The 144,179-nt window shown below is 41.7% G+C and overlaps 3 protein-coding genes and 1 long non-coding RNA gene across 5 annotated transcripts; all 4 read right to left on the bottom strand.

Moving 5' to 3' along the window:
• Positions 1–817: 817 nt before the first annotated feature.
• On the bottom strand, positions 818–2,735 carry LOC135410601 (uncharacterized). Its single transcript, XR_010428771.1, has 2 exons — positions 2,462–2,735; positions 818–946 (listed from the first exon to the last, which is right to left on the bottom strand). It is a non-coding gene; the product is annotated as an uncharacterized LOC135410601 (long non-coding RNA).
• A 63,275-nt stretch (positions 2,736–66,010) lies between these two features.
• Positions 66,011–94,713, bottom strand: FAXC (failed axon connections homolog, metaxin like GST domain containing). The gene is made up of 6 exons (XM_064649902.1): positions 94,424–94,713; positions 93,847–93,982; positions 88,590–88,786; positions 80,531–80,748; positions 75,149–75,265; positions 66,011–73,564 (listed from the first exon to the last, which is right to left on the bottom strand). Exons 1-6 carry the CDS (start codon positions 94,690–94,692, stop codon positions 73,281–73,283), a joined length of 1,221 nt encoding a protein of 406 aa, XP_064505972.1. The 5' UTR covers positions 94,693–94,713; the 3' UTR covers positions 66,011–73,280.
• A 9,872-nt stretch (positions 94,714–104,585) lies between these two features.
• Positions 104,586–111,668, bottom strand: COQ3 (coenzyme Q3, methyltransferase). Of its 2 annotated transcripts, none has more exons than XM_064649903.1 (7): positions 111,558–111,668; positions 110,515–110,638; positions 109,990–110,142; positions 109,717–109,816; positions 108,127–108,369; positions 106,684–106,843; positions 104,586–105,232 (listed from the first exon to the last, which is right to left on the bottom strand). In XM_064649903.1, exons 1-7 carry the CDS (start codon positions 111,649–111,651, stop codon positions 105,015–105,017), a joined length of 1,092 nt encoding a protein of 363 aa, XP_064505973.1. In that variant the 5' UTR covers positions 111,652–111,668; the 3' UTR covers positions 104,586–105,014. The 2 variants fall into 2 exon arrangements, with proteins under 2 accessions (XP_064505973.1, XP_064505974.1); XM_064649904.1 differs by lacking the exon at positions 111,558–111,668 and adding an exon at positions 111,205–111,329.
• Positions 111,669–113,936: 2,268 nt separating this feature from the next.
• PNISR (PNN interacting serine and arginine rich protein) lies at positions 113,937–141,966 on the bottom strand. Its single transcript, XM_064649896.1, has 12 exons — positions 141,855–141,966; positions 129,363–129,481; positions 127,954–128,139; positions 126,239–126,462; positions 124,383–124,569; positions 123,924–124,114; positions 123,174–123,311; positions 122,060–122,159; positions 121,290–121,343; positions 119,832–120,002; positions 116,161–117,262; positions 113,937–115,922 (listed from the first exon to the last, which is right to left on the bottom strand). Exons 2-12 carry the CDS (start codon positions 129,448–129,450, stop codon positions 115,892–115,894), a joined length of 2,472 nt encoding a protein of 823 aa, XP_064505966.1. The 5' UTR covers positions 129,451–129,481; positions 141,855–141,966; the 3' UTR covers positions 113,937–115,891.
• Positions 141,967–144,179: the final 2,213 nt, after the last annotated feature.

Below are 144,179 nucleotides of genomic sequence, written 5' to 3'. Positions count from 1 at the left end.
GGATAGCTCGCATCGCAAGGGAAATGGCAGACTGCAAGCCAGGCATGGGCAATACAGGTTGTTTCCTTTAACAGTGGCTGCTACATATAAAATAAATAATGCTATAGTGTGATGATTCTGATTTGAATCACTACAGCTCATTCTGGGCACTGCTGTGGGGGAGCAAACACAACAGACCTCACAAAGCAGCATGCTTGCAAAGAGGAGTGGGAGCCAACCAGCAACAGGGAGACGTGTCGGGGGTCCTGAGTCTGTGAGGGAGGCTGCAGGCTGCTGCAGAGAGCAGCAGGAAAGTGCTCACAAGAGGTGGATAGAGGTTCAGGGTGCAACTCATTCTCCAACAGTGATCCCCTTCTTGTCACCCATTCATTTCCTACATCTCATCACCTTAGCATTGGCACAAGACAGTTCATTCTCTTCTCTGACATCTTTTAAAAACAGATTGCAACTCTTCTGCACTAGAAAGATATACAACTGCATCTTTGAGGGATGCAAAGGCTAAGAAAATTGCGAGCTGTGTCTCCAACAGATTATTCTGATCCAGAAGTCACAAATCCCTGGCAAAGAAGAAACCAATCCCTGTAAAGGAATATTGGAGAAAAGCAAACGGTCAGTGCTCAGTTGGCTATCCTGCTTCACCTGCCAACAGATGATACGTAGGCTGTCAGGAGTCAAATAATTTTCCTATTAAATTTAATGATAAAAACTACACAAACTGCAATACATCCACCCTGACCACACAAACCGCCCAGAAGGATCTAAAAATTAGGTTCCCTTACAATTTAGAACCCAGAAGTTAACATTTTACTCCCCAATCTGTGCTCAGATCCCTTAGGTTTATTTTGCCTGTCATCCCCTGCAGCACTGCCTGCTCCTCAGCACATCCTTTTCTCCCTTGGATGCCTTATAGTTCAGGGGGGATCTCAGTGAAACCAGCAACACCAGCCTATAGTAAAACAGTTTAAAAAGAACATTTAAATCACTTGTACAAAAGCAAGTACATAAGATACAGGTAAGATACATGGCTATGGTACCCCAGATATCCGTTTTCCATAACATTGTTTGTTCCTCATTAGTAAACATTTTCTTTAAATTATCTTGGATACTCATTAAATATTATCAGCTACTTAGAACCAAAGGATAATTATGAGTTTAATGAAGCGTGTACCAGCTTGCTGAAGTCTAACGTTTGTTTCTCTGCTGGGACTCCATTTTACTTTGCACTTATCCTTCAGCAAAGCTCCTCTACAAAGTCACTTTGGCAATAAGAAGTATTTAATTAGATTAATGAATTTTTATCACCTCTCCTAGGGATTAGGCTTGTTAAATCCTGGCGACTAAAGAACAACAGATTTTTTATTACTAAATGTTTAGGGATGCATTGGTTGTGTTGCCGTGGCAGTCCTCATAAGTCAGGCTGCTTTGGGCAGTTCTACCTTGTATATCCCTCGGTAGGCGAGGGATATTTGGCAGCAACAACCTGTGCCTTCAGTTAAATCACAGAAATCAAAATGCAAATTAGGGTATGCAGACTCCAGACAGGGTTTCCAGCAGCTGACTTTACTTCAAAGTTTTCTAACTATCTCTGTGGGAGGATTAATGAAACCACTCATCACAGGGTCCTCTCAAAAAAAGAAAAAAAGAAATGGAGGGCTGACAATCTGTGTTTGGCTTTGCTCACTAGTTACAGCTTGAAAAACTGGTATTAGATGCTACACTGAGACACAAAAGGAGCATTGCCCCTCCATCCCAAGGAGTTTTCTGATAAAGAATTCATTGTGTCACATCACACAGGATGACATGAAGCACATTTCTCACATGACATCACTCAGCAATGAGCCAGTGGGCTTCTGAGATGTTGCCCAGAAAAAAAATTTGGGCCTTCCTCACCAGTGCAATGAATGCACTTAATATCCTGATCATATGCACTTTCATTATCCTGATCATTTGCACTTTCAAAGCACGGTTGCACTTTCACAGAGATCAACTGAAGTAACATCACAGCATAAGTAGCCAAGCTCTTAGATCTGGATAGCTGAGTCCTCCTCAAGACTGATCAATGTTTGAAGTTAGTTATGAGACTTCACAAACACAACATGGGGAGAATTTATGAGATTCATGTGACTCTAGCCTTGTACCATCTGAACACAAGTGATGGTTGTCACTATTGCTCAAGTAAGACACCAACCAAGAAGGTCATTTGCAAAATTCCACAAATTTTGAGTGGTGGCAAATGGGCCAAGAGACTTAAACTATACAGCTAATGTAATTTCTGTTCCTAATCTCCACCTTAATCACTTGCCACACTTGAAGGAGAATCTTCATATTAGTGTTGGGAACAGAACGGCAGAAGTCCTGCCTGTCACAGCAGGGATCAGTACATAGCTATCATCATTCTGAATTTCTTCTTAAACATGAAACATTAGTCATGTTTCTTCACTCAGCACAGTCTAAAATCCACCTGCAAAAACTTTGCATCCAGCATCTAGGTTCCCCTCCTAGGCTGGGTTCTACAAACACTGATGGCAACCTTGCTGGCTTCCGTGTTCATGAGCAGGCAATGCCACCTCCCAGACAAGTGGCTTCAGAGAGTTTGCACAGAGGAGAGAAACTAGTGGCAGCAACAGAGCCAGCAATAACAACAATTTTGAAAGGCTATCGCAAAGCTATTAGGGAAGGGAGAACACGATGTTGATGCAAACAAATGACTTTTTTAAAAAGTCGTGTCTACGTGATTGCACCTTTGCACAGGTTTGATGCACATGGCCAAGACTACGGAGCTGTGCAGGACTTCATATGCACACTCATGTGACATCATAGTCCCCCAGCTCAAGGCATCAGAACAACACGGGGTCACCAGTGCTCTGCACTCGTTTGGTAGGCTCAGGCATTTCCCAGGTGTCTGCATACCACCATGCAGCTGTTGGCCCTCCCATCCACAGAATGGCTACATCCAACCTTACCCGCTAATGTATGCACACTTCTGTGCCCATCTGTCTTCAATAATCTGTCCCACAGGGCCAGGAGAAAGAAGGAACAATTAAGCTGTTCCATTAAGGAAAGAGGATGTTTTTGACCAGAGAAAGTAACTTATCTGTTTAGCTCATCTCACAGACCGAGTAAAACATGCACTCGTTGACCACTGATGCTGCAAGTATGTAGTGATTTGAACTTGTTAATGAAGATAACTCTCTGTGCTGGGAGTACTAGAAGAGGACAGAATGTTAGAGGGGAGCGCTGAAGTTTATCTGTATTCCGCAGAGTGTATCTGAATAATAAAAGTTGCCTTCCTCAGAAACCTTTGGCCAAGAGTGAACTCAATTCCTCACAGCATGTTTAAAAGAGTCCTGTAAGACACCTGCATGAATAATACTGAGTAGGGCATGCTCACTGAACTTCCTGGGATGCTGGATTCAAAGGGGAAAGAAAAGATGGAGAGAAGCAGAAAGAATAGGTGGAAGGAGAAAGGGAGGGGGAGAAAAGCAGGATATGAATGAAAAACTGAAGCTGTAAACAAAGCTTACTGATGATTTACCCAGGGGACTATGAAAAAGACAAAACTAGGATACAAGAAATTAATGGCATTATCTCATATACTTGTTATTGAAAATACAATGGGACTCTTTCTCTGAAAAATCTGTCTTGAAATACATTGAGAGAAGCATCTTTCAATTACCAGCACATTAAACTCCAAACTCCATGGTGTTACAGCAGAGACGGGGGAATGACGCTGAGGGGAAATGAGTGATTAGGACTCCATCCACATCCCAGCTGCGACAGGATGTGTTTTCACAACACATCAACTGTTTAAATCATTTGATCTTCTTATTGTCTGACAGAGCAAATTAAATATGCAATCTGCTTTCATGAGGCTTCCTGGTTCAAACCCTGCAACTTTCCTTTTTTTCGTAAATCCGCTTTTTAAGTTAATTAGAGCTCAGCTTACAAATCCCATAGCAGTGATCCATGGGTGATCCTGGGTGAAAACCTACCAACTTGTGGAGTAAAGGGCTTTTCATAGCCATCTCTGCTGAGGAGGCTGAGGGCACAGAGCAGACTATGGCTGCCGGCAGGCTCTGGGGCTTTGCTGTGACCCAGACATTCAGCCGTGCTCGTAGGCAAGGCTTGCTGACTGCAACATGTGCTTGCTGACTGTAGGGCTGCCTTCCCTGCGCTGCCTGTCTCAGGAGGGGCTGAGCTCTGTGGAGGTGGATGAAGTGGGGCAGGGATTTGGGAAGGGGAGTGAAAATCACACAGGGGATTAAGAGTGAAACGGGGAAAAAAAGGGAGTAAAGTCTTTGGCAGGCTGGGATACCGGCCAGCCAACACCGTCAAGGCTCTGGCAGAAACCAAGAAGCATTCGAACACCAAAATCGCCTAGGAGGAGAAAAGGCAGGAGGACTCACAGGTGTGCTAGCACAGACTTTGAACACAAAATGCAGTTCTCAAAATTCAAACCTATCAGAAGTCAGCACGTTTTTCTAGGGAAGTGGCAGCGAGGGACACAACTCTCCTTGAAGGCAATGGACAGAGAGGTGTATGGCATTAAATGCATCCAACAGGCCCGAGCTACCTTTTACAGATGGAGAAGCAATTCTGACCTGGAGGTAGTCTTGATTTCCCAGTGAAACACTGGAGAGCAAAGATTGGCATCTGGAGCCATTGGTTCATGTTGGAAATGAGAGGCCAGGAATTCACACCTAGGGCAAGCAAAAGGCCCAGCGCTGTGTGACCCAACTTCTACTCCAAGGCCTTTTGACTCACCACAGCATGTTTTCTGATGTAGCTACCAGGAGAGGAACAGGACAAAGGCAAAATAATTCAGACACAGCACACTGTGATACTGCATACATATGTTATATATATATATATATTTCATTCATGGCTAGGCTTCGTGAACGAAGGTTTGGGGAGGGCTCTATCCACGTTTGTTACAAGCACGCTGGTGGCTAATAAGGCCAATGCGAGATAGACATATCTGATTGCAAAAGGCACAGCAGAAAGACTCCTTAGGTGGTATATTCTGCATATACATATTTCTGTGTTGCCTTTTCTCCTCGAGAGTGATCCTGTGTGCGTTCTCAAAGGAAACAGCAGCGTTATAGATGGTGTGTCTCCAGACCTCCCGGTTTGAGGCCAGAGTAGACCAGTTATGGTGATCAATATGGCCGAGGCTGCAATGTTGTTTCAGGGAGTCCTTGTATCTTTTCTCGGGGCTCCTCTCTTGCAGCAGCCAGTGGCAAATTCAGCATAAAGCAAGATCTTAGGGAGGCGGTGGTCCTTCATCCTTGAGACGTGCCCTGCCCAGCGCAGCTGTGTTCTCAGCAATGAGAGGAATCATTTGACATATAGGGGAGGAGCATGATTTTATTCAGTGTTTGTAAAGTGATCAGCATAAGAGGATCTGCAGTTTTTGCTGCATCTTAGATATTGCAGTTTAAACAATAATAATTAATGCGCTATAACATAACAGCTCTTTTAGTGAAGGGGCTTCAAATAGGTGACATTTGTTTACATTTAATTCAAGACCAGTTTGGCACAGAGTATTCAAAGTTTGCAGCAATATTTTATGTTCCTATTAGCATAAATGTGGCAATTTTCATGCCAAAGAAGGTGTCCTAGCCAGTGTTACAGAGGACTTAAAAATGGTATGTAACTACGCTGCCATGATTATACAAGGATATTTAGCTCTTCCTAGCAGACTACAGTTTGCAGAATAATTACTTTACAATAATTAAATGGAATTCACTAAGCAATTCTCAAGAATGCTACATGGCAGTACTGCTGAGCCTATATGCTGGCTAAAACTATGTAATTGGAGTGTGAGGCAGCTGAGTAGATCACACAATGATTTTGCTTTGTACCTTAAAGCAGGATCCACTGTGTTATGCTGCGTAACATGTTTCACTCCAGAGCATGGCAGGAGGTACAAGAGACTGCACTGTGCAGACCTTACTGCTTACAAAAAGCTTTTGAAAAATATGGGCAGATTAATTCAATATTGCCAGCCTCTGGTACTGGCAGGAACTGGAATAGTTCCTGCCTTATAAATCTCTCTGTTTATCTGCAAGTGCAGAGATAGAGAGGCATGATGGATACATCTTAATACTATCTTTGTTGTTGCATATAGGTTTTAATTTAATTTTACATTATATGGTATTTACTTTATCTTCTCCGATTAAACTAATTCTTCAAGGAGCACAGGGAAGGTGACTGAAGGTGATACCAGCAGCCTCCTGTGGTCTGGTTCTACATAGGCAGCCACTTCTAGCCAGCCACAACTGGAGCCACCAGAGAATATGATTAGAGGGAGAGCAGCGTCTTTGATGCTGGGTATTGGGAGAGATTTAAAAACTAAGAGAAAGTGAAGGTAAAACTATAATCTAATTTTGAAAAATGAGGATTAAGGGTTCCATTACTCATGCTGTTTCCACTGTACACATGGAGGTAACAATATGTGATTTTGCTGGATAAAAATATTGGCCCCATGCAGCTAGTGTGGTGCAAGTAAATCCCTACTGTGTTTGTAATGAGGGAAGGTTAGGATCATGCAGATGTGTGACTGTAAGCCGGTTTAGTATTTGAGCAGGCATAATAGGAAGAGATTGTTCCTTGACTTACTGGCAAGCCTGGATATTCTCCACCATGTTGTGACAACAACAACAAAACCACCAGGAGACCGGCATGGCTCCGCACCACATCTCCCCGCTTATCACCCTCTAATGCACAAATTGAGTGTCAGCAGGGGAGCTCCCCACCTGGGGTGCTCCAGGCTTTCTTTCCCGTGAGGCTGCTTTAATTTCATATATTTGGTAAGCATCTATTTTTACAGGGCTAGCACAATGTCTAGAAGCTTGGAGCAAAATGCTGTTGCTGATAATTTCTCAGTAGTCACAGAGTTCTGCCGGAGTATCCAGGGACACCCCAGAGGCAAAGCTGCCTGCCAAGGTGGGATTACAGTTTAAACTGAGAATAACACCACCAGGGACACTGGTGTGTGAAGGTGAGGGAAAAGGACTTCCCTGCTGGACAAGGAGATCACTTCACATGTTTATCCAATGTCCATGTAGGTTAGTGCAAAAGGAGTAGATGAAGGTAGCAGGAGTGAGCTATCACAATTAGGGATGCTTTGGAGAAATGGGAGGAAAAGCTGCTTGAGGTTAGCTGATGCACAGGGACATCACTTATTCTGCACCACTGCAGAGGGAAGGCATTTTTGGCTAATGTAAGCGGAGTCATAGAGAGGTGAGAGAGATATTAGGGATGGATCAGCAGCTGCAAGAGGTACAGAAGAGAAGGAAGCTGGTAAGAAAAGAGAGCAGAGTGGGTGGTCATGCAGGGGAAACAGAAAGCAAGAATCATGGATGGAGTGGTGGGGGAAATGAACATCTTTGCTGTGAGGCTCTGTGTACTGAGGAGAGATGGCAGAGCCTGACTGAACTCTGTGGAAGGTGAGGAGCTATGTGCTGATGTGTGGGGCTGGAGGCATTTGCAAAGGCAAAAAAAATTATATATCACTCTAATCTGCAGCATATTCATTGTTTTCTGGGAATATATATGTCAGTTGGGGACATACTTGTGGAGATTACTGAAATTAATTGTATTTTTACAATTCCTTCCCTTTCTCCCTCACTTCCCACAGATGCACACACACACATTTCTATACATATAAATGTAACACTGAAGTTTCATTATGGTTAGCATAATCACTTGTCTGAAGCCATCACATTCCTATATGAACATTTTTCTCTTCCATACCTTCCTTGTTCCTTGGGAAGACAAAGAAGTTGCAATTTCCCAGGGGAAAAAAAAAAAAGATAAAAAAATGTTGGTTTTCCAAGAAGTTTTCTAAAGTCTATATATTGGATCACCAAGACTTTTCTGAGACATTTTATGTGGATCTGGATGACTGAGGTTTAAAATTTAAGTTTCTTCATCATTGCTTTACTGCTGTCAAAATTTTTCTCACCTTTACCTCACAGTAGATTCATCATGCCTGGGAGACAGCGAAGCAGGAACACATTCCTGAGGCTGACCAGATAGACAGAGAAGGGCTGATAGACAAGGACCCAACAAGATAAATCAGAAGATCCAGTGTCCAACACACATGTAAACCACAGATGCTGGAGTCAATTGGGTCCAAAGTAGTATTTTTACTGCTCTATAACAAGCAATTCATTGTGAGGAAAAAAAAAAGTCGTATTGATAATGTAACTCTAACCTGATAAAGTATACACGAAACAAGGAGACATATTCCTGTGAATGGGCCTGTTCTTTACTGAACATATTAGCATATTGAAAGCTGCATTAAAAGACCCAATACTTGTTGCCCAGAGTTTATAATTCAAATTATAAATATATTACAGTATCAGAAGCGGTATTAAAATCAACTCATGCTATGATTAATTGTGTCAGCACACCGAACCACAATGCTGCTGCAATGCTGGCTTTTGCTGCAGGTGAAGGGAAAGCATCAAGGGAGTTCTGGGTCCCAGTGCTCTCACAAGGAGTTTTGCGCTCACTATGACAGACATAGGATTTCATTTGGAAGCTGTTGCAAAGCTCCTACCTCGTTCATTCATATTCTGCACATCTGTTTCATCTTCCACTCTAGGAAGGCATTTTCCTCATTTTCTTATAACAGTAGCCAGCATAGATAAGGTTTTATCCAAAATAAAAATGCTGCTGTGTTGGAATAAATGACTATACAGTAGTGGGCTGAAAAATTATGTCAGTATGACTACATGTCATGGGACAAGGGAATGCTTTGCTTTCCAGGTCTACCAGCTGAGAAGCTGGGATGTGCACTTGTTCTTCATCACCCTCCTCAGCCTCCTGGTCCCTGTGGGCAGGAGCCCGGGTGGGTTGGCTGGCAGGGGGACACACTGCACCCCAAGACACCTGGGTTTGCCACAGGGCAGCCCAGGATCTATATTTAGTTGTGGTGCCGGGGACTTGGATGATAGCACACACTTGTACAGTGCTATCCTTCATATACCAAGGTATTCTGGAGGGTTTCCTCCCTCGAAGTGGAGACATAAATTGTCAATGACTAAAGTTGTGGATGTTAAAGAATGCTGATTTTGCCAACATTATGGATATTGAAATATGCCAACTATGCCAGTATCATGGATATTAAAAAAAAAAAAAGGAATATTTTGTGAACAAGGATTTTTGGCTCCACTTTTTTTAACCTCTCTTGAGGTTAAAATCTTCAAGATTCTTACTTTCTATTTTTCGTGAAAGATATGAGATCTGAAACCCCTTTCTACTGGTCTTTTTTCACTTGTTTGTTTTTTAATTAATAAAAACTGAAACATCTACATTATTACAGCAAAAACATTTGGATCCAAAGAAGAAATCAACATTTTTTAACATCGATGGACAATATTAAATAATTAGCAATTTAAAGTTGTATGTAATAATATATACATAGTTTACATTTCAAGAAATTCGTTGGAGAAGTCCAAACTGAAAACTACCTTCTGTGTACTAATCAGGTAAATGGTGCCTTTAAAGCAGTCATATTATTTCTCAGATCAGTGTAAACTATTTTCAGATAGTTCTTGTAAATTGCTAAGATTGTGTTTTCCCCTGCTTTCCCACTGCCAAATGAACTAGCAGAGAGATTATTTTACACTATTTAAATGGTACTTAGGGCATGCACACAAAGCATGTCACCCGTGTTGCTTTTTCCCAGTGCTGATCACTGTATTTTTCGTTTAGTAAACAGAGATTTCACTCCCATTCCTCCAAGAGAAAAATTGTGGGGACATCTGAAGGCTTATTACTCAATGGAAGTGTCACACAGAGATATTTTTATAAATTACCCTGGCAGAGTTAAATTCAAGAAATCAGTGCTAGAGGGTATGTGGCCATGTGAAATATTTCCATATTTTTTTCCATATTGCAGGATTTGAGTTTTGTCTATTTGACCAATAAGATTATTTTTGTGTGGTCACCTGAAATGATAAGGGACTATTACCTCTGGATGACAGATCCAAAGTTAGCCTAAGTGTCCTTTCAATAATCATTGTAAAATTAGTCAGCAGTTTAGGTACCCTCTTCATTTTCATAAAATATTTAACTTAATGGTTTAAATTCTGGCCAGATAAGAGAGTGATGAAAGAATGAACAAGACTGTCCTGCGCTGTGAGTCCTCTCAACCGGGAGAAGACCAGGCAGGTAGCGACTGACCCCTGTGACAAAGAAAAGCAAGCCACGTGTAGGAGACAGGTGCCACAGCAGCCAGATCCATCCCATTCCTATTGTTCCTCCTGGTTCTGCCACTTTGGGACAGGCTGTGGTCACTGCCAGCCCTCACAGTGTGGCCTTTCATCCTGGTCTGGTTCCACCCTTGTGGAGCAATGTGCAGACTGTATTGGTATGGACAAAATCAAAATTGGTTTAATGGTTTGTGCTTGTTCTGTCAAGATACGAAAGATATCTATCTCCCAGCCTATCAACATGGCAGGCAGCGTAAACAGTAAATTCAGAAAATGTTGCATTTTGAACAACCAGTTTTGGTATTTTCATCCAGTTCCCAAATGAAAAGGTCTAATATTTTCTAAAGACTGATTTTTTTATTAATTAATAATCTAATGTGCCAGGACGATGCAGTCTTAAAGTCATACAAGTTTACTGCATATACTTTGAAACATGTGAAGATTTATTTAGCATCCTGAATCATTCCAGAGGAGATTTGAGGGAACACAAAATGTAAGTAAGAAAGTACAAGTCCTCTAACAAGTAAAAATCCTCAAAGTAGGGGATGATCTCCAATATTCAAAGGCATTTCAAAGAAAAGCTGGAAGTTTTCCATACAAAGACATACTGATGATGCAGGACAAGTCAGAGAAAATGTAGCTGCTGAATAAAACATGTCCCAGCAAACCTCTGCCACATGGGAGGACCCGGATCACAGGAGAGAACCCTTTACCCTCATGCTCCTTCCTACCAGTGCCCGGGCAGCAGGGCCCCGACAAGGACAGAGGAACAATTCTGCCTTCAGTGCTTCTCACATGGGTTTGCCTCCTCCTTCCAACACAACCTCCTCCAAGGTCAGACCTCTTTGAGGATAAGGGGACCAGTGGTAGCTGTGACAGAAGTGCCACTGCATCCAAAGACCCACAGAGGGAGTGTGGTAGGCAGGGACACAAACAAAATGATGACTCTCCACTTTTAAGAGCAGCAGCAGTGCCCTGTGCAGTCCTCAGGATAAGGTTTGAAGGCAGAACCTTAGTTTATCAGAAGCAGAGCAATGTCCTGCTCTGCCCTAGGCCTGCAGGGGCTGAGTTGGGAAGGAGTACACGCACAGCAGATGAACAGACTCATTTATGCCACCTGCTATAAGTGCATTAGCATCAAGGTGCTGCAGCCTTGGTGTTTCAAAGATACCTTTTTCTGGGTAGAATTTAATAATTTGAATATGTTGGCTCCAAAAAGCTGGAGAAGAGTCTAAAAATATTACTTAGTCATGCAGGTTTTCAAGAAGTAAGAGAAGAACTTTCAAGAGTCACCTTCAGGTCAATTGAAGGAAGCAGAAAAAGTTCATTGCAGATAGAACAAGCTACGAGTCCCTGTCCACAACAGGTAGCCTGCAATATCTTCTGTGGGAGCTTGGACCTGTGCATCTTCATTTACCTGTGGGAAACTAGTGAAAAGCATTTCCAAATGGCAGCATGCACACTCCTACCCTCTGCACAGGGCTGAGAATTTGGAGAGACATCTCAGACCTGCCTGACCTGGCAGTTGTGGATAAGCACATCTGCAACAGGAGTCTCAAAGTGGGCATAGTGTCCTTGTATGTATGCCTCATGCAGGCATTGAAAGTATATAACAGGACCTTGGAACAGTTAAGAATCAGACCTTTAAACTCCTATGGATTTTATGCCCTCCAGAATTTGGCCATCTGAAATTATAAGAGTCCCTAAGTCAAGCGCTCAAGAGACAGGAATGTATAATCTACTAAAAATTTGTCTCACAGAATCCTGCAAGGAATCCTGGCTTAAGTAGACCACTCTCCACTTTACCCTGTGCCTTTCTTAGGCAGCAGTTATATCTCCTACCTTTTGTGTACAGTAAATGTAAGCAGTGAATCTAGTTTGTACCAGCTTCCCTGGCCCCAAAAGTTGACCCACTGTCTTTATTTTCAAAGGCAGAATTTATAAAGCCTGTGTTGCAGTTCAGCCTTGAGTTTGGACTGACATTTTTCTCCTTTCCCAAATGAGTTGCCTGGTTACATTTTAAGCAGACTTCAGAAAGTATACAAATGTAGTTCTAAAACTGATAATCATCTTGCGGGGGGAAGGCTTATATCCTGTTTTTGCTGATGAGAAGGGCCCCAGGCACCCTGATTTAAAAAATGATCTGACAAGAAGCAAAGACTCAAATGCTCCTTGACACATATACCTCTGACACCTCAGATAATCAGCATAGTTTCATGGAATTAGCTGAAACTCCATCCTCACCCCCCACCCCCAACCTGTCATCTCATAGCAGAAAACATGCTGAATAACAGTGCATCACACCAGGCCCAGGCTTTTATTATATTTTCAATCCAGGGGGGAAAAAAGATTCTTTTTTTTCTCACTGTTCCTTTTCCATCAGCAGAGCTATTCTCTCCTTGATGTCATATCAAATGTTTAAAAATTTTCCACAGTTCAGTTTTAAAAGCAGTACATGAACCCACGGAAGGAAAAAGGGAAAAAGACAAGACCAAATGGAGCTGTTTGAGCTTGGCTTTCAAACAAAGAAGCCCGACAAGGACCTCCATACTCCAGAACTTGAAAAGTTCCAGCCTATCTTCAGACAAATGCCTTCACTTCTCACTGATTTCAGTGACATCTGCACTGTGTGGTCGTGGGCCCATCTTGCTTCAAAAACTATCTGTCTGTGCAAGATTTTGATCATAAAAGAGAACTTATAGGATGTGTAAGTCATGTGAAAGCACATGGATTTGGAAAAGGACCACTTCACCGTGTAGAGGAGTACAAGAAAGCCTTGCTCCCTGCTTTAACTGAAGTATTTTTGCAACAGATATATTTACAAGATTCCTTCTTTATTCTGATCCTCTTTGATCTATCCAGTTCCTTTGATGCAAGCAAGTGATCAATCCCCATGTCTTTCCTCTCTAGACTTTCAGACAGTCTGTGCCCTACACTCACGACTGTAGTCAGTATCTACTGAGTTTGGTGGCTGCTCTTCCTCCTCCTCCATCCTCCTCTTGCTCCTTCTACTGGCCCAATTTCTCAAAGTTTGTGCCTATAACTATCTCCTTGTTCCTTGGCATCACTATCCTTAATTGTCCTCACAAGTGACATTGATAGACAAATTATCTGTAATCCTCTCTCAATTCTGCCCGGATCTACTTAGTTTCTGAGGATGGTGGTGCAAGAGATAAAAAGGGAGCTCTGTGTGGTTAGGCACTCAGGAATTTGTTTTCATTCTTTCATCTTCACTTCAAATGCAGCATGACAAAACCTTATTTCCTTCACTTTTCCTGGCACTTCTGTTTTTCTTGATGACCAGTATTGCTGGTCCTGCAGTCCTATGTCTATCTGTACCCATGTTTCTCCTGATCCTTTTCCTATATAGTCATACTCCAGAATAGGAGCTCTCTTTTTCTTCACTGCCTCAGTAGTCTCTGGAGCCACAATGTCCCAGTTTGTGTCTGGACCTTCCAGGAACTTGGGTCAGGCCATATTACTGATGCAATAATGTAGATGAAGGGTTTGGATTTCTAAACATATTTTCCTTTCCATATTTGTTTTCAGCAGTAGGCTGTTAGTAAACTTTAAAGAATGAAATCTTTATCCAGGCTCTGATTATCTTGCATCTTACTGGAGGTAGTTTTTCTGCCAGCCTTCCAAGTTCTCACCTAAACTGAATCAACGCAGTTTCCTTCCAGACTTTGCTTTAACTGAGAGAGATTAGAACTGGGGGGAAAAGTTAGCATCCCCATAATAAGAGTAGAAAAATTACAGCCCATGTTATGTTTTGGCTGCTTATCTGAGGTCTCTGAGCTACCGTGGTTTCCACCAGCTTCAAATATGGATACTCAGCAACTTTGGAGAAAAGTAGGTATTAAGTTCAATGCATTTCATTTTAAAAACTGATATAAAACTGTTCTCTTTAGAAATCCACAGCACTTTTAGCTTCTAAAAGGCAAGGTATACTTAAAAGGATGGTCTCTGCCTCCATACTTCAGAGTTGCAGGTGCCAACAAACACCAAAAAATGCAGGTAGCTGGGACAAGGAAGATAGTGAGGGATTGATATTTCTACAAGTTTGTCAAGGAAAGTGAAAAAACCGCCACACCAAAAGGACAGAAAATATATGGTGAGTAGATAAGATAGTTCACCAGCCTTAGAGCATTCATAGATAAAGAGTTTGCAATCTAGCCTTATCGTATCCATGTGGGGAGTATTCTGTAAAAGCACTGACATCCAGCTATACACATTACTGCACAGGTGTTACTATTAACAGGGTAAAGGCTTGCATTTATTGCGCTGGACAAAGATAGCAATTGTGATAATTGAGACTGCAAATACTGCCCACTTTAACCCTTTTTATAATCACTAATTTTTCAGGCATCACTTTCCACTCTATTTCAATACTTGGTTCCATGCCCATAATGGACCATAAAAAAGTATTTTGATCAGCTCATTACAGTAAATATTAAGTGTTAATTTCAATAATCAGAATTAAAATCATGCAATAAATACAAAATCTGCAAATAATGCAGCTGGCTTCATTCCACTATATGCTCAAACACACAATTCTACATGTAATTTTGTGTGTTAGCATGTAATTGTCCCTCTATTTTAAGGACTGTCCTGGGCTCTCTGCTGTTACAAAGTGTCTCTAGTTTGTGACATTTGGAATCACCTGGCATTTTACAGTAAAGAAAAGGCAAGGACATAGATACCTTATATAAATAACAAATCCAGAAAACAATTGCAGCTGTAGCCCCTGCATTAAGGTTCAGTGTGCCCTCTTGCAGGTAAGAGAGACCATCCAGGGACAAAATTTGCTTCTCTGTCCAGGGCAATTCTGTGCCAGTTGGAGGGCATGGCCACAGTCCGAGCAGTGAGTGTTGCACAGGGCAGGAGCATGCTCAGCCTTCTGAGATTTACATGGTAATCAATGGCTTCAGCATTCTGAATTACTCTGGAGATGGTTTGTTAGGAAGGGGCCTTAGGGAGCAAGAAATAAAAGCAGAGAGTAGATTCACAGTTAAAGGAAGAATTGGTGCAAAGCAATTTACATGTGAAAATTCAGATCCCCTTCTGAATTTCCTAAAAGCTTGAGGTGTTTGAGTCAAGGGCTTTGCTCTGGGCCTTCCTCTAGAACTGATGCACAAGTAAATCAGGCTCCTGTATGAAATCTCCCTTAAATGTGTAAGGCACCATCAATCAAAAGGTGTAATCAGCTTTCCTCTGCTCAGTCCCTGCAGAGCTATTCTTGGCATGCTGTTGGAAAAAAGCAAAGGCAGAGAGATGCTCTTTTTTTCCCTCTGAATGTGGTCCCAGTGAGACGGCTGCCCCGCATAATGAATGCAGCTTGTATTCCCCGTCTGTAAGTCGAGTTTCACAGTGTGTCATCGCCTGCTCTGCCAAGGTGATCGATTCCCAATGTCTAGGACTGTCAGGTTGGTGTCTGGTCCACACTTATCCACAGATATTTCTACCTCATTTGACTGCCAAAATTTCCTTCTCATTTCTGGAATGTCTGCGTTACCCAGACATGAAGTAAAATTTCATGAGGAAACTACAGACCAGATCCTGCCTCCCCTTTCATGTACGTTCAGCTCCTCAGTGCCTGCAGAGCAAAAAGCATCACATCCCCTCATATTTATGACTTGGAAGCAGGACTTAAGAACCACTATGCAGGACTTTTGTATGCCCTCACAATTAGCAGCCCTTTGCATGACTTCGTCACAAACCAAAAAAACAACCCAGGAAAACAAAGACTCCTTGCTGCTAGGTTGGGTGCTGAAGGGTGTCCTCACAACTCATGAATCTCCAGCAGTCCAGTTGCTTTTCCTTATTTCTCACTCTGGAATAGGAGTTTTACACTGGGCATCAGGGAGCCTTCCTTATATGTACACACATACACACAGACGTTTCGATTATAGGCCTGGGTTTTGAAATTATTTAAAGGATGTTTGCAGAACCAGGAGGAAATATAAAAGCTGTAGTGCCTCACAGGAAAGACGGGGGGAAGAAGGAGTGCTGGGAATTATCATACCTGGAGCTGTAGCACTAGATCCATCCCTTCAGTCCTCCTCGGCACATTGCAGGATTTTGTGTCAAGGTTTCCCACACTGACATTAACCCTCAATCCACACATCAGTGGCTGTGTTCCTGCTGGGGTGGTTCAGAAGATACGCTGCCAAATGAAGCCTTTCAGCAAAGAGCACAGCAGTGAGATCAAATTGACCTCTGAAATTTTCTTCTTTTTTCTTCTTTTTTTTTTTGTTATACAAAAGTCTTGCATAAGGGTAACCACATACTTTGCAATGCCAAGATGCATATCATTCACATATAGAGGTTATCACTGGGAGAATGTATCCCTTCAAGAATTGTTCTAATTAGTGACTTGAGCTTTCATTTAATTACACTCTTTAATACACATCTTGGAATTACAGAGGTGGGTGTAATTTAATTAGCAAAAAAAAAAAAAAAAGGAAGACACGTTTATATTCCCTTAAAATATAGGGAATACACTTAAGACATGATGAGGATGACACAGATTTTTCCCAGGAACGGAGCCTGTACGCCTTCACCTTGAGGCATGTTCAGATGCAGCCCTGGGCATGGGAGCATGAGCGTGGCTGGAGGCTGACAGTTGCTCATTATGGTCTGCTGGGGGTCTCAGCCTGGCTCCTGGTGGACAGGTGGCCACATGACAAATGAAACCCCTCACAATTAGCACTAATTGACACTCTCGTGGCTGGCCTCCAACAAGAGGTCAGGGAGTGGGTGAGCTTGGAGACTGAGCATCCCATCCTGGCAGTGAGGGTCTGCGGAAGGGCGCCCTGCCACCACCACCGCTGCCACCACCACATTGCTGAGCACAAGCACAAGACTCAGCGCCAATATTTTGACAGCCCTGGTGTTCAACAGGGCCTCCTGTGGCCACTGACTAAAGCTATCCTTGTTTCAGCTCTGCTGTGAATGCCTCATTCTGGCCTCTTACCCACACCGGCTCTGGGAAGTTGCCCCACCCTCCCTGCCCTTCATCCCCTCCCCATGGAGGCACTGGCTTTCTAGAGAGCAGATGCAAGAGTCCGAGTTTGCTACCACCTCCCACATTTCTTTTTTTTTTTCATTTAGAAACATTTCCACATTAAAAATGTGCAGTAAACTGACCAGCTGCCACCCCTTGATGCTTAATCCTTTCTAATCTGGTCTGGGAACACTGAAATGTACAACTTTTGCTTATTATGCAGCTTCCAAAAATAATTGAATGGAGCAAGTAGAGAGGGTAGCAAGTGAGGAGAAAAGGAAACGAACCCCTGAGCTATTTATTTATCATTTTCTAAGGACCTACACGGCACCCTCGCACCGCCGTGAGCAATGCTCACCTCCTTAGAGAGCACATACAAGTACTTAAGCCGTGGACTGAAAAATACCCCTTGTCCAACACAGGCTCTCTTCATCCAGGAAAGAGATAGCCCAAGCCCCATAGACCTTGGAATCTAACAGCAAACAACGTGGTCCTCAGGGATGGAATTAATTGGAGTTTGGCTTTTATACTGGTTGGCTTGATTGACTTCATCTGAGGCCTCACAAAAGCAGTAAGTCTTTCAAAGGGGCTCCCTATAAATTTATGGCTCACAAGGCAGGAAAAAAATCTCATGTAAATTATACCCTTTGAAAATGATCATGAGATATCTAGATGGCCCAGGGGACTGGGGAGGAAGCCTGAATTTTCATCTCTGGCTCATTTAGCATAGGTAAGTAGCAATAATTCATTGTTATTCTCTTGAAGTAATATAAAAGCTTAGGAAAAACAAGGTAGTTTATCAGTTTACTTATACCATGCCCAGTGCCCAAACACACTGCTGTCTACAACCAGATATCTACAAGGTTTTCACCATGAAAACCAGCAGGTCTCAGGACTGACTGGTGAGTAGCCACAGAGACAGACTGGTGCTCTCCTTTCTTTGTGTTTGGCCTTTTCTCCTTTTGTTGAGAAGTCACAGTCATACCCAGATATTTTTGTAAAATGATGATGCCACATGGGGATTGGATGAAAGTGCATCTGACAGAGCCACTGGCATGTTGTCCCACATTGCTCCACACTGATCCTAATTTATCTGGAGCCCCACAGTCTTGTCTTCAACAACTTCCATAGCCTCAGTCATGATTTCCAAACCAAATGTCTATCACAACCCTTTCTTATGGTGGCAACAGCTTTTTCCCCAGCATACAGCTCTTCCTGACAGAAACATGAAGCCTTACCACAGAACCATAGAATATCTTAAGTTGGAAGGGATCCATAAATATCGAGTCCAACTCCCTGCTCCTCACAGGACTACCTAAAACTAAATCATATGACTAGGACTGCCATCCAGATGCTCCTTGAACTCTGAAAGGTTTGATATCACGGCCACTTCCCTGAGGAGCCTGTTCCAGTGATGGATGACCATCTTGATGAACAACCTTATCCTAATATCCAACGTGAACTTCCCCTGACCAATTTAATTTCTTTTTCTCAATTCTTTGGAGAAAGAACTTCTCTGAGTATCTGACTGTCTAACTTCTATAAAAGAATCCATGGCTAAGGCATCTATAGAAAGTGAATTATTCAATAAAATTCAGCTTTAAAAAAATATTTTCCAGTTTAGCTCTATCCCCCTTATCCCAGCTCTGAGAAATATTGAGTCTTTGCTTTTACTGGGAAAAATCTTTAAAAAAGCAATATAGAAAGCTCTGGGGGTCAGGGTCCTTCTCTCAGTCATTTGCAAATCATCTAACAAAGTCATCAGTTCTTCACAAAGTGCAATATTAAGAGCATATTGTTTCACACATGCTGCTTATCATTTTCCACTTTGAAACAAGCAGCTACAAGCTCTTCTAGAGGAGCATTTTATTTCTAGCAAAGACAATCAACTTGGAAAAAGTGACTGATTGCTACAGAGCTAGTTTGCATTTCATGTCACCTTGCTTTCAAGTTCTCATTAATTACATTACATTAATTAATTAATCCTGATAGCACACCTGTTGTTAAGAATTATCCATACTTTATAGTTAGAGACACCAAAAGATAGCTATTAGAAGGCTTGCTTAAGGTCTATATTAAAATTGAAGACTTTAGTCCAGTTTTATACTAGACCCTGGTTATATCTGTGTAAATATATGGTCTCCCTCTATTGTTTCCAATTGTACTCAAGACTTCCTAACTTCTAAAATTAGAGGCAGTGTCAAAGGGGTCATGCTCTCCTTTTCCGGTATGCCAGAGAAAGTTTGGCTTATTTATGTGTGCAAGAAAATTATTGCAAAAAGATGATAATTGCAAAAACTCCTTCGTTTGCAAGCCTTTTTTGGCCCCAGCTGGGGCAGGCTGCTGGAGCTGGCTCTTGTCTTTTATCTGGGGTTAAGGCAGAGACAGTGCAGGTGGTTGAGTGCCCATTTAAGGGTTTAGTGGGTGATGGGTGCAGCTGGACCAGCCCCAGGGACCAGCGGAAAGGGCAACAGGTAGATGCTGCAAGTGGCCAAATCCTTACCTGGCCTTTCCTTTCTGCAATGCCGGGAGGCATGGGGAGTCAGGTTGGGCTTCCCTATCCGTGGCTACCACGCTTGTGGTGGTCAAAGCCACAAAGACCAGCTTCTCCTCCACCCATTCAGCCAGCGCAGCTCAGCCTTGCCTATGCCCTGGGGAGCCCTGCTGCGGGATACAGCACTTTGTGCTGTACAGGAATGCCATTTCCTTCCCAGATAGGGCATGATGGCACAGACAAGTGTCAAGGTGATGGGGACATAGACCACCATATCCCAGTCCCTGCATGATGGGGTGTATTAAAGATTTCCCGGTAATTCCCTCCAGGGAGAAATGGGTTGCCAGCAGTATCCAGATGAGTCTAAAAGCGCTGTGGGCTATGGCCCGCCTCAGTCGCAGGGTCTGTATCCTCAAACAAGGGCTGTGCAGCCCTTTGCATGGCTTCCTCACAAACCAGAAAAACAACCCAGGAAAACAAAGACTCCTTGCTGCCAGGTTGGGTGCTGAAGGGTGTCCTCACAACTCATGAGTCTCCAGCAGCACAGTTGCACCCTTTTCCTTATTTATCATTCCATCTCCTTTTGTCACATATGAGGAGGGACTGGATCACTCCAGGCATTCCTGATGCCCAGGTGTCTCCTCAAAGGCAGAACGGAGGTAAGGAGAGGCTAGTGTCAGCCCTAGCAGTAGCCTGGGCACCCCGTTCCCATATCCTCCTTCCTCTCCAGCATTGCTCTGATCCCAGCAACTGAGTACTTCCTAGAGAGTTAATCTGTGAAAAGAAACGGTATCGATTCAAGGGGTGTGCTGCAGTAATTCTGTCTTTCAGATTCAACTGCACAATTACACTTCATTTTCAGTCTCCAAACAATAAATAAAGATAAAATGAACATTGGCTTAAAAAGCATTTAACAGGCGTGAGTTCCCAAAGAACAGGATAAAAGCAGAATCCGTTGCTGCTTTTCCCTTATGTGAATCAATAGGAAATGCTGAATGAGTTAAGAAAAGCAGAGAAAAAGAAAAATAGAGATTACTGTTAGAACAGGGGGCTTTCTGCATCACTTGTGCTGTATATCCATGATCCTTTTGTGTCCCTCTTTATCCTACCCTGGAATGGAATTAGCTTTCAGTCTTTCCTTTTTTTTTTTTTTTTTTTTTAAATTTGATCTTATTTAAATCAGCCCCTTAGCAGGTTGGCTGAATTCTTGAAAGCCTAACACAGCCTGCAGATGTCTGTCTGTGCAGCCACATGGCAGAACCAGGCTTTGGGGGTCCCCAGAGCATCACGCAGGACCAGGAACTTCTTGGTGCCGGTTCCAAAAATCCATATCCCTTTCCAGTTCATTACAAACACCTATTGTTTGCCATATTTATCTGCCATCACTGCTGTTTGTTAGCAAATGGAAAAAGAAATGCCAGGACTAAATTTCAGCCTGCCCTTAGAATAGTGGAAAGGGGCTACAGGAATTGAATGACAGATGGTCTTTGAATGATATACAGAACCTCTGCCCCTGGGCCTGCTTTGGAGGAGCTGTTTTGGATTGTTGCTCAGAAGAGTGGGAGGTTGTTGTGTGATATGTGATTATTCCATAATAATTTTAATTATTTTGCCTGTTTTCAAACAATAGTCTCAGCCTTTTTTAATTTTTACACTCACTGAGTTGTGACACGAGCATTCTTTCCTCTGTGTTAGCAGGGATTAAAATCAAACCCTGTATCCCTTCCCATTTTTTTTTTTCAAATAATCCATGTTTAAATAAATTACCTCAGCCTGGAAAAGTGAGTTACAGGGCATTCTCCTGACGTGTGTGGCAGAGAGAAAAGCAGAGGGCTTGGGAGTGGGGTTGGGGGGATGGGAAAGGCTTTATTGTGTTTTGCAGGATGAGATTGTCACTGTAACAAGTTTCAAGAAGAGCTGCTCTTTAACTCCTCTTCCTCGGCAGGGAGAGCGCAGCTCTGGGAACCTCATTTACATGCATATGGGTATCTGATTGGATCTGTTCAAAGGTACAGTAGGAGTCAGTCAGATTGCATATGATGTGCATATAAATGAAGTTCCCAAAGTGGGGTGTGATGCTTCAGGAGAGACAGAGAAAATATGCTGTCTCTGCTTCATCCAAAGTCCAATAGAAACTTGGGGATTTTATTTTTTTTAACTGTGAGATAAGCAGGAGTGCAAGCCAAAAAAATACATATATATGTACATATATATATGTATGTATGTATGTATGTATGTATTTCCTCCCTGCCCATTTACTGAATTTCCATTCTAGACCAAACACAGCTCATTGCTTAAACCCCATCAATCGCATTAGCCCTGCTGTTATCAGAGCACATGTTGTTTGGTTTTCAGGACAACTGCACACACATCCCTCTGCACAGGGCAGAGTTGCAGGGTTCACCTCCTTGGCAGCTCACGCACCACACTTGCATCCGTCCCTCCACTGACAAGCAGAGATTGAGGAAAGCTGTTGAGTTTTAGATAGAAGGAAAGGTGGTGAGTTTTGCTAGGTTTTGGTCTTTCTTTCAGTAGATCCTGCTCAGCCAAAGCCACTACTCACAATTTTTGGGGGTAACCAGGGAGCATTAGCAGCATGTGTCTTTGGCTGAGCATTGTGCTTGGACGCAGGCAGCAAGCATGGGGAGTGCAGGGGATAGCTACGAGCATCAGGCAAAAATGTTGCCTGGGAGGAGGTTTGGTCCACCTTCAGGGGCTGGTGTGCTCCAAAAGAGGTAGGAATTCTCAGAAAAATCAAGCAACATAACATGGCAAAGGAAAAAAGGGAACTTTTCTCCCAGCAAAATAGTCATTAACAAAGGCTACATTTCTGGATAAGACTGAATTTAAATAATACTGCAGTGCTAACCTAGGACAGGAAACAACATTGCAACTACAAGCCAGGACCCCTGTAGTTTGTGGGGCCTTCTGACCTTGCCAGTGTGGCAGGAGTTGGGACGGGCCACCATGGCACATGAGTGCACTCTGGTCAGCTGGGAGAGCTGCATAGTATCAAGATGTCCCACTCCTGCCTGCACAGCTGGGACAACAGCAGGCCCTGGCTCCTCCCCTGAGCTGGCTGCCAGGAGGAGGAGCACATGGAGAATGGGAGGTGCCCAGAGGCTATAACAATGGGTCCTTTACCTGTTGCACCCGTGGGTCTGGGGAGGGGGCTGCAAAGACAATGCAAGCTGTAGGCAAGGGGATCCCACATCTCATCCTGGAAATGCTTTATAATATCTGCAGTTTTATTTTCATCAAATCTTTGACTGTCCCGCTGCAGCAGTGTCTCACTCGGACCACAAGTTTCAGTTAGACTCACTTTCAGTCAATGCCCAACTGAAATTCAGATTAGTCCCATCTCGCCAGCAGGGAGAGCCTGGGAAGTGTATCCCACTGGGATACACACTAGTGGGTGAAATCTTGCAGGCCATTCTTGTGCAACAAACACCAAAACCAGCAAACATGTATCTAGCTGTGGAAATTAAAATGCTATGCACTCCTGTCTCCTCGGTGTTACAGGAAGACAAGAAGATATAGCTTAGACACTGATGAGGATGCTCTGGTAATCATCAAGAATACTTTGAAGCTAGATGCTGTGGTTTCAAAACCTTAAAGCCCCAGTGTCCATCTCTAAGAGAAATGTTTCCAAAACAATCTGAGAAACTGAACATGAAAGCTCTGTGTGGTTTTTTTGTTTGGTTGATTTGGATTTTGTTTTTGTTTTTAACCTTCCAAGACTTGTATTCTGGTCTGGGTGTTCCTCATAAAACATTCAAGCCATCATTAAAAGGAATTTACTGTACAGCTTTAGGGATACTACCAGACATAAAAAGACCCAAGCAGAACACTGAGCACAGGTGAATACAACAGAGAGATATTTTCATTCCTGCTGTTTAAAAAATATTTGTTTCTGTAACTTTAGGCTACTTGCTATTCTCCTCAGAATCTAAACAGTTTTGCTTTGCCTTTACTTTAAAGCTGTGCTTTGAACTCCTTTAGAAAGAACCTATGACAAGCAGAGCAGGTATCAGGTCTTAATAACAGAGCTTAAATGCCAATGTTTTTGGGGAAATACAAAGGATAGTCACTGCTACAAGAGAGGGCTCACAGGCAGGAGCCCCTATTTTCATTTTTAACAGCAACCCAGATGATAAGATGAAATCTTGTAAAACTCATCAATGACACGAAGATTGGTAGAGTGGTAAACAAGGAGAGCAGCTTATTGTTATAGGCTGATAGGAATTGCCTGGATGGATGGTTGCAAGTCAGCAACGTTCATTAAGGTAGGTGAATGCTGTGTAATTCAGGTAATATATTGGAGGTCAGAGAGCAGGCTCTGCCTTGGATCACAGGGCCTTGGAAAAGGATTTAAAACCACTGAAGACAAGAACTCCTGCAGAAGCTCTCACAGCAGTGATATTGCAGAAGGGACAGTGTGGTCTTTGGATGTATAAGAGGGAATATCTGGTAAAAATCACAAACTATCTTGCTTCCACAGTCTCTGGAGAAGACCCTGAAGACCCCATAGACATATAAATGAAATAAGAAGAAGGGCTGAGAAAGGCTTTTCAGCTTCTCCAACAGAGAACAAAACAAAACACAGATGCTGAGAAAGAAGACTCCATGTTTGCCTATTAGGTGTCTGGAGCCTTTTCGAAGATAAGGAAGCATAAGTGTGTAATGTGCACAGGGAATTTGTGTGGTTTAAGAGCCTTTTATCATCTGTAAAGTGTACCTCAGCCTGACTTGTGGCACTGGCAATTAAAAAGTTACAGTGGCTACTCAGCACCTGCTTAATATTTGTAATGAGCTTGGAGATCTCAGTGTCAAATCAGCCACTTGCCAAAACCCTGTGTCAGGTTGCTGATAATAATCTGAGGTCATCAGCAATGAAGTATGGGCCAGAGAGCCTCACTGTTGTATTTCCTTGGAGATAGGCTGCTGTCTCATATCTTTCAATGCCTCAATCAGGGGTCTCCTCCAAATGATCTCCTCAGGTCCCTTTCAACCTGAATTATTCCATCATGATACCTTATAGAAAGTGAATATCAAGTCATGGATCTTAGCTACAGACCTTGCAGGGCTTTGCTGTCCATCACCCTTGCAAGTTCCCACCTGGACAACAACTCTTACCAGTGAAACACTGAAATTGTCTCTATGATAAATGGAATAGCGTGTAAAGAAAACGTGATTTTGGCTATGTGGGATTATTTTATAACCCTTTTAGAAGAAAAAAAAAGTACTTCTGCATTATTTTCACCTTCAGAAACAGTTTTGCAAACAGTTATATACAGTGTTTATACAAAAAAATTAAACCATAAGATACATACATGATATGCATAATATCCCTTCCTCGAGTTGGCTCGAATAAGTCAAAATTCATATGAAAATTAGGGATAGTTAATACAGTTCTTGTTCCCAGCATTAGTAATAAGAACAGCAGTGACTAATTGTACTTACAAGATTTTTCCCAGTTCATCATGTCTAAGGCTTAGATTTTAGTGATGTGTAATGCTAATGGACATTGTTTAAATGCCTGTTGCCCTTCAAAGTTTAATCCGCCTGGAACTACGAGAAAAACAAGAATTAGTAACCAGTGTTACTATTAATTATTCTTCATGGATTAAATGCTTCAATTTCACTGAGTTATCACCCTATAACACCCCTGCTCAGTAACTTTGCAGTATCTTTCCTTGCCTAAACAAGCTGAATCACATCCTTTTCTTCATACTGCTGCTAATATAGTTCAGGGCATCAACTTCATAATGTTGTTCCTGGGAGCCAGTGATTGAGAGAGTGTGTCCTGAGGGTTTCCACTGAAGGACTTAAATGGAATAGAAAGTCAGAGGTCCTGAGAGGTCTCCTGGTAGAGATTGTTTGCTGTGCCTTTGAGCACAGTCCCAAACTGCAAGAAAAACAGAATATTGGATTTCTTTTTTTTCTGTTTAAGAAGCCCAATCCTCTCGAACTTATTTAGACAGCTCTGATTTTGAAAAAATTTGTTCTGGGTACCATAAATGCAGATTTAACCTCTTACTTGTAATCCTTTAGTTAAAATTCGTTGACATTTCACTGGGACATCAGAGAAAAAAACAGTGTTACTCAGACCATACCCTGGCCTTGATCCTGCAGATTTAGTCATTAGGGAGGTGGACTGGGTGAGGACTCCTGGAACAGATCCTTAGTGGAATTAATCATTATTACATGTGTTAATACTTCTCGCAAGAAATTGACGTTTCCTTGTGAATCAGTTCAGAAACCAGCTGCAATGAAAGGGTATTCCTTACTTTTTTTAACATTCTCATTCAGGACTGATGATGTGGGAACACACGGATCCTGCTAGCAGAAGAGCAAGGCATTTTCCTAACACTTTCCCAGGCACAGAGGGAGTCCTTCTTCTCTCCCTCTATTAGATCCTATCATCATCTCACCTCTTAATTTCCTTGGCAAACACAAGCAGCAAGAGCTGGCACTGTGAAAAAATATATTCTTGGACTGAATGTTGAACATCTGTATTTTTTTCATGAAGCCCTTTCCACAACAGACAAGGTATGCAGATACTATTCACTGAGTAACCAAGGGTTTAAGCAGGGTTCAGGGTTCATCTTCTGCTCCCTGCAGAACTTTTTTCCTTCAGTTTTTGCTATTTCAGCTAGAACTGCTAAAAAGATCTATCTTTTCCTGAGGATTTGCAAAACCATACACACATATATAAACACAGAGATAGAAAAAAATATGCAGTCTAATTTATTATAACATATGTTTTCTTCCTTTATGAAACTGTGCCCAGTCTGTATTTTAAAAATAAACTTATTAATCAGTATGAACATTAAAATAAAAAAAGGAAAAAAGTCACTATGTAAAAACAGACTCTTCAGCAATTCCAGGAAGCTACAAAATAAATGGAAATAGTCATTGAATGCTTACTAACTACAGTATCTATAGATTCAATCAATGCAAGAATACAAAGGATATTATTAAGATGCAGTATTTGTTATTAAAAGGTACAAAAGGCTAACTGTTGATACATATGACTCACCTCCACTAGAAGCAGAAATGTTCAGAAAATTTATTGCTTAGGAAAAGGTTGTTTTGACTACAAAAAACTGCAGGTGAAATCATAGCCAGTTCAGTGAAATTTCTTTTTTTAAAAAAAAATCATCATTTTGATGTAAGAATGTGATTTGAAATATAAAAATTTTACTTTTGTTTATTTGAATTTCATTTAAATGTAAATATTTACTGTATCGCATATTTGCATGGTCAGAGTACGAATGTGTATTTTCATTTTTATGTTATCTTACTGGCAAATTGACACTTTAAAATGTCACGTAAAAGCACAAATTAAAGAGGCTAGTTTCATACGATAAACATGATGTATGACTGAGAATAGGTACTTTCAATTTTTTTCTGTTAGCCTAGTAATACTTAATTAAGCTATTTGGGGGATTAATAAAACAGTTTAAAAACAGTTTATTAAAATGCACAAAGAGAAGAGAGTTTGATTTAGCAGAAGGAATTTCAATCCCAGCTAAGTAGCAAAAGCTAATAATTTCTATTTAAATTTACAATTTCACTCAATTCATGATTTTGGATTATACTTATTTAAATAAAGGGTATAAAATTTATTTAAATATAAATAAAATTTCAGGAATTTGATTTTCAAAGTAGAAGTGCCCAAAATTTGCAAAAGGCTCTTGAGATAATTCCTATTTCATGGAGAAATTGAAGATGTTTGACGTGATTACAAGAAAGGCAAGGCAGTGATGGTTTATTAGTCTTAATGTATTGTTGTATTATATTATGATGGAATAAAATTGCTTTGAACATCTCAGAGCCCAACACCTGATTCCTCATCATAGACCATGTCCCAGAGCTCAGCAACTTTTGTGGGCGGAAAACTCCTCTTCCCCATATCTAATACACATCTCCCTGACTACTTCTCTGATCTCAAAAGGCCACCCAGGTATCTTGAACACCTTCCATTTATTCTTACTGTGCGTTAAAATTGACCTATGTTCTTACTTTTATTTCTTCTTCAGATGAAAGAAAGATAACCCCAAGATTTTTCCTCCAAAGGTCATGTTTGCTGGGACCTATTCTCGCTGCCCTTCCCTGGCCCATCTTTTCTCCTGAATATACAGTACCTAATATTGGTCTCCAGTGCTGAGCACCATGCTATTTGAATATCTGCATCCTAACATTGAATATGTAGCTTTAATTATTCTTATGTAATGCTCTGGGTGTACATTCATCATTGCAACCTCCAACTCTTCTGTTGTGAAACTGCTCCCTCGACAGTTATTCCCTTTCTTGCATTTCTGCACTCAATCATGCTAGTGAAGTGTAGGAGCATGCATTTATCAAAGTCTATTCCATTTTTGAAGATAAATTCCTAAAATATTCAATATAATTCTGAATTCTATACCTGTTCACCAATACACTTGAAGTGTTCCTCAGTTTGATACTTCTCTAAATCTCTCTGAAAGTGTCTAAACCACAGAGGAGGGGCAATCAGTGCAGAGTCATGGTCTAGCAGTGAAGGGTTGCCTGCTATTCTTTGGCCAGATTTCCAGTTAGCCATTCACCCACCTGTCCACAGGTCATTTTTTTTTCTAAATTTGCTCATGAATCTGTCATGACATCTAGGAATAAAGATCTATCCTGCATATCATTTTTTTCTTCCTCCATGAGGTCTGTTGACCATAAATTTACTACTTTGGCTTGAGGTATTTTATTCTTGATGAGGCAATTACTGCTTGCCGGGCATCTTTTTTTTTTTATCTTGATTGTTGATCCATCGCCATGTATGTAGAATAATTAAGTTAAAATTAGTCCAATTCCTGGAATGCCTCCTCCTCTTTTTAAGAGACATCAGATCCCCAAGCTGCCATCACCCACTCTTCTGAAGCTGCACATCCCCTTCCCAAAGTTCTGCTAATTCTCCAACTCCTTCAGACAGTTCCCAAGCTAACCAAATTCAACCCTGACATGTCTGGGTGTTCTGAAATGTCTTAACTTTCATGTAAATTTCTCTCCGATTTTAGCCAGAGTCCTTAGCCATCAGTTAGTAATATTAGTTGTTTTAGCCATCTCATTTAATCTTTCATGAAATACAAAGAAATACCCTTTGCCCTTCTTGGTTTCCTCCTTGTTAGATTTTCCTCACTGTTGAAGACTGAACTGATGCTTTTTCTGTTCTTCCTCTTACCAGTAGTATATTTTCAGAATCTTGTATCTTTTAAAATGAACTTTACTTGCTGCACTTCCACTTAACTCAGTAAACACCTTGTAAAAATCATTTTTATTTTAAGAGGCACGCAAAAAAGAAAAATGCAATTGCTTTCCATAACATAATCAAATAGAGATTTTTCAAAGTTACCATGTCATTTAAATATCCCGTATCAGTAGTGACATGGTGAATGCCAATGAAATACCGCTTTCATATTATACCAGCATCATTCTGCTGGTAAATTTCCCCATGTAGACAAGTCCTTAGCAGTATTCCCCAGTGTTCTCCCATTGTGAGTGACATTTCATAGAGCTGAGAAGAATAACATTGAAATGACCCCAAACCGTGATGGAGCGTGGCAAAATTGTGAAAACGCTGAGGCTTTGAATACGAATTATTTTAGATTTAAAATACATCTTTCTTTCATTAATCTGGTGGAATTAGGAAGCTATTAAATACAGCAGACCAAACAAAAAGAAGCCAGGAACTGTCACACAAAAGAATTATTCCAGTCAAAGTGAGACCACTAGGCTAACAAATCTCACTGAAAAACACCTACAAGGTTACCACTGTTTGTACACCCAGACCCTCATCTTATTATTCCATGTGGTGATAAATGCTAACTGCATATTTTTTCTGGGAAATGGCCTTTAATAATTATCATAATCATATGTGTCTCTAAATACCACATAGTTTCCTGCTCTGTCACCCTTCTAGATGACTTCTGTGTTTCCCATGACAAGCAGTGGCTTCCCAAACTGGGAAGGGCTCTGAGAACGTGTCCAACTTTTCCTCCTTCTCCAGAAGCAGTTGCAGAAAACCAGTAGACTTGGCTTAGGAGGCAAAAAGTCAAGGTCTGGGTGTCTTTGTGTTGGGTGTCCTGTAGTAATGTTACCTCAGCTGGATTGAGGGAGATTGCATTAGCTCCCTTATGTCAGTCTCAGCAAATATTTAAGATTACAATAAAACATACCTCTTCCTTCCCTTTGTAATTTCCGGTCACAAAATGGCCAAACTGTGATGCTCTATTCAATAAGTTCTCAGCAAATGATGCATATATATAAAGAGAGGAAGATCTCAGTCATAAATTAATCATGTATCAAAGGATGTCACATCTCATATATCTGTGTGCTGGCAAAAGCTTCCAGTGCAAAAGTTTCTCCCCCCAAAACTGTAAACTTATCAGGGTAGGTGGTAAAAAAATAGTAATAAGCAGGACTACATCCAGTTGAGTTTTGAATGCCTGCAAAGATGGAGACTCCACAGGCTCTCTGGGCAACCTGTCCAAGTGCTCTGTCACACTCATAATAAGAAAGCACTTCTTGATGCTCAAGACAGACCCTCCTGTGTTTCAGTTCTGTGCCCATGGTCCTGACACTGAGTACCACTGAAAACAGCCTGGGTTCTTTATACCCTCCCTTCTTTACACCCTGTCTTTTACTCAGGTTGAACAGTCCCAGCTCTAATTCCTTTGTACAAAAAGCTCACCAACATTAAATCACAATCTTAAAAGTAGGCTCAGCTAGATGCTCATTTGGAGTGGGTCCTGTCCAGAATTCCTTTGAGCTACATCAGCTACAGAGAAAACTTGGGTATCATGGTCTCTGCAGTAGCTTTTGGGGGTTTAAATGGGAGGTTTGTAGTTGCAACACCTTCCATCCATCCTGGTTTAGAAGTGGTAATATTCCATTTGTTTAAGAGGTTTGTCTCTGTACTTAATCACATTCCTCTTTGATAATGCTCGTTTTGTTCTCACGTCTTTTTTTTGCGTGATTTTAAAATGGGTAGGTGGAGATATTTCACAGAAATACATATATATATATATATATATTAGCAAAGAGAGTTTCATGCAACTATAATTCCATTTAGATCACTGTCAGTGACAGGCAGAATTTACTTAAAGGTATTTTCTGTGCTTTACGGTTACTCATTCATGCAAATAAAGATAGCCCTTGAAGCCAAGTCACCTTGCCCTCTCAATCATCCACCTTGCCCTCCAGAGCTCTGGGGGGAATGCTAAATTAAAATCTGTCTGCTCTGGCGGTGGTGGTTTTTTTGATATAAAGCCAGAATAATTATTCAGACATATGTTTACAGCTGCAAGGTTATATTTTGCTGAAGATTTTTTAAAGTGAAAATGTAACTTGGTTGCTAAAGGGTTTTCTGTTTAATCACTGCAGAGGTATGGAAGACAGGAAAATTTGTGAATTTACCCTCTTTCATCTCACTCCTTGAAACTCCTGTTTGTTTAGCTCGCTTTTTTTTTTTTAATAACATATAATTTTGGAGGGTTGAAAACATTTCCAATTCATATCATTTAAAGAGTTTCATTATATTTTTGGGCATAGAAACAAAGTTGCAGTTCCCCCCTTTTTTGACCTTCTGTGATGATAACAAACACTGGTCAGACTGAAGTAAAACACTAAAGTAAAACACTACAAGAAGGTTGTGTTAGTCACGTTAAGAAGAGTTCAATGAAGGGCTTCAAAAAATATTTAAATTTGTTTTGCAGCAGTGAAAATTAGCTTGAAGGATGACAAATGCAAATTGATAAATGCCTAGTTGGAATTTACAAACTCTCCTGTAATGAAAAGAGATCCAGACTTTAATTTTTTAACTGTAGCGATCCTTGAAGCAACAAGAACAGAAGAAACAGAAGGGGAAAATTCTCAAAAGGAAGACAACTTTGACTTTGATATTTTAATGGCACTCAAGTTGCACAATCCTTGCAGGAACAGGTAATATAATACAAAATAAATCTTCCTCAAATACTTCAGGTATTAAAATTTGAGTACTGATACATCTAAAGAAACCGTCTGTCATAAGGCTAACTTAATGAGACACATGAAATATCTCTAGATGTTTGTCCTCACTTTTTATTTAGCCTGCTTCTTGTTTAAGCTTGAGCTTTCAAATGATGTCTGTTGCAAACCAGGTCTGGACAGTTTGGCAAACTGTCCATTTCCACCTCAACAGCTGGAACACATGTGGCAATGAGGTACATAGTGCATCCTGATTTTTGTCTCTCTCATTAGTGTGTTGTCTAGCTGCTCTCGAAAGAAAAACAATTATAGTTGGATCAGTGGCTTTCAGACATGCACCTGCCTTGGGCTTTCCAGTGCCCTGGAAGCAATGCCTTGTGAAGCTGCAAAGTTGGGAAGTTGGTGATCAGGAATGCCGAGGCTCTGAGAAGACTGAAACACTAGAAAATTTGTCTCACAGTAAAAGATTCCAGAATCTCAGTTTTTATCTATTTATCTATTATGTAAATTATACAGTTCCTATAATAAATATTATATAAATATATTATATAAATAATGCTACATATTATTTAAACAAAAAATACTTTAAAAATTATCAACTGCTGCAAGCAGGCACCTTCATGAGGAAGAGATCTCTGATGCTGCATGGCTTTTTGATTTAGCAGAAAAAGGCATCCAGGTGTTAGAAGCCAAAGACAGAGAAAAAAATAGAAATGTATTTTTTAAAAGGAGCTTTATTAGCACCCTAGAGAATCATGGGGTAAAGTTTTGTGAATCCCTCAAAGCTTTCCTTTCAGGACTGAGTAAGTTTCTAAAGCTGCCTGTGCCTAAAGACCTCAGAGGATCCTGGCTTGTGTCCTGAGGAAGGTCATGCAATTAGGTCACTGAGGTTCCTCTGCCCCTGCTGTCTCGTGGAAACAGAGACACCATGAAAATAGTTTCAAGTTATGAAGCTTGCAGACTAGGAGAAATTACGTGGAGTCTATGAATCCTTACTTGAAGCCAAGAATCACTTTTGATAAAATCTTTGAAACTAGCCCACACTTTATGGGGTGACAATAGGCAAAAGGAGGAAAAAAAAATTCAGAGAAGGTCTGCTTGTTTATTTTCTTGATCTGCCTGTCTCAGAATACATTATACATTGTGATGTTGAAGTCTTAAGTGTAATCTAATAATCAGGAAAGTTTGAGAAAAAATTTATGTACACAAAGAAACTTTTTCTCAGTTATAATCTCTAAGCCTGGATAATGACATTACGCTTTTTGAGACACCGAGATCAACATTGCTACAGCCCATTCCAAGACCTATCAGCTTTCATTAACACAGCCATTCATCCCTGCTTTAATCTTTCTTCTTAAACTAATCAAACTATGAATTGAAGAAAACATCTGTATCCATATGGCTTGAGTTTTACCAAAGTCTGATATTTAGCTCAGGGTCTGATTCATAAAAACATGTGCCTGCCAGACTAGATTTATACATTAATTTCCAGGTAAGACACCTCTCTATAAAAGACCAAACTTCTTACTGGAATTTAACACTGAGTATAGAAAAAAGCATACCAGCATTCCGTTCAGGGGCTTAGTGAATCAAACCAGAATGATTCAGGCCTTATTAGAGTCCTTATTAGCCCTAGTTATGTGTCATTTCATCTTTTTCCCCACCCATTTAATTTAAGAGTAATCTTTTGTCATGGTTATTTCTTTAACATTGTGGAATCAGGTGGACTGCAATCAAGGCCACTTTCTGATACAATTTTTTTCTTCTTTAATGAATAGCCAAAGTACCTTCTAGACTTTCTAAAAGGAGATCATAAAAGGCTTTTTTTTTTTTTTAAGGAGTATATTTCTGCTCTTTTCAAATCTTGCAGGGGTTTGGCCTCCTGTTTAATTGAATAGAAGCCATATTACACAGAGAAATTCCATCCTCAACCTGGAATTGGGCTAACTATTGATCAGGGAAGTAGCAGTCTCCTCTCTTTGGTTTCCAAACATAGGGTTGGGTTGACCAACATTTGCCAGTATTGTGATTTTTGAGGGTCAGCAAAGGCTCACATGCTCTCTGATGCTTTCAAAGGTGCCTAAAATTCCCAGTGTTCTGTTTCAACTGCAATATATTGTGAACTGGCAAGAAGTTACATTGTCTGTAGCAGCACGGAGAGATAGACACCACAGAACCATCATAGAACCACAGAATGGTTTGGGTTGGAAAGGGCCTTAAAGATTATCTACTTCCAACTCTCTTGTTGTGGGCAGGGACATCTTTCGTTAGACCAAGTTGCTCAGAGCCCCATCCAACCTGGCCCTTAACACTTCCAGGGATGGGGCAACCACAATGTCTCTGGGCTATCCAGTGCTTCACTTCCCTCGCAGTAAAGAATTTCTTCCTAATATGTAACTATCACCAGACCTCCTGGATTTCACGTCAGTGCTGCAATCCTGTAAACAAGCACTACTGTTGTCAAAGAAAAGTCTCTTTTGAGGAAAGATATTTATAGCACATGTAAATTCTCAAAGTTTACTTCAATGGCATTTATGAGTAACACTCATTTACAGAGAGTCCTTTTGAGCATGTGTTCCTGAAAATAAAGGTGAAGACAGAGAAACTGGGAAGTACAGGTACACCAGGTTGTACAGAGAACACCAACTACTTGGCTCCCTTTGTGACCCACTCTGGGAATCAACCTTTGAAGTGGCGTATGCTGTCAACAGGTGTGCCTAAGAGCCAGATCCAATCTCTTCCCTCACTGAGAGTAACTTCTTACTCCTCAAGTAGCCTTGCTGTTGGAGAGGTAAGGAAGTGTGGGAAACCTTTGCCTGCATAGCAACCTGAGGAGTTTGTGAGTCTCCATGGTTCAAATAACTAAGTAAAGTGGCAAGTCCATTGCAGTCATTGTATGCACACATGACCTGATATACCTGCCTATCTACATATAGATACATATATGTGGCACTTACGGTCTTATCAAATCCCAATGAATGTATGGGAAGATAAACATCAAGCAAGAATTTTTGCAAATATCTATCCAAATATCCTGCACCAGCAGTGAGATTAAGAAAAGAAATAAGCAGAAAAAATTATGATCTGCTATGAAATATCTCTCTCAGTCTGCAGTCCTCTTAAAAAACATCTCAACTCTGTGCAGAGCTACAGCTGTTTCTACATCCAGTGAGCCAATGCCACGTCCTCCACAAGTCACTAGCTACAACATGAAACTCTCCACTGGATTCTGACAGCCATCCAGCTCCATCCCAAGGCTGAGTCCCCCTCTTATAATTAGATTTACCTCCTTCTCAAAGGCCCAAGATCTCTGTGCTATCCCTCCAATCCATCACACAGCTTCTTGCCACTGGTGCCCAGAGAAGATGAGAGAAGCTGGAGAGCCAAGTAGTGCCATGTAGGCAGCCTGAGATATGACCATGAGACACAGGCTGGTGCAGGTGAAATCGATTTCCCAGCTGTGCATTGGAGAGGCAGGTTTTGAAGCTGCTTGATGTGTGAGGCCACTTATCTGTCTCCCAGCACACTGCTCTATGTTAGCAGCAGAGTTTTCATAGATATCTGGAGACAAAGACTTGTGACTTTTTACCATCTCCCTTAATACCACTGGAGAACTTTGAGCAGGTAATACCTCCACCTCCCTCCGCTGCAATTGGCACTGCAGTGCTTGATAGACTTGTAAAACCATAGGCAACTCAAGTTAATATCATCCCTAGGGATATATAGGACTTGCTTGTAACAGATGTTATTTAGCTTTTGAAGTTCTTGACATTGTCCAGAAGTTAAGACAGAAGAAATTTGCACAAAATGTGTTAAAATACTCTTGGGGGTGCAGAACTGAAACCAGTGCCTTGCAGACAATGAATGCTAAAGCATTTAAATTCCAACATTTGGAGCTTCAGATTAGCTGGTTATGGTCTTAGAAGCTAAATAATCAGCTCTAATTGTGGACTTAGTGCAATTAACCATTTTACTTGAAAGCCAAAAAAGTATAGCTGTTAAACATCTTTAAACATCTCCTGAAATGAGATGAATGTGTTTGTTGAGTACTTACAGACTCCAGTAAGCTCCTGTAGTTTTAAGAGAGACACAGTATCTCATCCTTAATCATTCATGTCTTAAACCAGTTTGAAAAGACGCCCCAGGTGAACTCTGTGGTCCTCAGAAGAAAATAACCAGGACATAGATCTGCATTTTACAGCTTCATACACAACCTTATCAAACAAAGGCAACAGAAAACAGGTATTAAACACAGAATTCTGTCTTATTAAGAGATACCATGGTGGTTCATCTAAATCAGAGGAAAATATGTTTCCTATAACAGATGGAAGAGAGAATTTATGTTCTGCATTGATGAAGTCTAAGTAAAGAAAACCATAACCAGCAGACCAAAAATTTATGGGTGAATGAGACAAGACCTATTTTGAAGAGGAAATTTTTGTAACTAATTAAGGAGATACATATGACCATTAGAATTGCCTCCAGTAATTGGGAGGAAACAGAAATTGCAAAATTTGTCCCCACTGTTTGATGAAGAGCCTTCTTAACAGAAATCAGATACGTACTCTCCATACCAAGGGATTGCCCAGCCCACATGTTTCCCAAAGCCCATCCATGAGGATGAACCCTCAGTCAGTTGTATTAATCAATGTCCCAGTGTACACCAGGCCCTCAGAATATGCCTTGTCTGTGTGGGACAGAAGTGGCTTTGAAATTGCATGATGGCATTAAACATCTCACCACGTCCCTACGAAACGGAGCAGAATTTTACTGTGATTCCAAGATAACAGTCACCATTTAGACAAGGTACAAAATTCCTCAAAGACAAATTCACACTGGATTCCTGTCCTCCACTTAGACTTGGATAGACCAACCAGCAAAACTTATTAAACTTCTGGGCTCTGTTTATCTGCAGTCAGATAAGAGGATGACAAGAAAAATAAAGGGAGCCTGGGCAAGCAAACCCTGCCACTTAAAACTTTCACTTGAAAATCTACACTAAGCTTCCTGATGACTTTTTCATTTTTCATAATGAAACATCTTATTCTTGTGTTCAGGATTGTGCAGGAACTTCAGTACCTGAGGTGTGCTGGAATACACAGATGCTCTCGTAACTTCTCTCCTCCTCCAGCTCCCTTCCTTAGCAAGTCACAGATAAGAAAAGTTTCTTCAACTTTTTAAGCATTTCTGTTACAGCACCTGGCCAAGCCAGCCTGATCACAGAGAAAGAAAGTGACAGTGTTCACTGCCTCACCTGCTTTCCTCTCTCTGCATGGTATACCCAGCCTGGATAACACTGGAAGCCACCAGCCTGGTGTGCATTGGTCTGATATGAACCTTTACTGATCATGTTTATCCAGCACCTACTCGGTTTGATCTGCATACCGAGCCACATGAAAGCTGTGAGGCAGAAAGTGCATTTCAAAAATGTGATTTTCCTTTCAGATAAACACGTTTTACTCAGAGCAAGCTGAATTCTAACTTCCCTTCCAGATTTTGCATTTAAAAATTGTTCTTGAAAGTTGAGCAGCTAAGCGTCCAAATCTATGGGGAAAGTTCCAGCATCATTCTGTAAAGCAGGAACTTTCCTCTGCTCATGCCCTGTGCTTTCTGCTTCAGCTTTTGGCTTGTCTTGAATTCATTTATTTTTTATTGTTTTAATCATAACAATTTTGGATGCTTTCAAATGCCTAGAGGACTGCTTATCAATTAATATCATTGCAGATATATCCCACACAAATCTATGGGGAGGGATGAGATCCACTCAAGGGTGCTGAGTGAGCTGCTGGAAGTGCTCACCAAGCCACTTTCACTCATCTACCAGCAATCCTGCATTGTCCTGCAGAAAATGGCTGCTCATGGCTTGTATCAAAAATAGTGTGACCAGCAGTGATCGACTCCCTGTAAGTCCCCCTGTACTTGGCACTGATGAGGCCGCATCTTGAATCTTGGGTTCAGTTTTGGGCTCCTCACTGCAAGGTGATGGAGTGTCTCCAAAAAAGGACAACAAAGCTAGTGAAAGGGATGGAGCGCAAGTCCTGTGAGGAGTGGCTGAGGGAGCTGGGGTTGTATCACCTGGAGAAAAGGAGGCTCAGGGAAGACCTCATCGCTCTGTACAACTGCCTGAAAGGAGGTTGTAGCCAGGTGGGGATCGACCTCTTCTCCCAGGTAACAAGTGGCAGGACAAGAGGAAACGGTGTCAAGTTGCACCAGGGGAGGTTTAAATTGGATATCAGGAAAAATTTCTCCATGGAAAGGAGAAATTGGAAGCATTGGAACAGGATGCCCAGGGAAGTAGTGGCATCATCATCCCTGGAGGTATTTAAAAAAAGATGTGGCACCTGGGAACATGGTTTAGTGGTAGACTTGACAGTGCTGGGTTAACTGTTGGACTCAGTGATCTTAAAGGTCCTATCCAACCTCAGAGATTCTATGATTCTAGGATTCTAAAATTATCAGAAATAGGAAAGGCCTTCATTTTCACTGAAGTTACCTGTTGTTAGTCAGATGGACCACTTCACATCACGTTTTTTACATCAAGAGTGAAACTAGTGACTGGGAGGTGCCCACCCAGCTGTCACTGCCCAAGGCAGTGGCTTATTCACCTGAAACAACTACTGCTTTTGGAGGAATTTGGAGGAATTTCCCATATGTAGAACATGATGCTGCATGGGACTACATGGGGGTTTTCTTCAGTGTTGCAACTGGGGTCTATAGCAAGCTCAGACTTATTTTTTCTATGCTGTCTGTGATGTCCTGGTGTAATACCTGAAGGGCAAAGGAAGTATTTGGCAATGTGTACCAAGACAGGAAAACAAGCGGAAACAAAAGCTGGGGTATCAGAAACTAACAAAGCTGTGGGGATAGATTCACAAGAAAAGATGTGTCAAGAGAAACTGTGTTTTATATATATATGCTTAAATATAAGTAGAAACATGTGGGGACAATAAAGTCCAGGTCTCACACATTTCAAACTGGTACCTTAAAAAAGCCTACCTGCAGCCTCTCTTTGCCTCCACTTCTCATCTGTAAGACAAAAATAGCACTGTCATCACCACTACCCTCATTGGAGAGCCACAAAAACAAAACAAGGATTCTGAAGCACCTCAAAACCATGCTGTTGCACAATGCAGCAAAACTTCACAAAACTTAACAACTTCTGCCTGCCAAGATGAATTTGAATAGTAGGCAGAGACCACACACAGAATAATTCAAAAACAAAGTGCTGAATAGTTGTGTCTTAAGTAAGTATTGCCCCTTCCACGTACAGAATAAGGCCACAACTCTGTGGGAAAAATATTGTACAATGTTATGACTAAAGCTTGTTTTGCAGAGGGTAAATTAAAGGCTGCATAGAAAACTTGAATAGTATTGATAAGTCTCTTCTGAGTACTTATGCACATAACAATTTCCTTTGAAAGCATATTTTAGTGTAATAGATACAATTGAGGGAAACCAAATTATTCAGAGCTGTGTGAAGATCCAGAGGGAAAGAAAATACTTGGTTTGTGTTCTTGGGTGGACTCTGAGATCAGTGTCCCTTGCATGGATTTCTCTGATTTCAGACCCTTTCTGTGAACTTTCCTAAAGGAAAAAAAATCCTTAAATTTCTAGAAGCCAAAGCAAATAATTGGTTTGTTCAATTCAAGTTTCTTCCATTTCCTTTTTTTTTTACATCCCCACAACCAATGGCAAGCAAATGTCTTTTTCTGACAATGTATGCACAAAAGGCAAATACAGCTGTTTGAGGACTGTTTTTTTTGATTTGCTGGGATAATTTGTGAAGAGCTTGTCACAGAATTTCTGCTCAAGTTTGGGTTTATAATTATATGTTCTCAGATCCTGAGGCATCCCAGCAAAACCTCCCAGAAGAGAAACCCTAAAATGTTTAGGATCTGTGTCTATATATCCATATATATATATACATATATATATATATGTGTATATAAAAACATGTATGTGTGTGCTATATATACAATTACATCTATATTTCTGTTTAGAGGTAGTCATATAACCAAATATCTGTATACTTATATATGGATATAACAAGTGGTTTGTCAAAGAGCCAGAGAGCCAAATATTGATTCTCCAGTACGACGCAGACCCAGCCTTAGTGTCTGGGGAACACAGCAGGGAAAGCCCCTTATGTGGCTGCAGCCTCACCCTGTACCACAGCCAGCAGAGGCTGCCTTGGCTTCTCCTGGTGCTCCCAAGAGATCCAGCAAGGCTGGCACTGGTGGAAGCAGCAGGACGGGAGAAGGACAGGGACTGGGATGGGGTCAGGGAAGGCAATAATATGTGCCTTGACAGTGAGGTCCCCAGTGATGGCACAGGTATCCCCTGCTGCAACTCAGCCTTCCCAGGGAGAGGAGGAGAGGTTTGGTTCCCCGATTAAATTTTATGCATCCCTCCACTGTTTCTCAGGTTGCTTTCAGAATCAGAAAATCCAAGAAATATATTCACAGATGTTCCCTTGTTTATTTGTTGACTCTGTGTAATTTGTTTGCCCTAATTTGTTTTTGTCTATCATGGGACTTCCCTTTTTAATTTCCCTTTCTCTGTTTACCACTCTTTGTGGAGCAGCGGTCTGTTAAGCTGTGAGAGGCACATGCCAAATTAAAAAAAAAAACGGGGCGGGGGGGGAAGGCACCGCAGATTGTTTTAAGCACTGGCTGCCCCTTTGGGCCTGAAGGCCTTGCTTGCAGCCTGCACCTGCTCCTCCTCTTGAGACACGGGGCTCCTGATCTTTATCCCCTGCCTTTAAGCTGCCTGATTCCTATTATCCAAACTCAAACAGCGTTCTCTACATTCACGCCTCCAGCACTTGGCATGAAATTAATAAGCCTGGCTGATATATTTCCCTGGAAGCCTGCCACTCTTTAACAGTGGTGTTAGATTAAAAATTTTGGCATGGTTAATGAACAGGGAAAAGCTGAAGCCAAAAGTTTCATGCAGCAATGCAAAGATTTGGGGGTTATGAAAAGAATACCAACTTTGTTCGCATTTTCTGAATGCTGTCCTAATTACAGGGTTAGATAACAGACACAACAAAATAGTCATTGCTAGAAGAAAGGATGTGTTCTCATCCTTCCCTCACATTTGATCTTATCTGTAACCTTTTCAATCACATTCCATTCTGATGTATTGTGTAACCTGAAATACAGTGGTGCTCAGTTGGGTTCAAAACTCTGCATTTACACAATTAGCAGTGAAAGTGGGGCATAAACCGAGATACTGCCCTGTCCCCTCCCCAGGGCCTGGGAGCAGTGCAGTCCTCCTTCAGTCTCTTCTGGAGACTGGGAACAACCTCTTCCCGGAAAAGCAGAGTCCAGTGTGGATTGCAGGGGGTGGTCATGTCCCCAAGTCATTCTGGCTTTTGGGCATTTCTGATCTTCATCCATCCCTGGTTTTAACAGATTTCATTTTTAGGATGCTGTCAGCATGTTAGGTTTTTCCACTAGAAAAAATAATCCTAAAAATATGCACACATGCGTGTCATATATATATATATATAAATAATTGGACATGTGTATATGTGCAAAGTAAGAAATGCTATTGAGTCTTTCAGGTGCAAGCCTTTTACCCAAATTTTTGTGACACACAGCATGCATTCAGTGGCTTTCTGTGCTCCCACTTTGGGAAGGAATCATCTGAAAGTTTCCCCATAAGAGCCACTTTCTCCTTCTTGGTTGCTACATCATGACTATGCTTGTTACTACCAAAGCTATAAAAATACTCTGAAACATACAGTCTGCCAAACTGAAAGGGACAGAAAAGAAACAAGAGGTGACATCCTGAGCATGTCACCTATGGGCCTGACTTAGCATTAGGAAGAACACAAGACCTGTCTCTTTTCCTGGCTGCCACAGGTCCCATAGCTACAAAGTCATGGTGTTGTACTAGTGGCAGAAATGCTCCCCCTTCCATTCCCTGTGGGCTCTGGGCTATGCTCTCGAAAATCCTTCCACGTATCTTACGAAGCAGCTGAACCCTATACAAAGGGCCATCCTCTGCTGCAAAGAGGCCCACTCCAGGGAGAGCTCCAGCAGTCATTTTGCACCTCAAAACTGTGCAACAGTGCTACTGACAACAGAAAAGAACAACTTCTCCTGCTCAGTGCTCGGAGGAAACTTGGAGTGAAAGGGCCTTGTGTCGCCTTACTATTGTCCTATCTGCCCTTTTTTACCTCTGTTACAAACACAGATTTGTCACCATGCCTTGACCAAAGCAATTTAACATCTCCTGTCTCTTCTGCAGCTCATCATTTCCCTCTCTCCTTACCTCCTGCATTCTAGAATGCATTTGTTTTCTATTTGTCAAGGTACCCTTTGGAACTGTGTTTGTTTTCCTTGTCTTTCCTTGCAGCTTCCCTCCTTCAAAATTTCCAGCTGAGCGAAAGGAACATCTCTTCCACATTAAAAAGTCTTGGCCATTCTGCAACCATTGAGGCAGCCAAACTCCTTTCCCTTCAGAGAAATGGGCTGCTCTCAGTACTATTTTTCTAAAAGTGAAATGTGTCCCTTCCTGAATTCTGAACATGAGGCACACTGGTTGGGTTGACTATTAGCTCTTCATCCACCACGCTGTCTAGTATTGCTGAGAAGTGCTGGTATCACACAGCAGCTAATGCATTAATGGCTCGCTTACACTACCATGTCAACTGTGGTCTCGGTTGATATTGTAGAAAAGTGTGAAACGATAAGGAAATTGCTAATCTGAGTGATAGGGCATGGCTCTGTGTGCAGCTCCTACCTTTCACAGCTGCTCTTTACACATGCTTGCCCTTGGACAGCTTCCCAGGCTGCCTCACTCCAAGGCTCCTCCTCTCCACCTAGGGTCAAGTCATCTTCTCCTGCACTAGCACCAACAGCTGGAGGCCAATGACATATGAAGTGCATGCTGAACATAATAAGAGTTTACAATGCTAATAACTTAAGCAGGCAGCATTTGACCCAGGCATAAGTGTGACATGGCAAAAAAGTGATACGGAAGCACAACTTGTCAGGCTTTGCGTCTTACATCTAGATGAAAGAGTGCATCTGCAAAACATGACCTTTCCTAAAGTGTCCTGCTTGACCTACTGTGGAGCTATTTCAGGAGTTGGGAGGGACAAGCCCGTGGGGAGCTGATTAGGCAGTGGGAGCTTTTGTTCCAGAATTTTGAAATTTTGCTGAGAATCTACAAACCATATTTTTTCTTCAATTTTCTGCCAAGAGCAGCACTCTATAGTTTTTATTTTTCAAGCAACGGTTTCAAGGAAAATTACTTCCTTTCTATCAAATTACCGATTTCCCATTTGAAGAAAACAGACTGGAAGGAAAGTTTTCAGCCAGTCCCAAATACCAACCACCAGTTTCTTTATTCTGCAACCCTTTATGAGTCTTTTGTGAACCACTGATCTCCACTCTTCCAGCCCACCTCATAGCCCCAGACACAGTGAGTTTCTCTGTACAGCCAGAGCAGGCTATGCAGAAATGTTATGCATTTCCATTAGATCGTAAGGCAAGGTAGCCCAAGCCATATGCTCCAAATATTTGCAAATTTATGACTTTTGGAATATCCAGCACACCTTTCATTTTTATTGTGGTGTTGCACATTATTTTATCATTAGTAAAGCAGAATCAAAATTAATTGATGATGAGCTCACTGTGTATTAATCAGAATTATCTGCTACTACTGGAAATAGAAATTAGCCCATATTATTACTGTATGAAAAGCAGACAACCGGTCTAAACACGTGGTAAGTCATCATCATCATTTAGTATTACGTGGCTCCCACCATTCTGGTCTCTATTCCATGTAAGAATGGCAAAATCCAAAGAGATGTAGAGCACAATGATTTTGCATGAACTACTGCTAGTAGAAACAATAATGCAGAAATTATTTGTTCATGTGACATTTTGAAAAGAATGTGACAAAAATGCTAAATATCTCCCTACATAATCTCACTACATAAACTGTTTCTAGTGTCTGAGTCAGCCATACTACATGATACTACAAACTCTTCAGATTACATGAAGTTTGAGAAGTGCGGATAAACACAAATGTTATAATTGCCAAAATAAAAGAGTGTTAAGACAGAGAATCCAACTTAAAGCCTAGTTTAAGAGACTGGATCCATCCTCTTTCTGAAACAGCTTCAGCTAAACACATTTAGGAATCTCCCTATAAATCTTCATCTGGAGCAATGTTTATTTCCTCTATTCCCGGCAGGCAGCCTGTTGCCTTCATGCCTTGGAACCCCCTCTTTACATTAATTTCCCCTCCCCTTACATTTTAGCTGAAGAGAAAAATTTTTCCCCTCAATTTTATCATTTTTTAATGTTGATATATAGAAAGTAATGAACATGAGGGGAAAAGAAATCTGTATTTAGACCAGCTTGCAGGAATAGGTGGCATAACGAAGAGTGACTGGGACCTGGTTTGCAGTATTTTCCAAGTAGATGCTCTGAAAAGAGCTGCAGATTACCAGTCTGCCAAAACCGACAGTGTTAGTCCCCATTTCAGATCTGTTCTGCCACATTTTTTTATCTGCTCTCACTGTCCACCCTGTCTTCACACCTCTTCCCCAAAGCCTGTGGAAGCAAGTCCCAAGCTAACGCCGACACACGGTGAGGCACCAGCAGAACCACTGGTACATGTCAGCATTTAAGGTTGAATGAGTTGGGTGTGTAAAGTCCAGTATAATATGGGGGCTGTGCTGAGAATTGGGGCTGTGGAGGTTACCTAGTGAACCAGAGAATGGGTGTAGGAGAAATGGATACTATGTGTGAGGTGTGCATGTGTTTTGGAGACCCACGCAAATGCTAAGTCACAGGGACAATATGCCAGAAAAGATACACCAGAATTGAACCTGAAGACAACTGTCTGCTGTCACTCATTGCCCTGGCCTCTCACCTGGTGGTGTCAGATAATCAGAGGTCAGCTGTCAAGCAGCAAAGATCACAAACCTGTGGTGAAATAATTAAGAATCTTGGTAGAATCTTGAGATCATCTGTTCTTCAGATGCCTTACCATCTCTCTATCTTCTGTGTTCACAAGAGGTTGGTTTGACTACTGGTTCTGGCATTTCTCCAGAAGTAACCCAGCTTTTTCTCTAGCCCCCCCCCTTTGTCTTCCAAGATTATATTTTGACTGTACTAATTTCAAGATTTTCTTACATTATTTTTCCTATTGGAGGGGGTGTCAGATGTGTCCCATGAGACCTATTCAGCTGGTGTCCCCTTTTACCACAAGGCAAAGGTATTGGATGACCACCTCTCCCAGTCCCCAATCTATGTGACACCCCTTACAACACAAATGGGTGCTGGGGAGATGTGGCACCAGTGCAGGGCACGAGAAGTGCATCTCTTACAGGGTCCTGCTCCCCTAGTCTGTGATCTGGCATGTTTCAGAACACACCTCTTGCATGATCAGCGCACATGACTGCATCCATCATATGGTTCAGTATGCCAGATTTCCATTCCAACATGTGACATAAGAATTGTCATAGTACATTTCACACTCACCTAATTCCAAGTTGCATCTCAGCAGTTCATATTTCCTCTCTTTATGAGGGTTTCCTTCTCCTCTTTTTCTTTTTTTTTTCTTTTTTTTTTTTTTAAGGCAGTGGATGGTTGTCAAACGTTATCTGGACAGATCAGTCCCAGTCAAAGCTGGAACACATCACTGGAGGTTTTCCCTGGGGTTGTCTGGGAACTGCATGTAGTGCTCTGTGGCAAGCTCTGTGGCAAGCTCTCCCTTGCCCTGCAACCAGCAAAAATATCTTAAACTACCCCAGGTGCCAGCTGCATCCTGCCAGATGGTCAGGGATTTTTCTCTTTTGGTTTCAGACTGACCCAGCAAAAATGGCACGCACCCACCAACTCTACGTGACCCACCACAGAGCTATGTCCTTACGCTCAATCAGCTTCAAATGGCTGTTCTCCCATAAATGTGTTACTGTCACTTTTTTAAAGAGATCTGGGAGGGAAGGATCAATCTTCATTAATTTGTGAAACAGAGACTCTGCCATTACTGAATGATTTGTTCTGTGGTGCCCGGAAGCACACTGCTACCTCCAGCCCTGGAAAAGCCCGGTTCCAGGCACCAGAGGCACCTGGTGCAGAACTCTGTGCCATGGACTCGCATCTTGCCACACATTTGCTGGAATGCCGAAGGCCAGATACACTGAAGATGCCATGCGTTATCCTGGGGGCTCTACTGACACCCTGCCAGAGTCAAGCTGGCAGGAGCTGCTGAGGCAGATGCTTGCCCACGTCTCCCAGCAGAAGCGCAGCCGAGTAGTGACTATCCAGTAGAGGGGAAGAGGTACGAATGAAATCCTCAAAGTAAGAGCATGGTGTGCTCGTGAAATCTAATTCTTTCCTAATTATTTCACTTAGCATTCTTAATGTTGCCAATTATACAAGAGGGTGCAATTATTCATGCTATAGGAATTGCGACATGAGAGCAGGTCAGTGGACTTTTTATTATTAGATAAAGTTCATCTCTCCAGAAATATTCTCATGGGCCAGTCTGTGGCAGCCAAATGAACTCTCGCAGGAGTGGTGAACCATTGCTAATTCTCCCTTGATCCATATGCAGAACACGTTTCACCACCCTTGTCATCTTTAACACTATCAGCAAGGTATCTTTTAAAAAATCTGAAAGACCCTTCAACAAATGCCTCCACAGCTTTCTGCCCTGGGAAGAATACAAAATTTAAAAAGAGAAAAAAATTAAATAGGCATTATTCAGTGTAGGTTAGGAGAAGCTTAGTATAGACATGCTGAAGTCAGTGTTATCGTGATAGAATAGAGAGAATAGGATGGAGCAGAACAGAAGTTATTTCTTTGTCCAGATCAATTAGTCTATATTCTGGCAATTAGAAGTAGTTAAAATTGATGATGCAGTCAGCTATCTCTTTGAATGGTTTTTATTTACAGGTATGTATACAATGTCCTGTTTCCTCTGTCCCAGCTCTACACCTCTTCCAGCCAACACCATGCCCAAAAAAATGAGTTCTCTTCCCTTTTTTTCAGCATCATATCTCTTAGATTTTCTTGGCTATGTAGTTTATCAAACTCTTCCTCTCCCCCCCCAAAATAAGTTAGTTTACCACCTGGTTTACAAGAAAGCTACATTTTCTACAACTGTTGTATCAGTTTTGGTTTTGAATGCTGTACAGTTGCCACATTCACAAGCTTTGATCAGGTTTTCCAAAATCTCCACCATAAAAATGGAATAGTCAAATAACCAAAGGCTGACAGTGTCTGGTGACAGATGGCTTGAAGAAAGATGCAAGAAGTTTCCATACAGATAATTAAGGAGAAACCTACTCTTGGAGTGTGGGACACAGAGGGAGTGTCTGCTTAAACCCTATCTCTTGACTAGTTTCTGTATTCACTGAGGCAGAAAGGTTTATATCCCTTTTGGATTTTTCACTCTACTATAGCTGTAGACTTCCTAGTTATCTGCAAATTACCCTAATAATAAATGTCTAATCTGCTTTTAATCCTGCTAACCACTTGGAACTCTATGATATCTAGCGACCATGAGCTTCACAAGTTTATTTTGTACTACGTTAAAAAAACATTTCTTTGGTTTTTAAGTAGTAGTAGTGCTTTCTAGTTTAGAAATTCGTTTCATCTGGCATTACCAGAAAGAATATGCAACCTGTTTACTTTCTCCATTTTCAGTTTTATATATTCTGCCAATATGTTCCCACTTCCTTATCTTCTTTCCAAGTTAAGCAGTCTTAGTCATTTCAACCATAACTCGGATGGAAGCACCTTCTATTTTAACAACCACCTCTGCTACTGAGATGGCAGCTTCTGCTTCACACTTCTTTTTTGAGACAAAGAAAGCAGAACTTAGACTAGAATTCTGGATGATGTCATATGTTATGATTTGCGTCTTCTCATATTTTATGATTTGCGTTTTCATGACATGTCAGGTATGACTGTAATGTGTTCTGCATTCGGGTTCATTCTTTGCACAGCGAATCTTTCAATCCTTTCACCTATAGCTGCATATTGATCAGCCACTTCCACTGGCTACCCCAATTATTTTCTTAGTTACGCTGAACTGAGATCCCAACAATATTTTATGAGCAGCTTAAATTATTCCTCCCAATGAAATGTATTAGACATAATAGTTTAGGCTACCTTGTATTCACTACAAACAGAAATCAGAGCTTTCTATGTCAGAATCTGCTAGGTAGGTTTTTTTCTTTTATAAATCCTCTTTTCAAAATCCGATCGTCAACACTGTAGTTTTCAGTAAAATCTCTTCTCTTGGGTCACTGAATTTTTTCCTATAGGTCTTAGTTTTCATCAGCACCCCTGTACTTCCTACCTGAGCTCTCCTCTAGGCCTGAGTTGACATGTCCACCCTCTTCTGTTGTTTCTTGGCATAAAATAGAGGAGCTGATTTCTCTCCCGCTGTATCATGAAAATTTACGTCCAAACAAGGAACAGTTTACATCCTGGGCCAGTAACACACGATTATGCTGATATTCCCTGATACTTGGGCCTTGAGCTAGTAGTTTGATATGTCACTTATTTTGCTTTCTGTAAACACAAGGTCCAAAAATACATTTTAATTTTGTTTTCTTTTTCTTTAAGGCTAAAGCAAAGTTATACAGAACAAATTCTAATATTCTCACCAAGGGAGAAAGGGAGAGAGAGAGAGAGAAGAATGGCCTACTGATACAAGCAGGACTTAATACGGCAAATCCTCTGCAGTAGGTGGAAGAATTTTTCTTTTCAGTTTTATAACCGCAGACACCACAGTCAATGTATTAAGCTATTCATAATGACATGTCTTCAGCCTGGGTCTTCCAGAGTCTAAATTGATTACAACTACAGACATACAAGAGATACAGTCATGCTTGGCCCCAAAGATCACACAGAATCCCAGAATATGTTGAGCTGGTAGGGACACACACGGATCATCAAGTCCAACCCTTAGCCCTGCACAGGACCATCCCCAAGAGTCACACCATGTGCTCAAGGGTATTGTCCACACACTTCTTGAACTCTGTCAAGCTTGGTGCGGTGACCACTTCCCTGGGGAGCCTGTTCCAGTGCCCAACTACCCTCTTGGTGAAAAACCTTTTTCTAATATCCAACCTAAAGCCCCCTGACACAACTACAGGCCATACCCTCAGGTCCTGTCACTGGTCACCACAGAGAAGATACCAGTGCCTGCTCCTCTTCTTCCCCTCACCAGGAAGTTATAGACTGCAATGAGGTCTCCCTTCAGTCTCCTCCAGGCTGAACAGACCAAGTGACCTCAGCCACTCCTCATAGGGCTTCCCCTCAAGGCCCTTCACCACCTTCGTTGCCCTCCTTTGGACGCTCTGTAACAGCTTAATATAATTCTTATATTGTGGTGCCCAAAACTGCACACAAAATTCCAGGTGAGGCCACACCAGTGCAGAGTGGGACAATCACCTCCCTCAACCGGCTGGTGGTGCTTTGTCTGATGCCCCCCAGGACACAGTTGGCCCTCCTGGCTGCCAGGGTACTGCTGACTCATCTTCAACTTGACAATGACCAGGACCCCCACGTCCATTTCCGTGGCACTGCTTTCCAGCATCTCATTCCTCAGTCTGTATGAACATCCAGGGTTGTCCCATTCCAGGTGCAAAATCTGGTGCTTCCCCCTGTTGAACTTCATGTGGTTTGTGATTGCCCCATCCTCTAACTTGTTGAGGTCTCTCTGCAGAGCCTCCCTGCCTTCAAGGGAGTCAACAGCTCCTCCCAGTTTTGTCATCATTCTTGCAGTCATAGTCCTCCAGCTCAGGGCACTGAGACCCCCCTGGTCCATCATCCGTGTTGAAGACAGAGGCAAAGAAAGTGTTAAACTGCCTTGTCTCTGTCTCTATTTGTGAGGTGACCATCCTCATCCTGTAATATACTGCTGCTATTTCTATACTTCCTATTGCCACTAATATATTTGAAAAAACCCTTTTTATTGTCCCCCACATTTCTGGCAGCTTCAACTCCAGATGAGCCACGTGAATTTTCTCCCTACAGTGGCAAGCAGCATCTCTGAATTCTTCCTGTGTCACTTGACCATGCTTCTACTGGGCATACACATTCCTTTTTTGCCTTATTTCCAAGAGAAGATTCCTGCTCAGCTAAGCCAGCCTTCCCTTGCCTTCTTGATTTCCAGCGTTTGGGAATTGCCTGCTCCTGTGCCCTTAGGAGGTGATGTTTAAAAAGTGATCAGTACTGATGGATCCCAGCACCTGCAGAAACATATTCCCAGGGGACCTTATTTGCTAATTCCCTGAGCAGCCTGAAGTCTGCTCTCCTCATGTTCAGAGTTGAGGTTTTGCTGGCACTTTTCTTCCTGTCAGTAGAGATTTTAAACTCAATCACTTTGTAGTTGCTGTGGCCACTGGCCCACTTCCATGACACCACAGCCAGGACAGTGTCAGAAGACACGACATAATTATGTAATGAAGAAAAACCAAGATTTTGAAAGAGGGAATGAAACATAGGCACCTATTATATGACAGAAGGAGCCATCTGCCCAAATTTTCAGGGCTGAAAAGATGGCAAAGCCTGGCCTTGTTGATTTATGTTTTTTTTAATTATGAACAGGAAGAAAAAGAAACCTTCAGGGGCAATTCATTGCCATATGTTGTAGGTGTCTCTCTGAGGATGTTACAAAATACTCTCCGGAGATACCCGTTCTGCACATCGGACTCTGAAGGGTGCCTTCATGATTGCGTTCCACTGCAGACATCCAAGAGCAGTAAGGGAACTTGATTTGATTTAGACACTGTGCAATGGACCCAAGGAGACACTGAGCATGGCAGGAGCCTGCAGCAGTTGACATTGCACTGGTTGAAATGGCAGCAGTAGCTTCTCCAGGGATGAGCTTGGCCACATGCCTTTTAAGCTAGGAAGACTCCAGCATATATATAGTTCTGCTTTCTGCTGTAAAGCACAGGAAGACTCAGGATCATATCTCATGTAGCTGCATTCACTGCAAAGAATCAAAGGTGCATGCAGACAGCTGAAGAAAACAAAACACAAGACTGCAAGATTTTCCCCATTACCCCATTAAACCCACAGTGAAGAGAAGAAAGGGAAGCATGAGCAACCATGAGAGGCACACTCACATGACCAGGTGCAGACAGATGTAATATCACTCCACTGTGGAAAACAGAGCTGCATTACTGCAAGGATGTGCTTGAGTTAAAAACTTACCCTCATCTCTCCTCAGGCCTGAGTTTCATTGCAGGAATGCTGGTGGTACTTGTGAACATCTGCTTGACAGAAATGAGTGTGAAATGCAATAATGCTTGTTCAGCTCTCTGGCTATGTTAAGTGCCTCTAAAACACTGCAAGTGCTACATATATTATTCAACTTTTAAAGGTGTAATGGGAACTGGCAATCATTATTGGCCTGGCCAGAGCCCGAGTCACATTTGTTCTTGCTGGAATTAAAAAGCATGGGGATTACAATTTGAGTAGGAAAACTCAATCATTAGCTCATATAATTGCCTCATAATATATAAGGACTAGTTTATATCTCTGTGATCAGACCAGGGAAATAAGCTCATAATTCTCATGGCTCGTGTCACCAGCTTTACTATTGGCCATGCTGAAGAGTTCAGCTCAAATTCTGCTCTGGTGGAAACTCTGTATAGACCAAGCACAGACAAAAGAGTTGGGTGCAATGTGAACTCCAGAGATAATGACAGGAAATGATAAAAAAACCAGAAAACAAGATAAATAAATCCACTTCTACACTAAAGATACAACAATACAACCCCATCGATTTGTTGCCACTGGGCTTCTCTTGTCATCAGACTTCATCAGCCAGACCAAGGCTGTGCTCCAGAAGCTGCCTTCCCCCTGCATAGGACCAGAAGGCCCACCATCACAACTGCCCAGCAGAAGCCTGGAAGGTCATACAGAACATCTGCTCCAGGGTCAACATGCTGCCTACCCAGAAAACACTTTCTAAAATGTTATCCTGACCCTTAGCAAATATCAAAAGCCATTACCTACCTCAGCAGCACAGAAAGAGAGTAGAAGACATCCACCAGCATCTTAGCATCTAAGATCATGCCATTTATACAATTATTATATTAATAAATGAGAAAACAAACAACCTGGTAATTCTGGAAGCATCTGCACGTGCAATGTCATGCCTTCAGTGGATATTGTCTGCTGGAGGAACCTTTCCCTGCTCAGATTGTAGACAAGCAACCTCTCTCCTGATTTAAGCATTAGGAGTTTGCAATTAGGCAAGATGAATAAGCACACATGATGCCTGTTTTGTTGGATAGCTGGCATTTTTTTGGTAGCTACTGTGCTTGAGGTCAAATCTCTGTGTACTCAGTTCACTGCTGTGAGAAATGGAGGTCGAGCAGCTCGGGCTGGATACAGCTGGAAGGAGGGACCACACAGATGTGACTACTTGTTAAAACACTGTTATTAAAATTACTTGTTCAGTATCATCAAAAAACTCTGTCTGGGGTGAAATCCAATTCTCCAGGCTGGTATTAGCCAGCTAAATCATGGTGCTTCTTCTTAATGCAGTTTTCTGTTTCGTTCACTACTCACTTCCCATCTTCTGCAAAAGATACAACATAGGGGCTCTGCAGGAAATAGTGTATTCCACTACCCAGTCCTGCCATGTCTCCTGCACACTCCCCTGGCTCTGCTCTGGGCTCTCAGCAGTTCACTCAGCCCTGATAGTCCCATGGTTTGAGGAACTAATTGAACAAATAAATTCACAGACTTTTTAGAGAATTTAATACCCCTGCACTGGAAAAAGTGAAAAAAAAAATGTTTACTGAATTCCATTAGAGCAAAAATAAAAGCAAACAGGTTCATAAAGATCACTAGGAAAAATTTTAAGTGCCCTTAAACTACATTTGCAGAAGTCTTTGTCACCTTTCCTAGAATTTGCACATATCACATATCCATCTTCCTTGGGAGTGGAGAGCATTGTAGGAAGGGTGTAGTTTGATAAGTGTATTGGGTTTGCCACTTGGGGGTCTTCTGTGAGAACCTGCCAGGAACTTCTCCTGTGTCCAACAGAGCCAATGCCAGCCAGCTCCAATACAGACTCAACACTGGCCACGGCTGAGCTCATCAGCAGTGGTGGTAATGCCTCCAGGATAACAGATCTAAGAAGGAGGGGAAAAAACTGTGCAACAGAAATTGCAGCCAGTGAAGACAGGAATGAGAACACATCAGAAACAGCACTGCAGACACCAAGGTCAGTGAAAAAGGGGAAGAAGGTGCTACAGGAACCAGAGCAGAGATTCCCCTACAGCCCATGGTGTAGCCCATGGAAAGGCAGGCTTTTCCCCTGCAGCCCATAGAGGTCCATGGAGGAGCAGATATTCAGCTGCAGCTTGTGGAGGACGTCACATTAGAGAAAGTGGATGCCCAAAGGAAAGTTAGATCCGGTGGGAAGCCCCCATTGGAGCATGCTCTTGGCAGGACATGTGGCCCTGTGGAGAGAGGAGCCCACACTGGAGCAGGTCTGCTGGCAGGACTCTAGAACTTGTAGGGGACTCACACTGGAGTAGTCTGTTCCTGAAGGACTGCACCCCACAGGAGGGACCCATGCTGGTGAGTTCATGAAGAACTGTAGGTTGTGGGAAGGACTCACCTTGGAGAAGTTCATGGAGGACTGTCTCCCACAGGAGGGATCCTACGCTGAAGCAGGGGAGTGAGGAGTCCTCCTTGTAAGGAGGAAGAACCAGTAGAGACAACCTGTGAGGAACTGACTGCAGCACCCATTGCCCGTCCCCCTGTGCTGCTCAGGTGGAGGAGGTAGAGAACTTGAGAATAAAGTTGAGCCAAGGGGAAAGTGAGGGATGGGGTCTTGTTTCTCATTATCCTACTCTGATTTGACTGGTAATAAATTCAATTAATTTCCCCAAGTCAAGTCTGTTTTGCCCATAATGGTAATTTTTGAGTGATTCTTCCCTGTCCTTTTCTTGCCCCATGAGCCTCTCATTCCATTTTCTCCCCTGTGTCCAGCTTAGGAGAGGAGTTATAGAGTGGCTTTGGTGGGTATCTGGTGTCTAGCCATGGCCAACTCACCACAATAAGCAAAGAAAAAAAAAATATAAAGGCAAGGCAACTTTTTCAGGCTGGGCAATACAAACATGGATCTCACCAAGGTTTGGTTCTTTTGAACCAAAATTAAGGGATGCAGTGAAGAAGACCCAGTACTGACTACATACTAAGTGGTGAATGTGACAGAGCAGGATCAGAAGGTCTAAAAGATGAGGATGTTTTTCCTATCTAAAAGAGGAATGTTCTGAAGGTGAAGAAGATAACAGGTAATGAGGGTAGCTTTAGATATCATATCTGAACAAATAGCCCAGAGGAACCTGAGACTGTCCAAGTACATAAATGAAAGTTTGAGAGTCCCCCAGCACCAGAAATGAAGAACTTTCTCTAGGACTCTGACCTGTCTCCAGCAAACAGCAGTGTTTAAGCACCAGGGAGCACAAACAAAAGTGTTTAACAACAAGAAGGTTAAGTGCAGAATGCACTTGAAATGGGCTTGGTGTTGAATATCAAGTAAAGATAATAGAAAACCTTTTTGCCTCTACTCTTCCTATGCATCTTCCCCCTGTAAACCTTATCATCAGGCTCCTGAGAGGCATCTCTGACTATTCAGGAAGACATACTAGTCAGCAGGGACTATTTCTGCACAAGGATAGTCCTCAGAATGCTCTTCAGATGCAAAGAGACTCAAAAGCATGTCATAGTTTTCGTTGGCCTTATAAATTTGCTCCACTAAAATTGCACTTATGTAGAGCAATTAAATTTGGGAATAACTCAGAGAATCTTTTGAAGACCAACTGGAAACCACAGCAAGCACCACCTTTGTTGGAAATTGAACCAGGACTGATGTAGCAGGTAAAAATACTGAATAAATCTGGTCAAACATATCAGAATTCCACTGGCATGCAACAGGAATGGACTTGATATACTGTTCTGACACTATAATTATCTACTACCTGATTTATCCTCCACCCTTTATAAGATACGACAGTGTTCACTGATCAAATATAGCTTTTTTCAATCAGAAGGGTCAAAACCTTTTATTTTGTGAATCAGTGTCTGGCTAACCAGACCTCTTTGTATTAGTATTCCGATGGTGGCCCAGCAGCAGAGTAGCATGGAGGGTAGCAGTTGTTTTGGTTAGAGCCCACTTTGTGTTTTCAGCCCCAAGCATTGCCTCTAGCCACTAGCACTTCCTTAAGAGGATTATTTGTTAGTGATATTTTCTTGAAAAAATATTAATACAGCGTAATGCTATTGCCTTTTCTTAGGAAAATAAGAGAAGTTAATGACCAGGCATATGTCCGGGAGGGATTACCGATGTCATTAATATCTCTCATTTATTTAGTGGCTTAAAAATAACAACAGCAAGAAAACCAGATTTGTCTGAAAACTCTTAGTGCAGACCAGCTGATCTTGGTAACCTCATGTCTCTCTCCCCTTCCACCACCCACTTCCACTGGGAGAAGCATTTGGCTTTCAGCTCTAGAGGCAACAGAAATAGCTCTCAGAACCAAAATTTTCCTTCAGGTTGACTCAGACCAACATTTTTTCAGTATTTCCAGTGAATTTAAGCTGCATTTGGAGTCATTTTTGGTAAAGACTAGATCATTTGGATGAAGTCACTGTAAAAAATTATGTTCTGTGAAGTGGCAGGTTGTGATGGGGCGGACTTCGTGCTCTGGTGTTGAAGGCATTAGTGGAGGTCGGGGTGCACTGAAAAGGGCTGTTGAGAAGCTGGGAAAAGTATAAAAAAATAAAAAAAAATAAAAAAACAACACGAAAAAAAGGAAATGTCTGCTTATTGGTAGGAAGATCACAAGCCACCAGCTGACAGTGTGCCATGTTCAATATTTGAAACAGTCGAAGTGGTCACCACCCCTGTGCTGCATTCACTGCTCAGAGGCGGTAACACAAACAAGCTTCTCTTGCAGATACAGTTTCTGAATTCCTTCATGTTGTGTTACAAAAGTCATTTAGAACCTATTTTATTGAGAGATGATTCTGACAACAAACTTATTGCCCTGACTATTGAGCTAACCAATCAGAAAAGGGAGCAAGAAAGTAATAACAAAAATGCTCACCCTGCCTCCCACAAAAATCACTTACTGATGGGCTATATAGGAGGTTGTGCTCATGTACCACTGTTGGGTACGAGCCTGGAGGCTCAGTTTGATATAGGTGAATAGTGAAAGCAATGATAGTACAGAGAAATCCTGCTTCTTGAAGTCTACAGGAAACTTTGGATGTAAAATCCAAATGGATTGGATTTTGACTCCAAACCTTCATCTGAAAGAAATATGTTGCAACCCAAGGCAGATCTGGGAGGCTGTAATTCCATGCAAAATGAGCCAGATTTGTAAATCCTTGTAAAACCACTGAAGACAAATCACATATGCACCTACACAGCGAGTCCAATCCATTCACAGTGGGCATGTGGAGTCTGACCCAGCAAGCATCAGGCTGGCCAAAGTGAGATTTTCATCAGTCCTCCTATGGTTTCTCATCTGCCCTTCACGGTTAAGAGTCAGGTTCCTTTTGCTTTTCCAGTGCCATCTGAGCATCCCCTCTTGTTAGTGTGGGCATGTTGAACATCGCACCAGGAACTGGTGGCCAGCCAACCCAGCAGCTGAAATGATGGGTCAATAACCTACTGGTACACATCTGGCCTGTATATCTGTACACTGTCTGTTACATGGAGTCAAAATTACTCTGACACAAGTCACAGTGTTCCCACCTTGTCAGCTACTTAAGGGTGGTTCTTCTATCCTAAGCTGGTGGAGCTTGTACGTGGGGAAATATATGTGAGTTTTGCCTCTCCTGTGACCTTCTTTTTCTGCAGTGCCTCAACACAAAGACTGGCTACTCTACTGCAAGTGTCAAAAGCTCCAAAATACTTGAGATTTGTACTATTCAAATAGACACCCTCTCCCTTACATCTTAAAGTTACAAAATCAGCTCCTTGACAGCCTTTCAGAGATACTCTTGCCCCCACTTTGCAATAGGGAAACTGAGGTATGGCAAGTGTGGGTGACTAGCACAAGGTCATACACACCAGTGGGAGTTCTGGGAATAAAGCCCAGAAGCTTCTGGCATATTGAGACACAGGCATATATTTCATACTGTTTTGGCAGGCTGTGGATGCTCTCCTCTCCTCCCCACACTTTGTGTGCCACAGAAACAGCCTTTGTTCTCCCTAACTTGCTTCCAAATGTTTCAAACATCACTTCTGCTGTGAACTGTAACACTCGTATTCCGTCTCTATGGAGCACTTGTCCAGACAGTTTGTGCCTGTTTCTGCCCACTGCTAGGCTGGACTTCTCTGATCCTGACTATTTGTCAACTTCTATACCTTTGATTGACATATAGGATCAGTCTGGAGAGCTTGTCCTGACATTTTTAGTTGTTAGAGACCCTCTGGCCACTAACACTGATCATGAGGAGACCCGGTTTCATTTGGTTTTACCAAAATTGTTTAATTCTGATTATAATTGCAACTTTTGCCCTTTGCTAACTTAGCAAAAAGCTCAGGCAAAAAGAGACACCTGCCTATTAGCAAACCACTGGAGAGTCTAGAGCTATGATTTTATTAAACTTCTTGTTGGGTGAAACCTGTGCTGAACATGGCTCAAGTCTTTCAAAGAAGAAAGAATAATTTAGAGTGCATCTAGGAGAACTTGTAAGCACCACAGATAACCATTAAACTGGTTAACCATTTGTGGGCTCTCTGTTATTTTTTTTCTTGGAAGGAAGTCCTGTCCTTGAAAGTTGTGCAAACACGGGAGTTGAACAGACACATTTCCCCCCTTGCCTTCTTGCCCTGCATCCAGTACCAGGGATGGTATCACACACTCTCCACACACTGATGATAAGTTGAACTAACAAGAATATGAAGAAAATGTGGCAAACTCGCAGAGGGAAATGAAAATCAAATCCCCTTTCTCACATCAGTGTGGGAAATTTTTATTTCTTGATAAGATAGGAGCTTGGTGGAAGGGAAACGAAACGATTGAAAAACAGATTAAAACTAGAAAGAAGCTGCATATCCAAGTCATCCACTGCCCTCCCGTGGCTATGTGTAAAGCACATCCAAAGCACTTGGCAGCAGAGGAGGGCCTCATCTTCAAGTCTGTGCAAATACATTTGCCAAATTAGTAGATTGTCTTTATGTTGTCGTTCCCCGTCACTTAATGTTTGGCTGTTGGCTGAAAGATCATTTTTAACTTAAACAGTTGTAGAATATAGTAAAAAATAACAGAGGGTATGTTAACACATCTGATTGAAAAATCATGAGAAGGTACAGTGTATCAACAGTTCTCTACAATTTTTAGAAAATTATAATAGTATATCCTTGTGACAAACTGAATTTAAAAAAAACTTGCTATAAAAGTATTATTCTCTGAAATTAACCCTGTATTTTTCCTTAATACAACACAAGAGTACCTGAAAAATTTCTGGATCAGAGGCAGATAGAATTACAAAGTCTTACTCGTTTTCCTGTACCGTTGCCAAAGGGGCAGGATTAGGATTGTTGAGTGTGTTAGAACCATTATTTTGTGGCTTTTGATCTAGCTGCACTTCTAGGGTGTGGCATATTTGTTGTCAACATATATACAACTGAGGTTTAAGAGATGTTTGGCAGTCCTAATTCAAAAAACTGAGGAAATTTTTCAGAATTTCTGCTGTTTGCCTAAGCTGTTTCCCACTTTCACCAATCAGTAATCTACAAATTGCTAAATTACTGCCACGCTGCAGACACCGCACAGGTGTGTCATGTTTCTATGAGAATAATGAGAAGATGTGCTGTCACCACAGAGAGGAGTGCTGAAGGCCAGATGAAGCACAGCTTCCAGGCAGAAGTGTCACTCCAGATGTGATAATTAAGGGCCAGCATCTCTGCTGTGGATGTCCCCACCCCATGTGGAGGCAGGGGAATCCAGTGGAGGGGTGTCCCTTGCTGCCCAAACCCACTGCAGTCACCCTGTGAGCTGTTGTGAGGAAACTCCTAAGCCAGGGGATGGAGAGGGACTTTTCAAGAATGTATAAGTCTTTCTACTTAAACACAGCACACAATAAGTAGCCAACACAGAGGGAGAAGGATGGGCCCTGGTTTCCTCTTCACAAGAACACAGAAGCGATGACTGAGTTGGTGAGATGCAGTGAAGCCTGAAGGTATTTGTTTCAGCATAACAGTGTCTCCAGAGAGCAAGTACACTTGGACAGCCACTTCCAAGCACCATAAAAGGAAGATTAGGTGGTCAGAAACTGAAACAAGAGATTCTAAGGAGGCAGATTTGTCACCACAGGAGCATCCAGGAGTCAGCCGAGCATGCTGGCAATACTATGCAGCCACCACCTGTGTATCCATCAGGGCAAGCACAGAAGATGTGTTTACAGAAGAATGATTCAGGACACAACTGGGAACTTCCCTGCAGCTGACAGCAATTGATCATCAACAAGGATTCTGCAATTGCAGAAGAGAGGGGCACAAACAACAGAATTATATGCATTTCCCTGATGTATAAATATGGCAAGACAGGATGGGACATCTCATGTCTCTCTCCTAGGAATAATACATAACTAAAATCAACAACAGTTGCCACATGGGCAACCCCTTGAAGAAAGACATCAGGGTCTTTTTTGCAGCTTCTTCCAGCAGATCTCTTCAGAGTCTCTTTCAGTTTTCCCCAGGAAAGAAAATAGGAATATTTATGATTGGAATTTTCACTGCTTGATCCTCTCCTAGTGAGATGGCAGACTGCATGAACAGGAGGGTGCACATCATCGTGTGCAGGAGCAGCCAGCTCTGCTGGAGACTTGTCAGAACAACCAGGAGGAGGCTGAATGGCAGAAGCAAACTGAAGGCAAATAAGGGACAAGCCCAACTTCAGTCCTCCACAAAGATGTTTTGCTGAATGCAAAGTGGATGATTTATTTCTGCTTCCTCAAATATGGCTGCTAAGAGATGAAGTACCAAGTAGGGAGCACTACCCGTTTTAGAAGCATGGTATATCTGCCGTAGATGATGTAATCGCGTTGCTGAAAGCTCAAGGCCTGATTCACTTGGCTTGAATGTTAAACGGGCTGACTATAACCTGCTTGGGATGGGGAGGTTAAAGAAGGGAAAGATCAGCACTTTAAATTACAAACATCATTCTGTCATTTAGAGCTCTGGATAAACAAAAACTAATGACATTTTTTAATACATATGGAACAAAATGCTGACTAAACCAGGTCAGGAGGGGGGCATCTAAAGGGTCTGACATCTCCAGTGTCAGTCAATCACTCATATCTATTTCATTTCATTCACATGTCAAAGAGAAAAAATATTTACTTGCCTAACAAAGCTTCGTTTGCTTATGTTTGTCGTGGTCTGATGACATGAGCTACCCTCAGCCCCAGTACAGAAGCAAATAGGCTTAGATTACAGTTAAAAATGGCACTTCTGTTTGACGGAGATTACACACAGAGCGAGAATGAAAAACCAGCTAAACTGGGACTTTGTTGGGCCTTCCCTTATTCGGGGCATTGTTATACCAGATCAAAATCAGGGTGATTGACGCCTAAGTTGTCATTTTAACCCCAGCACAGAAGTTTGGGGATGCGCAATTAATAATTGACCCTGGTGCCTCCCAGCAGCGTGGAATCAGATAAGGGGCACAGTGTGAGGCTGCTGCTTGGGCAGGGCTGCCTCAAACTCGTTTCTCTAATTTTTTTTTTTACTTTGAAGCATCCTTTGATAGTGAATCTGGATGGAAACAGGAAAGTTTAATAATATTGGTAAGCAGAAATGCTGCAGGATGACTTGTTCTGCTTCAACATTTTTTTCCTCATTGAGTGGCATGGAGCGTATGGAGAGGCTGCCCTGGGAGCAGGTCCTCGCAGGCTGCAGGGAAGTACTCACCCCAAAATAAATGACCTGTGTCTCCTTTGAGTCATTCCTGCCATGTTTTGGCATCTGTGAAATTTAATCATCAATGTTTGTAATCAGGGCTGTACAAATTATGATTTTATAACCATAACCTCAATATTTTTTATTTATTATTTCCTTACTCGCCCGTTTCTTTTCCCTCTTCCCATCTTCTCAGCCATCAAAAGCCAGTAGAATACAAGATGTCTGTAGAGCTGAGAAACTGTTTAATTTAGATGATGAATGAACCTCTTCCTGACTTACAATTTGATGAGACAAGTATGCATTTAGATTTGTGTAAGTAAAAGAATCTACTAATGTTTACTCCTCATGCTAAAAAGAAAAGTCAAATGTCAGCAGCAAATCCAGAAGTTTCTCACCCTATTAGCATGGGAAACACTCAATTTTAAGCTAAACTGATAGAAGCTATTCTGAAGCCTACAAGATGCCGCCAAGCTTCAGAGACTGGTTTAGACTGGTAAAAGTTTATCACAAAATCTAGCTGGCCTCTTTGCCAGCAGCAGCTACTTCGAGACAGCCTGAACCATCACAGCAATAAAGCAAGCTGCTTCATACAGACTTTGTGAACAGGAACTTGCCTGCTGCAGTCACTTGATCTCTGTTGTCAGGTATTGTTGTGTTAAATAAGATGGAGAGAGACATCCTCCTGTGGATCTCATCCCCCTTCTTCCCCATGAAGTTTTACAATTACTCTAGGTAGAATTTTAAAGCTTCATGTAATAACCATTAGGTCTGCATGTGTAAAATAATTGCTCGTCTTCTTTTATCCTCCTATTCAAAGCTTCTGGTTTACCCCATTTCTTGCTCTTTTTCCCTCACCAGTCATGGCTGTTTGCCAGCATATATCACATACACGGTCCTTTCTTACATTGCCTGATGCTATTTGGCTCAGGTGATGCATGTTTCCAAAGCTTTCTGAAATTTATGTATGGATTAAAAAATATATATTATAATAATAGACAAGGCAAATCATTACGAAGCACTTGATTTTTATGCATCTTGTTAGCCAGCTCCCAAACCACAGGGAGATTACTTTACAATCATACCATTCATTCTTATTTGTCATATTTTTAGGCTTATTGTAAAAGTACTAATATTTTCATGGCTTTCAATAAAAAACTGAAGACTTCTTTAACAACTTTTCTAAGGGATTTGATTTCGTGAACCACTTCAGCAAGCAGGCTTTAAAAGATTGCTATTCACTCTGATGCCCCAAGTGAGTTCCAAATGTAACCATGGCTATATAAATGGTGTATCAGACAGAGATGCTTTTTTCTCCTCTTGGGTTAAGGTTTGCTTTTGGCCTCACAGCAGAAAGCAAATAACAATAGTTACAGCAGCTAGAAATTCTTCATATCATCCTTAGACTTTTACAATCCTTTGTTATTCTGCAGGATTTTGGTAGCTGGTTATGAGTTATAATGAAATCCCAACTAACATTTTTTAAGACACAGAGATAAAAATAATTGTAATATTTTGAATTATTTTATGGGAATAGCAGGGCTGGCACTGGCTTTCAGAAAATAGCCAGGAGAATATTTACTATTCAGATAGCACTAAGCCTGGGAAGGCAGAGAAGCTACAGTCCCACCTTTAAAATGTGTGACAGTATTTTACAGTTGAAATATTACAGGAAAGTTCTCTGGAGCTGCGAGAGGAAAAGCATGGGCTGTTCACAACTTGCACAACAACTCTGGAGAGAGGAGGCACAAACTTCACCCCCTGCTTTATCAAAACATGCACACATTTGGGAACCACCTGCTTTCACACTGATGCTTTCTTCATCAGCAAACCTTAGCATTTTCCCCTTCTGAATCATTGTTTGACAGTGAATCACTGATGATCTTCAGTAGCGGGACCAAAAATAGGGCTGGGCACAGAAAAAGGCTGGGGTAGAGGGAACCTTTCTATGTTCAGTCCTAGGTCTCCCAAGCAACCGTGAGCACACTGCTCCACCTCCAAGTACTTCAGATCCTCCTGGGAGCAATCACCTTTCCCTGCTCCATGGGCTATTTCTGCGATGCTGAACTCACAGTGCCGAGAAGCCACGCTGACAAGAGCCACATTAGCATGCAGTGAAGTTTGCACCCTGAGTAATTATGGTTTTCTTTGTCACAGTGAATCACTGCATGCGAAATTATGGCAGTTTCTTTATGCGTAGATGTAGTTGATAAATCAAAGCTGCTTATTAGATAATAACTGTGTTTCAGGTGGCTCTCAAACAAATGCTGCCTTCAAAACAATGGCAAAGCATGGCCCAACCTCAAAGCCTTCATGCCTGGGCACAGAAAATTCAGCTTTTTTCACTACTGTCTGTAAGGTCATCACACCCTCAGCTGCTACGGATTCTACTGTGAAGGACAGTAAAACTTCTTCTGCCTGGTGATAGCCCATGCCTCCTGTCTTCAAATGTTATTATTTCTGTATCACATTTGTCCTTTAAATAATTTCCTCCCTGTTTTCTCAAATAAGGCTTTATTTTACACCCTCAACTTCCACTCTAGAGTAATCAGCACTGCTCTAAGACCCTCTAACCCACACAAAGTGCATCTGCTAAGAATCTCTTTGATGCCTATTGCTTGCATGTTTTTGCTTCCTTCTTTGAGCCCACCCCTGGCTTTTCCTATATCAAATTCCAGTTTCTTGCACTTAGTTTCAAGGCTCTTGACAACTCTATCTTTCTAGTCTTATCTGTTACTGCATCTGTAAACTTGTTAGCATTTTTGAAGCACCCAGAAACCATCGTAATGACAGAGAAGCTTGTGATGAAATTAATCATTCTGTTTCCATTGTAGGACTTGAATCCTGTGCAGTAAATAAGGCTTAGGGGGGTCACACTTCAAATGAAATCCCCACCAGCTCATCATTAATTCACCAGTCTCTACCCCCTGCACCAGATGAGGTAGAGGTCTTAAGGAAAAAAAATACTAAGAGAGAAAGAAATCTGCACTCAATAGTTATTCAAAAAGAGCTGGCATTAAAACTATATAAGCAATGGAACTCTGGTCTAACCTTGGAGTACTCCATGTTACAGCCTGAAGGTTCCTTGATCAACTTCCCCTGCCTGAAATGGTATGTCTGTTCTCAGACAAAGTATCAAAATAGAGGTGATGGCTAGGCTTTCAGGTAAAGACACGGCCATTTGCGTGTGGGATTCAGCCTGGGATCATGAGGTGTTAATTCTGATGTCTGACTGTAGGGTACACTCCTGAGCCATACATTCATCTTCCACAGTTGCACATGGAGATCTGGGCCATGCAGTCAGTGCAGTGGGGCAGTTCAGCTCAGCTGACAGCAGACACCTGCTCTGCTGAGAAGCCCTGAGGTTGCACGTACCACTCGGAGCAGATCTTCATGCATTGCAACAACAGAGACACCTGGAGAAGCCTAGCAAATTCTTAATATAAAATCAAATGTACGTGGCCAAATCCACAGCTAAACACTGAAGCAAGAGACTATCTTTCTCTTCTCTCTCTTGCTGCACCACTTTTTTGCTTGAATTGCAAACCTCGGAGTAGGTAGTCTGAGCCATTGAAGAACATTGTATGCAAGGACTCACATGCTGGCTGGATTATTTGGGCCCTGTCACAATATAAACATTGAATAATATTAGTTACAACACCAACACCAAAACCATCACTTTCTTTCATTTTCCCTTTAAAGTGGTTTTCCAAGGTAGGACTCACTTGCCTGAAAGCAGCTGTTTAGCCACCATTTTAGATGCTGTAAGATAGCCTGTCTGGCCCCAGCTGCTGCTCCTGCTCTTAGGTCTCACCTGGATCCTACCAGCCAGCTCTACACAGATAACCTAAGTCTCCCAGGAGATACTGGGCACCTACCTTGTGCAATTGAATCCCAGCCTCACAATGGACACCAGCGGGGGTGAAAAGCTGGCAGAGACTTCCAATCAGCTGCTATGAGCAATTTAACTGGAAAATGAGCAATATTAGAACCATAGAATGGTTTGGGTTTGAATGAACCTTTACAGGTCATCTAGTCCAATCCCATTGCAATGAGCAGGGACATTGCCATGCAGGATATGGCCAATACCTAAACAGCTTTTCAGGGAACTTATTTGTGCAGTTCCCTTAGGGATGCTGTGCTGGGATGCTCCTGGACCACACACCTACATCTCCTCAAATGGAAAAGACAGGAACTTACTCTCACCTTTTTGACAGCACTCTCTGCAATAAAGATCAGGCTTACCACCAGTTACTGTGATCAACCAAACTCCCATTGCAAAGCTGCAGTAAGCAGCTCCATGTGCCCACACGTCCCAGACCTACCATGCAACATCCAGAATATTTCTCACATGCCCTAATTTTAAGTTTTTGGGACTGGGGGATAAACAGAGTTTGTGAGTATTTCACCAAGGCAGAAGTTCACCGGAAGAGACAGAGAGAGACCTGATCTTGACAAGATCCTCAACTTTGGCTGCCAGTTCTTCCAAGCGTGCTATATTTAATGTTTCAAGTCCTGTATTTCAACCCAGGTGTTTATTTAATACATTGAAATGTCTAGCATTTGTAGACAAAAAGCCTATCAACAACCTTGCCAGCCATAAAACTTCAAGGCACTGAAAAAAGCTAAACATCTATTCAGAATGGTAAAGGTTTGGGAGGTTTGGGCCTGACTTTGTCCTTTTTTTTTTTTTTTTAAGTTTAGGTAGGTGAAGTGCACCTGCAACACTGACACCATCAGCTTACAAAGTTGGATTTGATGTCAAGCCTCTGCAGGATCTGAAAGCACCTGTGTGCAGTCTTGCACCTTTATCACCTGAATGCTATTGTCTCGTATTTCTTCCAGCAAGGTCACGTGCCCCATCACACAGCCCCTATGCTGCATTCAGGGCAGCATGCTAAGCCTGGCTAAGGACTTGCACTTGCTGAAAATTTTCAAAAATAACATTGTACAATGAAACTAGCCATCACAAGTGCTCTTAGCTAAGACCTTAAAGATTATGCACTCCTGACAGTTACCTTCTCAGGATTACTTTTTTTCCCATTGGTAACAGTAGTCACAAAACAGAGAGAGGGGAGCAGGGACCCCTCCTCACACCCCAGTTTATGTGCAGTCCTCCCTCTTGCGCTAGCCCCTGAAATCCTTCTTTTAGTGTCAGTGGGAGAGGGGATCAGTGATAGAATGACTCCATCCAAGCAATGCTGGTGGCTAAATTATTTGCCTGGGGAGATGAGGGTTTAACTCACTGGCCATTAAAGTTTCGTGCACTCCCCACTCTGAAGAGAGCACCTCTCAGCTGTTCACAGCTCTACAAAAAGCACAGACACAGAATAAGGACATGAACCAGAAAGGTATTTTAGATCCATTAGTTATAATTTACACACCAATGACATACAGCATAAAGACAAAATATACAGATTTTCATATATATGTACATGGATCAACACAGTGCACAATTTAAAGTTATGTTACAATTAAGTGTACAATTTTAAATATGGCTTTATAAAGTAGTAATATAATAGTGCTAAAATAACATATGTCTCATGTAAGTTTATAGATAAACAACATAATGCAGCTACAGCATTAGAGTCCACATTTAAAAATGTGTTGCTTCATTTTGTTAGTTAAACCTTGTACACTGCAGCTAGCTGGATATATCCCTCACCCTATACCCATCTACATATACTTTATTCTTGCTGGATTGCACACCCCTTTCTTTGGGACTTGCCTTCTTCAAGTATCCTGAAAAATAAAAACCTGTACATCTGAGGAAAGGTAAAAGCTAAGGAATGAGAGAAGAACACATACAGTGATAGTGCCCAGTGAAAACATCAACACAGCCAGTGCAGCTTAAAAAAGCACTTATTGTTTAGGGAGCTTATAAGAGAACAACAATCACATCTTGTTTGCCTTACTGTCCCCAGTAAAGCAAATTTTTACTTGAGTATAATTAGACTGGAATAAGAGAAGTGGTAAATTCTGGGTCACTTGGAAGCTTAGTTGGAAACTCTGGCACTGCTGAAGCAAATGATACTTTTGTCAATTGCTTCAAACTGGGGCAGGATTTTATTTGTTCTGCAAAAGCTGAATGCCTTTTGGAAGCACATGTTTCAGCTTTAGCTTGTTGAGCTGAATGTAAAAAACATTACATGAAATACCACAATCCTTTTTATGCTCAAGTCTGACCAAATGCCCGTAATGATCTCCTCTGGTCTTGAAAAACCTGGGAGTAAACCTGGGTGCAACCAAGATGTGGTACTAAGAGTTTATCACTGTAGTGACACACAGTGTTTTCACTGACTGGGATTCCTGTGCTGTACAAAGACATACCATTTCATCTTCCCAATTTCTCATGGAGCTGTAGAAACCTCTGCTGAGAAATATTTCACATTAGGGTACTTCCATAGGGAAGGAATGCAAAAGAAGCCCTCCCTGATGGCCGTCAAAGAGGATTGCCCAAAACCACCGGTATGGAGCTGATTTATGTTGCAACACTTTTCTCCACCAAGGCAGAGCTGTAAAGACTGGGGTCACTGGTCTGAAAATTAGATCTACCCTCCCACCAGCAACCCGTGCGGTGCAGAGGAACACCACTCCACAGTGGTGAATACACTCCACCAGCTGAATACGATGGCCTGCGTTCACCAGTAGGCTCAAAGCTGTGCTCACTGCAATGCTCTGGAAAGGGATCAAACCCAAACAGACCCTTGTCCTTGCCGTTCATCACCAGGACACAGCACGAGCATGGGATGACAGCACACTGATGCCTCATCAGAGGTACAGCTACCAAAATGAGCTCCTGCACTGTTCACCAGGCACTAATGAACACCCGAGGCACAGCACAGCACACACAAACACCCGTAGCACTGGTCAACTGCTGAAAGCCTCCTCATTCAGTACCTCTGATGCTCTTGGTCCATGAGATTAAACAACATGACCTGGGTGCTCCTCTGGACCACAGCTGCTGACATGCATGGGCATGACTCACATCTATGCTACGTGTATCCATTTCCATATGCCACTTACTGGGCCATCCAACATAATTCTGCATTTAGAGAGCATAATTTGCTTTATTCCTATCACATGTCCAAGTCACACTTTTGCGGTATTTGGGGGGGGGGGGGGGGGGGGGTAGGCCAAACTTGTCAGAAAACAGATTCATATTTTTATTCAAACATCTAAGGACAAGACCCACTTGAATTCATCCCCTGCCACAGAAATTTCACTTGGTGAGTTGCCCTGCATAAATCTGCACATAACACACTTTTCCAGCAGGCAATATTTTGTAAGGCTTAGCATCTGACAGATACAGCCCTTTCAAGGAAAATAGTATGAAACTGTCATGATTACTTGAGCAGACATCACTGACAAAAGCAAATTTGTGCCTGAACTGTTGCTGCAGAAATATTTCAGGCAGTATTTTTTCAAAGAGAATATAGATCTGGAGGGACATTGCCAAGGTTTTAAAGATCAAAATGTGTTACTTGCAGTGCTATAATTGGATGGAAACAGTCCTCCAGATCTGAAACATCAGGTTCAGTTTGGTTTTTAAATCAAACACCACATTTGCAGAATTTCTGTAGGACCTATATATCCCAGCTCCTGTTTCCCCCACTCAGTAACAGTGAGCTCTGCTGACAGAGCCAATGAGTCCAACAGGGGTAAACAAATCCCTTCTGACACGACAGAGTGTCACACAGTCAAACACTGCAATTCATGTAAAAAAAAAAAAAAAAAACCACCAGGCTGCTTCGAATCTAACTCCAGTGGGAACATAGGGCTTGCTTTAAACTCCCATTTGCCAAATGAGGAGTAGACCAATTACTCATTCTCTTAAAGCAGCACTATGGAAACAAAGGCAGTACCCAGCTGTCGGTGGTATTTAAGGCAAAGTAACCAGGAGCAATGGCACCGTCTCCTCATCAGGATATGGGGTCATGCTCCAGCTCATAAACAGAGCAGGGGTCCCCCCTGGCCACTGGAACAGTGGCATTATCCAGGCCGCAGGTGCAGCCCAAATCTTCCTGCAGCAACCCACCACTTGACACTTTCCCCACAGCCCACTCTGCCCCCTCCAACAACCATCCAAGGGCTCCCCTGCCCTATTCTGAGAGGGGCTGGAGAGTGTAGAGGAGCCCCCCAACAGCTTTCCTTCTGCCATGTACCACCATCTATCCCAAACTGGCCTGGGGCTGTGGCTGGGACCAGGTTTGGTGCTGGCAGCTGTGATGCTCTCAGAGACCTCATGGGCATCTGACTCTTTTGTCAAGGGTCCCTGGACGTTTCCTAACATCACCCCACAGTGAGTGTTTGGCTGTGGCAGTGGAAGCCCCACTCATGGAAAAACCTTATGAGGTGCATATCACCTCAGACATAACATCGTGGCATCCTTCACCCTCCAGCTCCAGACAAAAGCAGCCATCCCAGCTCACCCACCAGGAGGCTGGCAATCCAGAGCTGCCCCAGGTTTGATGGCTGCAGAGACACCTGATGACCCTCACCCCCATCAGCAGCACAACCAGGACTTCCAGCATCCCTACAATGAACTTGCTTGCAATTTTGATCAGTGAGAGAGAAAAAAAAGAAAAAGAAGGAAAAAAAAAAAAAAGGAAATAAAGATAGTGTCTAACTAATTTTAGTTCTGTACAGCCCCTCAGCACTAACATTAAAAATAGATATGATGGAATGGAAAAAACCCCACAAACTAAAAAGACACTGCAGGACCAAAAAAATGTTGCTCTTTTAGCAAAATTTGGAAAGTCAAAAAAAAATGTTCCCTTTTTAAGAAAACACATCTCTTTTTTTCCCCATGCAAACCAAAACGAATGAACACTTTTTCATAGCTGTTAAAAAAGTTTGGCTTTTTAAACTTCTTGTTTGTTTGTTTTCCCACAATACTTAACCAAGACCAGCTTTCAAAAGAAAAAGCGTGGATCAAAACCTTTTAAAGAGGTCTAACAGTCAATATTTGTTTCTAAAGGGACAAATAAACCCAAGGATTTCCTACCCAACCTTGACAAAATACACCTATAAATTCTTAAAAAGATGCCGTTTCCTAATTTCACATCTAATTTGAACATGGTCAAAATCAAAAAGGCAAACTTTATTGAGTAACTGTAATGAGGAAAAGGCCAACTAACTTCTCCCAACTAACCTCTCCTCTAAAGTAAGCTGAGCAGTCCCTCAGAAAGGGGAAGGCATGTGATGAGCTGCAAAATACATTCACCTTACTGATTAATCCTGAAAAACTCAGCTGACAGCAGAAAGCCGCTTACCCTTCTGCAACCCCTTCTGATCCTTCCTCAGCCCCTCTCAGGGCATGCCCATTACCTGGCTGGTCAGGATCAGGATGAGGTTCAGCCTCTGCTGAGGCACACCAGTCATGTGAAACAAAAGCAAAGAATGCCAGGTGAGAACATAATCACAGCCCTGTCAAACACCTCCATCTCTGCCACGGCATCAGCTCTACCTGCCCTTGCAGCAGCTCCGAGTGCTGGCAGACAAACCAGGCCGTGGCATGACACCGGCTGTGCATCGCATTGGCGTCTCCTGTCTCTGCACCTGTCTCTGCCTGCGGCCACACAAAATCCAGATTTGGTCACATGCACATGGGAGGGTAAAATGACATTGCTGACTTCTGGTTAATCTGTGTTTCAAGGGCCACTGCCACGGACAGATCTGTCAGCCCACCAAAATTATAAAGGTGATACTGAACCGAGGCTGGTCTGCTGAATTCAGGCTGGTCTTTCAATAACTGGGACTCATCAGCTGCACACCTCAAAATGCTGAAAAAAACCAAGAAAGCACAGCCTTCAAACATGCATGAGAACACCTCCATCAGAATTTCCACCACATTAATGTCTTCAAAGAGGAGCTTTTTGATGTATATGCCTTTTATTCAGAATATCAATACCTTGATTTTTGCAAATAAAATCTGTCCTGATTTGGCCATGGAGTTACACAGGCATTTCAGGACATCACTACTTTCAAGTACAAGACTTATCTTCATGTGCCCTATTCTCGTGCTTAGTTTCCTGAGAAAGGTCCCAAGTAACTGGATGATACCTTCTTCCTTCTTGGTTTTGGTTCACTTTGCAAATGATACTTGCCCACATTGACCGGAACACAGCTCCAAGGATATGCCTGGGGAACTGAAGAAACAGGTGCAAATTCACACCAAACTCGTCAGCTCTTGCAGCAGTGGCTCCCATACATGAACAGACCTGGAAGCTCACTGCAGACACGTGTACCCCTGATTTCAGAGCATCAGAGCAATGGCTAGCTCTGTGTTTCCCCAGAGCAAGCACTTTCCTCTGCAGGAGGCACTCCAGGATCCAAGACAGTGAGCTATTCATTGAAAGTTGAAGTTATTTCAAGCTCCAGACTATTAGGACTACTAACAATTAACATCCTAAAGTAGTTGTCTACCCTGTCTGCTCCCAAAACATATAACACAACCAACACATTATAAAAATTTTGCTGAGGGATCCTGATTCATCTAACTGTAAATCACTGAGAAAGTCGTAATTAAAATATTTTTAAACAAGCCACCAACAAAGTCTGCACTCAGATATCTGATTTTATATGCATGTTTACAAATATGAGAGCTGTCTTAATGTTCTATATGCTCTATCTCTACTTAAAACCAACTAGTCATGGCCAAGCAACATTGATGTACACGCTTAACTTCAAGTCATGAGTAAGTCCAATGGATTTTTCTCATTTCTAACCTGCATTTAGGGAGACAAGAACATGAAGCATATCAGAACCTGTGCAATCACTCCAAGTTCCAGATTCACAGATGTGCTAGTGAAGGTCACTTAAAACCAATTCCAGCCATGTTTTCAGTTCCTGAATATTCCCGCCGATGGTGGTGCTGACAGAACTGTCCTATCTCAACTGCCTCCCGTGCATCAACTTTAGGGATTGGGCCCTGTAAGTCAGCACAGAGCTCAGTACCCACTGAAGCACCTTCCCAGACAGCTCTAAAGCATTTCATTGCCTGGGCCAAAGTCTTACAACTATATGGTATCCCACGCCTACTAATATTCCAAATTGCTTTGCAGCCTTCATGGGTTTGCTATGTCTGTTGGTAAAGAGCACAAAGCACCCACTGCTGAGACACACCAGGCTTTTAGCAACAAATCCCAGTTCTTTAGCCTTGCCTAGCAATAGCAGAGAGTAGTCAGGGGCAGGGAGTGAAAACATAATAATAATTCACAAACACAGAAGAAATTTGGCCAACACACTTTCCAGATGAGTGTTTGGGAGATTATACATTAACACTGACATTTCCCTCCTGAATAAAAACATTCTGTAGTAATGATTGCAAACTTCTGCAAAGAACAAGAAACATTGATCAGCTCCTTTCTGTAGGACTGTGTTTTTCTCCAGCTTTCCTTGACTGTCTGAAAAAGAACTGGGAGCAGTTCTTACCTGCAGACACTGTAATATATGCACCCAAAGTATGAGCAGCTAACAAATAAAATTCCCTTGAAACTTTGCCAAATCATAGAATTTTTTAGGTTGGAAAAGACCTTTGAGATCATCGAGTCCAACTGTTAACCCAGCAGTCCCAAGTCCACCACCAAACAATGCCCTCAAGTGCCACATCTAAGTGGCTTTTAAATACCTCCAGTGATGGTGACTCAATCACTTTCCTCAGTAGTCTGTTCCAATGCCTGACAGCCCTTTCAGTGATGAAGTTTTTCTCAATATCCAACCTAAACTTCTGTGGTGCAACTTGAGACCATTTCCTCTCATCCCATTGCTTGTTACTTGAGAGAAGAGACCAACCTCTGCTTCACCACAGCCTACTTTCAGGTAGTTCTAGGGAGAAATAAGGTCTCTTCCTGAGCCTCCTTTTCTCCAGGCTAAACACCCCAGCTCCCTCAGCCATTCCTCACAAGACTTGTGTTCCAGCTCCTTCACCAGCTTCATTGCCTTTCTCTGGACACGCTCCAGTACCTCAGTGTCCTTCTTGTGGTGAGAGGCCCAGAACTAAACACAAGATTCGAGGTGCACCCTCACCAGTGCTGAGTACAGGGGAACAATCACTGCCCTGGTCCTGTTGGTCACACCATTGCTGATACAAGCCAGGATGCTGTTACATCTGATCCACCAGGGCACACCACTGGCTCATACTGAGGTGCAGTCAACCAGCACCTCCAGGGCCTTTTCATTAAAGCATCAATCATTTTCTTCCATGGAAGAAAGCTGTGCCAGTCATACCTCTTCCATTTATGTCCTCAACCCACTCCTGTAAAGATAAGATATTAACACAAACCAGCAGTGACAAATGCTCCACTTCCCAGAAGTCTGTCCCACTTGGATGGGGGATCTGTTTTTGAGCACGAACAAAAATGTAGATGGAAAGGTCCTGTTGTCCTCTAGAGCTCTAGTTTGCCCATGTGTGTTTTAAATAAGTGTTTACCTTGGTTCCACCTGCACAGTAAGACAAAATGAAATACAGTTGAAATAGTCCAAGTAGCACATGACAGCTGAGTCAAGCACAATGGTCTCTTCCAAAGTGGTATAAACCTATTCCTGACCTGAAGGAGAAAACAAATCAGACTGACCCCAAGAAACAGCTTATCTGCACAATGGGAGACACTTGTACACATCACTTGCATTGTTCCTGATCTCTGTACTCATCCATGTCCACATCTGAATCAAAGAGGGAGTGTCCAGTGTAATCGGTATCAGGCGTTTGGGAAATACTATTCCCTTCCTCATCAAATGTTTCTGTCCTTGAATAAAAACTGAAGTCCTGCAAAGGGGAGTAAGTCTTGCTTGCTTCGCTGCTTTCCTCGGATTCATACAGAGTGTTATCATCATCGTGGTGCCATTCTGGCCAAAATTTCCTCCTTATTCTTTCACAATACATAGCAAGGTTAATCAGTTCACCTGCAACACAGTGCAACAGATTTCAATAAATAGATCCAGTCAATAATGCTCGAACTCACCTGTTAAACACATAAGCATTGTTTGGAAAGAAATTGTGCAGGGTCTTTCCAAAGAGTTTTCAAAATTCCAAGATCCCATCAATCCTCTTAGCAGCTCTGTTTGTAACTTTCATCTAGCTTAAAACTCATATTATTAACCCATACACAACAAGAAAGGTTACGGGGGAATAAACACATATGTATGTTCATGCAAATAGAAAAATAAATCTCTCAAATTCAACACCTAAAGAAATCAATCAAGACAAGACACTAACATTGTAAAGTTTTCATAGGAAAATTTTTTGCTTAATTGCAGACACCTAGTTCCTAACGACAGAATTTGATCCTATATATGCACGATACACTTATTAAATGCAGTGAATTTAGATTTTCCACCACCAGATGGCAGCGCTGTCTGCAACATAAATTCACATTTTTAAGTTTTCATATGGTCACTGGTTCACTCCTAGTGTTCCCAGCCTTAGTACCTTACACCTTATGTTTATACATACATGTATGCTTACAGAATAAATTATTAAAAAATTCAAAGAAGAAACAAATAATAGCATGTTAAAAGGGGCTGTATGTGAAACCTGTACTCATGGTAGCATGAGTAGGTGGATGGGTACAAAGAATCAACCTTGGGTATACCTGCTTGGGTATTTCCATCTGTTACTTTCTATTTATTTTCATTAGAGACAAACTAATTCAACAAACACAGTATTCCTTCTAGAAAGCCGTGAGCCCTTCAGAATTTCATCTGTGACTCTCCAGACACCAAGGGGAAGAACTGCATAGCCAATACTTATTTCCCCATCTCAAGTGCTCATTATTTGAGGAAAAGAGTAAGTCTATGCCTCCTAACTGTCGATTTAGCAGAGATCTCCTGTACAGAGTAGATTTACAGGTCAGATTCTTTCCTTCTACACCTATTTCATATCCTTTTCCTCCTTAGCTCTTCCCATTTTTCACACTGAGTGGTTTTATTCTGAAAAGGCATGTAAAGATACTTTAACATCTACACCACTCCACAAGAAAAAAAAAACCCTCTGTGGTAGGGAGGAGTATGCTGGTTTCCAGCTCATGCCAAAACACAGTGACTCCAAAGTCAGGTTGGATTTTTATCTTGTCCAGCATCTTCAGCAACAGCAAAGGCTGTAATTTCAGTGGGACCATAGCACTTGCAGTTCTACTATCAAGGAAACTACTCAGTTCAGCAGAGTTTGGCTCATGGTTCTGCTTCTGTCTTCTCATACGTTATCCAGCATTCATTCCTCAGAGGCTTTACGCCTTTGCCATTTTAAACAAGGAAAAGATCAAGTACACGAATAGAAACAATTACTGTCTAGAACACTAAAGAGAAAATAAATGTGAATTTTAAGAGAAAACAACATTACAAGATACAAATGCTACATCAAAGGCAAGAACAGTCTGTGATGCAGCTGAAGCACTGCAGTCTTCAAAATGTCCTTCCAAGGTGCTGCAAGTGTAAACACGGAATATGCCACCAAGAGCTTTTCATCAGAGATATCTTAAGCTTTCTTACCTTTGATTAGTCTCTCTGGTCGAGTCCCTGGTAGCGTCCACATTGCCTGTGCCAGATGTCCAAAGACGGTGGCATCAACGGTGGAAACAGTTGATCCCATAATGTACTTCTTGTCACCTGTAAATACAACAGAAAACATTTCTTGACTGGTTGTCACTCTTCCGCAATTAAAAAAAAAAATTCCATGGCTGCATCTTTAGCTTTTTTTTTTTTAGTAAAATCAATTAAATGAAAAGGTTCACTACCTTAAAGACAGGAATTCAACACCGAATATGACTGCAAAGCTGTTGCTAGGGTGAAATCCATAACTGCAGCTTGCCCCATGCCCACTCACACCTTCTATAACCAGGCCAATAACAGAGCCACCACTGGCCAAGGAACCTCCTCCACTCCTCACAGCTGGCAGCACTCACACACTGTACTAGTTCTACTGCATTTAAAACCTGCTCTGCAGCCAGCAGATGCCTGACAGCACGATTTTCATCTTGCTGCAAACCCAAAACTCTTCAACCACGGTTCAAAATCATGAACTTGCCGACAGAAGCGGGTCACGTGCGTGCACCTCTCGTGCGTGCAGATCCAGTTTCCATTTACTCATCTGATCAGCCAAAAAAAGAAACAGATGGATAACTAACTAAGACAGGGAAGAAAAATCATGTTTCAAAGCCACTGTTTGCAACAAAACATCCAGTATAAACTTGTTTTCCCATCACAGGAATGAGACCTGGAGCAAAGACCACACATAGAGCACCCAGGTGAAACAGGCAGTATTGCAGAGGTCAGGTCAACTGGTTGCACTGTTCCTGCCTTGGCCTGAAGTGCTATAAACTCTGTGAAATGTGGTATGTAATTGAATTCTCAAAATCCAGTTATCCCATCTCCCCAGGACATTCTTCCCCTGACCATAGTAAGCTGAAGGTAATTCAGCAGGTTATTAAATGTTAGGGTTATTGAGCGAGTCTAGAGGAACTGTCCAGCAGTAAAATGCATCAAATTCCAGCGTACAGTATAAGGAATGCTGCCAAAGCGGTGCTCAGGAATAACCAGTAACAATAACCTCCTCTAGCCTGTCAGATGTCATTTTAACATGGAGTTAAATCTCCCCAGCTCTTTCACAGCTGCATCAATCTATTGTTTGAAAACTCTGTACAGGGTAAATGTTGTGTCTTTTCAGTATTTATCTGACACCTAAGGATCCTCTGATCTCAAAAACAGCTCAAAAATTGGTCCCTAAGCCACAGTTATATGCCAACACTAGGAATTTAGCATCATACAACTGGGCCTTGAGATTCAATCCATAGTGATTTGTGCTGGGAAGTAATACTGTCATTTCCATCCTGTTACAACTAAGGCAGGCAGTGAGCGAGGGCTGAACCATCCCTCTCTCTGGTTCACCACGCACAACACACCCTACACCCTGAGGTGCACGGAAACAAAGGGCAAGAGGAGGAAATAAAACTGTGGGTTCATAGAACTGTACATCTGGTTTTAAATCATGTTGCACCACATAATATGGCCTTTATGCACGTTTTTCCCACCAGTTCCAATTTGTTCTCAAAAATTCCAGTGCAACTTTTGTCCAGAAGACTTTCTGATAGACCAGATATCTCTGTGTTCATTTTTAGGCCAGATTACAAAGTGCCTGTCACATCAAGGCTGCCACAGTGCTGATCATCTCAAACACCTCTCTGCATCCCCTGGCTAATCCAACAGAAATGAAATCACCTAGTCACACTGGACTTGGATCAAATATGTACTGCCTGGGAATTTGAGAGCACACAGCTCCACTATTTACAAAGGCATACACCAGAGAATTCAAAAGCAGCTACTTCAGCACTGGGTCAAGAAACACCGTCAAGAAACAGATCTGAGATACAGGCAGAAGACCTGCACCCTTCCAACAGCAGCATGGTCAGCCCTTGCAGGTTGCTACAGGGCATTTCAACTAACTTTAGAGGCTCACATTCAGGTTAGACCCACCTCTGTGTTTCAGCTCTGAGCACCCCTGCCCTTCACAAAGCATCAAGTGCTTTCAAAATCCAGTTCAGGAAGCTGCTGCCCTGCAACTCCCTGCTAAAATCCCCATCTCCCAAAAAAAGCCTGAGGCAGGCAGACAGCTGAAAGGGCACCAAGAGACTTATGGGCATTGCTCACTCACTTGCCTCTTTTACACAATTATCAAAATGTATATTTATATATATCACTAATTCATACGCTCATTCCCCACAATTTCTTACAGTACTAGCAGGCAGTAGGAAACAGCTACAAGAAAATTACATTTGTGGTTTAAAGACTTCAGGACAAAGAGCAAGATGATACCAATGTAGCAGACTGATCCATCACGGGAGGGTTAGTTCCAATTTCCATGTTTATAAGAGATCTGGAGAAGTATGTCAGGGAAATAGGTACAAGGGAGAGAGAAAAAAGATTCTCAGAAATGAAAAATAAAAAAAAAAAAAGCACCCAAGATGTGACTGGGAATGTCAAAATGAGTGTCATAAGAACTGGCAGCTGCCACGTTATCATTCTCTGGAAGCAGCTCTTAAAATTTAAAAGTTATTCTTGTTCCCATGTGAATGGTCCCTGTTAAAAAATGGGGAGCATTAATCTGATATGCCTGATAACTGAAAGCTACAGTTTGGTATGTGCAGCTGTTCTGCATCCTTTTTAAGCTCTTAAGATTGCCCTCTAACAGCCAAAATCCCAACTATTTCCCCTTCTGGGAAAACACCTGGGTACATATACGTGGAGGGGAATCTCACAAAGATTGTGCAGGCAATAAGCTGACTGACCACCTTCTCCTTCCCCCATGAAACAGAGCTGTCTCTAGTCAGTCTGGAAGTCTTCGTCCCACCTTCTCTACCCATTCCAGGATACCACCTGGAGGCCACATTTACTAGACCCAATCATGAACAGCCGGTTGGAGAAAACATGAGCGTACTGATGTTAATGACAATCAAGGCAATTATCTAAAAGTAGATGAACTCACCCACAAGCAAAAAGGCAAATATAATGATTCACGTAACCACACACCAACTAATCTGACATCCATTTCAGAGGGGAAGATGAAAAAAAAGTACAATGTTCAGTTGGTAATGTAATAAAATAACAGGAATACAGCAAACGCCCATCAAGACTTTTTGAAGTACACAGGAACATTCTCAACAACAATCTGGAAGGAGAACAAAATCTCTGCTGATATGTGTATAATACAATTAAAAATCTGATACAGTGAAGAAGTGCTTTAGGATTTCTAATGCTTTTTCCCACCAAAAACAAAAGCAAGAGACTGATTATAACATTTACCTTCACAGGGAGATGACCCAAGCCACCCAGAAAGGAAGGAAGAACTAGGAAAAGCATCTGCCTGCAGGCTGGAATTGGACAAACTCCCATTTGAAGCAAGTCTGATTTTAAACAGATTTTGATAGTGACTAACATCTACTACCAATTACTAACAAAAGTGGTGGCACCTCTGCTTTCTGAAATCTCATAATTAAAAGTAGATGGCTTTTAGAAAGCCATCCTTAGCCAGCAAAAAGGCACAGGCCTCAAAACAGCAATCAAGCAGTCTGATTCACAGAGATATGTCTAGACGGTTAAATGATCTCTTTGAACTCAAAATTTTACAAATCTGAGTGTCAGTATAGACTCCAGAGATGGAAGGATGCAGACTTCAAATAAGCAAATCAGAACTTTTGCAGGTACTTGGGGAACATGTTTTAGTTTTCCCTTGAAGGCTCTGCCTACTCATGGCAGACTGGGATGACTTTAGCACAGACACATTCACTGCTGCTCCCTGCAGCCTGTCAGTGTTGTCTAGCCAGAACCATGGGGCTTTGCTGAGCTCCCATAACAGGCTGAACTTGCTCCAGCTCCTGCCTCAACCCCATTCCTCTTTGTAATGAACATGGAGCAACACAGTGCCAATCTCAAAACCACAGCAACAGTAGTCCCACTGAGGAGGGTACCTTGAGCTGCCACAGCTCTGCAGCAGATATGATCAGATCTCCTCTTCTAAAGCGAGCTGCTCCCTCCCTTCCTCCCCCTAACAGAAAAGGGACCTCTTAAGCACCAAGAAACAGGTTTTCTTTGAAGAGGCACTAGAATAGATAACCATTTTTGTTAACAAACAAAATGCAGCATGAGAAAGCAGGGTCAGAAAAAGAGTAGTCAACAAATCTTCCCCCTGCCCATTGTGCCCATGCATCACATGTCTTTTTTCCACCTTGCTCCCAATCCAGCAACTTGGCAGGTTTGTTTCAGAGAACAAACTTAGAGAAAACTCTACATAGCCTCATCTAGGTCCACTGCAAACACCTTCTTTTCCAGAACACCTTGGAAGTTCAGAAACATTTCTTTTTTCCCTTTCTGAGCAATCAGTCAGTTTCTTCCTTCTGCTGGGCTTTCCTCACCTTGCTCCCTTCATCCACTCCACACTTATTTCTTTAGAGCATGTGCAGTATGTCCTCCCTTTGGAGCACAGTCTCTCCTGTTCTGCACTCAGCCACCTCTTTAAAGCAATCATAAGAGAAAACACAGCGGCCAGACATGGACCATCTCTTTAGATTCCTTGCACAAGAGAGACAAAAGCTCAAGAGAAGCAGCAATCTGCCCCAAACCAATTCCTCAAAATCTAAATTTTACACAGACACACAATATGCTTAGCTCTCAGCAGACCAGAAGGCAGGAAGCGCAGTGTAGACAGCTCCAATGCAGATTGCAGCCTGAGCCACACAACAGAAATGAGGTTCATGCAATGCTAACTAAATGAGGTCACCTTAAAAATAACATTATAGGATTGGATTATGATAACCAAAAAGCTTAAACTCACCTATTTTGACAACACACAACCACTGCCTACTAGGAGCTTTGAATAAAGGTACTAACCCAACCAAATACAACAAAGTTCAGCTCATCAAAATAACACCTGCAAAGGTATTTTCAAATGCCAGCCTCATAATGATTTAGCAAACAGCCACAAGTCCCATGAAATAAAAAATGAGACAAACACCCCATCCCCAAAAATCATAAATAAGAGGTTTCATTTGCAGAATTAAACACTACATTTTCCTAAATTCATATAGCAATATGCTCTTCCAAAACTGCAGGCTATCTTTTGCTCCTCTAGACACACATACTTGGTGGTCAGAGAAGAAAGCCTCTTATGCCTCTAGACACACGATCTGGAAGCAAACAGTGGGGAAAGATACACTTTCTCTGCCAGAGCAAGGCACTGAATGACAGCAGCAGTGCAGCTTCTACCTTCTGCCAAAATGAGATTATTTGTGTGTGTGATCAAGCTGTCAGGAAGCACTTGAGGTCAGTTTTATCCTGTGGACAGAGCTGTGAACAGACCACACACAACTCACTGTACCTTACCCAGGAGGCCTGCCAGAGTCCGCATGTCCTTCTCCATCAGTGTGTACATCTCCTCCTCTGAGAAGCGGCCAATGCCATGGCCGTACATTTCCCGCTTCACGATTCCTTTGGTCAGATGGCAGAAGATCCACTTCAGCAAGTCGCTGAAGGGGCCAAAAAGAGAAACCATCTTTTGCGTCTCATGAAGATTTTCCACCCATTGGCAATAAGCTAAAGTCCTAAAAGGATGCAAAGATAAGTTATAGCAGTGTGATCCCCAGATAGCCCACCACCACTCTGCCAAGGCTCAGACAAAGGTCAGGCAGATGAGCAGTCACTGCCCTGATGGAGAGGTAGCGGAACAGCAGACCCTGTGGCAATTTGGAGTGACAGCAGAGCAAACCGACTTTGCAGTACTTACACAGACTGCCCAGTGCTTATTCTCTCAGTAAATAATGATTCACTTCAACAGAAAATGAGATTCATATTGAAATATAAAATAAAAGTTGTAGAATTCTGCTAAACTCATGTAACAAAATGCAATGCAAAAGGGATTTATTAGCTGAAGATGTCTGACTGCAAAGACCTGGGGAACACAATAACAACAAAACAGCCCACAAAGGTATCAATCTTTCTCACCAACCTGTTCTCCTTACTCTCTATACTCTGAAACTTAGCCAACCAATAACTTTTCTCCAACAGTAATTTTTCAGAAGATCTCTCTTCTCCTTGGAAAGTAATGATGACACAATCTTTTAAAAATAAAATTTAAAAAATGAAGGGGTAGACGTTATTGGGTTGGTTTTCTGTTTCACATTTTACTCTCTTCAAAATGTTGATTTTATGAGAGAGACATTTCTAAAGGATTCTGTTGTATCCCATGCTTTACTGAATGGCAAATAATATTCTTTTGAAAAGTCTTTTTATAAAAATTTGTCTCGCCAGCTAAAATTTTTATTTCCTACATGAATTTTTGTTTTTTAATAATATAGACAAATAAAAACTTGATTTGTTGCTGTTGCAACTCCAGAAACTCGTGAAAAAAAGAAACATTAACTTTTTTAATAACCAGCATCTCCTGAAATTACAAACAAACCAAAGAGACCACATATACGACTTTTGTCATCAAGTTCAAAGGATGTTGGAAAAAGGGCTAAAGACATCTCAAAGTAGACATGACAGACATATGATGTCTGCAGGATCTCAGAAACACTGGGAGTTGATACCCATATTCTATTAGGTTTGTAGCAATTTCCAAACGGAAAAAAAACTAAAATGGATTTACACATTTGGGATTGTATGAAAAGAAGCTCATGGAGACTGACAAACTAGGGAAGCTAGATAGAAAAGTTGAAATATCAAAAGATGCAAGTTCATGTACACAATTATATTAAATACTGACTTAATAATCAAATGTTTCCATTTCCAATATGACCAGAGCTCCATTGCTTTAGTTCAGAATATGACTTCAGTTTAATCATTGTACATATTTATAACTCCACATAATTTTCTTAGTGCTGATATGGATCACCTAATTCAAAAAAGGAAAGGGGAAAAAAAAAAAGTAGTATCTCTTGAAGAACTCCTGTGACTTTTTTTCATCATGTATATTTTATCAAACTCCCATGTGTCATGGTAAATGCTGAATTCAGCACTACTATCAGGGAACAATTACATTTCCACCATGAAAATGTTCCAATATTTTAAATTTCCACAGATTCTTTACTTGAATTACTAATAACATGAGGTGAAAGGAGAGTATTTTGCTGTAATAGCTGAAAACAACCCCAAATTTAGAATGCTCAAATTTAGAATGCTCCCAACAAAATGGGTGAAAAGTATTTTAATTCTTTTAAAAGTTGTCCACAGCAGTTCAATGCCTTCTGCTCAAACTGGTTTCACTGAAGTTAGTAACAGTGAGGCATGCACAGGTTTTGCTGCAAATGCATAAACAATGAAGAACAAAAATGCACCTGCTATGCTTCTAATGGCTTTTACCCTCAATAGGTTTCTCAACAGCCTCTTGCACTACAGTAATATGACAAAAGCATCCCGCTGACATTTCATACACTTCAATACCTCTCTTTGAATGGGGGCATTCTGCACAACCCTTGTTTTTTAAACTGGATGGATCAACTCAAGTCATTGAGCTGGTTTCAGCACAGCAGAGTTTGAGACAGCCAGATTCAGCAGAGGAATTCAGCAACACAGGAGGAACATGAAGCCAACAAGCACAGCAGCAAACAGCTACTGAAACTCTTAAAGCATTAACTTTGTCTGGAAGATGTGGTGTGGGACTACCCTGCTCCAGGAACAAAGTAAAACAGTATTTAAGAAGGATGGAAAGAAGACTGGCCTAAAGCATAAGGGCACTCTATAGAGCGGAACATTGCAGTAGTCATGTTTCACAGCACGTACAGCTCTGAATAGGAAGAAAAACTCTGGTCTTGATGTGAACACTAGGAAATAATTACAAATACTATCTACACCACAGAATCATAGAACGACTTGGGTTGGAAGGGACCTTAAAAATCATCTGGTTCCACCCCCACTCCAGGGGCAGGGATGTTACCCACTAGATCAGGTTGCTCAGGGTCCCATCCAACATGGCCTTGAGCATGTCCAGGGATGGGGCATTCACAACTGCTCTGGGCAACCTGTTCCAGTGCCTCACCACTTTCTTCCTACCATCTAATCTAAAAAACTGTTCCCCCTTGTCCTATCACTGTCTGCCCATGTAAAAGTCAGTTTCCCCCTTTTCCCTAAGTGCCCTTTAGGTACTGGAAGGCTGCAATGAGGTCTCCCTTGAGCCTTCTCTGCTCCAGGCTGAACAACTCAGTTTTCAGCCTGTCTTCACAGGAAAGGTGTTCCAGCACTCTGATTATCTTTGTGGCCCTCCTCTGGACCCTCTCTAACAGGTCCACATCTTTCTTATGCTGAGAACTTCAAAGCTCAGTGTAGGTGGGGTCTGACAAACACAGAGAGAATCACCTCTCTTGACCTCTTTTGATGCAGCTCAGTATGCAGTTGGCCACCTCACACTTTTGGCTCTTGTCCGGTTTTTCATGCACCAGAACGCCCAAGTCTTTCTCCATAGGGCTGCTCTCAATGAGCTTTTCTCCCAGTCTGTAAGTTATTACTTAATACTTGAATAAGCAAAGAAAAACTTGGTCACTGAAAGCACTGCTCTGTCATGCTGCAAAGACCCTCCTACCCCAGCATGGACCTGATCTGCTTCATCTGGCAACTCTGCAACACAACTTAGTTGCTTTAGGACAACAGGCCTGGCCTGGAGAAGGGCAACAAGAAGGCAAAACAAAACAGAAAAAGAAGACAGGAGACCTCACTGCAGCATTTTTTAAAAGTCACCCCAATTGCACAAGACTAACTTTGCCGTATGGACTTGCCACCACTATTGCTCACTCCAACCACACCAGTGAGCTGGCACTGCACCCTGAATGATCAACTTTGTCCAAGATGGCCTTAATTTCATAAAACAGAATCAACAAGGTTTCCCACAAAGCTAATTAGCCTATACTTTACAGCAAAAATACATTTCCCTAGAGTTCACTTGCTTGCTCTTGGGGGAGAAGATCTTTGGGTTTTGAAGAGGCAGAAACCAGATCAGGTGTTTAACAACCAGGACAGCAACAGAAAACTGCACAGGATTAAGGTAATCCTGCTTAGGCTAAACTGTCAAGAACAAATCTTAAGACATCTGCTTGCCGCTGTGTGCCTGAAAGTATTGTCCAAACACTTCTTGAACTCTGTCAGGGTTGGTGCTGTGACCACTTCCCTGGGGAGCCTGTTCCAGTGCCCAACCACCATCTGGGTGAAGAGCCTTTTTCTAATACCCAATGTAAACCTTCCCTGATGCAAGTTCAGGCCATTCCCTCAGGTTCTGTCACTGGTCACCACAGAGAAGAGTTCATGCCTGCCCCTCCTCTTCCCCTATTTACCTTATTTACCTTCTGACTCTGAACAAGTAGAACTGTCAGGTGTCCCAAATCTCAAATGTACATGGGCAACAAAGATAGCTAAATAGAAAATCAGAGTTTGCTTCTAAAATTTTATAGCTCTAAGTACACAAAAGCAAGGAAAAAAGTAGGCTCAGATTCACAGAGAGTTAAAAACACTTTTAAAACTGACTTTACAAGCACTCCGTTAAAAGAATTCTATTCAAAGGTTCATTAATCTGTGTTTCCTACCAAAACATGCTTCTGAGCACTTAATTTCACCCATCACTCCTCTGCTCAGAATACATCAGTAGAGTACTATCAACATTACAAAATATTAGGAAATGCCAGAAATTGGGTAGTCTACAAAATCTACTTCAGCAACGCATAACTATGTGTTTTATACTACAGTTAGTATTTATGGGATGACATAATTATTTTAAATATTGGCCTGAATAGAATATTTTGGGAAACATTAACACTCCCATTTGTGCCAGCACATCTGTACAAATGCTAGAGTACAAATGAAAAAATAATGCATTAAAGAGCAATGCTGTGGAGGTGAAGTAAATCCGAAGTCTAAATGTAATAGTAGCTTTGGCCTCAATACATAAATCAGGCGAGGAGATGAAGAAAGTGACTCATCAACAGCAGCTTGCCTGATTATCCCAAAACTGTCTAAACACCAAGGCAAGGGGAAAGCATTCACAAGGATGTGAAATGGGGGTTATTTCTCCTATCTGAACATGTGCAAACCAGAATTTCTTGATATACAAAAGGATTATAACAAATTCATTCCACAATCAGCAGCAGAAACTCCACCTGCTGTGCAACTTCCCAGAGCAACTGGCTTCTATGCCACCAGTAGCACTCAAGTCTCATCATTGTCAGCAGCAGGAGAGACACTGCGCTTACAATCAGCTTGATGTATTTAAACATATTTACATTATAAACATATTTTATGTTTAACACATGGCAGGTCTGAACACTGACCAGAGTCATATTCATTTGTATTCTCATACCATGCTTTTCCTGTACTTCAAGCACTCAAGTCACATATGATGTTTACAGTTTCTTCTTGAAAGACAAAGCAAGAAATGAGTCAAATATATATATGCGTGGATATGTGTGTATGTGTATATATGTATATATACATATATATACTTATCACTACAGTTGTGTTTGACAATACAGCTAAAGCAATCTAATGGGATAGTCTGCTTAAGCTGAATATTCAAGGCTTTATGGTCTAGCTAAGCACATTAGTGCCACCGACCTAAGATCCCTCTCCTGAGATTAAAGTGACAGGAGGCATCTCACAGAGACTGCTACCCCTCTAGGCACCAGGAGCTGCCTGGCCTGAATCCCAGCAGTGTCATCAAGCCCAGCATGCCAGTTTCGGAAGGAAGTGAGGATCACACCCATCTTACATAGACGTCTGATCCCATGAACATGCTGCAGATACGCCAAAAACTCAATGCATCCCCAAAGGTGGCTGTGGGTGCCACGCTAGTTTCTGAGGGCCCACAGGTCACTGCAGGCAGTGGAGGAGACCCAGAGCAAGCCTACAGCAGATGAGTGGTCTGCCCTGGATCCAGGACCTGGGGTGAGAGCCACAAAACTGTTCCGCTCCCATCTCTTCCCTGCTGGCTTGGCCCAACACCCATTCAGGTTAGCAGGCTTTTTTTCTTTCGCAAATTTAAACATAGCAAAAACCTAATGGTTATGGCATTCTCCAGGGGCAGGAGCTCCAGCATCAGCTCCGAATCAGTCTAGTGCATCTCACAGATAATGTCCTAATCCCAGCACAAAAATAAGCACACTGTTTTTCTGCCTGAACCCTGCCAGGTGCCAGTCTGGGCTGGAAGCAGGGTGTCCACAGGTTGAGGTTCACAACAGTCCTACACTGCTCTTGGGTCCAGCCAGAGCAGCCACTTCCACCTGTAAGGGGCACCAACTGGTGAAGATGAGCAATTACCTCAGCAAAAGCCAAACATTTCCAGGGGAATGCTGAGCACCCACCAGGATTAGCTCCCTCCAGAGACAGCACACCACAGGATGTACTTTGCTTCCTTGTTCGATAAATGTAACGCAGTATTACTTATTTATGATGAAGTTACTTTGCATGCTGCTGGCAATAAAACAGTACGTATCACATTTTCTATCACCGCTTTGGAGGCTTGATAAACCTCATTCTGCAGACAGGCATCGCTGCGTTACAAATTCTTTACTGTGGGACTGAAGGACACAATGAACAAACCCTAAGCTTCTGGTGGGAAGTAGGAAGGTTCAGGGACTGATGGAAAGGGATCCCACAACCACAGATACAATGCTGTCAAGGAGAAACGCAGCCCTACACAACGAAAGCCTTGGTTTATTTTGGTGTAACTGTAAGGTGGTCAGAGTTGTTATCCAGGAATTACAGCAATACAATTGCAATGCCTCATGACTCAGGCTTTGCCCAGTACAGGGAACCCACATGGTATAACCTCACCAACACACCAAGCCTCTGTTACAGCCACACAGCAGGGACATAAAGTAAGACTTGCAGCTGGATGTTTTACTACACTGCAGCGAAAATACATGCCTTGGAAAAACTCAGTTAACTGTGTGACTAGACAGGAAAGGCAACAGGGATACACAGCCAGGCATGCACATCTCTGTCCTTACTCGATGTAACTTTGTCCACCCATTTGGACACCACCTCCCTGGGTCAGTGCCAGAATTTGCAATACCTGTCCTCCACACTCCCCTGTGTCATGTCCAGCAATGCCAAGTCTGCTCTGAGGGAGTCTGGATGGACAGACAAAAGCTTCACAGAACAAAGCACAAGTTTGCAATTGAGACACAACAACAGCATTAGCTTGTCAGTAGTAATGATACATTTAAAGCAGGTAAATCTGTGAACCACGAAACAACCGACACTAAGGCAGAGAGATGAAGCATTAGGGAACTAAAAGGCTTCATCCTCCCTTTGGCAGCTATTGTAACTGAAGGTGGAAAAATGAAATAAGGTTACATTTGCAGGCTGCTTGTGTCAGGTTTTTGAGGCTATGACACTGCAGATGGGTATAATTGGTGAAGGTCACGCTTCCTGGAAGGCAGAGATTACATTTCTAAATCAAATCACTTCAATCTGGCTACTTAATGCTAAATTTGTTCTGAGGAGACACTAAAAATTATTTGAAGAACTATATGTTCACGTGTTGCTGCTCATCTTTGATCACAAGGTGAAAGAAAAAGCAGATAAATGCATTCAATTTAAAATCACACATCGTTTCTAAGAAAAGAAGTGCAACATAAATGCAAAACTTAGTATAGCAAGGGCTTAAATCCATACTAGAAAGCACAGTATCAGGAAAAAGCCTTGTGCCTGCTGAGGCAGCATATGCAGCATCCCAGATGCCATGTCCACCTGATACTTCTATGAATTCAGTCTAGATAGGGCACTTAAAAAGGACTGAAACATAAAGCAAGAGGAATGACAGGTGTTATTTTCAAAGGTGTCAGTAAAATGCATAAAGTACCATTTCTATTTTCCATTCATATACATATTTCAGCTTTTCAGGATACTGTGACTAATACTGTGTCCTATCAATTGGCAGTACCGCCAACAATACATATTAACAGGAGTATCCTGTGTTACAAGGAAAGGCAATAATCCATATTGTAATCACACACACATAATTAAGATCAGTAACTGTAAGAACACAATATTCCAGATTCGCCACAGACACTGGATTTGTTCCCCTGCATCCCCAAACCACAGATGTATTCAGCCACCTTGATCTTTTGCTCTTTATTAGAAAGACTGTTTCTATATGGAGGTCACACTAAACAGGACGAAGGAACATCCCACTGCTGCTTCCTTCTACAAAGCTGCAGGCAAAGGGCCTGACTTTACCTTCCTTACACAGCGTAACAAATTCTCAGGGGAATTACCCCTGGCTCATACCGGCGTACACAGAAAGCAGCAGCGGTTTTCTAGGATGAAGAAAGCTGTGAAATTAACAGCTGGGTACCCAAGCTCTCTGCAAGAGAAAATAAGCACTCGTGTCCGGGTACAAGCTCAGGGGCAGAGCTGACAGCACAGGAATGCAGCCAGCTTTGCCATGCAAACTTACCAGTATAAGTGCTCCTCCACCATTTTTGTCACAGCTCTGGAAACAGCTCTTTCATGTGGACCAAGGTGTTTATTTAAATTCACTCCAAGCTTCTCTTCCAAAAAGTCAATAATGAACTCGGTGCCAGATACTTTCTTGTGATTGTATTCAATCCAAGGCATTTTCCCTTGAGGGGAAAGTTTTCCATCAAAATAGTTCTAAGGAAAAAAAAATGAAGTAAACAAACAAATATACAGACAAAAAAGACCCTTCAGGTTCTGTTTCAATGAAAATAAAGATTTTAAAACAATGTTCTCTCTTTTTAAAGCCAACATTATCCAACAAACTTTTTTTTGTAATTAATACTCTAGAGCAGCAGTAGCTATTCAATCAGAGCAGCAGTTTTACCCTATGTGACAATTCAAATAAAACTACTTCCAGGCCCTGAAAGGTGTTACTCGCTTTTATGCTGGATGCCATGTGATGTAATATTATTACATACCCAGGTTATTTAAGGGTTGGAGATGCTCAGATCTCCCAGAAGACTGGATTAGTTATTCTAAACAAGTTTTTAATCACAGGACTCACAACTAAATTTGGTTCTTGCACAGAGCTGCACTTTTCATGTTAAAAGTACTTTAAAAACATTAATTAACTACCTAACACAGATGCCTGCATTACCTCCAATGATAAAACACACTATCACAAGCATATACAAAAGGCATATCATTCCCTTACCGAGCAGGAGGGAAATCTGCTTTCTGCAACTTCAGAACTTAGAAATCTCACACATTCAGAAACATACTTGTTACAACTGGGTCTCCAAGAGCCCAGCACAGAGTACTGCACTACTGCATTGCTGAATACTGGAGAGGAATACTTGCTCAGCAGACCTCTCACGCAGAAGTAGCAATGTATTTTCCCCATTGGAGAAGGTGAAACACAGAGATTACAGAATTTATGTCTCCTCTGACAAACTAGAGAGGAATTGCTGGCTGCCAAAACGTGATCAGATATTTGGCTTCAATTCTCTTACTCCTGACAGCAGAGACACAAGGCAGAACTTTCTTCCTTCTTTGTGATTCTCATTCCCGCATCCTGTTATTTAGTGAATGAAAATTCCTAGCCTAGATAGCTGAACCATAAAGGCTTACAATAAAGGCTCTGCACTCAAGTCTGGATTCACTTAAGGTGGATTAAGGTACTCTCACAGCATGGAGTGTATACCAGAACATGCCTCCCACTCAGTCTGAAAGCACCAGCACCCTGTTTACCACTCAAAATGCAGCTGTGCAATGCACTACAATCATGCAGCCATTCCCAGAGATTCTTCCCTTGTGGATGAAAACAGACAAATGGGTAACATTGCTGGGAAACAATGCCTTCTGGCTCTAGCCTCTTCTGGGATTTGTGCCCAAACAAACAGCATGCAGGGATACTGGATTATATAATGTCTCATCTACCACACCTCTGCATGGGTGAACAAGGCACCTGAATCCCTCCTACTTGCATGTGTGGGTGACATGGGGATCACTTCCAATGGAGAAACTCTAAAAGCACTGCACATCCAAAACAAAGGAGAGCACTGCCCCATCCTTCCACCTTCCAAGGCCTTCCCTTCATCAAAGAGTCTTTCAGCACTGAGACTGACTGATAGAATTCCATAATTTTTCATTATGACTTTACTACAGAAGCCCGAGTTTTTTCTGGAACTACACAGTGTGTCTAGCACTAAGCACTGCTGGTTTAATCTTTGTTTATTTCCCTTCTTGTGCACAAATATGGATGTTTTGCAGAAGCTACTGGACTTGAAGCTGTGTTTATTACAAATTGCAATTACTGCAGTCCATACAATTCACAACCCAGAAAAAAGCAAGTTGTTATTATTCAACTGCATATTTCTTCAAGCACATATATCTAAAACATATAAATACATTGCCTAAGAAGATTTTAATGTTTCACTACATATGGTTTATCAAACAAAATAGGAAACATCTTTCAGTGACCTGAAAAAACCTTAGTTTCTTGAGAAATCTGTTATACTGTTCTTGTATTCACTGTTCTCAAATGGGCATTTTTAAGCTTGAAACCTCAGTACCCTTATGGCTGCTACTAATTGTCATCAAATATTTATCAATTTTCCACTTAAAAATTGTTCCAGCTGCAAAGTAGGGGAAAGCTATGTTATTGTTAAAAACCAAAAAAGAAACCAACAAAATATTCCTTCATACCTCACAGTACATTAACTGAACTGCAGCCTGCAAAGCAACAATAGCTCCACAGAACATCATTTATAGAGGAATTTATAAAAAGAATGGCACAAGGCATTTCTGGGGTAATTTTATAGTATTATCCAGAAGAAATTAGGTTTCACATTTTCAATTACTGGTGCTTATGCTTTTACTTTTACTCATGTCTCTTCTCAAGAAGGCTACCATCTTCACAGACCTGGCATGAAAACAGCACATTTCTGCTCACTAATTATTTATCATATTACATAAAGGCTCAGCTCCTCATATTCTTGAGGAAATCAAGGAACATCCAAAACATCTCTATGAGCACCCAGAATAGCCTCTCTCAAAGCAGGCTTTATCAAGAAAAGCATCAAATATTTTGGAGAAACAGCTAGGCATTGTGACAGCCCAGCCAGGGTGGGGTTGCCCAAATAATTTTTGATGGAGAACTCGCACGTAGAAAGGTAGCTTCAAGAAAATGTAAGCACATTACAAGAGTGCATCTGTTGGAAGAAAATCAGCTGAAAGCAGGAACGTGTCACCCTATTCCAATCCTCACACACCATTAAGGCACACTGTGAGACACACACAGCACATTATTTAACAATCTGATGCACTATAATAAAGTATAAACATAAACAAGTGAAAAAGTAAAAGTCTGACCACCTTGCTGCCTTCACTCTATTACACAACCCTCCCTTCCAAGCAGCCTCTCCCTGCAGGGTGATGACCACAGCAGGTCTCCTGAGAGGAGCACCAGCTGCCACCTGCAGTGCTTCTCCATCACAGCCCCTGCCAGCACACAGGAAGCAAGGTGTTTCCTCCTGTATCACGCTATACCCCACACACCCGCTGCCGCCTGCCAGGCAGCCATCACATGCCTTTGTCACCTACAGCATCCTACAGGTAACACAGTCATGAGGGAACAAAATAAAAGTCTCCAGGTATAGAAAACTCCGTAATTCCAGCCAAGAATAACATTACCTCCTGCTCCCCTCCCGCTCAGTCCCACAGCAGCATCCTCACCTTCCTCCACCTGCCAGAGCCCAATGCAGCAATGTACTCAGGGACAGAAATAAAATCTGCTTCTTCCAGAAAAAAAAGCTGCATCTTCAGCTCATAAGTTTAGCTCCACCAAACTTACCTCTAAAACCCTACAAACACCTTAAACCTCTATAAGCCAGCATGGCTAAGAGCAGCAACCTGGCATTCCCAGCACCTGCGGGACCCATTCCTGCTCCTGCAGCATAGCACATGGAACATGTGGGAACCAAGCTGGGTTAAAACCAAATTAACTAAACCTCCCTGGCTCCAGCTAGGCCAGCTGCAATCCAGCCTGATCTGCCACAGAAAAGCACGAGTAGGAAGGGACAAGAGGAAGCAGCTGAATGTAGGACTATCGCTTTTGATGGTCCTGCTGATCTATGCCGGCTTAGAATGCTCACAGCTAGTGAGTTGGGATAGAGAGAGATGCAACACCAACAAGCAATGCCGACCTTCAGTCCAGAAAATAAAGAGGGGAGGGTAACCCTTGTAAAATTCCTCTCTTTCGGAAAAGCTGAGTGAATCACTTATAACCAGCATGAGCTCCCGAAACGACTCCGTCCTGAATCACACAAATGCACAACGTCATCTTTTAGAAGTAAGTGACCACATCTTGTCACAACCATCTTTTATACTGCAGCTTTCTTCAGCTACTCTCCACCAGAGCAACCTTGACCATCACAAACCTTTAAACTGCATCAACAGCCATTAGGAAGAAAACAGATCTCACCAATATTGTCTTCCCTTCAAACATGCAATTTCTACCCAAATTACTTTGGGTGGAGAAGTGATGTGCACAAAGTCCTCCTGCTCCAATAGCATGTACAAACTTCAGTATCTTGCAAGTTCTGTAAACCAAAATGAGGAAAATACATCCCATGGGATGGAAATCTTCCTCTTTAGTAACCCAAAGTATCTGATTCAAGTACCATTAAATTGTAAGATAATGAACATTAAACTCAGGCCTTTTATACAGAGTTAAGCAAAATGTACTCATTAGGTTTTCTTTCACTTCTGATGTAAAGGAATTTAATCACAAATGAAGCTGAATGAATAAGAACTATGAATGTGCTAAAAAAAAAAGTTGTAATAGGGTTGGTTTTCCTATGTACAACACTGGACATAAACAAAGCGTTCTTCCTAACATCTTGCAGACATTTCTTCTACCAAAGATCCAAAGATCTTAATTCTATGTATCATCACTGTTGCATCATCTTAAAGGCAATCAGTGCTTAACACAAACAAAAAGAAAACCACCCTGTTTCAAAGAGCCCGTGTGCTGCACAGCCTGCCAACACCACAACAAGGTGTGCGCCAAACTCGCAGTGTCACAACTAAACCCTTGATGCTAATGAGCGAGACTGAGAGATCCAAGTTTCCACTCTCATAGCTTTCATTCACTGGAGAAGCTCGGGCTTCATCATCCCCTGTGGGAAGATGGCATGAGAAGCACCCAACCACAACTACAGAGCAGCATTCATGACCTCTAAAAGAAAACCCGTTTTACCTCACCGTGGAGGAAGCACCAGTCATGGGAGGTGAAGCAAAAGGCAAGCACTTCTTCCCAGGAGAGCTCCATAGAAAAACCCTCCAGGAAAATAAGAAGCTGCAGCTATCTAATCATGATGTCTTCAGCATGGTGAAATTCAAAGATCAAATAATGTTACGTTTTAGTTCTGGGGTGTTATTTAGTGTTATAGAAACTCCAAACTACTCTCCCACTTCAGCATTTCCAGCCAAGTTAACTTCTTAACATTCATTTATCTGTGCCAGTTCAATCTCCAGCTGTTCCGGACCAATCTTATTCAAGTCACGTCTTTAAAGGCTATACACCATATTTAACTGGAGATATAAAAGTGTTGGTGTACCCGCCCAGTTGTAGGTGTATGTTTACCTCTCCCTGTGTGAGACAGACTGGGGGGGAGGAGAGATGGGATGCCTATGTGCCATTTCACGTAATTACAGCAAGCTGCAATGCAAAGGCAAACTGCACAATTTACCTGGTAGGGTAAATCAGCCATCCTCAAGTATGTTTCCATTTTCAGACAGAATGGCGATAAACTCGGAACACCATTCCTAGGCCTTGAAAACTGATGCAGTATGATAGCATCTTTTGAATCAAGCTCTTCCTCTTTCCTGTCAAAAATGAAATGGAATTTAAAAAAAGGAAACACTGGACAGGTGTATGATACATCAGTAAATTAAATACACAAAGGAGAAACCCTGGCCAAGGCAACACACTCGTCCGCCTTTAAGGGGCTGCTGCAGGTTTTGATTGCCTGGGTCCGGAGGCGGTGCGAGGGCCCAGCCTGGACCACCTGTGGGGGCAAGCGCAGGGCTCGCCACGGGGTCGCCTCCTGGGCTGCTGCGAAGGGCGAACGGGGGGAAAAGGGAAATAAAAAAAAATTACAAAAACACGGTGAAAGACAGAACCCAACCCGCCGGACCCCGACGGCCTGCCCCCGCAGGTACAAGCGGCTCCGAGCGCCGCTTCATCCCGGCGGGAGCGCCCTCGGCTTCCAGCGCCGCATCCCCCGCGTCGCTCCCGCCCGGCCCGGGCGGCCCCCGCAGCCTCACCGAATGGCCAGCAGCTCGTGGAGCAGGTACGCGGCGGCGGCCAGCAGGGCCCCGCCCGTCAGGTACAGCGTTTTCTTCCACCAGGAGTCGGAGCCCAGCGCCGCCATGGTGCCGCCGCCGCCCGACAGCGGGAAGGCGACGATCTCGCCCCCATAGAAGGCGGGCGGCGGCTCCTCGGGCCCCGCGCACCAGCCCAGCGACAGGCTGCGGTTGCGGCTCAGGTCCGCCACGCAGGAGCGCGGCGCCGCCAGGCCCACCCCCCACAGCATCCTGCGCCCGGCACCCGCATCCCCCGCCGCGGAGCCGCCGAGCCCCACCTGCCCTGCCCTGCCCTGCCCTGCCCTGCCCTGCCCTGCCCAGCCCTGCCCAGCCCTGCCCTGCCCTGCCCTTCCCGGCACGGCGGCTGGGAAGGGCCGCGCCGCGCTGGGCGGCTGCGGCGGCTCCCTCAGCCAGCGTTGCGCGGCTGCGCGGCGAGGCTGGGGAGGGAGGGGATGGGCAGGAGAGGGAGGAGGTGGGGTGGACCGAGCCAGGTCTGTCCTGCCCTGCCCTTGCGGAGTGCCCGGGCCACGGTAACCGCTGTCCGGAATTGAGGGGGGAAAGACGACGTGTCACGCCGGGGGGGTTGCGTGTGTGCCGGCCCTGTTAAAATGCCCGCGGTCCGAGCATCGCTTCGCTGCTCTTGGAGGACCATAAGAAGCCTCGTATTCATCCCGTATTTAGGACAGAGGAGCCACCCCCGTGCCTGGCCGCAGCTGAGCGTTGCCACACTGCGTCTGTCAACACCGCGGTGATTTTCTTTCTATTATTCTGATGCTCGATGAGGTGACTGAGGAAAACACCTCTATGGGCAGAAAAGGAAGCAAAATGGCTTCAAAGCAAATCTCTGGGCCCAGAAGGTCATGAGATTTTACGGGCACTGAGGGTCCCGGCACTCCCTTGCCTGCGGCCACCTGCTGCAGCGGGAGCCGTGGGTGCGCCGTGATGACATGGGCAGGATTTCACCTCACGTTCTGCCGAATATCCGTGGCTCTGCATATCGTGCTGACCCCAAAACACTAACAATGTCCTTTGCTTTCTGATTAATACCATTGCCCGAATACTTCGTCTGTCATCAAATGCTGTGGTGTGTACAGAGCTGCTCCAAAAAGCTCCCACAAGTTAGATATCAGGGGCATAATAAAGTGACCTGATCCTTCACACAAATGAAGCATTTTCAGTGTCCAGGAAGGAATAGTCTGTGACCAGGGCTTTGTAAACGCTTTGCCTCGGGATGTGGGACAGATGAGGGAGGCAGATGAGGAAGAGAAGATCCCTGAGAGAAGCCGTGGAGTTCAGATCCATATGCTGACTTCTCCAAGTGCCAGTGGTGGCCAGTTTTGTGTTTAGTTTTTCTATGCAACATCGGTGAGCGCAACTTGAGGCTGCGTCAGGGGAGGTTTAGGTTGGATATTAGGAAAATGTTATTCACTCAGACGGTGGTGGTGGGCACTGGAACACGGTCCCGAGGGAAGTGGTTTCAGCACCAAGCCTGACAGAATCCAAGAAGCTCTCAGATATGTGATGTGATTCTTGGGACTGTCCTGTGCCAGGGCCAAGAACTGGACTTCAAGGATCCTTATGTTGGGTCCTTTCCAACTCAGGATATTCTATGATTCTGTGAACTGTCTCTGCCTCCTACCTGCCCTCACCAGGAAGGCTGCTATCTGCTGACACTTTCCTACAGTAGCTTCTTGAAGCATTTTGTTTTATTCCTCACTTTTATCTTGTTGTTTATGGTTATTCAGTAGCCACAGGTTACAGCACAAGAGCCCTGTGTTTGATACATAGCATGTGTTTGATACTGTGATGACATTCCACTCGCGGGCATCAATGGAATCAGAGATCCCAGGGACCCAGTAAGTCTCATTCCACAAACAGGTTGCTCCTCCTTTGCACTCATCCTTAGTGAGGTGCTGGCTGAGCACCATCTTCACAGCTGTTGGGCCACCCCACATGACGGATGATGCACAGGTAATGAAATAAGAGTGGAAAGTGAGAGCAGCAGCCCCTTCATGCCACAGCTGATCATTTGCAGCATGAGGTTTTGTTAAATACTTACAACAGTACAATGAAGAAACAAAGAAGCAAAGTGCTTTTTCTCTGCTACAGCACCTGCAAATCTCAGGGTGAAGATTTATTTCAAGTGGCAGGCAGCCTAACAAATCTGGACTGCCATAGCCTGATAGCTGGTCTCAGCTTTTGTTCTTCCATGGGAATTGCTTGCTATGTTACTGATAAGAGGGATCCTGTTACAGAATGGGATCTAAGTTTCTGTGAGGGTGAAGAAAAGTCCTGGGCATCCGCATCCCAGCTGTTTCCACTGCTTGACTTTCAGAGGCAAATGAGCTATCCTAAAATCTGTGTTTTAATCAGTGGCCAGCACAATTGGGAAGACCAGTGAGGGAGAGGAGAGAGGGAAGGCAGGAGCAAATCATTCACCTCCCAGTGCTGACCCAGATGAGGTAGGCAAACCTGGTGTTTTGAAGGAAGCATTACTGCAATTTATGCTCTGAAAATCAATGCTGTGTTTTGGTAGTCCAGCTTGTGCCTAGTTGCCTCAGGATTATTAGAGCAGCACTTGAGTTAGATGTTTAACATTTGTTCAGTAAGGACATAGATACCCCTCTTTTGGAGAAGGACTTTACACTGTGTTAATCCTGTTCTGGGTGCGGTGTTGCCTGGAAGCTGCGAGGGTCCAGAACACAGCAATGCCTCCCAGAACATAGTGCAGGAAGCCTTAGCAGTAGAGCACACGTGCCTCATGGTATGTTGGATACAGGTCCCCACAGATACCCTGGCAGCCTTGCTGCCCTGCTCATAAATAGGATTTTTGGAAGTTGGTTATGACCGGACTTGGCCATTTAAAAGATCCCAATGTCACATCTTGGTTGCCAGAGTTTAACAGCAAATAAAGAACATGGATAAAACACAAGGACCCTCATACCTGTCCCTCACACTTGTCTTGCTAGTGGTGATCTGCCAGCCTCTCTTTCTTGGGGTTTTAAAGTCTCTTGCCAGCAGGTATTGAATCCATTTGGCCTGACAGTCTGATAGCCAAGCTTATCTGCAGGCAAAACATCAAAAAGTATGTCCTCGGCCTGCCTTTTCCCTGACTGTGGAAGAAGGCAGTGTCCATTCCTCCAGGGAAGGTGCAAAGCCTTTTGCCCATGGCCAATGATTTGTATTAGAGAGGATTATTAGCTGGCAGCAGTGTCCATGAACCTTAGAATTGCCTTCTGTTCCTGTACATTGCAGGTGCTGCAGTCTCAGACTGGTTCCAGAGATATGCTCTGGTTTTCCCACTTTTCCTCAAAGCAGCTTGCAGGTGATGCCCGCTGGGCTGATGGCTGCCTCACTGTCTTGCTCAGGGAGGGTGGGAATCCAGCTCTTCATGTTTGCTAAATTACCACTGTTCATTTTTTTGAGTGGGGAAAATGAGAGCTAACAGTGATGCACCCACAGCCTGTCTGGCTGCAAACACACACCAAGTGCAGCACAGTCTGGAACAGTCATCCCTCAGATACAGCACACAGAGCAAAACAAGACCTAAAACGTTAAAGTACACTTTTATCTGTAATCTGTTCTAATGCAGCTGCCTAAAGGAAGAGAGAGTAACAGGACTAAATAGGAAGATTTTTCTAGTTAACATAAATCTAAGCTTACTTTGTTAATATAGCAAGCCAAATTTTCTTCTGAAGTCTGCAGTTTGATTTAGAGGCAGGAAGGAACTTATAAACTCATTAGTGTCACTTGATTCTGTACGTTTGCATAAAGACTCTTGATCTTCATTATGTCTGTTGGGTTTGTTTTCTGTAATGTCCTTGGGTTCATTACACCTCTTTAAAAAGGCCTGAGGTTACCATGGCAGGCTGCCCACAGAGGTGGCAGGGGGTGTGGAAACCACAGCCTGAACCCAGTGGTTGAGGTGAGTCTTTGTGGAGTCCCACTGCAGAAGCTGTTCTGTCTGTATTTTAGCTGAACTAAGTATGCTTTTTAAAAATCAGAGCTCACGCTGAATGCCTTGCTCCAGGTTTTGCTTTCCTGTACTGCTGCCAGCTGGGTTTAAACAGGAGAGCTTCATTTGCCAGATCTCTCCTGGAGCTTCATAAAACAGGGCCATCCATTTTCCACTCGTTTTTTGCACTGGTATCACCCATGGCTCCTACTTGCTGCCTCTCTCTTTTCCAAGTGGTCAAAGTTTGGACAGCACGGAGCCTTTAACAGCTCCAGAAATGAGCATGGGTTGCTCTGCCTGAAGCAAAAGCCCCTTTCCGTGCCCAGGCACAGTGACCAGCTGTCACCAGCCAAATGACACCTCTGCTTAGGCTGAGCTCTCACTTCATGTGCTGCCAGAGCATCCTCCAGCGGTACGGAAATGCTTTCCTTCTCTTTGAAGTAGCCCAAACTCACTGAGCCCTTGGCTGCAGATGATGTAATTTAAGGGGGTTTTGTGGTGAGGGCTGAGTTTATGAGAGGGTGAAAAAAGGCTTTTTCATTGCCAACAGGCTCCCAAGATCTTTCTGAAATAATTGCTGACAAAACTGGGATTGGTTTTGTTGTAATATTGATGATCTCTCTGGGCAGCTTGAGTTTCATAAACACAACTTTTTAATTATTCAGATAAAAATAGCCAAGGTATAGCTGCAAAACAGTCATGCTGTGTTTTTCAAATTGAATTTAGAAAAGGAGTTAATGTAACTTTCATGATAGACAAAGGTACAAATACACAGAAAATGCAAAACATCCAGAATCTAAACTACTTCTGTGCTATACAGAAATATCTGTGCTATACAGAAGTATCTGTACACATTAAATGCAATTCCAGCTTTTACTTTGCACTTGCTGGCAACCAAAGCCACTTTCTAAGGCAATCCATACCTTCAGACTGTCCTGAATGATGTAAGTCAGGGTATCTTTCTTTCTCAAAAAAAACCAAAAACAAAAACAAAGCCCCAAAACCACTTTGTATGAAACCTCCTGCTTTCTTCAGGTGGAAATACTCAGGCTGGCAGCTGAGTATAGCTGGCTGCTACTCAGCTGACAGACCTACAGTTTCACAATTCTTTCATTGTTTTTAATTTTATTACACTGTTTTAAAAGCTTTTTGGACAACTAACAACCCTCACAATGTCACAGGGGCAGTTACACGCTTTTGTAGTCAGATATTTCATGTAACACTTTCTCAGTAGTGGAATAGTGCTGGGAACCAACTACAGATTTCTTGCCATAGCCTGGTACAGCAGCTCCCAGTCTTTGCTCATTTGTAAGTGCTCTCTGATTTACAGCATCCTCAGAAGAAGTAAGATTTGCAGTACATACTGCCGTGATCTGGTTGGTGTCTCGGTTCATATTAAACTAATAACAGAGATGTGTGAAGGTTTTGCAGATTTCCTTACACAGATTTCCTTACCTTACTGTATTTACTCTTTTCAAAAGATCTGTGGTCTTCAGATTTTACCCCCCTAAGTAAGAAATGTTGTTTTAATGCATCTGCCTTAGATTAGCTTGTAACCCACCTAAGGTGGTTGTAACAGATAAAAGCACTAACTGCTGCAGGCACTGCAGAATGGAGCAATATATCAGTAGTGAGAACAAACCCTGTGAATTCAGGGCAATAGAACCACAAAATGGGAAGAGGAGGTCATTCAGCATGACACATTTGTCTGGAAATCAACTCTCAGCTGAAGGCAGTGGGAGGAGAAGAAGGGATGGTAACAGGGAGGAGGAGAGCCCCTTCCAGAGGCCATATCCCTGAGGCCAAGGCTGTGCTTTCATCTCCTGAGAGCTCTGGAAACAAAGAGGGATGGGAGAGACAGTGGCAGAGCCAATGGCCTGCAGTCTGCATCCTCCAAGAAGGTGAATTGTTGGACATTGTAGTAGATAGCAGGACTTTGGTTTATTGTGAATTTGGTTCTTGAAAAAGATGCTTGCTGAGTAGTTCTGAAGACAGAAGCATTTTTCTTATCTTCAGGTAAGATTCAATAAGGGAGACATGCTGTACAACCCACATGGAAATGCTGTCCTGCCTAGACAGGCCATGTAAAGTTTCATGGGACATCATCTCATCTGACAACACCTTCAGAAACTCTGGCATCTAGGTTCATCTTGGGCTTCACGCTTCCTCCAGACAAGGCAAAACCAAGGTTTCTCCAGAGTACTTTGCAGCCACATCAGGGTGAGCCAAATCTCATCCCACACTCACACATTTCCTAGTGGACACCCTTTGCTGGCAGCTTTGGCACGATTTTTCTTATACTCAGTCTGACTGAGAAATGCTGTTCCAGTGATTGAGAATTCAAGGGGTCTTTTTTTCTTGGCTGCAGAGCAGAGGCCTCCAGGCAAGCCCATGGTCAGAGAACCACCTCAGTATTCCAAAGCTTTGTGCTCTTGAGAAATTAGGTGTTCTTGCTGCTAGGACTGGGAGGGGTGAGGAGGAGTGCCATGAACACATACCTGTCTTTGACAGTGAAAGAAAATCTGGTGGTGCTTTGTTTAGAAAGAACAACATAAGTGTTTACTGGTTTTTAACATCCCTGGGTGTGGGAGAGACACAGAGCTCTGTGTTCCTGCAGCAGTGGCAAGAACTCAGTGGGTGTGGACGTGCCCATCCAGGTCAGTCCTCCTCAGTTACAGCTGAGGACCAGGGCAGGGAGCACCCTGAAGGGCTCCCCCAGGGCTCTGATTTGTGCTGCAGAAACAAATGGCTGGGATCAGGAGAGCCAAGAGTCTACAATGAGCAATAAACAGAGACTGGTAAAGAGCAAGCCCCAAATACAATTTTTTCCCAATCTCATGGCAAGAATAACCTCTTGCCTCACCCAGTTCTGTGTGCATGCCTGGTTCCTGTAACATTGCTTTTTTCACCTCCTACTGTCACTGTTCATGTAAGCATTGAAGCTGTGGTTTCATAATCATGAACAACATGAAAGCAAAAAGATTTTCAAATTTACTTGACTTACACTCTGCCCATTTCAATAGCACTATTAAATTTCTGCAGGAACTGGGCTAAGAGAAGAGTGAAAACCTGGTTTCCTATGCACAGATTTTAAGAAAAAAGTTTCTGTAGCACAAATACGTAGTATGTATTCAATGCACAGTACTGAATTTGATTACACTGTACTGAATTTGATCACAGAACTGCACATCTATGAATAATGTAGGGATTTAAAAAAAAAAAAAAAGATAAAAAGGTGTAGGGTATTCTTGCACTGTTTGTTATCTCACTAAAATTATCTCTACCACAGTCATTTACTTTCTAGTTTAAAATGAGTCTGTTTTAAAGAGGGGGGATAAATACAGCCAGAATAGTTAGGACAATCCACCAGAAGAAAACTGAGGGTTAGAAACTTTGGATGGAGCACATCAGGGCATCTGGAGACATACTATGTGTACAAGGACTTGTGCACGGCAGTCCCCACTCCTTTGACCACACTGCTCACAAAACTCTCCTGGATTGACAGGGCTCCAATAGGCATGTAGGAGCAGGAGGCTGGGTGCTTGTGATAAGGTTTTTGTCAAAACCAGAGGTATCCATGGATAGCCAGGTCCATGTGCTGGACCTGGCTAAACTACTTAAACCACTATTCATTAGGTACATGATCCCTCCTGTGAGCCTGGACAGAGAACCCCGGGCAGCATCAAAGGCTTTTTGTGCAATGTGCAATAGAAATAGCAGTGAAAAAAAACCCCAACAAAACAGTTTCTTCCCCAGGTGGCTCACAGTTTAATGAAAAACTGCAAGCAATTCTGAGAATTACTGAACAAGTAATTCACTTCAGAGTTGGACTTGATGATTCTTGTGGGTCCCTTTCAACTCAGAGTATTCTTTGATTCTGTGAAGTGGGAAAAAAAGAAAAGGATGAGAAAACCAAGATAACAGCTGGTCACACAAACATCTGGATTTAGGGCTCTCGAAGCAAAGAAAATTCAGCTGTTTCTATTCAAGTTCTATCTACATTATTTTTATTTCATGTGACAGGTCTCAAAACAAATTGGTGGAGAGGGAGATGACAGGTCCCTCTTGGGAGATGTTTCTAGTGGGCTACCCCAGGAATGTGCCCAGGTCTCAGTGCTTTTCAGAATATTTCTTTTAATTCACTGTTGGCAAAAATTGAAATAACAGTCATACAGTTGTCGTAACCTAGACTGAAGTTGGTAATTTGGTTAGGGGAACTTACTCAAGCCACATAGGTCAACGTGCCTGAACACACTGATAGGATCAAAGACCACTGCTTTATCTGCTTAGGCTCCGCATTTTTCCCTAGTGTCACTCCTCTCCTCAACGCTGTGCACCACACTGCATGCATGACCAGTGGAGCAGCGACTCCCAAACAGGTGGTCAGACAGAAAGAGAATGATGTACTCCTCCTACAGACAGCATTAGTGAAACCATTACTGAAATGCTGCATCCATTGCCACAGTCATGCTTCAGAAAGGATGTTTATCATGAAATTTTACAGGAACTCATATGCAGTGGTAATAGCTGTAGAGATAATCTCAGACCATTTATCTGTGAGAAAATTAAGGGGTGACTTGACTCAAAACTGCAGCTGATACAGGTCCTTAAGCATAAAAATGGAGATGTTAAGGCATCACTGGCTAGGTTCTGAGGTTTAGACCACTTCAACCAGTGAACCTTTGGAACAATTTACTTACTGATGTAGTAAGCCACATGATGGCTTACTTCAGTGATGGCTTCTCCATCACTGAACACTTTACATGATGATGAACCACTTGCTCAAAGCCAAGCTATAGCCAAAGAAATATTATGAAGCGGAACTTACTGTCATGGAAACGATCACACCAGATAATCCTTTGTAGTCTTAATACTTATGAATTACTATTATTTCCATCATAAATTAAATACATTTTCCTGGCCATCATCAAATCCATCATGAAACTTGGATCTGAAGGCAACATGCAGATACAGCAAAGCAGCAAGAATGCAAATGCGTAAAACAATAATTTAGCCCACCACACCTCTACAGCAGGAGAAATGAACAAGCAAACAAAAAAGGGAGAAAAATAAGGGAAGGAAAAAAGTTTCATTTTCATGCCTGCAGAGACAAGCTGTGTACAAGCTGAAAGAAAAAGGAGATACAGTCATAGACACACACACAGACACACAGACACTTTATTTAGAAAGTTCTGTTTCATTGTAAATCACTTTTCTTTACCTGGGCTCTCGGACATTAGGACTGAGTAGATATGGCACTTCAGTTCTAGGACAGGCTGCTAATTATGTCATTTTTCTAGCATAAAGCCCTGGTTGCTTAGTAAAATTTTACCCACAGCTTTACTTCCCTTTATTTGGGCAGAGAGAGAAAGTTGAAATTATAGGCACAAATACAAGAATCTTTATGGTGAAGAGGCTTTGACAGCTGAGGCACTCTGATCTGTGACTCTTCTTCCACTGCACAGTTACCTCACATCAACTGCAGATATAGCAGGACTCAACAGAAAAGGTTTGCTCTTTCTTTTTCCCCTTCTCTCAGGGAGAAGGGCATATTATAGAAACAAGTGTCTGTAGTTTTTAAATGTTTCATACATTTTAACTGTTGCCTAAAAGACTGCAGAGAGAAAAAGACTCCAGGCCAATTTAGTGTATAAGATAAGAAAAAGAGAACAGGTCCTTTAACCTCAGGCCTAAGGCCCAGGGAATCCATACACACGTGCCTCTAGATAGTGGTTCTATGATTTTATAATAAGATCCATCCAATCCCAGTTCTGTCCACCCCCAGTTCTGTCCCCCAACACACCCCTTCGGGAATTGGGTCTGGGGGCATTTGGGATCCCTTCTTCCTCATCCTCATCTTCTTCTCAGCGCACAGACCTTGGAGTTCCTCCAAAGTTCTGGGCTTGAAGGTCACTTTGTCTCTGTGATATCTTCTGGTCCAGGCCTTAGAATGTTTTTCTACAATTCTACCTTGAAAAGAAGACTAAATATGCTAACAGAATTTTAGAGGGATTGATATGAAATAGGATAATAGGGTTAGGTATGTGTAAACATTATGCTACAGGGTAAGGGACATAATACAGCTACATTAAAATCTACATTCATTACACATCTACTTCTAAAATCTATAAAAGTTTAAAAATAAAAAAAAAAAGCTCTGAGACATCATAACAGAGTTGAGTATCTTAAATACCCAATGCATTTTATTTATTGTACATCATTGTGGGTTTTAACTCACTTTACATTTACACTATTATTCTGTGAAGATCTGAGTCCCAGTAGGACTGAAAATGCCTCCACATACAGGAGCTTCCTCCAAGCTACTGACAGAATAATTTGCATTTCCCCGTCCAACAATTTGAAACTACTTTCTCATAAAAATACTTACTCTTTAAAAGCTTTGACCATTTCAATCTTAAAAGATTCCTGAGATAATGGGCACCTGTTTTTTTTCTGAGACTGCCCTAAAATATTTGGCCAAAAATAGCACAAGTATTACTGATGCAAACAGGAAGCTTGTTGTTAGAAAAGGTTTTATTATGTCCATCTGAGTAAAACCTTCTTTTCTGTCCTGGTGACAGTCCATCACCACAGATCTCAGACAGTGATGTCTGAGGCAGTGCCAGCTGTGCCAGCTGTGGCTGAGCGCTGTTGAATATCCATCTCTGACGGGGCATCTGTGGGGCCTGACTGTCCCTGAGCCCCAGACTTCACAGCGTGCACTGCGTAGTTAAGGCTCGTGCTTTCCATCCAGCTCCACGAACCCCAGAGCGGATTATACAACATCCCATTCACAGTCTTGACTGAAAAGCCATCTAGGAAAGAAAGAAGCCATATAAAGGAACTGATGTTCTTAAATATCGTAAATCACTGCAATATCAAGGTCTTTAGAAGAGCAAGACTGAAATACACTTCTTCCTGCAGGCTGGGGAGCAGCACTTCACAAGCTGGGCTTTGTCAGACACCACTCCATGCAGTGCCACTGGCATTGCAGGTGACAGCAGGTCCTGCTCCTGGCAGTGGCTTCAGCATCTCTGTGCCAGGCCACGTACCATGAGCACGCTACACGTGAGCCCCTGCAATGTGCTCTCCCAGAAACCCCAACTTCACACCACCACACCTGCGTGACTGGTAACCTTTTCTGTAAGCGGAGTCATTCTTCAGATTCACGTCACACACTCCAGAATCAAAATCTGAGCATATTTGGAAGGATTCTGCAGATTCCCTTTAGGAATGGAAAAATGTAAGAAAGAGGCAGAAGAATGCCATCAAGGGCTCACTGCAAATAAAGAGTGATTTATCACTCCCTGCTGAGCAGCGCTCAGTTCGCTGCATGGATCCGCTGTGTCCCAGCAGGATACAGGATGGAAGGCAGAAAACAAACACCCTATCAAAACAAATCACTCCACTGCACCTGCTTCTCCTTTTGAAGGAAGAACAGAAAGAAGCTCCAGTATGTGAACCAGTATTAGTCATGTTCCTTATGGCATCACTGCAAAGTGCCAGGAAAAGACCTTGCCAAGAGAATAGCTCCACTCATACTTCAGTTTCTTTGCAGTGAATTAAAGCAAAGTGAAATATTCCATGACAGGGTTTTAAGACATCTGCAGCAAAGGAGGGCAGTGGGCAGAACTCTTCCCAGCTCAGTGCTTTGTCTATTTTAAAAGCAATCAAACCAGGGCAATTTAATTAGAAATAATTAAAATCAGTATAATAGTTTTTCAAGAAATGAGTAACGAATTTGTGGTAGGTTTTATCTTCACATTTTTGAAGAAATATTTTAGCAACATAATATGAATAGAGAACATGGAGCAGCAACCAAAACTAAAAACATCTCTTCCCAAGGGAAAGACGCAAACAATGCAGTGGCAGCAGTGCAGCTCTGGAGTGCCAGTACAGTTATTGCCTCAGACCTGGCCTAGAGCAAATGAACCACTTCAGAGCATACATTCTGCCACCAGAACACAATGGAAAACCTTGGAATTTTTATTTAGGCTATCAAAGAGAGGGCAGCTGTAACATGATTTGTTTGAGTAATCACTGCATTCTTAGGATTTCACTTAGTTTATTTATTTTTTGCAAAATCCAGTAAGCAGCAGTGTCTTTAAACCAGAAATTATACTCATAATATATGACTGTTAACTTAGTCAGGAAAAACTGTGTATTGTTGCTAGCACTCACCCCACCTAGCTTATTCCTTTGCTATTTCTACAGGGCCTATTTGGATATCTCTCTCTGCATTCCCATCATTTGGCCTGGAACTTACTTGATTCCAGGAGGTGCTCCAGCTCTTCAGGGGGAACAAACTTCTCCCACTCATGTGTTCCTTCTGGTACAATGCCCATTATCTTTTCTGCAACCACAATTCCCAGGATATAGGACAACTGTGTTTTATTGATTGTCGTAATGAATAAAGAACCTTCAGGCTAATTAGAAGATTAAAATGTTCAATTAGAAGAATATTAATTTTAAAAATTGTAAATTTAATCACCTTAAAAATATAGAATTTGTCAATCTGCAACTCTACACAATGCAAAAAGAAGTAATTTCTTCCCAAGATAGGTATTTAGAAGTATAACATTTAAATACAAGACAGAATATAATGTTGTAAGAGTATGACGCAGTAGTCCTCAAAGAGTCAACATAATCAGAGTCTTGCATGGCCTAAAAACCATTTCCTTGCCCAAAGAACACCTAACCAAGAACAAAGTCACTTATAACATTTCCTGCCCAGGAAATGGTTAAATAAAAGGTATTAAGGCATATACAATATCTATTGTAAAACCTCCCCCAAACCAAAAAGCAATCAAACAAACAAACAAACAAAACCCCCAAACCACTTTTTAATTGAAATCAAAGTAAAATGTCCAACGCTGCCTAATTTTTGAGACTCCTGAGTGCCGTGCTGTGCTTGTTTTAATGATCACATGGTTAAAAAAACAAGGCCAGAAAATAATTAAAAGTCTTCAAAAGACTGTTTGGTAGAAATAAATGAAAATTTCTTTGTCCCTATCTGGCTAAAAATTAGTTCCATTCAAATAACCGATATTCCTTCTGATGATCAGAAAGGTAAAGAGATTAAAGGAAAGCTGGTGCTTGTGTGCTGAGCCTACCATTCTTCTTTACAAATGAATATCAAGAGGAATAACCACCTGATTATTTTCAAGTATAACTACGACCCTTTAAAAGCAATCCAGGAGCACATCTGATGTAATGCTGGAGCTGGAATAGCATCTTCTGAGTCAGAAACATCTGCTGAGAACTAAACACTGATGTTTACTACGATAGCATCAGCCTTGACTGTTGCTCAGGTTTCTCCAGTGTCTTCTTACTCCTAGGTTAACACCTCAGTTTCAATGCAGTCTGAGCCATAGCTGTCCATCAACAGCAGCACTGTCATGTTTTCTCTCACCTGGGTGAAATCAGATGCAACCTGACTTCTTAAGGTCTTAATGCAATGCAACATTGCAATACTAGGTAATAACACTAATAACACTAACACTTTGCTAAGCTAGATTGGGGAAATAAATTCCCCAGCTAAAGGTGGGAAGATGTACTTTCGTCACAAAGGAGAATGGTAGGCACCTCTAGGGTGCTTCTGACTTCAAAGTGGAGAAAAGAATGCAGATGTGCTTTCACATTCCTTTAAATAAGAGCCATATTAATAGAGAATAAATATTGCCAATAATGAAAGCAAAAACTCTCTTACCTTTAACACCTGAGAACAACACTTGATAAACGTTTCAAGGTCAGCCACATGCTCCACTACTTCAGAAGCTACAATTACATCAAAGGTTTCCATAGACTCTTCCACAATCTCCTCCAGTGAACTGGACTTGTACTGTATTCTCTTGGCCAGGACTGGATCAAATGACTTGTGCCGATCTGCTGTTCTAATGTTGTCCTCCAGAGGATCAATTCCAGTAACTGAAGCTCCCAGTCTAGCTAAAGGCTAATAAAACAGAGTATAATTTATTCTCTGCATGAAAACAATTTACTTAAGGGTAACTTTGCAATGTACATACATGATGCAGAAAACATCCATTAGAGAACAAGACAAACAACAATATGAGCTCTGATCCAGCAATTTTATTTTAAATGTTTATCGAAGCAAGAAAACCCTTAGATTTGGAAGAGGTGGTGTTAATTTTCTTAGAGAATTATACACTGCAATATACACATACTATATACTGGAATATACTTGTCTTTTAGAATAATTTATTCTGAATCTATTTTGTTACACCAAATAAAGATTTCCTCCACTCTTACTCTCTGATAGAGGAAAAAAACAGAGAGGGGAAATCAACACAGTAATTAAAGGGGGAAAACAATGCCGTATTTAATTACTGTCATTACTTTCTTCAACATCCACCTGTAATGGTAAATCCTCATATCTTTTTAATGGTTACTTAATATATGATTATCTCCGGGACTTTTTCACTGCTGAGAACTAAACACTGATGTTTACTAGGATAGCATCAGCCTTGGCTGTCACTCAGGTTTCTCCAGTGTCTTCTTACTCCTAGGTTAACACCTCAGTCATCACCTCTTTTGAAACTGAAACAGGCTGCAGAACATGACCACATGTATGATATTCCAACCTGAAATTTACCAGTTGTTCAGCCTGAGAAGGTGATGCAGCACACCAGTTTTGCCAGCCTTGTCAGAGACCACTCTCAGAAGGCTACAGGATTTGTTTAGAAGAGAAAAATAAAAAAAAAAAGAAAGAAAGAAAAGAGGGGAGAGATTCAGGGTAAGTCATCCAGATCTGTAACCCTAAATTCACAAATCATCCCTGGTCTATTGATGGGACACAGCACTGTTCAGAGCCTTTGTGGACAAAGGGTTCCATCACAAACAGCAACTTCTCAGTCCCAGGTTTGTGCAGACTTCTCAGGAAGCCTCTGTAACATCAGAAAATACTTCTTTGGTAATGAAGATTGTCATGATTCTAAGTATTCTTGCCTAGGCTTGTAAATTGAAAAAAAAAAACCAACTCAAAGATGTTTTCATGTTCCTTCCCTTTTGAGTGTTTGAAATCTTATTTTACTGATGAATCTCAGAATTTTAGAATTTCTCATTACCACCTCTCTTGTTTTCTTAAACCACCACCACCACTGTGCAAACCAAATATTCCATAGGGTTTGTAGGATACACTACACTATATTCAGTAACTAACATATCAAAGAAGAGAAAAGGTCCTCCTTGGAATATTAGAAATTAAGCAGTGTAACAGTAAAACAATTCAAATACCTTGTACACTTTTTAACCAGAAAACACAGAGCACGCTGTTTCTTACCTCACTTAGCAGTCCTCCACCACAGCCAACATCAAGAATCTTTACTCCAGAAAGTGGATTTCCCAGATGATAATTACAACTCATGCTCAACAGAGTATCTCTGAAAGAAAAGGGATGTGATTAAGGTCAAACACACAAGGTGCTTTAGTAGATGCAATATTCAGTTACCTAAAGTACTGATAATTGTTTTTCTTTTACAATTTTTCTTTTTACAAGTTTTCTGAGGTTATGCAGAAATAGTACATTTAAGAAAAACTGTCTTCAAAACCATACCTAATAAATGGCACTCTAATATCATTCATAGAATGAAGGGCTGAATATTCTCCTTCTTCATCCCACCACTTATGCGCGAGGAGCTGGAATTTTTTTATTTCCTTTGAGTCCACTGATGAGTGAGAAGTGCTGAGAGGCCTCTTCGCAGAGAGCCTAAATAATGAAAGCTGAATGTCATTAAACTAATACCGATATTTTGTGTTGGCTGAAATTAAGGAAAAACAAATTCTGTATCAGAAAATGAAAAAAGGCAAAACTCATTTTCCTTTAGAGACTCTAGTTCAACTTGTTTAGTAGCACACAGATTTTATACACTACATGGATGACACATCTTCCCAAACAGATGGCTGCATGCCTGTAATTTTTATGTCAGTAATTAACAAAATAGGAATAGGCCACTTCAAACATTTAAACATGAGTGAGATGTAAAAATGGCTCCATGTGACACTGTCACAAAGTAAAATTAAATTGTTATAGAAAATGGTAGTCCCTGTCACATGGGATTATTTTAGATGCAATACTTACATGCTGCTTTTCGTTTCAGTCAGTGAGACAGGCAGAGTACTACTGGATTTCAGTTGTATTTTCCAGTCGTAGTCCTGAAGGATACCTCTCAGGCCTGTCTGAAAAGACAGATCAGCATGGCCACCTGCATAAATAAAAGACAACCAAACGAAAAACATCAGCTTTAGGAGAGCTCAGAGGCAAAACACACAGTTGTAAGAATGCTGCTCTAGCACAATACTAACCATGCAAATCTTTGCACATTTGTTCACTATCATACTTCAGGAATGCATGGGCATTAAATAAGTGTATGCTAGTTCACTACCCCTGTACTCCTCAAGTTACGTGCAATGCCATTTTTCAGAGCCTGAATGGAGCTTTTCATGCAGCTGAAATGTTTCAATTAGTGTGAATTTCCCCAAAATGTTTACTCTGATCATAAGGTGTGCATACACACACTTATCGACAGTGGGTTTATTACGTGTTGGGATGACAAATACACAGCTGCACACCCGTCTTGCATTGCATGAACTGGTAAGGAAACGTAACTAAGAAAACCTCACGGACTGTGCAGACAGGGCAAGGACACTGTCCTGAAACTGCTCTCCACTCCTGCTTCGCCGACGCAGAGCTCGGATCTCCTGGCACAGCGCACACCCGCTTACATCGAACTGCTGCCCGGTCCCCTGAGCCCCAAGATCACAGCAGTACCTCACCACACCCACAATAAGACACCCCTGAGGATGATTTTAAGCTGCAGCGAGCGATGGAGCGATCCACAGACACCTCCGGGCTGCAAAGGAGGCGGCAGGGGACAAACACCTCACTGGGAGAGCCCCCCCTCCGCCCCGGGCCCGCCGGGCGGGCACTGGGCTGGTGCGGCACTGCCAGCCCGGCCGGCGGTGCCGGGGACGCATCCAGGAGCTTACACACACACACACACACACACACTCGCCGGGAGGTGTGCGGGGCCCGGCTGCGGAGCAGTCGGGAAAGCGACGCCCCGTCACTCCGCCTGTACCGCGGGCCGCGCCGGACCCTCCCGCCCGCTCAGCCCCGCTCACCGCCCGCAGCCCCGGGCAGCGCGCCCGCCGCCCGCCCGCGCCGCAGGGCGAGGGAGAGCGCTCGGGCTGCCCCGGCGCCGCCGCCGCCCCACATCGCCGTCACCGCCGCCGTTGCCCCGCCCCGGTCCGCTCCCGGCCGTGCCGGCTGACTCTCGGGCGGGAGCCGGGAAGGTTCCGCCCGGCGCTGGGGCCTCTGCGAATGCCAACCCCTACGGTGGCACTTGTCGCCAGGGCTTCACCTGGAGCGACTCTGTTTAAATGAGTACCCCCTTCGTCCTGATCCTTGCCTGTCTCGGAACAAGAAAAGGCTCCCTGAGCAGAGGCTCGCTCGGACGACACAGCGATGAACAGTTTTCAGTTTATTACCAAGAAACTCACCGGACTTGCAGGGCAGGGCACAAACCACGCAACTCCTGCAGGGCAGGGCACAAACCACGCAACTCCTCCGTTCAAGGAGAGGGGAGGCACGGCAGGCAAGCGATTCCCAGCAGCCTGCAGTGCTCCGCTGCGGGATGAGCAGAACTCCTGGGCTCCCAGCATGGCTGGGCTCCAGACAAGCGCCCGAGTGCTTCCTCTTGGGAACCATCCAGGCTGGTTTGCTGCTGCCAGTTTCAGAGGCTGCCGTGTCACCTTTTGCAGACAAAGCCAGGCTGTGCCCCAGGAAGACAAGGATGCCTTCCCCACTCCCTTGCCGGGCACTGCAGCCCAGGGCCCTGGACTGAGGTTCAGGTGAGCAGTTCTGGCAGTTCAGGGCTGACAGACACGGGGAGCCTTTTCCCCCAGACTTGGGCTTCAGCATTCTCAAATCCCCATGGTGAGATAGTTTAACAAGCTTAAAATGGAAAAGAATTAAGTCAGTTTTTAAAAATATTCATTTTCTGACACTTTATTGAGCTGCAGGTCTCACAGGAAAGCCCAATAAGAACTAAAGCTGGCTGGAAGGGCACGGTGCAAAGCAAGACAAAGGTAAGCCGTGGAAGCAGCAGTTGGCAGTGCTTCCGTGTTTGCCAGGCAGGTGACCACAGGCTGGGTTCCCTGCCTGGCCATGCGGATGCTGGCATCCACAGGCAGGAAGCACAGCCTGCACAAAGCCAAGGGCAGGGGCAGCCTCCAGACCGCAGGAAGTTGTAGTAGTATAACCAGTCCTGGTTTGACTTGCTCTTACCTCTAATGCCATTCTGCTTTAACTGACCTTGCTTGGTGCTTACAACCCTCACTGCTTGAAATCTGCCTGTTTACAGGTCTCCTATAAATACAGTATAATTCATGTAGTAAAGTTTGGATTTTTTTTTCTTTTTAAAGCTAAATACAGACTTCTGAAAGGGCTCAAAAAAACTTAACAGCAATTAAACCTATGGGAAATCTGCATCACTTCTCTACTCACCTGCTTTCCATCCAACAAAGCTCATGGTGCACTGAACTTAAGAGTCATTAATAACACCTCAGAGCTACTGAAAAAAACAGAGCTCAAAGAAATCCTATATGCTAGTACAGTCTCCTTAAGATACAAGACTAAGCCTTCCTTCAAGCTGTGCATCTGCGTATTACTTATACAAATTAATTTATTACTTGTCATTTATTTAGCAAAGGAAACACAAAATCTGAGCAAGAGCAAATCCTTACATTGCCATTGCTTTTATATTTGTGATTTTAAAATCAGTAACAAGCAATTAAATACATGCACACTGGCAAGTATTCTACTTAAGAGGATAAGCTCGTTTCAAACTAGAGGTTGTCCACAAGACAGGGCCTCAAAGACAGAACAGAGTTTTTGTTATTGTGCTATATTTCAAAATGCATGTAGTTGCCCCATCTTTAAAGTCAGAATATTTTACCCAACTACTCTTTATTTGGCCTATCCATGAACACAGCTGATTCCTGTTCTTACATGCTGTAGCGGGGACCTTGGGGTACATATTCACATTGTTTTTGTTGTATTCATCTTCAGAACAATTTGCACGGAAATCATTGTTCATTTGATTCCACACTATCCCTTATTTATTAGTAAAGTTTTCAAGGGAAATGCCTCCAAGTGTCATGTTGCTGCATAACATTCAAAATCCTACGTCTTGCTTTCCTGCAGTGCCCTGAAACGTTTTTGCAGCATTCATTTTAAAATGTAAAAGAATAGAGCAACAACCCAATTTAGACTTTTCCAGAAAGATACATACCCATTTTTTTATATATTTGCACATTTTCGTATCACTTCATAAGCATGGAATTAAAAGACTGGTTGTTATTTTAGCCTTTTCTGCTGAAAAACATTCCTAAAGGAGTTACTAAAGCCCAAAGAAGTGTAATGTATGTGATGCTGACAGAGTACTGATGATATTGAATTACTGAGTAGGCCGTTATAGTAAGATTTCTGAAACAGTTAAATACAGAGATTGTATGCTCTTTTTATTGGCATACAGTCACTACCCATATAAGTGCATTTGTGTCAAAAAAATAATTTTCATATTTACAGGAAGTGACAGAGTTCCAGTTGTTGGCAGAGTATATAAAGCTTTTCATACACAATCTTTTTTATTATTAGACAGAGAATATAAAATCTGAACTGAAAATCAAATTCAATGCATTCTGGAAACTGTATTCCTCAACAGCTTTTTTTAAAGTTATTTCTAGTTTCTTTCTTTCTTTCTCTCTCAAGGCATCCTTCTAAAATATCTGAACTGTTACACTACCCACTTTTAAAAAAATCCTCACTCTTACCCAGAGCAAAGAGCGTAGAAAGATTGGATCAACATATTTTTATTTATACCGCTACCGATGCAAGTAGAAGTTATGTGCTGCAAATTATGCCTTATTTTGCTAATAGGTATGACTTGTTTACTCTGTGTAAAAGGACATAACTGGGCGTTGGGGGAGTGTTATAATTTATAACTGATTAACTAATTCTTTATCTGTAACAGTGTTTTGATAAACATGCATGTATTCACTAGCCACTAGCTTGCTTAATAAAGGCATAGTTAAAATGTGATTCTTTGCACTGAAACAGTTTATTTCTGCGTCTAATTTATGAAAAAAATTACAGTGGAAAAATGCTGCATAGCTTAATTCTAATTTAGTTAAATGGATTAATCTGTTCATGAAGACATGCTTCACAAGTTGCCTGTACTAGTATATTTTTTCTTAGAGGATACAGCCAATCAAAGAAAACTTACTTTGATGTTAGGCCTTTTTTCTTTTTCACAGCTGGTGTCATACCAGACCTTCTAGGCACAGATCTCTCCCTGAATTCATGTTCTTCTGCAACAGTCACTGACCTAGGGTTGTATATTGTTGGTTTGCTTTTTAACGGATATTATTTCACACTCTTGTTACTAACAGTCAATTTCCCAAAGTAGATAATTCAGTGACCTCTTTCACTTTATAGTGATACTAAACCCAAAAATTTACTGACATTGCTGTCTAATCAATGTATTATCCTTACAGGAATAGCAATTCTCGTAATGCTAACAAAAATAACCAGCTTTAATATTCACTATGCATTTAATTAATGCATGTGCCAAAATGTAGTTAACCTACTGTCAGTTTTCTAATGTGTACTCAGTGACATTTGTAAATGTATTCCATAAAAACATCTAAAATTCTGAGATATGTTCGTGTAATATCCTGAACATCCAGAAAGTTCTTTCTGAAATCTGGGTGAGGAATATAGTTCCAGAGCTTCATACTGTCACACAAGATCAGTTAGTCGCACATATTCCTAATGGGGTTCAGTCAGTTTAAGTATAGCTTGTATTACAGTGACCCATATTTTACACACACACCATATAGTACTTGCTAGACCAAAAAAAAAGGCTATTAAAAATCTATTACACATATCTAAAGGAAAATGCCTTTGCTCTGTTCTTCCACAACCCCAATAGAGTAATCTCATCAAATCCATGAATTACATATTGTGATAAGTGTTTTATGTTAAATCTTTCTCAAGTACTTTAAAAATTTGTTATACCAAAAAAGCTGCCTTTTTTTTAAGTACTTTCTACCATTTAACACAAAATTCAGGTGCAAGAATTTTAAACAAAAATTAACTAAAGAGCTTTATTGACATCACAGTACATTCAATAGTAATTTTAAGAACATTACAGCTGAAAGAGAATGGCCTGTTTTATAGTCTTAATAAGCACTACCGTTCTTGAAAAAATGTAATACAAAGAAATCCTATTAGGTATTTAATTCTGAGCAGCATTTGGAAAAAATACACCTATGTACAGATAAAAAAAGGATTCTGGTTTCACCTACATAGCCACAATGTGCCTCTATAATGAGACAAGCCTTTTATAACTCATGGAATTTTTAAACGTCATAGCACTGGTGCCATAAATTCCTCAGCGTTTACGACGAAGAGGAGTTGTTGATCTGAAAAATAAAGGAAAAGGGGGGAAAAGTTAATTGGAAAAAATAAAAAACCCCCAAACCCACAAACTTTAGGCTTAGTAATTAATAGTTTTAAAAGATTTTCCAAAGTTACTTTTGCCCAAGACAAAAAGTTTTAATAAATACCATACTTTATTTAAAAAGTTCATATGCCGAACACATGAAGACGAATATAAAAAAAACTTTAAAAGTCAGACAAAATACTTAAAAAGTATACTACCTTGATCGTGACTTAGACTTGTGTTTGCGGCTTGCCTTCTTACCAGACCTTTGAGATTTCTCCATGGAGCATGACCGAATATGCTTTGATTTCTTAGCCTTCTTTTCTTTACTGCTTCCTGGTGATTCAGAACTACTTCTCGCACTAGATTCAGAGCCTGACCGCTTTTTGCTATCTTTGGTAGTAATTTTTTTGCTTTCTTGTCTGGAATCCTGTCTTATTATTTTCACACATATTGAATCACTGCGAGAGAAAGTTCTTTCACTGTCTCTTTTTCTCTTTAATCTACTGTCATCATGATTGCCAGCCTTGCTTTCTTTTTCCTCTTTTTTGGGCTTATCTTTTCTTTTTTCCTGATCTCTCTCCCTTTCTCTGTTCTTTTTTCTGTCTTTATCTACACCTGCGCCCTGCTCCTTCTTCCTGTCTTGATCTTTACCCTCACTTTTATGTTTGTGCCTATTTCCAGTTGGGCTTCTACGCTGGTCTTCAGCTTTACGTCTGTCCCTGCTTCTGCTGCGGCTTGCACGGTTGGCTCGCCGGTCTCGTGAGCGGCTACCGCTTCTACGTCTATCCCAGCTTTTCTCTCTTGAAGGACTCCGGTTTCTCCGCCTCTCCCCTCTTTCAGCACTGTGATTTCTACTAGATCTTCTCCTTTCCCGTATTTTCTCTCTGCTCCTACTCCTCTCTCTCCTATTTCTGTGGGAGTAACTCCTGCTTCTGCTGCGCCTAACCTTATGTGATGGTGTCCTGCTGCGACTGTGCCTCTTCTTCCTTTTAGGAGAGGAAGAACGTGAAGAGCTGCGACTGCTACCTGAGCTAGTGCTATAGGATGAACTAGATACTGTGCTGCTACTGCTGCTGCTCCTACTATTGCTGCTAGTGCTACCACTGCTGGAGCTTCTGGACCCACTCCTTCCTGTCCTGTCTTTACCCTCTTTCTTGACTTCTACATCAGGTGTGATTGCATTTGGAGATCTTTTCTTTTCATGAACCATATCTGCTTCAATTTCTTTTGCCTCCTGTGATGCTGAGTTACTATTTTGTTCTTTGTTGATAAATTCACTCATCTCTTTCGAAACTTTTTCATTTTGTAGCTTCTCTTCTGAAAAAAAAGGTACACAGAAGAAATAATGCAATCAATTTGGAGCAATATGTCAATAATTTCCATACTGTTACTTTGTCAAAACCAAATTTCCAAGCACTTATAATTGAAACATTGTCCACCACCATACCAAAACACTCCTTTTCTTATAATTCTAGAAAAATTGTCCTGGTTTAGAAAATGTGTACAGCCTAGACATTTTTTAGAAGTCCTTGACGTTATTTCATGTTTCAATGGTTTAAGAAGAAGTTCTCAAACAAATATCCCGGAACACCAGAACTCCCGAATTCATCTACACACAAGACTTTTTCCTTCTTGCAACCTTTCTGCACACCTGATTCTCTCCTTCTCCGTCCTACAACATCCCTCTAGCGGAACTGATGCTTCCTGCCTTCGTTCCAGCCATATTCACCTGAGTTTGACTGGTCTGAAAAAGCTGTATTTCCCACACAGCACATGAGTGGCCTCTCAACGTCAGAACAATGTTGGCTGTACCTCTATACTTTGTAGGCCTCGTTGCCCAAAACAGTCTTAGGAGGAGTACCTTCTGCTGTAGTGACATACTGGGTTGTTGAAATAAAATATAGGGTTTATGGTGTTTTTCAAGGATAATTTGATTAAATCCTAAATGCTAACCAGCATGAACAATCAACATTTTTCTTTGTAGGTTTTATAACCGATGAATTCCAAGGAAGGGAGGAATAGGATTAAAAAAAGGAGACTTGTGGATAATTCTTTGCTTAAGACTCAGCTCAAAAGTTAAGATCACAGCATGCAATGGAGGTACTTGGTGAAGCTCGCACAAAGCGAAAAGTTAATGTCAGCTGAGATTAGATGTAAGTTTGGCAGCCAGCAAATATGACAAATGTGGTAAGATGACAACAGATGAATTAAAAATACATTTCTTGAAAGGAACATAATGAGTATTGGGCCATGATTTCAGACCCTCAGAACATTTTCCAGAGGTTTCCAAAATTAAAAAAAAATTATTTCTATTCAACCTAGGATCCTTTGCATCACTGGCCAAGTTTATCTCCCCTTCCCATTTTAAATTGAACCCAGAAAAAAATAAGTGACATCCAACATTTTTAGCCAAAACATGGCCTTTTGATGTGGGCCATCAGTTGCTGAATTAATTTAGGGGATAAAATTGCATCTAGAAACACACAGTGATTCAAATGGCAGCTGATGGTCAAATCTAACCCAGAAAACAATTCCATCTGGTCCCCAAGTTATTAGGCAATACAGGCAAAAGCCAGTGTATGTTAGAAGATGCTGTATAGTATATTAGAAATCTTCTGCCTTTCCGAAACACTGCTACAAATGACTCTGTATTTAGTATTCTTCCATATTTTGGACGTATAGAATAAGCTGCTTTACTCTAGATTTTTATTTCTGCAAGTAGTTCCATGGAGATGTTTCCACACTGGCATCTGGTTTCGTGTAGTGGGAAGACAGAGGTCATAAGCCACCACTCAGTCACTCTCCATATGACTATCCTTTTATGCATACATCTTAAAACACTCAGAGAGAAACACGAATATTAAGGAAACCAAAAGTTTAGTTAATTCAGCCTTTCATTAACAGCAGCATCTGTTTTATTTCCAGGCCTTTAAAATAAAAAGTAAAAGGAGGAAATCATCAATCTTAAAGTGCTAATCATAATAGCACTTTTTCTTCCAGCCTATGGACCTGGTTCATGACTTGTTAGCATTGAATTCATCTGTTGATCTAGACTGCTCTTCAGCACTGCAAGGTGACTGTGATACCCTTTTGACCTACATTATTAGTACAAAAGAATAAACCTTACCTTGTATGGAAAAGCAGAAGTAAATCTCAGATTGTTGTTGTTGTTTTTTGGGGGGTGTTTTAGTTCGTTTTTAAATCAAGCCTACCACCTTCTTCATAGGTTAAGTGTCAACTGACTGAGTTCAGTAATTTTTCCCTGTTATTAGGTTAAAACCCAGCTACGAGGATGCAGCATATGGAAACAAACCTGAACTACAACAGAGGTCAATGAGTTCAAAGAAACTGCAGGTCCCACTGTACATTCTGAAAGATGTGCTGCCTGAGATTATGTACCAGAAAAGCAAGTTTTTCAGATGATGTGAAATCTGCTTCATATTCAACCTTAAGGAATCAAGTTTATATAAACTGCAGTGTGAAGCAGAAAGGTGAAATTTATCCCCCAGGCATAACTGAGATACTAATAATTTTTAAAAATACATTATATACACATGTACATTTTTATAAAGTGGTATGATTGTTTATACAGTATCTGTACAGTACAATATCTAGAGCATACATTTATGCACCATGTCTCCCCTTTATACACTGAAGTGGAAAAATTTATGGAAAACACTACATGCATTTTTTTCTTTTTAACAAGAAAGCAGCAAACCCCACTTTGATCAAGTAGCTCGAACATCTTTTTTGTTAAAACATTTTAATTAAAAATAAATAACATTATTTCTATATTTGGCATAAAATGAATTTTCCAGCAGTTGACATACACTAAGTAGCAAACTCCATATACAGCAGCGCAGTAAGAAGACATTATATGATTTACCTTCTAGCTGTTTTTCTAGTAGTAGTTGCTGTTCTCTCTCTTTTCTCCAAAACGCTTCCTGTTTTTGCCTGATTCTGTGTCGTAATTCCTCATCATCAGTATCAGATGACTCAGAGCCTCTGTCACTCCTCTCATCTTCACTGTCTCCTGATCCATAACCACCCAGTCCACCTGCGTGCATAAAGCCCAGTCTATCACGAGGAAAGGTTAAGCTTTGTTCTTAATATTTCTGTGAGGCAAAGAGGAGAGTAACATTCCCTTCCTTCACTTCCTCTTCTCTGAAGAAGTCACTTTATTCTGGTAAGTGCCAATGTTGTTTGACTGGTGTGTTCAAGGCTCCCATATCTGCATTGACGCTCACTGTCTGGTTCTACTCCTTCTGGAACAGCTTGTCTATTTTCAGCAAGCAACCACTGTGATCACGGTACTTTTTTCCATTGTATGGAAGGGCAAAAAAGCTCCCTGTGGAGATTGTAATAGTGCCTGCCTCTGCATCAGCAACCGGACAGAAAAAATGCCTGGGATCTTTCCCAGAAGACACCTCTGAAATGACTTCAGCCGTCTCCGTAGTCCAGGCTACAGAAATTCTGAATGCCATATCAATTTTTCTATACTGATTTAGAAAACACTGCACTTTGACAGGTATGGACATGGAACAAAAACAGGCTTTCTTCTCCCCCAGGGATTAATAACTACTGGACAGATAAGAAGGATAAAGTCAATTTAAATCTGACACAGAGATATTTTACTTTCTTTCAGTCTAAGGTTCTTAGAATCCTTACTTAGTTTTGCAGCGTGAATACTTGTGATGATAACATTCAATCTAATTCACCAAAATTCCATGTAATGAACATATAACTGATCACTGACACTGCTGTAGTATGTTTTAGATGATAAAAATCATGTTGGGAAAGATCTTTTGCAGTTGTGTTTCAAGCCGGAATTTCAATCTATTTTTCTCGTGTTGTTTGTGGTAATATGTGATATGGGAGCCTTTGCGCTTATGTAGCTTTTCAATAAAATAATAATTACAAAGATTATAATATTTTCATTTATAGACTTTCACATTACTCTTCTATCAACTTTCCCCTCTGGTTTGGATGGATCAAGATAGGAGAAAAATATAAAACAGTATTCCTCTCTTTGAAGACTGCAGTGTGCTTCTGAAATTATCACACTTCAAAATGTAAATTTATCTAAAAGGTTTACATATTTTCAAAATTAGGGTAGGATTCCCAGACACTAACTGCCTAGTCCTTTACTCCAAACACTATCCCACTTACATATCAGTAGGATCACCTGTGAAACAAACAAAGGTGCTGATAATGATAAAGTTACCAGAAAGTGACCCATACTCCCGGGCAATTAAAATATAGTTTTAAAATGCAATTTCTAGAAATGCAAGGCAAGAACAAAACTCCCCCTTTAAGCCCTCTCAAAAATAAGGAACATACTTACCGAGTCCAGTGAGGGAAGCCAGTGCACTGGACTGTGCCAGCTGTTTTGCAGGAGCTTTGTATCACATCAACAACAGGAACAACATGTTAACACAAATAGCCACGATTTCATAGTCATGAGTCTATGGTATTGTTAAATCTACTACTATTGCTGTTCTTTGGAGGGAGAGAAGAAACATTAAAAACGCATCATCCATTTAAAACCACTTCCAGATTTTCTGACCACGAAGATTTAGAATTTAACTGCAAATTAACAGTGAACAGAAAAAACCCAAATATATACTCATAAATCACTTTCCAAGTTACAGCATCTGCACAGAATTTTCAATTTCAGTAGTTACATATTTAGATTAACTCTGTTACGTTAAAACAATCAGTTATGTAAATACAATACATGTTAATAGTGAAAGCAAATTAATTACTAATTGAGGACTCAAAGTTCATCTCTTTTCACTTCTGAACAGCCTTGAGATAAAGATGATAGTATTAAGAAACAGCTACAACTCAAGAGCCATTGACACACAAGGCACCATTTTAACTGAAATGAATTGCATGAAAAAAATGGAATAACTGAAGCAACTCACAATACACTGCACAGGACAACAGTACATGATTACTGGATTGGAACTCTACCAAGTTGGATGCATTATACTGGAATTGTTCTTGAGGGAGAGCTATGGAGGTTAAATGTTCTAGAGACATGCAAATATAGAATATTCGCAGAAGAAACTAAAAAGAAAAAAAAAAACAAAAACCCAGAGGCTGGCATACCTTTAGTTGCTTTACGGTGAACATCTTTGGCCACATAATAGATTTCTTCATTTGTGACATCTAAGAGAATCTCTGTCAGCAGCATTTTTGTCAGCATCATCTGAACAAAATGGTATATACAATTAAAGGCCAAAACATCTTGAATAAACGCTGAATTCAATTTATATACACAGGACTTCACTTCTTTTGATAGCTATGAAAGTAGTCTCCTACACATTTTATTTAATGACTTCCTTCAACAGACGTGACTAAAAAACCTAAGATTGAAACTGTTTAAATGTGACCTGATTTCAAAACTTTCAGGTTTGTATTTTGACTGTGAACTGTATCTGCATGTATTGCACACAGCTATCCAGGGCACTGATCCTAATGTCAAAGATCATACAACAAATGAATATGTAAATCAGAAATGTAATTAGACTGATCACATTTATTCTTTCAAAAAATAACGAGCACATTTCTCTGGTATGCTGCCTGCAAAAATCATCAGAGGTTACTTACATAGGATTTTATTATTACATATTTACTAGAAAAATTGAAATAGTGGTAGCTTGTTCTCCAAGACGTTCAGTCTGGCCACATGCTTTACAAAAATATATTTATCAAACTTATTAGAATTCAGGGCCTTAATTAACAAGGTTTCAGTTGTACAATTAGCATTCAGCTGTGATTTCAAAGGACAAAGGTTCTGCACACAAAGTGAAACTGTTGCTGGTCTAGGACTTAGGTTTCTAGTTCTTTCTCACAAGAATACATTTCTTACATTCCTTTTCACATGAACTAAGGTTGAAGCATGGATTTGAGATGGGTGCACTTAATAACTAAAGTTTTCAGATATTCGACAAGTGAAACAAAACCACAGAATAAATAACAGAACCAATGTAAAAGTTACAGTTGTTATATTCTTTCACTGTTGCGCTAAACATGAGTTATATAACCTATATCCTTGATTCTATAAGAAAGACAGCATTATGAAGAGAAATGCAAATATCTGTATGAGTGCACTGTACCTCTACGGACAATATCAGGCATGGAAAAAGTGGTTTATTTTGATATACACAAATAATATGAGCAATTAGACAGAAACACTTAGTGAGAACTACATTATTAATACCATTTGATACTCCTTTTCTTCTTCTGTCATTTCTGGTTCACTTTGCTCCTCTTGAGGAGCTGGGGATGGACTCCTGCTGCTTTTCCCAACACTTACAGCTTCTGTGTTTTCAGCATCTTCATCTTCCTCATCACTGTCCTACAAGAACAGCATCATACATTTCAGGAGAAACGTAGATGTCAAGTTCCTTATTTTCTATTTGTAATAGCCAACTTGGTTTATTTTGTACTGAAATCTGTATTACAGTTATCATAAAACTATTTATTTTCTCGTTTCCTAAAAAATACACAGGTACCTCTACCCACATAAGCTAAGAAAATATATAGCTGTCAGTTCACTGCCAGACATGTACTTAGCACTACAAACAAGATAACTGCTACAGTGAAGGCAATGCAAGGTCCCTAAATGGGCTCAGTTTAGCAAATACAGGTATCTGAATTTTTTCAGCTGCTGACTTAGAATTCAGGTTTTCAAAGACTATGTATGTTCCAAAAAGAAAAAAAAAAAAAAAAAAGGCCAATTTCATCATTGTTTTCCTGCTACTATGGATCAAATAATATATTTTACCTCTCAGACATAAAAAACTTCAAAACACCAAGTAATTATCAACAGAGTAGCAGCATAACCTTACTTCAAGCAACAAAACCAAAGAGGTAATCAGGAATACACAGTCTCTCTTTTGAAGAGACCAAAAAGTTGATACCTTTCAGGAAATACAAACCTGAGCAAAAAGCAAACCCTTATACTTACAAATTTACTTTTCTGAGGTAACCGTGGGCCATCCCCTTCTTCAGCCTCCTCACTTTCCTTTTTTTCTTTTTTAGACATCTGTGAACGTTGCTGCTCCATTCTCTCTTTTTCCAGTTTTTTCTGTTTTTCTCTTTCCATCTTTTCCAGGCCCTCTCGAATCCAGGCAGGCAGAGTTCTACGCTTCACAGCATCTACATAAGCAAGGTTTACAATTATGCAAGATGAAAAAACCTCCCCCCCCTCAAAGAGAACAAAAAAACCCTGCAAAACAAAGAAGCAAACCCTCCACCTCCCCCACTCAAACAAGTTACACATCTTATCGTGGGGAAAAAACCATTTACAATGGCTTTTTCTTTCCCTGCTCTTTTACTTTCCATTAGAAGAAAAGGTCTTCAAATTTTGCAATTCTTTTTAAAACACAGTTTTACATTTTTTCATTAAGGAGTGGGTAACATGTACCAATCTGTGGAGGCTCCTGCTTCACAGGCATCGCAATAGGTGAACGCTGCCGATCTCTGAATGAGGGTCTTTCCCTTCGATTTTGAGTAGGTGCAGGAGGTGCTGGAGGACCTGGTGGTCCTGGTGGTCCTGGCTGCCAATAAGGTGGATGAAATCCACCTTGAGGTGGACCAAAAGCAGCCCCATGCTGAAAGAGTAATGCAGTTTATTTTTCTTCACATGGTAACACCAAATGCAGCATGTGAGCAAGTTGGTCTACAAAAATCCATGCAAGTAGGAATCCACGATTTCTAGGCTACTGAGATCTCAATCTCTTTTACTGTGATCCCCACAAAACAAGTTTCCTTTAAATACTTAATGAGTAAACTTAGATTTAAGCAGGGATACTAACAAAGCTGAAAGGGCTTCAACCAATCTCCTTTTATATCGTGCTAAACATTAAGCCTATAATCACCATGTGCCTGCATCAGTTCCTTGCCAGCTTAGCATCAGAGCATGCAGTTAAATGAAGAGTATACAAAACTAAGATTTAAAAGTTTAGCTATGTTAGCAGTCCTTCCTTTTAGCTACAACACGAGGACAAAAATTTAAAGTTCAACCTTTCATTACAAAAGAATTTTCCACTGTGCATTTTCCAGTATTCATTCACGGATCTTATTAGTATGGCTGATTAAAATATTAAATTCATAACTATGTCATTTTAGTATAGATCCTGGGTTCTGGACAAGCTGTACACAATCAAAAAGCCTCAACTCTTGAGGCGTACGAGAGGAGTTATTTGTTTTAAGGTTTGCTGCCCAGAAATGCCTAATGAAACTATTTAAGAGGAGAGTGTTTAGGAAGAAAGTTATAGCATCAAATATTCTACTGACTATTAAAGTCACTAGTGCTGAAGCACTCTCCCACTACAATTTCAGGTCAAGCATCTCTCTTTTATTCGCTGCAAAAACAAGTTTTCTGTAGTATTTAGAGAAATTAATTTTAAGAGTTTGTCCCATAATAGTAAACAAAGAATACTATTCTTATAATAAACTAGTATATTGGCAAATTATTTGTTCACTATCTAACGATACTGCTGAACAACAGAATTACAAGAAAAAAACAGCCCAGAAGATAGAAAAACATTTCTGCCCATCTTCCCTTGTGTTTGCTTATGAACACGATGTAGGTTTTTTTAACAGGTACAGTTTGTCATTTATATCAAGTGTTTTGAAAGAAAAATACTGAAAATAGAGGGAAGATACAAAACTGCTTTGTGTTTAAAGATTTTGTGCAATTCTTCCTACCATTATTAGTGCTAAAACCACCTACAGGTTTATTATGCTATGCAAGTTATATGCCAGAATGAAGAAAAAAATTGGATGTGGACTTCTTTAGAAATACCATTGTTTATTCAAAGAATCACAGTAGATAGATATGGAAAAGATCAATGGATCATCCAGTCTATCTCCCTGCAAATACAGGACTGTTTCCTGTCGTACATTACCTAGTGTATTTAAATAAATCTTTCTGAACTTTATTTTTTTTTCCTTCTCCTCCTCTTTTTTTTTTTTAAACACAAAGCTACATAATGTTAATTTATATACTGGAACACAGTGATTCATTTTAACATTTAAGACAACAGCCATCTCATTACTACTATAGAAAAATAAAACTCTTTGGCCTCTGAACAGAACTGAAAACTCCAAAGGCTCTTCTTTAAAAGTATTTGGGAAAAATGTATCTTAGCAGATAACAGATTCTGTAGATGTTTGTAGAACTGAAGAATGAAAGTCGCCGCTAGATGACATTAGAGGAACACATCCACGGAAGGGACTCTGCGCGCCTACAATATTAAAGCAACAAATATGTTTCACCTGATAGTCAAACTGGTTCACTGGCCCCATTGCAAAGTTATCGGGAGGTCCCCCAAAGTTGTGATTGTTCTGGTTAAATATATGCCTGTTGTCAGGAGTAAATTCCCCACTGTCCTGACTGTTGCTGTCTTCAGATGGAGGAACAATTTCCATTTGACCTGGGGTTGGAGTCATCCACTGCTGGTCTGGAGGTGGGTGAGGGGGTTGGTGAGGCATTCCCCATTCTGTTTAGGATTTAGAATACAATTCAATACCAAGTTAGTATAATTTACATGAGTCACCACTCACTCAGTGTTCTTGTATTTATCACAATGTTCCTCACAGCATCACAGACAATAAAGTTCAAAAGAATCATCCATCTACAGATTGTTATACTGCCAATAATTTCTTCAACTAAATGAAGAAAATACAAATAGCTGTAGCTGAACGAAAACATGCAGTGAAGGGACAGAATTGGACAGATGTAGACATGCTGGAAATTTGTTTTTATATATTTTTAGTGACAGTGACTTCACCACAGGATTTACAAGTTGTTTAAACTGTTAAAAAACTGTTCCTACTTCTCTACTTCAACTTTCAAAGCAATGACCTACTTTATTCTTCTGTATAATAGACTTGAAACACCCACTATGGAAAGCAAATGGTTTTGTAAACAGCACAACCACTGAAACCTGCGTTCCAAAGTCTTGTGTCTTGATAATGGACGATTCCTTGGATTGTCCAATACCTAGCAGAGGTTCTAGCATAAGCTAGTCATAAGCCCTCAAATATGTTACAACTCGCTAACAGAATGCAAAGAGTCAAAGGAATCAATAAATAGTCCATGTGGCCAAAATTTTTTGGCTTATTTCCTTAGAAAACTATCTACTGTACAGATACCTACAGACAAAGCTACCTTGTAACTTCCCCCAGTAACAGAATTAATATCTAGCCTCTCAAGTTAATTTTTACCTTCCATCCAGTTCTTTAGTCCATTTTTCTAATTTTCACTGTGCTTGCCATCTGCATCCTAATGGGATCCATAACTGTAGCAACTAAAAAGTGTCAGCACAGTTTTTCTACCTGCTGGTTTTTTTTTGCATGTTCAAACTGACTTGAAAGCTTGCAAGTAACATACAACACAAGCTCTTTGCACTTGTGGAACGTGAATCCCTTCAAAATCAATTGTCTGCCGGTTAGGTTTTCAGATTGCCATTTTAGTTTTTTATTAGTAGTGTGCAAAGGACTTTTGGATCCAAAAAGAAACTTGGAAGGATACGGAGGGAAGATGAAGCTTTGTGGAAACAGAGTAAATATACAAGAGAACTTTGGCTAGCCATCCAGTTTTGTGTGCTGTCACTACTTTTATATATTAAGAATAACATTGCTTAAACTAAAGAAAAGCTCAGTAACAGAGAAGAAGAATAAGATCCAGTGAAATAAATATATAAAGAAATTTAGACCATCTTTCTACAACATTCATATCCCTACGACAGGGATAGAATAAACCTGTTACTGAGTTGTGTTATCAGACCCTTCTGGTAACTGTTCTGTACTGTAACCCATTTTGTAGAACACCTGACTGGAAAGTAGCAGCTGTGGTACTTGTTAATTAGTCAACTGGTAGTTTTGCATCTTAAAACCTGAGGGACAGGGCATATTCACACCCAAAAATGTCTGACAAGAATAAAATGTCATTACATGAAAAAAAGGAATGAATAGGAGGGAAAACAAACCTGGCTGCCACATTCTGTTGAAGTTGGGATCCCCCTGAAAATTATTATGGTTGTTTGGACCAGACTCTATTCCTGAAATATCCTGTCCGTTTGGCATCATTCCTTGTTGTTCCACTACATTCTGTTGCCCTGAGGCTTCTCGTTGAGCAATCCATGCTTGAGCTAATGCAGCCCAGTCAATTTGGCCTAAAATAAACAGAGGAAATTAAAAAGGTTACAATTCACAGTAACAGTTTAATACAGTTTAACACTGCTTTTTAATTACACGTCTTATTGCTCGGGAGAAATGGGCAACATTTACCTTCAGCAAGTACCGTGAGCACCATTAAAACTTATTCACAGTGTACAGTAAAAGAAACAAAGCAAATGTCAGCGTACGGACTTGCTGAAGTAGAGATTCTCTGCACATGTTCAAAATGCCATAAGGCATATTATTTTTAGGTTCATATTAGCACTGAATGGGTGGCAGTAATGCACTTTTTTTCATAAGTGAGCTAATTTTGACATCAGAAATAAATATACATAGCCTTAAATTCTAAATTAATGAAGACTTGAGTGCAAGGAAGATACAGAGTTACAAAATGATTTTTCAATGTATATACTCTTTGTATAACCCTTGATATATTATGTTACAGTTCTCTCCCCTATTTTTTTCTTTACTGTCATTCCTACCAGTAAATAAATTTCACTCTCAAATGAGAATACTAGTGTGTCTTCTGCTCATTGTCAAGTCAGGAAAATGCTCCAGTGAATTTAACAGAAATTAAAGTAAGAGTAAAACCAGTGTGCCTCATCACTCTGCCCTAGTATTAAATACACACCTCCATGCTCTTTATCCCTTTCTCTGTTTCTCTTGAAATTTTGAATTGTTGTCACCTCATTCTCAATTTAAGGTATATTATATTCTATTGTTTAATGTGTTTGGTGGGTTTCAGTGGGGAAAAAAAATCCAAACTAGAGATCATGATTATCACCATTGTAACCTAAACCAAACATCACACTAGTCTTCCAATAAGAGTTTTTCTGTGTATATATATATATCTGCATTATACCTGTACTTCTGCCACACAGGTACCAAACAGAAAAGCAGATTTTCTCAAATAAATTATTCAGCTTGGCTAAACAACTGACAAGGATATAGATTCTGTAGAAGTAAATGAACTCTAAATGTTGATAATTTGTCTAGGATAACTCAGGCTGCTTGCCTCTGTTTTGTATATTATATATTAATGGTGTGAAAGCATTTGGACTCAATGTATGTTTTCTGAGTTCTGAAAAGCATCATAAATGTATTATCTTGAGAGCAGCTACAAAAGGGCAACTATGCGTCATGCTCTGTAACAAAGATCCGAAAACTCAAATGACAACAGATTAAAAAAATTAATCCACAAAGCTTTCTATATACTTACTCGGATCTTGCTGGTGCTGAAATGACTGCATCCACTGCTGTTGGTTCAAAGGCCATTGCTGCCAAGGTTGTCCACCTTGATCCCACATCTTTTAAGTCTTTATATAGTCTATATTTCAACTAAAAATAATAGTTGTATGTTTAAATAGATGCCCATGAAATAGCACATAACTGAAACTTACATAACTGCAGATATAGTTAAGCCTTGCAAAGCAAGCTGAAGCAATGCTGGCTTAATATTTTAAGCTGGAGGAAATGGTTCATCCTTTAGAGTAATATCTGAAAATATTACTGTAAGATTTCAGAAGTCTAGTATGCTTTCTCTGTATTTTTGCAACGAACTTAACAACAAAATGATGTTCAAAGAGAGATATGACAAGTTTATAAGACAAGAACTCATCTGACAATAAATGCAATTTAAAGCAAGTCAAAATATGAAAGGCATTACTTGATGTCTTTGCCTGCTTCTTAGGGAAAAGATGTGTATTTTTTTATACAAGTGTCATGCAAGGCTGTTAAGCAAGACAGAAGTCACCAAATGCTAAAACACATCGTTAATGATTGCACTGGAGAACTGCACAGGTACAAGATGGTGTCGACATGCATTTTATGCATTGTACAGGCTCCTTATAATTTCTAAATAATACATTCCTTCAAATCTGAAAAAGAAAAATAAATATGACTGCACAATTACCACATGGTCCCCTAATATCATGAGAAACAATTTCTGCTGTGCTGTATATCCTCATTGAGCAGGTAGCAGCAGCCCTAGGTCCAGACAGCAAAGCTCCACAACCTGCTGTAAGTGGTCCTCCAGGACCAGCTTTGCAAGAATTTTCTGAGGTGCAGCAGTCCAGGTAGGTGCACCTGTAATGGCATTCCAGTTCCTTCATACCTCTGGCACACACCTGACCTGCTACACATGGAGGACTTGACAGTGGCTACCTACGTTGCTCCAAACAGCTTTTCTGAAGGCAAAGACTTGGCATGGTTCTGGGAACACTTCTCTCCAGAAGCTGTTCCCAAAACCCAGTATGGGTAGGAACACACTGAGTGTGACTCCCTCTGTCCTACCCAGTCTGTTAAGAACTTCTCAACAGGCTTCCCACTCAATAAATACATCCTCATGGAATTTAACACACAATCCTTGAGCACATGCCATTAAAACATCAACCATGCAGGTTGTTTCAAATGCTCCAAACTTAAAAGAAAGACAAAAATTCGTTCCCTGAGGTCACAGGAGCAGCATACAAGACCTAGTCGTGGCTCACAGCCAAGTGTGATACAGAATATATTAACAGAGCCTGTCTGCTTCAGACCAAACCAGTTCAAAGTAGCCAGTGCTACTTGGGTGGCCAGCCAGGAACACAACCCCAGCCGCTCCTACGGAGCAGGACACATGCAGACCCCAGACAGAGCCCGCTTTCGGCAGGCAGAGAAAGCAATTACAGTGGATCTTGCTTGCAAAAGCATCTTGTGCTTAGTGCTTATCCACTTACATAAATAACTGCATGATGCATAGGAAGAAAGCATCACTAGACAGAACTGCACAACACAAAGAGCTGTACGTGTAACATCGGGGGCCATGCAGAGAGGAACGCAAGCTCGTATGTTGCAGACTTCTGTCAAATTAAATCTTTTATCTTAAAAAACTGTAGATCACCTTTGAGACCACTTACTTTCAACACTGCACAAAAATTACACATGCATGGCTCTGAAATATTCAGTTGCAAATGCCTTTTTTTGAGGAGGGCTTTAAACACGACTAGTTCAACTTTGGCCATGGGGGAACACTGGGCTAAACCTACTTTATTATTTTCTTTATCTTTCCCTGACAAATAAAGTATGGTGGCTCTTTCCCATTTCACTTATATTTTTATGATATTCAAACCTTTAATAACTGCAGACCCTGCCCTTTCTTTTGTCTTTCTTTTTTTTTTTTTTTAATTTTCATCTGTACCTAAGAAATTAACTTTCTTACACCAGTTGAGTGTAAGGGTAGCTACTAATGCACTTAAAGCAACATTTAATCTGGCCTTGCCACAACTAGCTCTCTGGGTATTCATATATACATATTTCATATGTATGAACAAGTAACCTCTCATACTATTTTCACCCTAACATAAGAAAAAGGTAACTGTTTCTATCTCCTCTCAGTTCATCTTCCCACTCAGAATACAAATTCTTTCAGTTGTCAAAATAAACTTGTTTACATCTTAAATTTGTAACAACTGGGGTTCAAGACTACCACTGCACTGCACAGCCTCACGGTGCTGCTCTCTTTGTTTCTAGCTGTTAAATCACACCAGCAATAATAAAAATATATTTCAGTCATTCTGGTAGCACTTTCTTACCTCCATACATGGTATGTTGCAACAAGTTTGTGAAATTACACTAAAATAAACTCAGCAAAGGGTTTAAATTGTTTCACTAATAATGTGAGAGACAGCTTTGCATATAACTGAATGCAAAAAAAATTCTTAAACTGTTAAATATTAATTTCTCTTATGAAAGTGTAACAATATTAAAAGCACCTCTACAAATTCAACTGAATTGGAACCTCCTACACACAGATTTACTTGATAGGATCAGATGAGATTTATTTTTACTGAACTGGCTCTATCTCTGTCCTAAAATCTTAGGCATTCTGGATTTTTTTTTTTAACGTGTTCTAGCTAACACATTACGTATCTGTTTCTCAACTGAAATGGATGCTTAGTATTCTGACCTTTATTTTTTTATTCTCAGGCCTTGATCCTCACTGTGGACAAACTGAAGTACCACTTTAGATCATTAAGAAGGTCCAAGGTAACAAATGCCTCCACATCTCAGCATAACCTGTGTTCAAGACAGCAACTGCCTTATTATTTTAAAAGGTATTCAAATATATTTTGTGGGGGAGATAAATTACATTGCAGCTGCATCAACTGGCATCCAAAATGGTGACTAAGAGACACAGAAGACAGTGACCTTCGACAGCAGCAGCATTCAGTCCCCTCCTGGCTTCGCTGTCAGCAAGTTACCATGCCCTAGGACACCGAGGCCAAGTCCAAGGGAAGTGGTGCTGGAGGACCCCACCATTTCCCCATTACAGAACAGCAGTGACCCCAGGCCACCCAGCACTCCTCTGGGCTGCTCCCAAGCACATTTCAGGTGTCAGCACGGACCTGAGACTCAGCGGGCACTTAGAACAAGTCCATTCTGGTTGGAAGATCAGAGGCTTTCTCTCAGTGCCAGCTGGCTTCCTGGCCAGACTGAAAAACGCAGTTGGGTTTTAGTTGTTAGCATACATAGCTGCTTCTCCAGGGCTCTGCAATATAATATGGCCCCCAGTCTTCAACTTTCGCTAGAGAGATTATTTCACCTTATTACTGCTATTCTGGGAAGAGAAATCAGGTGGGGAAGTGCAAAGCAATAGGTCAAGGCATGGAGCTGGTTTCTATTTTGATGCACAACAGTATGACAAGACAGCAACAACAGTGTAATACCTTGAAGAACTTCAACATTTGATTAATTCAATTTATGCCATCCAGAGCAGACCGATTTAAAATCACTGCCACTTGAAACTGATAATTTTAGTTTGTCAACTGTATTTGAAAGCTTTTAATTCTGTATTGCATTTGTACCTTTACTGTTTTCCTGAAAAAATGTTGATTTTTCATAGATTGGAAACTATAAAAGATGCTGGCTTTCAAGTACACAATTTATTACCAAATTCAGTATAAAAACATTCTTTACTAATCAGAAATATGTACCACACAAATGCTTAAGCAGTGACATCACTTTTTTTATGCAACTATACATGCAGAAGTCCTTTTTCAAATATCATGTGAAAACTGGCCAAAAAGTATTTCTAATTTTCTGTTTATTTCAACCCATCTTGGTTATTGAGCAACGTGTTTTTACAGAAACAGGAACTGGACATGGAAGGAATAAAATTAACATCTTAAAATGTTTATAAAACTAACCTTAACATATACAGGCTAAAAGAGAAGACCTCATGTAACCAAATATTTAAGTATTGAAGACTAAATGACGTATTTTAGAATGCACTGCTCAGAGCCAGTGAACAGAAGAGGTTTGTTCTAAGGTCTCTATCTATGTGGTGACCTGGAACAACAGAACACCATCATTTTCTGAGAAACAGACTCCCCTGCTTTTTTGTTCTCCACTTGTTTTCCTGCATTTTTTCCAAGTTTTCATCAACTAGTAAAAGGTAAACATGAAAAAGGTACTTGATATGATTTTTTGCACTTACTACAGGGAGGCTGTAGGCATTTAAAGATGGTTTATCACCTTCAAAAATTGTTTTGCTAAGCACTGCAGTGTTTAATGGTTTCATCTGCTTTTAAGTTTCAGAGGCAAAAAGGCCCCTGGCTTTAGCTCTTCATTTTCAGTTATCATGTACTAAAAGGTAACTAAACAAGAACTTAGGCTATTTGATGTTACTCTTTTTAACATAAAAGTAATGTAACTTTGTATTCTGCTTGTGAAACTTTACTGAGTATACAAGAACTTTTCAACAGAATATCAGTATTGTCCCATCAGACATCACTGACTGTTTCCTTTGCTAGTGATGCTATTTTAAAGATGTCAAAAATAAAAACAGACCAAGCCAAGTCATACAATAATGAACAAACCAGATGTGAGAGTTACCAAAACACTTTTGAACCTCAGTGCCATATACTGGAAAGGGTACAAACTCCTTCAAAAAGAACCCACAAAACACAATTAAGAAAACGGAGCTTGTTCTCAGTAATTTTAAAACTACTGCAAGGGATTCACCCCCAGTACTGAGGTGGGGAAGGAGGAAACAAACCCAAAACCAACAAACAGTGTCTCTTTCCCAACAAATCAGTAACTTGAAGGCTTGAAACAGCTGAAACCTCTTGTACTAATGTATGTGACAAGAAACAAACATTATTTTCCTGAGACACAAGTAGTAATTAATAATGCAGAAAAGAGAATCAATGTCCTTTCTCACCTAATTAAAATCTGCATTGCCAACACTAACTCAGGTTGTTGTCACACCAATTATAAACAAGTTCTAATTCCTTATAAAGTTCCCAAATCAGTATCACCTGAAAGAAAGAGGCTTCACCTAACACAATGGACAGCTCTAAGCCTATTTCCCACTAGTGACACAAGGCCAAATACACAGCAGAGCATCCAAATCGCAGTGAAAGGCTTTATTTTCCACTGAAAGGGGGTGGGGGGAGGGGAAGATGAATACTGGCTAAAATCTACTCAATTCAAACATTAGCAAGACACTGACATGACGAGGGGTACATCAACTGAGAAGTCATTAGGACATACTGGTTCTGACATCATTACTGCACACAACAGGTTTGAAAAGCGAACAGGTTCAAAGAATGGATCCATTTTACAGGTACCTAATTACAAAGGCAAACGCAGCTACTACCCTCCTTCATGATGATGGGTTAAGGTTTTTTTAGCTGTTCTACCCTCCAATTCAACTGGACATAGCCTTTTTTTGCTTTCTCTCTCTCTCTCTCTAGCAAATACAAACAAACAAAAGAACATTTATTGGTGCTTCAAGAGCCATTCCCTGAGGAACAGGAACCTGAATCTATTAAAAATCTGTTTACCAATGAAGAAACAGAAGCCAATTCAGAATTCTTCTTGTTTTGTACAGAAGCACAATCACATGAGCAAAACACCTCATCAACTCGCATCTAATTTCTGTTACATGTACTTAATTTATTATGAAAAGTTCGTGTGGTATCTCAAAATTTTGCTGGAGTTTTTAAGAGCAAACATGCTGAAATAGGTTCTTTTGCATGTTGCTTATTTAAAAAAAAACAACTCTCCTATTCAAAGGCTGGACCAGGATCTCTTGAAGTTTTATTAAAGCAAATTACTGGTATGAAAAGTGCCACCCTTGAGAGGATTGCTGGGGAAGGCTCCCCTGCTAATGATAAAAGCTGAGACAGCAACATAGGTAGGACTTACCTTGATCTCCAGCAACTTCCGAGAGCCAACAGCACTCAGAAGAAATTTAAACTTGTTGTCAAACTCTCTACTACAGTATTGAACCTAACTTTTTGTTGGGTAAAGACAGAGAAAGAACAGATATTTTAAAAGGCACCTTTCCACTCCTCTCCTTGATTGTGACTTCAGCTCAGCTACAGATTACCTCTCAGTGTTAACTTGTTCTTTTAGAGGACAAAAGGCATCTCCTTCAATCTGTCCATTTTTTTGCATAACATATTTTCTGATGCAGTTGTATGATATGTCCAGACACATCACACACCGAAAAGCATACAATTAGAAGGTACTTACCAGTAAACACAGTTTTGAGTGATAATTCACAAGCTCACCTTTAGCTCTGGGAGACTCCTCCCAGCACTTCCCACAAAACACAGTTAACTTAAAGCAAATTAGATTTTGACACCAATAGAAATGCAACCTGTTCAGTCCTGAGAATTTCCCAATGGCACAGTGCTTGGTGAGGGCCCCTGCAGCTCACTGCCCACTGCTATCGAAGATGGGGCCATTTATAAGACAAGGCTGCCAACAGCCCTTGAGCACTAACAAACAGATTCACGCAGATTCCTCAAACAACTAAATCTACCTCGGCAGTTTCATAGTGTAAGCTCATAAAATCTGTTATCCAGTCCAAATGTGCCTGTGCAGAGGTAGCTATGCCCTGACCTCTCAACGATGGAAAGGAGCAGTCAAGACTCAGTTCTGTGAATGACAAAAGACAAAGCCTTCTTGTTATCCTGGAGATACTATCTTCCTTACATGCATTATGACATGAGCTGCATTAGAACTGAAAAAGCCAAGACATTTCCCCTGAAAAGATAATCAATATCTTTTTTATCAATTTAATACAGCTAATGGATAATCTGAATTGCTCCAATTCATGCAGCTAGCCCAAGACAAAAAGCACAAAGACTTAGGAAGTTAGGAAGTTCCACTCCAGAAGGCCACCAGGAAGATAATTAACCACACCCAGCTGCCCAGATGAGGACTTCCTGCAGACACTTCCTTGCTATTTCTAAGAAATTCCCATTACTGTGACAATATCCTTCTCCTCAACATGAATGTTACACAAAATCCAAACTATGCAGAATACCTCAAACATCCACGGCTTCTGCAGCAGAGATATGGAGATTCTGAATGACTTTCCAGGAAATTCATGGAAGTCAAATATCTTAGCAATGAGCAACAAGTATTCTTTGGAAGATGAAATTAAATAAGGTATTTGTTAGAAATCAGGAGATAGCCTAGGACTCAGGCTGTCCCTAGGAGGAGAGTGGCATGCACCTTCTGCAGTGTCATGAGCTGGACATCTGGGTTGAAAACTCCTACATCAGACATCAACATCAATTGACCAGACCTTCAGCATCCGGCAGTCCAGTTTATTCAAGCCTGTAGACAGGTGGACTAATAACTCTGGAACCTACAGAACCACAGCCAATAATCAAGTGATTTCTGGGGAGGCTGCTGCATCACCTTTCTGATCACAGGACACATCACTCCTGAAGAGTAGGTCAATATATGACACAGGATGGCCTAACAAGTTTTACTTGTAAACTGAGCTCCAATACATGGCTGCAGAAGTTTTTCTAATGACTAAAGATCTTGTCTTGCAGGCATTCCAAACAGCCATTGCACTTTAGCAAAGAAGTATTCATTATCTAAATAAACAAAGAAGCTGAAACTGCAGGCCATCCTGCACACTCGGAGAACCCCTACACAGCTAGTCTTGGCACCCCGGGGTTTAAAGACAACACACTCCTTTTTGATACTCCATTCATAGGTCAGATATCCAGGTAAAAAAACCAAAACCAAAACATACAAGCAGATGTCCCATCTCCTCTAAGATAATCTGCCAGTGCAGCCATGACTTTTCGACTATATTTAGGTTTACAGAGTAGTTGAAGGGAAAGACAGCAAGGGACAGGAGTCCTGGTTTGTCATAAACTGCAAGTACTGGTTTGGAAACAAATTAATATTATATAATCAGCTTCACTAGCTAGGTAATCTCTTGGTGTGAGCTTAAGACAGCACAAGCAGCAAAGGCACATCAGTCTCTATTTGATGCTCTTTGTAGAATTCCTGGACCACAGAAGTCATCCACATCACACCTTGAGAAGGACCTCAAAAGCATCTCATAGTCTGTGGACATGGATTTAAAGGAAAATGGAGATGTCTCAGAAGCAGAGCTCCTTGGAATCCACAGATCTTTCACATGAGCACCTTATTCTAATGTAAGACCTTTTCCTTTCATTCCAGATAGTTGTTACTGACTCTGTGGAGTTTTAGCACAGTGACTGAAGGCTTATGACGAGCTTCCATGATGAATTCTGTGGAACGGTTCAGTTACAAACAGGATAAATCAAATCATACCTTCACAACACCTGGAGCAAAGCAGTTAATAAAAAGACAGGAATCACACCAGTACCTCCAAGAGTTCAAGCTCAAGTGTTGTCTGGGGGATGTTTCCCCCTCCCCTTCCTGCCACTACGCTATTGCTTCAAGAGGGTCATGATAGCACAGACATCACTGATGAGGTTGGAAGGACTAGTGGATAAATACTCTAGGGATACACCAACGGTTCACATGTTTCTCCCAAACATGCAACATAGAGCAGCTCATCCATGGTATTATCAATATCTGAGATGGAATCTGAAGTCAATAAAGGACACATATTGTACAGACTCCAAGAACATCTATCTCAGTGTACTCCAAACTGGAAGGAAATGTAAATTCAGCACTTCTTCCATGACTGTGCCACTGGAATAAAGGATACTTTTCTGTAAGAATCCGTACATAACAGATGTGGCTGAAGAGAGAACTGCAAAGGAAAAATGGCCTCACATACCAAAAGGAGCACCCCTTCCAAAAAGAATAATTTAATGCAGAAAGGGTGTCACAAGAATTATCATCTGGGGGTCTTGACATGGGAGACCCAGGTAATTCAGAACACCTCTGAAGCTGAAAAGATCTGGGAGTGTGGAAAAGCACTGCATTCTATGCAGTCGGATAGGAACAAACCCTAGAAGTTACTATAGAGGGGCTGCAGAGACACATTCAGAGTCAGAACAACTGCATGCCATCACTCAGACAAAATCAGCTTCCATTTTATTTGGGAGAATTAATATTTACTACTATATTATACTCAGCTACTGATTAGAAAATTAAATATTTATGGAATGAGTTAAGTCTGCAATAAATCAGGAAAAGTTAAAGTAACTGTCTTTCCTGCTACTCTGTTTCACCCATCACACTTTTTTGGCAAAGACATCGTCTACAGCACCACCCAAAATTGTTGCAGGCATTTAATGCCCATCTTTTCTTCTCCTGAGGACCAGAAGTTACACCAATGTGCCTGCTGGCATCTGTAGCAAGACATCCAGTCAAAAATCGTGTAAAATTCTTCCAGCCCATTTACAGCTGTGTATCACTAAAATGGTGGAAGTCAACTTCAATTACTCCACTGCATTTCTGAACATCAGAACTGTTCTTTCTAAGATTGAAGAATAGAGGCTTTCCAAACGTGCAACCAAGATCCAAAATACAGAACAAGAAAAAGAACTGATGAAAACAGCTGGTTTGGTATCTATGAAGTTTTCCAGAACCTGGTTCACATGTCAGCACATCTGACTAATATTTACAGTGCTACCAAGATGAAGTAGGCTGAACAAGGGCCAAATTAAAAAAAAAAAAAAAAAAAAAAAGGTACTATGAAATCTTCTTCAGTGAGTCATTCAAACAGTATAGCTTCCAAGGTCTGTTATTTCAAACTTAAATCCACATATCCACTGAGCTGAAGCCAACTCTTTAAAAAGAACAAAAAGACCAGATATTGGCAAGTCAGGTATCATTTCCTTATTTTTTGTATATCAAAGACATAAGGACAAACATGTTCTGATTATCATAAAGCATCAAACCCACTGCTAGAATATTTACTACCACAGAAACATCATAATAACTTCAGTAGTTTAAGTCAAAGATCTCTTGGGTTTGGGGGGGAAAAAAAAAGAAGTCTTGATCTCATTTTTTTCGTGTATCATTCTGCTGGAAGTCCTGATGCTAGATTTTCAATTAGCTACATAACACAGCATTATTTTTTTCCCCGAAAGTGAACTGTCCATCTGCAACTTCCTCCTTGATCAACATGCTCTGCTCAAAAAATTTATAGTACCAATAAGTAAGCGAGCAAACAACCAGTTATGAGCAGGTATTGCCCCCAGTGATAAATACAGTTGTCATTTAATGAAGAAGGACCAGCTAGTGATGAAAGTAAAAATGCTTAATAGCACCTACCCACAGTATTACGTGTCACCAAAGGCAGATTTACGATCACAACATACCTCAGTCATGAAAAGAAGTGAGACTGGACACTTCTGTCTCCATAGTATCTTTACATAATCCTGCACCTAACTAAAAATCAAACATGGCTATGACTCCACTCTACCACTACAGCTTATGAGGTGAGTTATCCCCCCAAAAATTGCAGAACTGTGCTAAATTTGTGGACTCTTAAACTCTGCCAAAAGAGGAGAAACCACTCTTATCAGAGCAGGAGTTTGCATTGCCATGGGACAAGGACAATACAGGAAATCTTGTAATGACATAATAGCAGAGGTGACACAAGGTTTGCTGCTGTACCAAACAATTTAGAACTCAAGAGGCTTGTCTTCTGATTTGTCACTGAATGGTCAGTAATCCCACCGACTTGTCCCTGGACAAATCTGAGGCCCTCAGTTCCTCCTCTGTTCCACAGTCAGGGGAGCTGCAGCATTTATAACACCCACAAGAGGCACCACCTTTAGTGCAGCTTAACCTCAAAATTCAAAAGGGGTTTCTTACTCCTACCAACAGTACAACAGTTTGGCTGGACTGCTATTGTAACCCTGTCTTGGTAAAATGATGTTTGAACACTCTCTGCCTTATGCAGATGTGCCTCATGCTTTGAAGACCACCATTGCCCCACCTTTGAAAGGTAGCTGACCCTGTGCCTTAAAACAAATCCTTTAGGGCAACACTTTATCACTGTATCCCACACCTTCCAATAAAGTTGTTTGCTTGAAAAGATTTACAGGTATAAGCCTAAGAGAAGAAATGAACAACACCAAGGTGGATGAACACTCTGTAATTTGTTCCAGAAACTTGGTAAATTTCAGCTGGGGTAGCACATCATAGAATCATCCAATGGTTTGGGTTGCAAGGGACCTTCAAAGACCACCTAGTCCAACATCTTGCAAGAAACGAGGCTGCTGAAAGCTGTGTTCAACCTGATCTTAAACATTTCCAATCATGGGGCACATAGCTTCTTTGGAAAACCTGTTCCACTCTCTCATCACTCTTATAAATTTTTTTCCTTATACCCAGTCTAAAGCTATATTTCAGTTTAAAACTGTTGACCCTTGTCCTGGGCCCTGGTAACAAATCTTTCCCCATTTTTTCTTATTCAGCCCCTTTAGGTACTGAAAGGCCACAGCAAGGTATCCCTGGAGCCTTCACTTCTCCAGACTGAACAATCCCAATTCTCATCACCTGTCTTCATAGGAGAGGGACTCCAGCCCTCTGACCATTTCTGTAGCTCCATCCTTAACCATAAAGCCTAGCACATCCCATCAAACTTCACTTCAACAACTCTGTGGGATTGTCTAAAGAAGTACAGAAAATCAGCGTGGGGAGTGCTGAAACCAAAAAGTCTTCCAGTCCCGTGGTGTGTCTGAGGATCCATTTTCCAGGCTACTGAACCAGGTCCAGGTATCTTAAAATTGCTGCTGCGTGTGAGGATATTGTTAAATTTTAGTTCTCTGGAGCCCTCCAGTGGAACGAACTCAGGAACGGCCACGAAACGCATGAAACAGCACAAATATCCCGCAAATACATTTCATCCGCAGGAGCCAAGCTGCTGACACAGCCAATTACCGAATCCCGGTGCACATGTTGCTTCCCTAACTGGGTTACCGGCTAAAACAAGCGAACACTCTCCCCTGCGCACCCGGCGGCTCCTCCGGCACGGCCGGGCCGGGTGCGCGCTCCCAGCATCCCAGACTCCCGGAATCCCTGTCCCCGCGGGCCGCGCGCTCCGCTCCGGCCTCTCCTGGTGCCCCGTGCCGGGGCGGCCCCGGGGCATGCGCAGTGCGGGCGGCGGCCCGTGCCCACCGGGACCCCGGGGCGGGGGGGGCACAGCACGGGGATCCCGAGGGGGTCCCGCCGGCCCCCCCGCCGCGCATGCGCAGCGCGCCGCCCCCCCCACCCCCCGGGGGGCGGCGGGGGAGGGCGAGCGGCTCTAGGCTCGTCCCTTCTCGTCCAGGCCGCCGGTTCCCGCTGGCAGTGCTGGCAGCGCTGCCAGTTCCTCACGCCTGGCGAGCGGCTGCCGCCGCCGCGGCGCGCGGCGCCCTCCCGGCTCGGCTCGGAGGAAGAGCGAGGGGGGAAGATCGGGTCAGCGACACCCGCGTGCCCCCCGGAAGCGCTGGCGAGCACAGCCCGCCCCGCTACTTACGCTCTCCCCCGCCTCCCGCCGCCGGTGCCGCCGCTCCGCGGCCGCGCTACCCCCGCTCTCGCTTCTCGTCTTCACGGACAAGACAATATGGCGCCCGCTGCCGCGCACCCGGAAGTGAAGCGTGTAACGGTGCTGACCCTCGCCTGCCATACATGGACGCCTGTCCCGCCATCTTTGCTGAGGGCCCGCGGGCAGCCGGGCGGTTCTTCCCCTTTCCTTTCCCCCATCTTTAGTTCCCTTCGCCATCTTTAGTTCGGGCAGCGCCGGCGGTCGCTGCCGCTGGCGGCTCTCCATGGCAGCCCAGGCGGGGCGGGAAGGCGGGGACGCTCCTGCCTGGAAGCCGTGCGGAGAACTCCACTCCCCGGCTGCGCTAATGTGGGGAGACCCATGGGAAGCTCATCAGCTCCGTGGCCTCCGCAGGTGATCTAACTGGTGGTCAGAGTGCGATCCGTGTTTCCAGTGCGGAGGGCGGAGTCCACATGAAGAGGTACATAAAGCTGGTGTACGGAGACATAAGTGGTGTAAGTGGACAGACTCAGTGCAAGGATCCTACACTGAAATACACAAGTAACTTCAGTATTGCACAGCTGCAGAGTGTCAGCATGCCAAGTCAGGTCAGTGTATGTGTATATGGAGCGTTCGTGGAGCAGGACAATTGTCTAAGTAGTATATTCTCAATATCCAGATTAACTTTTAAGTTATCGTGAGATCTACCTTGAAATTTTCCTAGTTTAATGGTTAAAGATACACCAAAATCACCCGTAGCAAACAGCAAAGCTCTTCTTCTATTGACACTGGGGGTGATCCCGTAGGGAAGGACTGAGTGGTTGCATTGTTTGTGGGACAGGGATTTTCATTAGCTGGCACATTATTTACCGCTGCGATCACTGCCTTCCCCTTCCTTAAGCGTCACGGATGTAAATGCCTAAAACATCCACAATCTCTCTGATCATTGCATAAAGTAAACATTAACACCCACACGGAGTAACAGAGTAAGTTACCCCCTATAAATCTATAAAAAATCAAAAGCTTCAAGAAACTTTTGTATTGATTTCAGTGTAAGATTTGTCGGTGCCACTTATGCTACATGTTACTGTTATTTGGAATATTCTGGACTTTTCCCTTTCTGTGTCGCAAGGAATGGCAGGATCGAGAAGGCTTTCCATGGACAGGAGTGTTGCAGAGGTTTTAAGTATGTCCAGTGATGACTGACACAACAGGGAACCAAGTTCCAGGTTCCATCTGGAACCATGGAGTGGTGCTTATAGATGGGCAAGCTTTCAGCCACTACTGAAACTGGGAATGTGAGGGAGCCCCACTCTTGGTCCTGGTCTGAGCACAGAATTACAGAACTCAGTTCTTGTAAAGGGAACAAACTCTGTCTTAATCTGTGCCCTGTGCCACAGATGGCAAGCCAGGGGAAACAAGCCAGGTAGCTTAAGTATTCAAGGATACGGACTCATCTCTAGGGAGCTCTTCCATGGGCAGTGATGTTGTCATACAAGATGAAAGGAAAAAAATATGTGAACTCAGTTGTACAACAAACAGCTTATAAACAATGTAATTTTCCAAATGGCTGGATGTTTTATTCACGTTTGTCAAATACTATATAACAGAAGAAAAGACAAAATTAATAGATGACAAATGGCAGCTTTACTCTGAGAAACTTGTTAAAGCACCTCGGATAGACTGGAAAACTGATCAGACTTGTATTTGGTTTTTAAATACAGTCTGTAAGACCCTGTTTACTTAGTAATATTTGGAATTAGAAATCTACATATAAAATGCATCATGTATCAGTACTGTAGTAGAATTCTAAAAATACTATTTGTTACTTAAATACCTGCAGAGAAGAGACAGACTATTGGTTCAAACATATGAAAAAAAGGAAATGAAAGAAAACAAAATGAAACTTTTTATTGCTCACAAGTATTTTGGACTTAGTAACAGGTTTTTTAATTAATTGGATTGTCTTTTGTATAAGTACAGCCACACATGAACATATCAGGGATTATCCCTATGCATAAGTGACAGCAGAATCAGAACTCAACTTTGTGGAATGGCTAAATAGGGAATGGCAGCCATTGACATGGTGGTTTCATTACAGTTCACGGCAATGATCCCTAGGTTACACAGCTGAAAACCAAAAAACCCCCTAAGCTAGCAAAGAAACGAGGCAATTGTTAAGAACTCATAAGTCTACTCAAAACAAGTGCTTTTCTGTTTTCTTTTAAAAGCAGCACTAGAAAAATACTGGAAACTGCCACAGATGTAAGAAACATTCTTGACACTTAAAAAGTTAGTTTTTCTACTGCTATCCATGAA

This window comes from Pseudopipra pipra, chromosome 3 (assembly GCF_036250125.1).
Source record: "Pseudopipra pipra isolate bDixPip1 chromosome 3, bDixPip1.hap1, whole genome shotgun sequence".
NCBI classification, from domain to species: Eukaryota; Metazoa; Chordata; class Aves; order Passeriformes; family Pipridae; genus Pseudopipra; species Pseudopipra pipra.
Note: the sequence above shows the minus strand (reverse complement) of the source record. Positions and strands in the feature narration are given on the sequence as shown.

Excerpts from the sequence above, each read along its gene's own strand:
- FAXC (XM_064649902.1), bottom strand. The coding sequence starts at position 94,692 with ATGCTGTGGGGGGTGGGCCTGGCGGCGCCGCGCTCCTGCGTGGCGGAC. Across the intron at positions 93,983-94,423 it reads CACGAGCTGCTGGCCATTCG|GAAAGAGGAAGAGCTTGATT; the intron begins GTGAGGCTGCGG and ends CATTTTTGACAG. Across the intron at positions 88,787-93,846 it reads TGGCTGATTTACCCTACCAG|AACTATTTTGATGGAAAACT; the intron begins GTAAATTGTGCA and ends TTTTTTCCTTAG.
- COQ3 (XM_064649903.1), bottom strand. The coding sequence starts at position 111,651 with ATGTGGGGCGGCGGCGGCGCCGGGGCAGCCCGAGCGCTCTCCCTCGCC. Across the intron at positions 109,817-109,989 it reads ATTAGAGTGCCATTTATTAG|AGATACTCTGTTGAGCATGA; the intron begins GTATGGTTTTGA and ends CTTTTCTTTCAG. Across the intron at positions 108,370-109,716 it reads GTGGAGGACTGCTAAGTGAG|CCTTTAGCTAGACTGGGAGC; the intron begins GTAAGAAACAGC and ends CTGTTTTATTAG.
- PNISR (XM_064649896.1), bottom strand. The coding sequence starts at position 129,450 with ATGTGGGATCAAGGTGGACAACCTTGGCAGCAATGGCCTTTGAACCAA. Across the intron at positions 120,003-121,289 it reads GGCTTCCCTCACTGGACTCG|GTGGACTGGGTGGTTATGGA; the intron begins GTAAGTATGTTC and ends TTATGCACGCAG. Across the intron at positions 117,263-119,831 it reads ACTAGAAAAACAGCTAGAAG|AAGAGAAGCTACAAAATGAA; the intron begins GTAAATCATATA and ends CTTTTTTTTCAG.